The 144,179-nt window shown below is 33.0% G+C and overlaps 7 protein-coding genes and 1 long non-coding RNA gene across 14 annotated transcripts; 6 read left to right on the top strand and 2 right to left on the bottom strand.

The window, feature by feature from the left end:
• Positions 1 to 6,543: 6,543 nt before the first annotated feature.
• Positions 6,544 to 26,625, top strand: NT1 (Neurotrophin 1). 5 transcript variants are annotated; one of them, XM_088227298.1, is made up of 10 exons: positions 6,627 to 6,767; positions 6,881 to 6,961; positions 13,231 to 13,310; positions 15,649 to 16,508; positions 16,651 to 17,116; positions 19,804 to 19,966; positions 23,869 to 24,024; positions 24,879 to 25,040; positions 25,130 to 25,253; positions 25,415 to 26,625. In XM_088227298.1, exons 4-10 carry the CDS (start codon positions 15,861 to 15,863, stop codon positions 26,435 to 26,437), a joined length of 2,742 nt encoding a protein of 913 aa, XP_088083424.1. In that variant the 5' UTR covers positions 6,627 to 6,767; positions 6,881 to 6,961; positions 13,231 to 13,310; positions 15,649 to 15,860; the 3' UTR covers positions 26,438 to 26,625. The 5 variants fall into 5 exon arrangements, with proteins under 5 accessions (XP_088083423.1, XP_088083424.1, XP_088083425.1 ...); XM_088227299.1 differs by lacking the exon at positions 6,881 to 6,961; XM_088227300.1 differs by lacking the exon at positions 13,231 to 13,310.
• Positions 26,626 to 28,981: 2,356 nt separating this feature from the next.
• Positions 28,982 to 39,529, top strand: Vta1 (vesicle trafficking 1). Its single transcript, XM_088227302.1, has 4 exons — positions 28,982 to 29,291; positions 29,374 to 29,524; positions 33,550 to 33,707; positions 38,984 to 39,529. Exons 1-4 carry the CDS (start codon positions 29,111 to 29,113, stop codon positions 39,409 to 39,411), a joined length of 918 nt encoding a protein of 305 aa, XP_088083428.1. The 5' UTR covers positions 28,982 to 29,110; the 3' UTR covers positions 39,412 to 39,529.
• A 3,994-nt stretch (positions 39,530 to 43,523) lies between these two features.
• LOC148281098 (small glutamine-rich tetratricopeptide repeat-containing protein beta-like) lies at positions 43,524 to 44,666 on the bottom strand. The gene has a single exon (XM_088227303.1). The coding sequence runs from the start codon at positions 44,532 to 44,534 to the stop codon at positions 43,629 to 43,631; it is 906 nt and encodes a 301-aa protein (XP_088083429.1). The 5' UTR covers positions 44,535 to 44,666; the 3' UTR covers positions 43,524 to 43,628.
• A 2,801-nt stretch (positions 44,667 to 47,467) lies between these two features.
• On the top strand, positions 47,468 to 54,963 carry Rheb (Ras homolog enriched in brain). The gene is made up of 5 exons (XM_088227296.1): positions 47,468 to 47,664; positions 47,760 to 47,831; positions 49,751 to 49,958; positions 51,315 to 51,444; positions 53,641 to 54,963. Exons 1-5 carry the CDS (start codon positions 47,616 to 47,618, stop codon positions 53,728 to 53,730), a joined length of 549 nt encoding a protein of 182 aa, XP_088083422.1. The 5' UTR covers positions 47,468 to 47,615; the 3' UTR covers positions 53,731 to 54,963.
• Positions 54,964 to 64,012: 9,049 nt separating this feature from the next.
• On the bottom strand, positions 64,013 to 67,904 carry D1 (D1 chromosomal protein). Its single transcript, XM_088227294.1, has 5 exons — positions 67,889 to 67,904; positions 65,842 to 66,066; positions 65,632 to 65,728; positions 64,444 to 64,543; positions 64,013 to 64,363 (listed from the first exon to the last, which is right to left on the bottom strand). Exons 4-5 carry the CDS (start codon positions 64,519 to 64,521, stop codon positions 64,091 to 64,093), a joined length of 351 nt encoding a protein of 116 aa, XP_088083420.1. The 5' UTR covers positions 64,522 to 64,543; positions 65,632 to 65,728; positions 65,842 to 66,066; positions 67,889 to 67,904; the 3' UTR covers positions 64,013 to 64,090.
• LOC148281095 (putative acetylcholine receptor chaperone) lies at positions 67,219 to 70,613 on the top strand. The gene is made up of 4 exons (XM_088227295.1): positions 67,219 to 67,717; positions 68,388 to 68,526; positions 69,223 to 69,367; positions 70,385 to 70,613. The coding sequence occupies exons 1-4, from the start codon at positions 67,607 to 67,609 to the stop codon at positions 70,452 to 70,454; spliced, it is 465 nt and encodes a 154-aa protein (XP_088083421.1). The 5' UTR covers positions 67,219 to 67,606; the 3' UTR covers positions 70,455 to 70,613.
• Positions 70,614 to 73,841: 3,228 nt separating this feature from the next.
• Positions 73,842 to 134,133, top strand: cno (adherens junction formation factor afadin). 3 transcript variants are annotated; one of them, XM_088227293.1, is made up of 32 exons: positions 73,842 to 74,232; positions 81,272 to 81,415; positions 85,483 to 85,591; positions 87,242 to 87,429; positions 89,121 to 89,277; positions 89,569 to 89,694; positions 90,327 to 90,484; positions 92,707 to 92,788; positions 106,783 to 106,970; positions 108,486 to 108,650; positions 109,411 to 109,532; positions 110,050 to 110,580; positions 111,343 to 111,495; positions 111,975 to 112,083; positions 112,164 to 112,309; positions 113,171 to 113,378; positions 113,882 to 114,034; positions 115,610 to 115,804; positions 117,617 to 117,803; positions 118,903 to 119,012; positions 119,617 to 119,869; positions 123,372 to 123,498; positions 124,396 to 124,530; positions 125,751 to 125,871; positions 127,564 to 127,814; positions 129,136 to 129,232; positions 130,298 to 130,406; positions 130,772 to 130,890; positions 131,730 to 131,900; positions 132,000 to 132,770; positions 132,876 to 132,976; positions 133,141 to 134,133. In XM_088227293.1, the coding sequence occupies exons 2-32, from the start codon at positions 81,308 to 81,310 to the stop codon at positions 133,325 to 133,327; spliced, it is 5,637 nt and encodes a 1,878-aa protein (XP_088083419.1). In that variant the 5' UTR covers positions 73,842 to 74,232; positions 81,272 to 81,307; the 3' UTR covers positions 133,328 to 134,133. The 3 variants fall into 3 exon arrangements, with proteins under 3 accessions (XP_088083419.1, XP_088083418.1, XP_088083417.1); XM_088227292.1 differs by having other exon boundaries at positions 131,730 to 131,906; XM_088227291.1 differs by having other exon boundaries at positions 131,730 to 132,770.
• A 3,268-nt stretch (positions 134,134 to 137,401) lies between these two features.
• LOC148281093 (uncharacterized) lies at positions 137,402 to 141,032 on the top strand. The gene is made up of 5 exons (XR_015822440.1): positions 137,402 to 137,815; positions 137,892 to 137,963; positions 138,055 to 138,173; positions 138,826 to 139,419; positions 139,762 to 141,032. It is a non-coding gene; the product is annotated as an uncharacterized LOC148281093 (long non-coding RNA).
• Positions 141,033 to 144,179: the final 3,147 nt, after the last annotated feature.

The following is a 144,179-nucleotide window of genomic DNA, read 5'->3' as shown; positions in this document are numbered from 1 at the left end:
AGTATAAGTAATTTGATAAAACATTTTAATAAATAATATTTTGAAAATTGTGGCATCCAGATGCAATAACCGTAAAGGTCATTTTTTGTGTTATAAGGGTAGGTCTTGGCAAGAAAGAGAGGGTTCCTACCGAGCGGCCGCTAGAGAGAGACGTGCGCTACGAGAGGAGACTGCCCACTGGGACGCTGCAGAGTCACATACTGTTTTATTTTTTAACAATGTCCGTTATAATAAAATGTTTAAATGAAAGTTCGCCGGTTGTTTGATTGGAGGAGTGAAGGCGACCCCTCATTTGAATACTCTGTCTGTGCTGACAGCTTCTCGCGTACCACTGTTGGTTTGAGCAATAACAGATTGCATTGTAAAAGAAAAAGAGTCATGCATTGCAAAATATATATATTTAAATGAAATAACGATTCGATCTATCATCATTCTATTAAACATAATGCTCTATAAACACCTTTAATAAAACAAAGAATCTTCAAATACAATCGGTCAATATTTTGTGGCAAGAAAGGGGTGGTTGGAAAAATTCAAATAAGGTTTTGGAATCTACATCAAGTCTACATCAGATGACTATGAAGCTGCCAGAACTTAACTAGAAACAAATATAGATAAAATAGATGCACGCCAAACCAAGTTTTTAATGAGGACGACCCACACTGGGGTTAATACATTTAAAATATAGTATACTTATTTGTATGAAAAAATAAGCTGGAATAATTGACTAGTTTCTTGGCTTACCGCAGGAGCTGGGCGCGCTTTATTAAAATTTATATTTATATTAGGATAACAATACAAACGGTGGAAATGATTTAAAATAAATGGTAATTATTTATTGGTTTTTCCGTAAATAAAGTTACAATAAAACATTATTATGGTTAGTCAAATATAATGGTAAGCTGTGCATAATCGCTTCCATACACGGTTCGCACCGAAATGAAATAGCTTCAGTATGACGTCATAGTTGAAGATAAAAGTATCCAGACCGACTACTAAGATACACTACCGATCCCCCCACCATCAAATTTTGATGTAAGTACAACGGTTTATACCGACGGGTCAAGAATCTCTCGATATGCTTATCTACGCATTAAAAGTGACAAAAAATTTGAGCCACCGAGCGATTTTTCATTTAACACATTGTATCCCGGAGCCGTATAGTATCCGAGCGTTGGGTCCCGGTCCCGTGTTTTCACGTGGTGTATCAGCTATCCAAAAATGCGCATTTTATTCACATCTAGTGACTTTTATTAGTACTTTTTCGTAGTTTTATGAATAGTAAAAACTCAAACCATCCTAAAGCTGTCATCTGATTTGCAATATCGGTAAATGAAAGAATCTCTTTTATCGATTGAAATCACATGTTTTTTTCACGGCTTCTTGTGGCCGCCATTGACCATTACGATTTCGTCCAGTTTCGCTTGCAGTTGACGTTTAATTTTGAAAATTGTTTACTAGGGATATTTGAAACACCTGAAAGTGTGTTGGAATATAATAAGTGTATGAGCGGTGTGGACATCTCGGACCAGTTCTTGTCCTATTACAATATCCACAGGAAGACCAGTGGTCGAAAAAAGTATTTTTTCACCTTGTTATGTGTGCTCTATTTAATTCTTTTATATTATATAAGGAAAAATAATGTTAGTAATAAGAAAAATTTAAGAGTTTATTTGTTAGATTATGTAGGTTCTTTGGTTTTAAGTAATCATTTTTCGCCTTCTGGAGACCACATTTTGCAGTCACCGGATCCACTTCGAGTGCAAAACTTGCAGGATCCACTAAACAGGTTGTCAGGGAATATGTCCAAGCATGTTTTAATAGCTATACCTGCCACAGAAAAAAAAGACAAACCCTGTCGAACCTGCAAGGTTTGTGCAAAGCACAAATAAAGGAGTGAGACCCGGTATATGTGCAAACGTTGCAATGTGCCTCTCCATAAAGGCCAATGTTGGCAAAACTATCATATAAAAATGACTTATTAAATAATTTTAAATAAATATGAGAAGTTTCAATTGATTTAACCCAGTATTTTCATAAAAATGACACTTTTAAGAAACCCTTCACAAAAAATAAATTTTAACAAAAATGGGCCGGGCACGGAGTAAATTTTATGTGTATTTGACCGGTGCTCATAGTGTTAATTACGATTTACTTAAATTTTTAATCGTTTTTAAAAAATAATTAGTTTTTACATTTTTTTCGTCTGTTGTACTATCTACCGGAGTGCACGTATCGAGATGTTGAAGGAGCCGGCTTTGTAGTCGCTCGGTAGATAAATACAGACGATAGTTAAGCATATCGTCTTGGCAATGTCAAAAGTCTTTTAAAAATCATGTTCAAGCTAGCATTATTTGCTTGAATTGGGATTTATTGGAGTTTATAATCGCTTTAAAGTGGGCACTTTCCATCACAGAAGCCTATTGAAAATATAAATTAGAACTATTTTAAATGTTAACGAAGTAAGGAACGCGGACTAATTTTTGCGGTCGTCATATTATGATGTCGAGATGACAAGTAGGTAGAACATACCGAGGAAGTACAGATAGTATAGAAGTTAATTATACCGTCTGGATATGTACAGATGAAGATAGCGTTCATAATTGAGGCCCTGAGCCCCGATTACAATGGGAAGTTAACAGAGTTATCTTCGACAGTCTATAAAGAAAAACAGATTTTCGTGAACGAAAATGAGTGTATTTGCATAAAAAATTAAAGTATCTTCGTCGGTAACCTATAATTGAACATGTTTAGAAGAAAAAAATGTATGCATATCCTGTTTTTTATACAGAAAACTTAATTTTACTTTTTAGATAAAATTGAAGATAAATATTAACTTCCTAATGTAATCGGGGCCCAGGGCCGCGATTATGTACGGCTATCTTAATCGGTATATACTAAGACGCTATAAACTAATATCGATATTTAAGTACGAAAGTGTGTGTATTTGTATAAAAAATTAAAGTTTCTTCGTCGGAAATCGGTAATTGAACACGTTTAGAACGAAAAATTGTAAATATAGTCTATTTTTTATACAGAAAACTTAATTTTACTTTGAACATAAAATTGAGGATAAATGTTAACTTCCCATTATTAGAATACGTACCCTGTAAGTGGAAAGATCTGTGCTTTCCTGAATAAAGTAGTGCTTCAAATTAAATTCAAGTGGTCAAAAGCAAAGTATTAAATTTTATATATTTTTAATTTTAATTAATTTAATTTTAATTAAGGCTACTGGAAGAATACGATAGATATAAAATATTTTTAAAAGTGAAAATATTTTAAATGAGTTTGTTAATAAAAATAAAAAGATTATAATAAATTATTCATTAATATTAAAACGCTTTTTTCCAATTGATAAGTATTATTTCGAATCCTAATTTACAATTTCTATTTATTTATTATTATTATTATTTATTTTTCATTCCTTTATTTCGGTTGAGATATCGGTCTTTAGAAATATTGTGTTCCTGCTTAAAATAAATACAATTTCCAGAATTTATGGCAGGTGTAAACAAATTTCTAATACTACTTTTTGGCGATGATGCATCGATGGAAAGGTGCGAGGGCGCAACAATTTAAGATTAAAGGCTTTCTTATCCCCTTAAATCAAGATATATATGATCATTGGCGCAGCTTCATCATAAAATTAATATACCTAGGACGACAGGGGATACCAACCGACGATATTAAAAATATTTTATTCAGGCGGGGGTACCTCTCTAGTGATGATATCTTGTGTGGCTGCGGAGCAACCCAGGATGACCGCCACCTTCTGACATTCCTGCTCATGGGAGAAGGCTGCACTCCTGGGGACTCCTCATATTGGATTGGCAGGATATGATCCAGCAGGACACGTTAAGTAAGTTAGTATTTAGATTCATTAAAATTTCAACAGAAATCGAAAACCCCTGTACGAAGATAATGTGGAAGTCTTGGCAATAATAGTGCTTATGTCCTATCATAGACTCGTTTAAATGAAAAACAAATATATGATGTTATTATTAAAGGTCCCAATTAGCGCGTGCGCAAATTTGTGAATTCAGTACTAGGCAACCGCCTTAAAGGAACCAACAGACTTCTGCAGGTAATTTTCAAAAACAGTCAAGTCAAAAATGTTTTTTTTTTCAGGAATATTTTCATACGTCAATTTTTCAGCATCGCTTTTGCTTCAAATGTACATTAGTACATATTAATCACTTCTATTTGCACCTAGAATTAATGGTTTTAAACCGCAAAATTTTAAATTTGGTCAAGTTCTTCACTGTTCTGCTTTAATATAGAAACTTCAGAACCTAAAAGTCACATTTACTCAAATTTTAAAAAAAGTGGACATAACCCTTTTTAAAAACTACTTCCTGACATATGCAGTTCCATTTTTCAGTATTAGTTGGTATAATTACGTCCCTATAGATTTTATAGAAAAAAATTTACAAAAGTCTGAGAAATAAAATTTACTTGAAAATCCCAATTATTTTCAACTTATTGTTTTCGGATCAATACTTTTCAAGATACACATTTGAACATCAAACAGATTTTATCAAAATAGCAGAAAAGCGCCATTTGCACTAAATTTTTACTAATTATCCGATAGTTAACTAACCTAAGGTCATCATCATCTTCATCATTCTATGTCCGCTCCCTAGTTGGAGCATATGGTGTTCACAAAGATCCCCAAGGCATCTCTGTCAGCTGCCAGCTCCTGTGCATCCCCACAACTCAGGTTTGCATCTCGTAGTTCTGACATGAACTGCCAACTAAGTAAGTAGCGGATGTCCAGGACGTCGAGAACCTGATGCCTTGTAAAGCAGGCAAACCTGAAGTAGCATTATGTAAAATAAAAATATTTTTATATTATAATGTACACTGTTTGAAGTATTTGTAATACCTACTACCTGAATATTTGTAAATTTAAATACTTTTATCAGAACACGCGACTACGAGCAGAAAAACTATTTTTAAAACAACCGATGGAACTCTTTTTTAGATGCACTCAAAAGTATGAAAAAAGTCATTATGACATAGATCATAGATTAAACATTTAAGCTTGCTGTTCTCTATATTATACCCCATATCACTTTTATTGAATGAGGATGGCATGTGAAAGGAAACAAATCGACACTATTCAAGACTAAGCAATATAACCAATATCCATATGGACATGGTAATAAAGGTTACAAATAACATAACGACAATATATATTTCTTTGAAATCTAAACGGAAAAAAATACATGACCAAAACTGATTTCAAGCGCCATTTTTTAAGGATGGTGACGCAAGTGGCGATAGTTCAAGGGTACAAACTTACGATCTTACTTTTGGGTCTCACGATTACTTATCTTAAGCGTAATACTTTAGATCACATCTAGTTCCCGTAACAGACAATCGAGGTATGCTGCAGTTTATTTAATAATTTAGTCCCCCATGCGTCACCGGGTGTGGATAAGGCTTTGACCACGATGATGAAGGGCCACTAAGTCGACTAACTCTGCCAAACTTTAAAACCTCAACATATTCACACCAGTACAGCTTTTTTTATGTAATAGCTGTGTTTGTGGCCACCACAGCACCGCTTTTATAATATGGTAACTTTTTCTACGGAATCCATTGTATGACATGAAATATCATCAACGTTTTGAAATGTAATTGTAAAAAAGCTAATAACTTTTTAAAAATTAGTAAAAAACGAATAAAAAGTTTTTAGTTCGCAATTTATACAAATGGCGTCATCTTAATGCCAGTAAATAGTGTTTACATTTCAACTAACATCGTTTTCCGAATAAAGCTAAAACTGTGGGTCTAGGTTAGATAAACTAAGTAAAAATTATCCATGTTCCACGGTAAAATTACCGTCATTTATGGAAATTACGGCATTTTGGTAAAATTACGTAATTTTACATCTATACTCCCCAACCAAGGATTAGACTCCTACGGGAACTAACCTTGCCTTCTTAGACACACTCTCTACTAAATCTTGAGAAAATGCTTAAGGCTCTTACACCCAAACCAGCAAACCGACAGAAAACCCTGTAAGTGAATTGTGGATGTCATATTTTATATTTTTTCATTATTTATTTATTTCACATAAAACATTATATATTTTCTTTTTTATATAAACACCTCACTGGGTATAAACCGTGTCGAGGCATTCATTTACATTATTTTTATTTTATGTTCTAGTACATGACAAATATAATGTATGCTCAATTGGATTGGATTAATTCAGATTTCAAAATAAATTTACATTACTTTTATTAAAAGTTTAAGACCCCTGGTTTTGAACAACGGTAAAGAAATAAACCGGATCACTGACACACAAAACTCAGACATGAGACGCTAAAATAGCTGTTTAGTTCCAACTTTCGAGAAGAAAGACCTCAATCAAAATAAAGCGAGTACGTTTCCACGAGAATTAAAGAATAAACACTTTTACTCGTTCCTCTCTGCCATACTTCACCTAATGCCAATAAACTCTTCTCCCACCTGTAATAAAGTAACTTTAACTCACATGATAAAAGGTTCAAATCGTCAAGTGGCTGCAGTAATGTCAAGAGAAAATGTATAAGGTTTTTTTCTACGTGCATTAGTATTTGGTCCCTTTTGGTAATGGAGAAGATAATATTCTTGGCATTTGGTTTCTTCGTTTTGAAGTAGTGTGTCGTGTAATAACAAAAAGTACACATCTAAATAAAAAAATTGATATACTTTTATTCCGACCGGTGACAATATTTATATAAATAGTGTGAAGGGACATTTTTCACAATAAAGTAAGTAACTATCAAAAATTATATAAAACATCATTACTTAAATATTGTGATAGCAGAAATGTCACGTTTATTTATTTATTTGTTAATTGTGTGATTTTTAAACTGTATTTTAGGGTATTCTTATTAAGGCGGCCTCCGTGGTGTAGTGGTTAAGACGCTGAACTCACGCACGAAAGGTTCCGGGTTTGATTCCGGTGAGAAAAAAGTTAATGTGATATTTCTCAAGCCTGGGTGTTTTGTGCTGTGATTCAACATTGTTATAGGGCCTCCAGGCCTGTTGTAGTAAAAAATCAGAAATCTATTGCAACAGAGAGGGAAACCATTTTTGCGAAGTGCATATGAAAGTCTAGCTATTTTAAACATACTTTAGTAAAACAATATTAATTTTATTGAATCAACATATTTTGTAAGATTTTAAAGACACATTTTAAATTCATTTTGTCGGTTGATTGTCAGTTTAAAACCCAATTGTTAAGAAAGTTTTAGTAATAAAAATACGTTTATAGTTTTATTCAACGTTTATTTATATATTTTATTTTTTTATAAATTTTTTGCCAGTGACCGGGTTTCGTCGTGACCGAAATCGTCAGAGAGAAAATTATAAATAAAAGTGGAATAAAACTATAAACGTATTTTATTATTATAATTAAAATGCAATTCCATCAAGAAATGTCAGTAGAAAAACTCAATATATGTTAAGAAAGTGTTAAATATTAAAAAAAAAAAAAAAATACAAAAAAAAAAAAATCGTTAGTACACCACAAGAATTAATTCAGATCTGAATGGGTTAATATTCTCCCCTATTCTAATGGGGGGGAAATTACGGTGATTTAGTAATATTCATTAATTATTTATTAATAATAAACATAATTATTATTTAAATAACTTTTGTAAAGCAGTTTTCATCAAAAAATAGTCATCAAAATGAATGTAATTAAAATGGTAATCAATTCGTTTCATTGCCATTTTTTTTTCAAAATTCGATGACGAAAAATACAGTCAAATAATAATAAATATCGAAAATTCACATGTTGATTACTTGAGCCGATCTCGTCAGCAAATGTAGTTGTGATTTGTGTGCCAATGCAGTGTTTTGTGAACCGTTATTGCGAATAAGGAAAATAATTTATTTTGAGGTATAATTTTTTATTTATTTAAAATTATACTTAAAACATTTACGAACTTATTATTCGATTTGGGTTTTTTATAAAACACGATAAGGTTTAATTGATTTTGTTTTATCAAAACAGTTATGTGTTTATTTTTACATAATGCCTTACTTTTCTAGCTACTATGATAGTTTAGTAAAGCAACTTCCGATCTTCGACCGTTTTTTTTTATTTACCTTTATATATTGTTTTAAAATACAACTAAAATACAAGAATATTAATAAAATAATATCATTACGAAATAATAAGCGCCATATACATTAATAAGGTTATCGACATATTTAGTAAACTCTTATATCCCACACAAATATTAGATTATCTATATTTTAAATAAACATTTAAATTCTAATTCTTATTAAATCAATAATTCAATCGAGAACCGTTCGCGATCGAGGTCTAGGTCAAAAAAATCGAATTGGGTTATCTTCTAAGCGAAATTCTATATTGTTACAAACGATAGCATCACTGCAAAAAACAGGTTATATCAAAATTGAGGTTTAGAATATTATTTATACAATAACAATAATGTATTTGGGTACATACATACCAAAATATGTATGTTTTTTTTTCACAGATTAAGAATAACAATTGAAATAATTATTAAAATAATACTGAAATGAAACTCAAATTAGCGGGATTAATGAGTGCCAAACTTACTTTAACACGTCATTGGATGATTTAAGTGACCACTGCACACACTGTGTAACATTGACTATTCTGACTATGTTTGTATATTTTGCATATCGTCAACTCTTTCATCTGTCGAGATTAGTGTAGTAAAAGAGCTGAATCTGACTGAATTATTTTACCTTTTAGTAGCCAACGTCTGAAAATACATTTCAATTTTCATACTTCCACTTAAGTTGAAATTCATGTCCCATGTTGTTTATTAGAACACAAAAAAAATAGTGTATTACTTGTGTTATTCTTTAAAATTTGGAAAAAATAGACGAAGATTTTTTGAAAAAAAAAATGGAATTAACGGCTACACATGTGTACACGTTAACCCTTGCTCCCTCCTGACGGTAAAGATTTATCCAGCAGTGCTATTCTGAACCGCTCTCGCGGCCGTAGAAGACACTTTTATCTTGCGTATTTACAAAAAAAATACGCGAGATAAAAGTGTTTTCTACGGCCACGAGAGCGTTCGTAATATCACCCCAGGTGTAAAATATCTCAAATACCTATCTCTTATATGATAATGCATTTGACGTAACTAACCACTATCGGAACATATTGGGACATTTTTTCTAAAAAATAATTGCTAGGGATCAGTTTTGCATAGAGCTGTCTTCCATTTGGTTGTGTAAAATTACTACTCCTTTACGAACCTCAATATTATAAAATATTATCATAGCAAGTAACTTTTTATTTTTTTTAGTATTTAATTTATTTTTGTAAATATTTCGTATTGGAAAAATAACAACTTTTTATATTGCAATTCCCTCACGGCAGAAATTTGTAGGAACCATTTTTTTTCACATGAAGAGCTTTAAAAAAAAAACAAGAAAAATACTAACATAATTCAGGAAACAAAGAATTCTGTCCCGATTTTGCGGATGTTTGAACATCTCCATTTCTTTAATATGATGATTTCTTCGAAATAAATCAATTGAAAGGTTCAAAACACGGATATGGTCTAAATTCATTAGAGTTTTTTACCGGCTTGAAACTTCTTTTTATAAACATTTATTTTTTTATATTTATTTTAACATTAGCACGCTACGACTCGCATCGATTTATTTAAATAAATATTCCAACAATACATTAATTTCAATAATAAATTATTGAGCTGAATAATAAAATAAAAGTTTATAAGTATAATTCTAGCAAATACGTAACATTATCTTGATGGTTTAATAAAGGATAATTCCTAATTGAGAAAAATCATCAGATCTTTACATTTTTTTACAGTTGGTTGAAAAAAATATACCGCTATTTGTTGTCCATGCCCGTCCAACCAAATAATGTAGTGGTTTCTTGGTAATTGGTTCTTTTTCCAATTCACAGTAAATATCTTAATTTTGCCATGCACTAATTAAATACAATATTTGTAATATAATTATACATTTTTATGGTCACACGTTTTATGCTGATTTAAAAAATACTTTTACACCTGTCTTTTTTCTTAATTTTCCGCATGTTTTATGTCAATCTATGAATTGGTACACCAATCGCAGTGTATCTTGATCATTTTTGTTACATGAAGGTAGGATGATCAGTCTTACGCTTCAGGTGCCAGTCCAGGGACCATTAAATATTATAGTGTAAAAACACTATTTTAATTCAAAATTTCATGCCAACCACGTCGGGAATCGAACCCCAGACCTCTTACATGGCAAACAAACGCGCTGAAAATAGTAACCCAATAATACTAATTAAAATAGAATGCTGTTTTTACTCGGGTTCAAAAATGTTCCTTAAATTTACTTTAAATTTATACCGTGGTATAATAGTTTTTAGTTTATTGGGGAGATAATTATTATTTTTATGCCTTTGAAAACAAAACTATTTGGACCATGGCTAGTGTGGAATGTAGTAATTTTTATTTTTATTTTTGTTTTTATAAGTATTTTCAACTACTATTTCATACGATTTTGATTTTTTACCTACCTTTTAACCTTTCAACTTATGTCACTAGCTATTTTGTTTATTTTTTTATGTACTTTCAACTTCTATTTGGATTTTTACGTACTTACCTACATACCTTTAACTTATGAATACGCCTCTTTTGTTGTTTTTCCCAGTTTTTTTTTTTAATTAATAATTTTTTTCAATGTACTTTTTTGTATTTACAATACTTGGAATAGTTTTGCGACACTTATTTTTTTGATAATAATGTTACTGAAAAAATACTCAGAAACAAAGAAAAAAAAACTAAAACATTTGTATCACCAGCAACTGCAAAATACTGTAAAATAACGAATATACTATTTTTATGTAATATTTTATTAATAAAATGTATAAAATGGCAATATATATTTTTTTTTTCATATATTACAATAGAGATGGAGCTTATTTTTGAGAAGGTATGTGAAAGTTTAGTGTAATCATTTGCAGGTCTTATACTTATGAATGCCTGGTTTGAGTGATCACTTAACAAACGTTTGGACTTACCAAAAGTATTGTCCAACCAACTGATCTAAAAAGTATTAAAAAATGATATGATTTGCAGGCGTTATCTAGTATGTTAGATAATTCTGATAAATGTCATCCACATCAATAAAATTAATTTACTAAAATCAGCAGTAAAACTCCCTCTAAATTCCCGAAAATCCGTTCTTAAGACCGTGGTTTCGCTCATACAAAAAAGCAATGTTTTTGTCAATAAACGAGCGACTGTTATAAAATGTTCAATTTCGTGTATCGCGATTTAAATTTAATTAATCTCTACTACTTTCACTGCCCTTTTCACTGTAAGTTTGGCAAATTATGTGGAAGGCCTTTAAAGGATATTGTCATTCATCCTCATGACCACTGTTTTAATACCAAAATTTTATTACCTTGAATAAATGAATAATTTTATAAATGTAATAACGTCAGATTAGATTCTAATTAGCATTACTATTTTATTTTCTATCTGGCGCCGCCCTTCATTCAAAATATAAATCCAAAAAATAAATCCCATCATCATGAATATAGCGCCGCTTATTACAGTGAAAGAATAGTTACTACGTTAGTAGGTAGATTCTACATTTGACAATTTCAACATCAAAGGTTAGCAACAGTACTTCCCTTTGACGGGAAAGGACGGCGCATAATATTAGTTCAGTTCTTACCCAGAGACGTTGGGCTCCCTGGATAATATTATGTGTTTTTTTACTGAAGAATGGTTTTAATTTACTAACCATTCTGCGCATTTTCTCAAAGACGAGAATTTCTCAAGTATCGGTCACTATATTATGGGGTGGCCCTGAGAATCTCCCATTTCTTAACCGAAGTGCTAACAAATTCAGTAAATAATCTGAAATTCCTTCTATTTTAGTCAGAATTCCAGACTGGTCTGGTAACATCCTTCAGACCATCCAACATTACTTCCCTTTCCGCATTCAGAAAGGGACAATGCCATAACACACGTTCGGCCGTTTGATTTAACGCGCTGCATGCGCAACTTGGATCATTAATAGGAGCACAAGAATGAAGTCGACCCCTCAATTATCCGTGACCTGAAGTTATTTAAACAGCATTGTGATTTAGACACCAGTGCATGTTTGGAACTCTCGTCCTCGTGTCTGGGTAAAAGTAATGGTTCCATCTACCCTTTGGAGAGGAGTCCCAGCGTCTCTGCCATTCGTCCATAGCAAACTCCGTAATAACTTCAGTGATTTCAGGGGTTCGTTAATACGACTAACTATATGTATGTATAACTACAAAAACCAACAGATGGAAGATTTTAAGAAATATGGATACTTAATGTAGGGAGAATAGTGAATGTTACATGGTTAATAATATGGTCACTCAAACCAACTGATGACGAAAATGAAAGAACCCTTATTGATATGAGTGAAAATTATTCGAATTCGACAATGCTTAAAAATGCTTTTTAATTTTTAAATTGCTTCTTGGACCATTATCAATATTTTGCATATGTTGAAATCCTTTTTCTTGTTAAAAAATTAATTCCTCAGGGATTTTTTCCAGACTAAACAGAGAACTAGGATAATTTGAAACGAATTAATAGTAACAAAGCTTTGGGTGAATCATTTTATCATTTTAGGCAAAATTGACAACTTCTACAATAGTATTATTAAATCGATTGAGTTTTTGTACTGACATTTCTTGGTGGAATCGCATTAGAACATTTTATTGTGTGGTTTTTTTACTTTATAAAAATCATATAATATTTTACGAAAAAATAAGGTATAAATATAAGATTTTAAAAATATGATGGAAAAAAAAAGATATTATATTTTAACATTTATTGAGTGCATAGACTTAACTTGTAGTGACACAAACAGAAACGACCAATGCCTAAGAATTTGCCCCGACTCTCTAGAAAATCCGCCTTAAGTTGGGGCACTTGTAATGCATTCATAATCCTACACGCAGTAGAATACCGTTTAGCTGTCGTGAAACATTACGGCACTCTCACTATTCCTCTTCCCTTTGTTTTCGTATGAAGTTATAATGTTTGTTAAACAAAATAATTTTAAAAAATAAAAAATTGCTACCGGTACATTGAATTTTAAAAAATATTTTTGTTTATTTTATTTGTTTTCATTGCTTATTTTGATGTACTAAATGGACTTAATAATATTACATATTTTAATATGTCGATGTCTCTCTGTGTCCAGGCGGATGAAGAACACAATTCTGTGTGTGAAATAGAAACAGAACCCTGGACGAGTGTTTTCGACTCGATAGCTGTTCTCAGGTAAAAATCATCACTAAGAAAATCGAGTGGAGATAAGTCCGCCTCGTCGTGAAGTGGTTGGCGCATTTGTCTACCATTCTTGAAATTCTGGGTTCGATTCCTGGCAGGGTGAATATTGATAAAACTATAATATTTTATTGTTTCTGGACTGGCACCTGAGGCATAAAACGAATCACCTTACCTTCATGTAACGGATGATCGAAATACGCTGCATTTGTTTTACCAATGCAATGCCCTATGCACCACTGAGTGCTGAAAGAGAAATTATGATGATATGTCGATGTCACTAAATCTTAGTATAGGTAGCCTGTATTCTTCGAAGAGAGCTGTTGTTTTATGTAATTAATGTGTGAGCTCCGAATGCAGATTATTATCAAAAATTAAAAACGTTTTTTTAACCAGTGACTGGGATTTGACATCATCGGACTGGTCTATATTTTATCGTAACTTCTATATTTGTCTGTGGGTGTTATTTTCAGTGTAATAGTAAAGGTAGGTACTGACTGAGTATGCCACAAATCACAATACATATCAACTTCACAGCTACCTGGGCGTGTGAATGTTTGTTGTGATACGGGTCACACAAAATAACAGTTATTTAATTTCTCTTTGCAACATTATATCTGATAAGTCATTAATTCAATCAATGGGTGCCATTTTTCGCTAATAACTTAAAATTGCATACTTTTAAATACCGTAAACTCCGTGATAGACACGGTACATTACTATGTCAAAGCACTTACATTCTATTTAAAATTACTCAATATGTGTTATGTATTCATACTTTTTGTACATCTTAGCTGTTTTTCACGTGTGAACTGAATTTTTAGTTAAATAAAAAAAAATACCTGATGACTTCTTCAAGTGACATTTATTGTAAAGATTTTTGTTACGTTTTCGTTTATAATCAAATAATTTACAATTTTTTTTATTTATATCCCTACAGAGATGAGGTAGAATTTTTTCAAATTCAAGGTTCAGGATTATGGATATTCGAGCGTTTACAGGGCTTATGATCTGTCATTGGCTGAGTTAAGTGGCTAAACTTGAATTTGAAAAAAATCTACCTCATCTCTGTAGGGATATAAATAAAAATATATACCTACTCCCGTCTTGGGAGACAATCCAGATTTGTGTGCAGGTACACGAACCAAAAAATGTTAATATACAAATTAATTAAAATTTTAATTGCCAGATATATTTTGATTACTTTTTGCAATTTAAATGTGGGCAAGGTGGTAATAAGTCCGCCATTCAACTGTGTATACCTTTGTCATTATTTTTGTATGTATGACATTGTATTTTATGATTAATAAATATTTATTATTATTATTATACTAATACTTCGTCATGATTGGAGAACAAGGACACATGTGCATTTCTTTAACTTCACATGAGAGCGGTTTGAAATATTTTTTGACACTTTCTGCCACAACTCACAACTTGATAAGCACTTAAGTATATCATTTGATACTAGAACAGGGGAACATTTTTTTATGGTGTGCGTTTAAATGGACCAAGAAGCGACTAGATAGCGGGGGTGTAGAGGTCTGTGGAAGGGATGCTTGTCCGAGACAATACTATTTTGATTCAGGCAGAGGGAAACTTATCAAACTCCGGCGCTGCCCAAGCACGGAGATCGTGCTTTTGCCGTAGCCGGTCCCTCTGCCTGGAACCAATTCCCTTCGAACTTACGAATCATCGACAGTCCCAGGGTATTCAGATCCCAGCTAAAATCTCACTTCTTTAGTTTTTCATTTCCTCAATTTTAAATACGAAAATATAATCTGTCACTTTAGCTTACTTAGAATGTAAGTTTACGTATACAATTGCAAAGCGCCCATGAGGTGATTTTTCACAAAAATAGCGCTATAGAAATCAGCCAATTATTATTATTATTACTGGGATTTTTTTCTATAGTTCACCATGAGGAATGTTCCTCTTAAGTTTCGTGATCTGACCCCGAAACACCATGTATACAATGTTTTTTTCAAGCCTGGAATATCAAGCCAATAACCCTTTCGAAATCAAATATAAAATAAAGTCAATGTAGCATGTTTCAAACACTTTGTAGATAATACTCCTAGAATGCAACATCTCAATATACTAAATGTCTCAAATATTATTATTAAATATATATTAGATATCAATGTATTTACGTAATTATTTTAATCGAAAATTTACATGAAAAAGGTTCAGATATAACTTTCGTTTGCTTTCCCGTATGGGTATAGTATTGTCGAATTTACATATGTAATGAACCATATGTTTCAAATAATTGGCGCTTAGAGCGTACGAGTAGGTTTATGATTGATCTAGCAAACGTTATTCTTTCCAGATAATGGAATCTGTGACCTTGACCCAGTTGGTTCTGCCATAGCTCCACTACCGGAGTAGAGTACCACATTACCACAACATCGGATGCCGCTACTAATGAACGATCTTCGATAAACTGAAAACGTTTAACACAAGTCAACTTTTCCGTTGGTAACATCGCTTCAAAATTCAGTAACATTTTCAGATTTATGGAAAAAACAAATTCGTTTCATAATGCAGACTTCTGCGCAAAGTGCTCTTCTATACACTACATGCTTACTATTATGTTCACTACCGAACATATCCTCGGAAAGACGACAAAATAGCCAGCTAAAGATTATTGATACCGCTAGCATCAGGTCTAGAACTACCAAAGTTCCGGATCATACCGAGACATCAGAGGCACCTGACGAAATCCGAAATCATTCTCTTGAACAGGCGAACTTCCATAAATCTGGAATACCCACTAACTCGCATGGGCTACAATACTACCATACATCCGATCAGTCAAACAAAGAAATTAAAGTCAGTCCAAATTTGAACAGAAAAGCTGCCCATAAAATAAACGTCGACTATCAAAGCAACCTTAAACATCACAGAGCTCCACCAAAAACAGAACCTGTAAAAGAAAAATTTACAGAAAATATTAGTGTAAACGAAGATGAAGACGAATACAAACCATCTAAACATATGGAAAATAAGCAAAATCATATAAAGTCTGTACTTCTTAAGCTATTGAACAAAAGCGAAAATAATCAAAAGTTTGCCGAAATTCTTCCTATTCTTAAAGTGATGTCACCTCCACAAAGATTAGCCATGGCTTCTCTCGTAACCAAGCAGATATCTGCTGATGGAAAAAACCCTGGAATGAACCTGGCGCAGGTGCGTAAAACGGATCTTCAAATTTCATTACCTCTATATTTATCTGAAGCGTCGATCATCGAGTCGATCGTCCACCATTTTATCTCCACCGAGTCTTTATTTCTTATGTATTTTACATTCGACTGAGTATTTTCAATTTCAGGTTAAATCCATGTTCGGTAACAATTCGAATATCACGGCTGACCTGATGCTCCCGATAATGCTGGATATTGCGAACTTGTTTCGCGCGATCAAAGACTTTCAAAGGAAACAAGAGCGGGGCCCTGAAGCCCAATTCTTGCGATCATTTTCTGGTTCCGGAGGCGCGCAGACAGGCCGAGCAGGAATAACGGATATCATTTCTGATTCAATCATAAATCTTGCCCACCTAACACAAATGCGCAAGAAAAACACAACTATGGAATCACGCAAATTCGATAAAAGTGATACTTTGAATTTAACCAATTTAGCAAAGAACAGCACCAATAAAGATATGGAAGACAAAAAACTAAATATTTCAACGACGAAGAATGATAAAATTGAAGAACCATCGGGAAAAAATTCAACCATTGTGGCTTCAAATTCGACAGCCGAAGATTTACCCGTTGCCGAAAAGTTGCGAAGAAATGGTATCTACTTATTTTTTTCTTATTAACAAAATGTAATATCAATATAGTTTTTAATTCATGCTTCTACTACCACTTTCATTATATTTTCAATGACTTTTTACTTAAGTTTAAAATAATCTGGTATGAATATAGCAATTCAAGCAACATTGCATGATTTTCAAATACGTGAATATCAAATTTATTTACTTTCGTTTTCTCAGTGATTAATATCAATGATTTAAGTTTCAATTCCATTGAACGCTATCCAACTGTTATTGAACCAGCTAATTTCTCATTTGAAAAAGTTTTTTTTCTTAAGACATAAATCAGTATCATCGTATCTTTGTAGGTAGCTAGTAGCTCCCCATTATTAATCAAGAAAGGGGAAAAGCATTAGCAAGGATTTTTACAATACTGTTATGACTTTTGACCACCATTTAGATGGGCTTTGAGCCTCGGCCAAACTTTGTTTTTTCCAGAGATACAGAAAACTTACTTTGGAAAGTGGAAAAGATGCTTTGATAGATTCGCAATGAGGAAGTGTAAAAGTTTTTCTTTTTTTTTAAATTTATTAATAGACTATCAACTTAAGTAAAAAAAAAAAGAATATCAACGCAATGATTTTTAAAAGTTTTGTAATTTTGAAATTACTCTGCACGTGAAGTCACAAGTTCTCGTCAGAGTTCTGCTGATTGGTGAGTTGGCTTTCTAGAAACCCGAAATCCATCAAAACACTATATAATTGCCGTATCCGAGTTTACTTGTGGTGTACTTCAAAGTACATAATTTATTTTTTCGAGAAACTTCCCCCTACAATAAAATTTTCTAATTTTTACCGCGTGTAAGAAATCATTTTTTATAACTAACTTCCCGTAGCACTGAACTTCCTAATTTCAGTGCTGGAAAGGGGTTTTTTACAAAATGTAAAAACAAAGGAAGTTAGTAAATCATTTTTTTTAAAGGAATAACCCGCTAAGCCTCTATTTTGAGGCTTCTCAGCAGGTGGGATAAAGGAGATATGGAAAGAGGTAATGGAAAATACACCACAACGCCCAGACCAATAGAGGAAAAAATCTTTCTTGGATTTTTTTCTTGCAACTGGCGGGAATCGAATTTTCACAGATAACCAACTTCTAACCAACTGTGCCACGGCGCCTGTAGTAATTTATATTAAACCTTTAGTAATTTATTTGTTTTTTTTTTCAAATATTTCCCATATACATATTATGAAGCTCATGAAATTTACTAACTTATCATGTAAAAACTAACAAAAAAACATTTATATTATTTACATGAAATAGTTTTTTCTGGAGGCGCCCAGGGGGGAAACAAAATTTTTGAATTTTGATAAAAGAGGGAATTTGATACTTCAATAACAACTATTTCCTAAAATTTCAGCATGAAATTCATTTTTTTATTATTTAATTTAGTTACTTATAACTTAATTAAATAATAAAAAATATCCCAGAAATGGTAGAATTCAGATAAATCATAATAATTGAATTACTTTTTTGATGAAAAAACAAGGAAATGCCGGAAAACATTTCCATTTTTACGTTAATTTTTAAGAAAGAAATACATCTTTTATCATTTATCTACTACACCCGCTGCGTCTAGGCAGAATAAAGCCGTTTCCACGGCATAGAAAAAATCTACCCGGCCCGATAAAATAACATAGGGTGGATCGACTTTCATCGTATAATTATTTTGGTCGTTTTTTTTACTAACCGACTAATCTCAACTTGATTTCCTTTAGCAAAATGTTCGCCTGCGAGTAGAAACTAAAGAAATAAAACAATAAAAGTAAATAATAAAAAGATATCCACCCACCCTAATTTTACCGGGCCGGGAGGATTGGCCAAGATAAGTTACGCATAAATGTGTCAAGCCACAAAATCGAAGAAATAAAAAAATTGGTGAATGAATCATAATCCAAAAGTGATATTATTTCTAAAAATAGTTGTATGAATTTAAACTTACGAATTCTCTGTAATACCTCGATTTGTTAAGCAAAAACCATGCAACTGAATCTAGTTTTATCAAAAACAATGTAACACCGCTTTAAGATGCTTAACGTACTGTTGTGAACTAAGATCAATGTGTAGTTAACATGATCTAATTTTTTTTTCTTAAAATTTCCTGTCACGATAAAATATATTTTCTTGATAATTCTATATTTAAACAAATGGATAAAAATTATAGATTTACATCTTTTTTTCTTTTTTTTAGACGTAACATTGTTAAAAACATTTTTGCGTTTTTGTAATTACAACGGTAATAGTAATATATTTTTTTACTTAATAGTAATATTGTGTAAAAATGTGTTATCTCACCTTTTAGTTAAATTTTTCATGTTAAAAATTAATAAAAAATATTAAAATGTTATCACCTTTTTTGTTCTATTAAGTACTATTCATATATAAAGCTTAATAGTCAAGCTTAATTCTCAACCGTATTTTTTTTCAATGCACCTCATGTTAAACCTCATGTCAATTATCTCAGTTTGAGGTTGGCGTGGCTTTAACATATTTTTACATATCATCCACGTGCGAAATGGGCCTTAAGAAAAATGATTAGTTTGTGAAATAAAACCAGAATTCTAGACTAGTAATTGCGAGAAATGATAGAAGAGACAAGTAATGTTTTGATAATCTATAAATATCAGGAGATAAATCTACTTTTACAATACAATATTCTTTTTATTTCAGGTCCCCCGCCTTGGGCTCGCTACGGGCCAGCTTCGGCACAGCGCCGGCGCCCTATTGCGGGGGCCCACCGACGTCACGAGGAGCAGCCTCGACCAGCCCTGAACCCAGTCTCATGTAATTTCTTTACAGAGACGCTGTGTTTGGACACTTCTGACTACCCCATGTATGTATATTCATAATTTATTTTCAGGGAAAAGACAAAAAAAAAGGTTGGCCAAAAAGATTTACGATGCCTAAAATCAAATGCCTAATCCTTATTATTGTGTATGTAAATTAATTTTAGTATATTTTATTACATCTTATATGTTTTTATTTTCTTTTCTTAAAAAAAATAAAATAGTTTCGTATGTTTAACTCAATTTTATTTCTTTAACTCAATCTTCATTCTTATCTTTCACTAAACTTAATCTTTATTATTACTTAAATTGATTTTACACACTTATTTTATATAATTTATGAAAGATGGTGGAGTTATATAATTGAGAATATATATAAAGAACGTTAGTAATGCTTACTTTAAAAATGTATGTATTCTTGTTGAACTTCCAAATAAATAATAATAAAAATTTTAAAATGCGTATGTTGATGGATGCAGAAGTTGGAGAAGACCAAGAAAGACATTGCATGACCAAATCCAACAAATACTTGAAGATAAACATGTCAAAAGTCGGAATAATCGGTGCGCGTCCATTAGAAGACAGTAAAATAAATATATGTATGAATGTAGAGGAAGCTCATTACCTTTCAGGCTTTGTATACTGATAACAGAAGGATTGTTGTGGACTGTATAGAAATGTTTACTCACTTTTAAATTCTTCCTTCTATGTTTCTTTTATGAAGCACTTCACGATTCACAGTTGAACAGATGCCAGTATTGCGTAAATTTTGATGAGATATATGTTTTAGGCAATTTTTATAACACTAGTTTCACTTTGCCAGAAGTATGCAGATGCAGGTTTCTGATAAAGACTTTTCAGAGTAACACTTTACAAAATGTGACTTGTTTACGGGACGGTAGGACCACAAGAATTTGAATTAGGAACGACGTAGGTAGGATCGGAATATTTACAGACTTATATGAGTTGCAAGTAAAAAAAAAATTTATTACTTAACAGTATCCAAAGACAACGTAATATTTCTTATCCTTTCTGCCTAAAAACGGAGTGATGGATAGGTTGTTTTACTATTTTGTTTGCATTAAATATATTTTGGATACGTTTTTAAGTGCAATGACAAATTATCAAATCATATTTTTTGTATGTCAAAGGAACAAAAAAAACCCATAGGCATGGCCTGTGCGTGGGTACCTATATATACAGGTGTTCATTAAACCCTGTCACATCCGAACTTGCAGTTACCGTATTTTTGTAGTTATCTGTTATTGGTTTCATTTTATATTTTTTCGATTGTACTATGTATCGATTGTGCTTTATTACTGTTGATATCCCAAATAAACTAAATCAATTTCAAAATATAGCAAATTCCCTATCCGTATCCAATGGGGCGAAGGACACTGAATTTAGATACCAAAGGAGGCGTATCTCAGTCATTTGTCACTTGAAGGTACGGTAATCAGTCTTACGCTTCGGGTTACAGTCCAGAAACAATGAAAACTGTGGGCATTAAACGAAATAACTCTCAGCATTCCACGTCACATCTTACTTCGATTTTCACAAAAAAACTGATTAAAGATTTACCACCAAATGTAAAAATGCGCCGACGCTGCACGTTTTCTTTAAGAAAGCTATAAAATTTTGCTACTTTCCTCAGACCTTTAACCATTTTTAGTCATTCCTCCTTCAGACCGTTTACCCCTTAACTCTTTTTAATCGTTTATTAAACTTACTGCTCTCACTACAACCCCATCTTCATGCAATCGTTTTCCAAACTTCCACTCCTTATCATTATCATTCTAACTTACCTATCCGCACTAAGTGAGGCATAAGCCACTGCATTGGCAATCCAATTGCAGTGTATTTTGTTTTACTTCATGGAAGGTAGGTGATCAGTCTTGCGCTTAAGGTGTCACGCCAGGGACAATGTCCACCATTTACTAGCAGCTGTTTTAGAGTCCCGGGGTCTGCTGCGCATGGAGAAAAATAAACAGAATTATTTTTAAGGAATTCAAACTCTATGCAGATTTATCGGGAGTAAGGGGGATGTATGGACTGAAGTTAACTCGTCTTTTCAACCCTTCGGATACCTTCAGTGCATCTGTTCAGTAATAAAATACATACAAAATTTACATACAACTGATTAAATAAAACAAGTGTACACAAATAACCACTGATGAAATAATGAAAATGAAAAAGTGCAGTGTAGAATTACTCTTAATACTAATATTTCACATCCTCCTGCCAAGATTCGAAACCAGCACCGCAAACATGGTAGGCGACTGCACCAATATTTACACGAGAGTAGCTATCCATATGTAGGAATTAGGTTGTTGAGGGTTGGAGTTTCTACCCCAGTTAGAGATTGAAAGAGAAGACACGAGGTTGCTGTTTAATGCGTATTTATTACATGGCGAATAAGATACAGCTCTTGGTTGTGTAGCACGAGCGTAGCGGCGATAATAGGTTGAAGTAATTGCACTCGAACTACATGCTGTAATTGAGTGACTTCGTCGAGCTGGACTGAAGTGAACTGAACTTGCCGGGCTGACTGACTTTGATTGCGTTCTGTGGTATTTTTAAAGGTGACGATCCCTTGTAGTTCATTTCTTCATAGTAGGGACAATGTGAATGTACTGCAGAACGATGATCCCGATTTGATGTTCTATATATATTTTATATTTTTTTATATGGGAGTTGCTTTATTATTTATCTTGCTTATAATATACAAGGTTTATATATAAAAAGGTGGATTTTTCTGCAATTAAATTTCTTTAAATTTATCTAAACTGTTAGGATCAGGAGGGATATACTTATGTGAACCAATCGGGAACTTCTCAGCATTTGCTCATGTGGGGAGGAAACCACTTAAAACTCTTCAGGAGAAGCCGGCCTGTTGGCAGTAGTCAACAGGCATTCCGTTCCACTAGAGGAGTGTTCGGCATTTTCTTCCCTACTTTGGTTTATTTTACCGATTGCCTGCACTATATTGACCATGTATGATACTACCTCTCGTGTGAGTTCTTTATTACCTATCACAATGTGCTATATTGTTTGAGTTGCATTATAATGTTGTATTGGATTGCATAGAAAATTATGACATTGCTTTCTTCGGTCATCGCATTATTTCAGGTGAAACGTTTTAGCACGTGTGTGTCATCGATTATGGACTATAAACCCTACACATATAGTCAAAAACACTCATTCTTTATTGTGGTTCCATTTCACTTTCAGAACTGTATTCCTTATCTGCCCGAACACAGATACTGGTATTACATTGCAATATTTCAGTTTCTGAACTGGTACCTCGAGCGCCTCATTTTATCTTCATGTATCCGTTTATCGGATAAACTGCATTTGGCGTACCAATGCAGCGCCCTATGCACCATCAGGTGGGGAGGGGATATGGGATATGGGAATAACTATTATGATGGTAAAAAACTACACGTTCTTAGTTCCACATACTTTTTTTACCATATATTTGTTTTTTGTTCTAATATAAACAGTCAGATGTTCTATCACAGAACTAGGCTAGTGTTCTAGATCTTCTCGCGGGGTAAAGAAGAAAGAAATCAGGGAATTTTATTTTTTGCATGCGGCTACACTTTGCTTCATATAAGGCTACACTGATCATTAAACGTCAAATTAATGTCGAACCATGAAATGTCAATTGTAAAACTGTTTTAAAAACGGAAAAAAACGGGTGATGCTTAATGTCGCAATAATGTTCTAAAGGAAAGTCATCATATTTGGTTTTGCGTGTTCTGGTTGATTAGGTATTTAATCGTCAGTATGGCCACACATGATGCAAAGTGTAATCGCATGCAAGAAATACAAATTCCCTAATTTATTTCTTCTCTACCCCGCGAAAGCATCCAGAATGCTCCAACCATGAAATAAACGAACGTAATATCAGTATCGTGATAAATGACCTAACGTGTTATGTTTTCAGACACGCAATAATGACGAGTATTCGCAAAAACCCCAACGCCATGGGAGCCCTGCACTCTGACTTCCCGAGTATTTCGGCTGACAGCGCTATAGATGGAGTTTCAACCTTTCAAGAAAACAAATATACCCCTGAACATTATCTAAATAATATAAACAGGTAACATTATGATTTATTTAGACGCCTTCGGCCTTTGATAAAGTATAAAATAATATTTAAAAATAATTATAATAAAACAAAATACAAAACACCTGTACACAAGTGAAGAAAATATAGATAAATAAAATCAGCAGATAATAAAGAAATAACAAAGGAAAATTTAACAAGAAATTAATTAAAGAAAGCAAGTTAACAATAACTAAAGAGTTTAAATATAAAAATATATAAAGGTACCTACTTAACTGGCTGCAGAGGACGTTGATATTAATAAGTATTTCCAAACACATTGGGTATAATTTTTTGTTTTTTGTAAATTATTTGTAAATGGGAAAATTAGTTGTAGATTCTGAGTTCCTCTGTGAATTGGAGTGTATTGGATGCAAATTTTGATTTATATGTGGAGCTACCCACAAAGGCTATATAATTCATATAAGGCCGTAAAATAAGCTATCTTCCTCTTTCTTGCTTATGCTTTGCCTGCCTAGCTCCTGAAACAATAGTCGTGTTCATCGGTCCCCATTTTCGCGGGTCCCTGCAGTGCTAGAGCCCTCTTGATTTAAATTTTTAGCATCCGAAAATAAATCTCTACAGAGAAGCAACGTCTTTCACAGTCCACAGACAAAGTAATATGAATATAAACCTTTACAATTTGGCGGCCTCAGTAGTGTAGTGGTTAAGAGGCTTGACTGCACGCACGGAAGATTTCGGGTTCGATTCCCGATTAGAAAAAAAATGTGCTATAATTCACATAATTTGCCAACTCACCGTGAAAGGGGCAGTTAAAGTAGTGACAGCCCGCTCATTGCTCATTTTATTTACAACGTGTAGTTTTAAACACAGTTAGTGTATTTCAGGAGAGAGGACGGGCTCATAAGGCCAGCGGAGGCCTCGGGCTTCATGTGTCCCAGTCTAGTGAAATATGCGCGCCCACAGAAAGCGCGCGCCACATCTGGTCAGTGGAAATATATCGTCAACACGGAAGAACACACGCAGACTCTGCGATTAGAGAAGTGCTTGTAAGTTATGGCAATCATCTTAGAAGACTTCCCTAAAAATAACCTAAATAAATATTATATTGGTGGTAATCCTTTTTCTGTTATTACAGGAAATCAAAAGAAGCGTGTACCTACTTGACAGACAATTTTAGATCAAAATGTGTTCAAATTTATAACTATCATAGACTTTTGACTTGGGACAATCAAAATGGATTGCATATGGATATTTTTAAGGTAAGAAAATAATGAAAAAAATACGATACCCAAAAATTTAAAAAAATTACGTTTGACTTAGATTGATAAATAGTCTGTTAACAAATAAAAACTACTTAACTTCGTAATTCATCCAAGTAACTTTTTTTTATTTCGATTATGCATATTTTCTCCGTTTTTAGGTACCAACATGCTGCTCGTGTCATATAGACGGATACACAGTGGCTTTCCCTCCAAATGTAAACAAACCAGCTGAAATTACTTCCGAACGTTTTCCTGGAGAAGATCTTTCGGATTCCGATAGAAATCCATTCGAATCCATTCAACACGCTGTTCGTCGTCCCCCGAATAAAGATATCCTTTCAGCATTAAGAAATCAAGAGTACCAAAATCCTGAACAACCGTTGCTCCGGCAAACTAATGGCCAGAAGAACAAACAATTTATTCGTGATCCCCAATTCCCCATTAACAAGCATTTCCCAATAATTAATGATAATTTCAACCAGGACGTATTTCAACAAGAAGAAAGTAATAATATAAGAAATATCAAAAAACCTTTGAGGGAAACAAACGCTATCGTTTTACCTACTTTCTTAGAACCTCCAATTAAGACACTAAATAATGGAATTATTGTCAAATCTCCAGATATCAATACTAAATACAAGACTTTTGGCAACAGTCATAACAAACGAGGGACAGCCGGTACACAATCCAATATTTTAAAAAGACCGATTAGAAAACCGATACGTAAGAAAAACCCTGAGCTAGATGATCAACTCGTCGGTGCTTCAAATATTCAAGAACATCCAACTATAATCAACGCAGAAACGTTTGATGATATAAACGAAGCACTAAACGATTATGAATCATCTTCAGAAACTACCATTCCATCTAAACCTCGAACAACTCCGTCAACAACAACTTCTGCAAAACAAAATACTTCTAAGGCTCCTAATATCCCGGAACGGCCTATTTCAGCAAAACCTGAACGAGGAACCGCTATTCTTAAAGATATATCGTTGAATAGGCGAGTGAACTATAATTATCATCCAATTATAGATTTTTTTGAAGAAGGACAGAAAGAATCAAATCAAGCAGAAGATCGATCTGATTCAGAACCCTTCGGTTACGTGGATTCAGAAGAATCGGATTGGAAACCGATGGCAGGACCAATGGGTATTCCATTAAAGCCGAGGTTTAATTAAATAAATTTGCTAGTGTTTAGGACATTCAATTATGTACCTTATTAATTATTATTTATTGACACACATTATTTATTAAAACGTTTTTTACCATGAACTGTAATCCCTATTATTATTTTATAATATCTACCTAACAAAATTGATATAATATGTAATATGTATGGAAAAAATAAAAGTCTGATAGGCCAAGATATTAAGATAATTTTATTTTATTACGGTTTTTAGATTTTTAGAACCACAGTAAAACTCAAATTACCCGGATTAATGCGTGCCAGATTTTATTGCTTTTGAAATTAATAGTACAGCAAATTGTAATCACAGTATACATACTAAAACATGTCCAGCAAAATTAATTGCTCAATTAAAAACATCTAGGTGCTAAATATTTTATTTCCTGATAACGATTTGGATATTTGGAAATCCGGATGACTGGAGTTATGATGAACGAAGTTATACTGTACATTGATGACTAATAATTTCAAAATTTAAATTTCTTTGGAATTGGTAAGTCATGCATAATTAATTATTATCGATTGTAAAAATTGATGAAGGCTGTAAAAATAATTACTTTTGTTTTGAATCGGGCTGTGGTCCCGTGGCCATTGTTGCAAAGTCGCGAATTAGAGGTGCGAGGTTCAAACCCCACTCTACCCCAACTTATACCCATTTTCTAATAGTGAGTTATTTACAACTCGTTGAAAATCGCCTCAAAAATCGAAATATTTGGGCAAATAATGAGAACGCAAATATTGCTTTTTCATTGTTAAAGAAAAATAATAATGTTTTTAGGTTTTTTCATATTACCTTTGTTTTTAAACATTGGTTCTCTGTTACTGTAGAATACACTGAGTTTTATTTAACATTTTAGTAAATGTTACCTACATGAACAAGAAACTATTTACCGTCTTCATTTACTTACAAAGGATGAATAAATATTTTAAGATATCCCACTTTTTCTATGGTAGACACAATAATATTATAATATCTGTTATTATTACTATCATGGATTTAAAAAACATAAAAAATATTAAGTAAATTAAATTAAGTTGTTATTATGATCACCATAACAACAACAATTTTTTTTTTCTGAAATAGCTCGATAATTTTAATCTATGTAATTATTTTTCTTAATCGGAGGCCCATTTAATGTCGCTTTACACGTTTAATGCAAAAAGTCTTTTTTTTATATAATTTCTTCCAGTATCTCCCAGTATTAGCTTTCATCTTTTTATTCGGGGCATATTGCTATTCTTCATAATTTAATACCGTTATGCTAAGGTGGTGCATAATGCAAAACAAAGAGTAGAAAAGTTAGAAAGTCGGTACAAGTTTTCTTTTTACTAATTTGTCATTATGTACCAAGCGTTTGATGTCGAGCGAGTCTACACATAATCTGATATAGTAGGTTTTCAAAATCCTGCAAAAAGCACATTCTAATCTCACACGTAAAGGGATTACTTGAATATAGTGATATTCTAATGTACTTTGGTTTTTGTAAAATGAACATTCAAATAATAAATTAATATTGAACTCCCAACTATGTTATTATCTCTCTCAAGATATTATTTATTATTTTCTAACAAAATTTAATGACTCCGAGAATGTATTTACAAATTCCCGGAAATATAATTAATTTTTACATTGCGAAAATGTATCCTAAAAACACACAGCGCCATTTTCATTATATAGTATGACCCTTCAAGGGCGCGTTACAATTACATGAATATTGATTTTTATCTGCATTATAGATAACGTATATAGCGCATCTGAGATCCTAATTAACCAAGGTCCGAAGAGCCGATCAATGAGGAAGTTCGGTGGTTTTTTTATTATTTCTTTTTTTTTGTTAATAGATTTGTTCATAAAAAATATTTGTTAATAGTGAACGAAGCCAAAATGTTTTTTTTTTATGTATCGTATTGTCAGCGATATGATTCTTTGAAGTTTGTATTTTTTAAAATATTATTTGTATTTTTGAAATTATTCCGCGTGTGACGACCCAAGTTCTCTTTCGCTTCTTCTCAGTCAGTTCTGCCGATTGGTCCGTTGGCTTACCATAAACCAGAAATCTTTCACAACTCTTTTATCATTGGTCGATTCATAAGAAATAGTGACGTTGTACAAAGCAGTTTTTTTTATTTTATTATCATACCGAATTTCCTGTAGGGCTGAACTTCTTCATTCTGTCAAGAGTACAGATATGTATCAAGGCTAGTAGGGCCGATTAAATAAGGCCTGAAGGTCCTAACTTACTAGCATGTAACAGTCGTCAACAGCTGACTGTTAATATTTTAAATTACAGATTCTTCACTATTCAATCACTACCGAACTTAATGCGCAGATAGTAAATTTATCTGTAAATTATGTGTGGATTTAGTAGCATTTTGTGGTCCGTAGGGTCGAATTTTCTAGCATGTGACAGACTGTAGCCGACCGTTGCCTGCTAGTATTATGAAATACTTTATATCAACCAACCTGGCAGCATTCGCCCTCACGTTTACCATAAACAAAAAAAATGTACAATCTGAATCTGTGATTTCAGTTTTATGCTTAAACGTCAAATTGCACAAGTTGCGTCGAATTGCGTAAAACGTCAAAACGCGAAACAATAATTATCTTGAGGACATAACAATAATATCGACTTTCAACTTTTAATATATTCAAATAATACCTATAATGTCGGTCAACTTACCAGAGTGCCCAGCAAGTTTAAAACAAATACAACATTATTTGAAAACAGCTAGCGAACATGACAATAGAGACCCAGTTGTGGCGTATTGGAGTCGTTTACACGCCCTGCAAGTCGGATTAAAATTAACAACTAAGAAAACCCCAGAAGAAACAAAGCTTCTCGTGGGTATGTCCTTATTTATTTTTATTATAATTAGTAATAATGAAAATGCTCCGTCAATATTTTGATTGTAACGCTATTTTTTTAGCATTGATGGACTGGCTTGAAGAGCAAAAGAAAATTCTACAAAATAATGAAGCAATTTCTAATGAAGTGGCTGCCCAGGCTCACTTAGAAAATTACGCACTGAAACTATTTATGTATGCTGACAAGCAAGATCGTGAAGGGAACTTCGGAAAGTAAGTTTATGAGTAAAAGTATTATTCAACTATTGAAATATGAATACGTCTACGTTTTTTATTAGGTCATTTATAACCAACATCACCATCGACCTATAGAGTAAAATATTCAATAAAGTAGCGACACGAAAATGTACTCATTGTTACCGAATTTATTTATACCTGGGCTGCATTCGGGAGAATTCATTTAGTACAAAAACTGTAAAGATACCCATTTTCGGTAAATAAAAAAGTTTGTTTTTAAATGTTTTGATACAACATTTATTTTTTATACAGGTGTCCCAGAAGTCGACGTCAAGCCGGAAACGGATGATAAAGCAAGTCATGCTAGCTGTGAGAAAAATGTGAAAAAAAATCTAAGTCTTGTGTTTTTTTAATTATAGGCATTTGAAAAAAAATTCGAGAAAATCGACATCCTGTGATGGTCTTTTAACTCCCGTTACTACAAATCTTTATTTTATTTTTAAAAAAAAATTATTATGTAATTTTGAATAATGTTTCTTTAAATTGTGGTCCAAAGTTTAAAGCTAACTGCTCCAGCTTGGAAGAAAATGTTACTTTTTGCCCAACCAAGTATTCAAAATCAACACTACTTCCAATTTTAACTGACTGTACTGAAAAAAAAATGTACTACGCTAATTTGGCAAGTAACTTCGAAAGTTGGCGCATTTAATAAGGATTCCAAAATGGTAAAGCACTTGCTTGATTATTTCTTAAATTAGATGTGGACAATTTTTTTTACAATGAAACCCAGTTTTGAGCATTTGTTTCCGAGAGACCAAGAGTCATTTTACGAAGTGTGAGCGAGACAGATAGTGACGCCACTTTTACTAATGTGTCAGAAGGAGAGAGTCATTTTACGAAATGTGAGCAAGACAGATAGTGGAGCCACTTTTACTAATGTGTGAGACGGATAGATACACGATTCGGCACTAAAAATTCGTACTGCAATTAAAATTTACCACGCTAATTTGGCAAGTAACTTTAAAAGTTGGCGCATTTTTCTTAAAGTTTAGGGTTGGTTTTCTTTTTTAGAAAAGTTTTAAATTAATCATCAATTATTGGATTCTAAGATTAATTAGATTTACAATAAATGTTCAAACTGCCTTCTTTCAGCCGCGATACAAGCCCGACATCTTCTTAAAAAAGATCGGGTTATTAGACAGGTGAATCTTCTGGTAGTAACACACTCAGCTGCTTCCATTATTTTTTGCTGTAGTTCAGCTCAATTTTGCATTGGCCACAATGAAAGTATTTTTTTTTTCACTATCGGAATAAAGTCAAGTGAACGGGCTGGCTACGCGATTGTACCAGCCCACCCTATCCATCTGCCCGGGTGTTCTTTATCAAGAAGTTCTCTAACTAAATTCTAAATGACACGTCTTCCAATAAATTTGGTAAATTATTTTGTAAAAAATCCAAATAAACTTCGCCATTCAAGACCTTTGGCAGCTCAAAAGGTCCAACGATTCTCCCATTTAAATTCCGGTCCACATTTTTATTTTGAAACGATACTGTGATTGATCTAGTTTCATAAAATGTGGACTTTGTATCTGCCACTCGTGTAAATTGTGTAAATTGTGTAGATTCGTGTAACCATCTTTTTTAAATGTTGAGTCAATAAAATTTTCTCTAAGAAACGCGGGTCTTCCCGATTTCTTTGTACCATCGTTTCACAAAACGTAACTCTTAGAGGATAATCCCGGGGTTGTAGAGATTGTACTCACACAATTGTGTATCTATCCGTCTCACACATTAGTAAAAGTGACGTCACTATCTGTCTCGCTCACAATTCGCAAAATGACTCTTAGTCTCTCAAAAACAAATGCTCAAAACTGGGTTTTATTATAAAAAAATTGTCCACACCTAATTTAAGAAATAATCAAGCAAGTGTTGTACCATTTTGGAATTCTTATTAAATGCGCCAACTTTCAAAGTTACTTGCCAAATTAGCATAGTACATTTTTTTTTCAGTACAGTCAGTTAAAATTGGGAGTAGTGTTGATTTTGAATACTTGGTTGGGCAAAAAGTAACATTTTCTTCCAAGCTGGAGCAGTTAGCTTTAAATTTTGGACCACAGTTTAAAGAAGCATTATTCAGAATTACATAATAAAAAAAAAATTGAAATAAAATAAAGATTTGTAGTAACGGGAGTTAAAAGACTATCACAGGGTGTCGATTTTCTCGATTTTTTTTCAAATGCCTATAATCAAAAAAATACAAGACTTAGATTTTTTTTTTACATTTTTCTCACAACTAGCATGACTTGTTCTATCATCTGTTTCCGGCTTGACGTCGACTTCTGGGACACCCTGTATATCCCAATGAAAAGTTACACTATTTTTTTTGCAATAATTATCTAAACATTTTTGGACAACCCGAACCGGTTCGGACACAAGCGGGCATTTTGATTTTGAATTTAAACTTCAAGCTCATATCACATCCGGCCGGCGGTCTAAGAACTACTAAACACGCATTGAGAATCATTGAGCATTTGGGCATCAGTTAAGTGTCATCATTTTTGACGACTCAAGGTGCATCTATGTGTATTAATAAATCGATGATTATCACACATAAAAAAATTGACAGGGTATATAATATACTTTAAAATATTGTTTGTTTGGTTCGGTCAATTGAATTAGATCCCCGTGTCATCATTTCTACTTAAAAATCATAGCAATTATTGGTGACAGTTTAAATTTTCAACAAATAAAAGGAAAAAATTGCAACATCTTATCTTTAAATTGATCTTGTGAGGTATTTGATTTATTTGCACATAATACCAAAATACATAATTGTGGATTATATTTACTTATAATTTATATGTTAAACAAAACTATTTGAAAAATATTATCATGACTTTTGTTTGCCTTTTGGTTCTTCAGATAAATGTTTAAATCGTTATCTAACTCATATTTCTTATGGAATGGATTAGAATATACAGTCGAACTCGGTTATAACGATCACGGAAATTGCGAGATCTCGGATGTCATGAGGAAACATTAGTTGACATTTTAGTTCATGGTTTTCTCCATACAATTATTCACTGTTATAAGGAGGTACTTCTTGGACATACCGAACAAAAATATTGACAAAAATTACACGAAAAATCTTCAATTGTTAAAAACATCATTCTCGAAATAAAAACCTAAGTGATAAAATCCAAACGGTCGGCTTACGTAAAGAATAAATACCGCCGGGCGTTGGGATCGGATTATGTTTATGATAGCTATGTAAGTGTCTAAGTACCTAATTGGATTTTTCGCCGACAATATTGATAAATGAACACACATGGTTTTTAAAAAAATCCAAGCTTTGTGAACTTAGTATGTGCCGGTTCGGCACATTGCTACAATTTACAGCTGCTTTTGTAGTTTATGAATGACATGCTTGTTTTGGGGGTTTTTACGGGGTTTTTTAGATTTTTTAATTTTCTATGTTTATTTCAATACACAATAAACATTACAAGTGGGTGATGTCAAATAAGTTCTAGACCAGATCAGTTAAAACTTAACCCCTGAATTACAAACATGTCTACTAACAAGAGGAAGTGTCTCTCAATTCGTGAAAAAGTGATAATTATTCGTGAAATTGTACGTGGCGCGAAAAATGTGGAATTGTGTACAAAGTTTTCTCTATCTTCATCCACAGTGTCAACATTGTGGAAAAATAAGGATATTTATTTGTCTGCATTTGAAAAGAATATCACGGTCACAAAAAAATTTAGAAAGTGCGATCGTACTATGTCGATGACGCATTGCTCCAATGGTTTTCTACCCGAAGAAACGAAAGATTTTCCATCAATGTACCATATTTACTTGTTTACTTAGTGACAATGTGCAATAGCGATTGTATAAAAAAAACATTTCTCTGGTAAAACGAGTAACGTTTATAATGAGCAAATTCAATCGGTCCCATCTTCCTCGTAATAACCAAGTTTGACTGTTTATTTTTTTGTTTAAAATTGTTTATCATATTCAATAGGTACTGCAATATCATTTTGCTAATAGTATCATTATTTCAGGAATGTAGTGAAAGCTTTCTACACAAGTGGTATGATATATGATGTTATGGCTACATTTGGGGAACTCACAGAGGAAGTTATCCAGAATCGTAAATATGCCAAATGGAAAGCCGCCTATATCCATAACTGTCTCAAGAATGGAGAAACACCAGTATCAGGTACAACCACAATTTTCAATATTTATGTCCTGGTAAATTCTACTAGAAATAAAAGACAAACCACCATGCTATTTCCGGGATATAAAACAACACACCACTATGTCTTTATATACACGCCACACTTTCTCTACATTCATGCATCTCCTCATGCTTACACACAGAGGCGGTTCCTTAGTATGTGCATAAGTGCAGTGCACCGCCAAGTAAAAATATGTGGAAATAAATGAGTAATTTTATTGATAGTAAAAATATGTTATAGGTACAAAGAAACAGGGATTCGTTGCAATATTATATTCGTAAACATCATAATATTCAATACTAGCGCCAAAAGATCTAGCGAGATCGACTCTAGCGGACGATTTTCTCATCTTGTCTACGCATGCGCAATCCTCCCTGTGCATGTTCTGTTTTGCACAATTCTTTACCCTGAATTTGTATGAAATATGTAATTTCTCCTAAGATCGTCATTTGAGCGAGATAGACAACGCTTTATACCGGTGAATCGTGCGTTAGATTGAGAAGATAATATATATACTCCCGGCATTGCCAACGCATGCGCAGATTTAAGTTTGTTTGCAATGTCACTTTGAACATGCGTAATGACATGATATTATTACGAATTTAGTTGATTTAGTATCCTATAACGTGCGTATAATGTTAGGCGAATTTAACGTTCCTGGTTCCGATGCGCGGGCTGTCATCTGTCATACTATTGCCTGTTTATCACGTCACACCTGTCATATTGTTATAATATTATTGAACATAATATATAAGTTGACAAAATATAAAGAAATGCACTGCCCATGTTTTCGGTCAGGAGCCGCCAGTGCTTACACACCAATTATTTATTAAAATCTGTTAATTTTTAAAATAATGGTTGCTGAGCAATAAATATATTTATACAAAACTAGCGGACCCGACAGAAGTTGTTAACACATTGTAGTCGGGCGCTTCGAACAATAGACTCTAGCCTATAGCGGGTGTTTTTCGCGATTAGCGCAAAAATATATCGCTTTCTTAAAATTGACACAATTTCTAAACCAAATAATATTTTCGATCGAAATTTTCAAAGAAATCATATTTGACATTTGATCATCAAAAATAAATAAATTTAGGTAAAAAGTGGTCAATAATTGGTTTTACTTTGCATAATCGGTCGGAACTATCTATGATTTCTTCATTGTTAGAAAAATGCCACGCTTTCCATATCTGCCGAAACCGGTCTCTGGACATCGTTTTAGCAAAATAAGGAGTTTCGGTTGTTGGTTCAGTAGACCAGTACTCGTCCCTTATATCCTTTCGAACTTGTCCCATCAAAATAATCAGCCCCAAAAACTTTTTCATTTCTTTCAAAGTAATATTTTTCCACTTTCCCGATTTTTTATATAATTTGTAATTATGTGAGTTTTGGTGGTAATATCTATTAGATTCGTTTATAAAATATTCAAACAAATCATCACCGATAAATAACTCTATCGCATCACTTACAGTTTGAGGACAATGGACATTTGAATTCAAACCGCGGCGGCCTAAAAACGATTCCAGAACTGGAGGATTATCAAACGATGACCACTCGTCCACATCCTCATCTGAGCTCGTCTCCGAATCAGAATCACTTTCAATAGTGCGACGGTGAAACGTTCTAGGTCTTGGTATTTGTTCATCATCACTCGGTTCTTTGTCTGACAACTCTTCAATGTCATCATTCCATGAACAATTAGATAAATTGTCGGCATACACTTCATCGTCACTATCATTGGCTTGTAAAGACATTTTTGTAGGGGTAACGTCCTATACAATGCTAATATATTCAAATAAGAAAATACCAAACAGTAAACAAAACAGTGCGAGCGGTATGAAAAATAGTCCAATACGTGAAATGACTTAAACTAAACTGGAGTTTGAGATCGCATAAAACTCTAGATTTCTGGCGACGCCTTTACAAGTGGCACACTAGCCAATCCGGACAAGGCATCTCAAATAACGTCGACAGACTGTCGCCTAGCACCCCAGGTAGCAAATCACCCTTCAAGGCGTTTTATTTCACGCTGATAACAAACCCGTTTAATGCCGTTTCCCGCCAACAACCGACAGTCGACAAAAACGGCATTTGCCGTGTCCCGCGGTTGACCGACAGTCCGCGAAAAACGGCAAATGCCGTGTCCCGACGACAATGTGTTAATAATGAAGATGGTATCATTTTTTACGTTCACCGTTTATCTTTATTTACTCACGTCTTTCAGTGTTGTTTTATTTCCGAATACGGAATGGATTATGCTTATAAATGCTTGAGCAATCTAAATCGGAGAGTTCGTTCGACGATGACTTTTTTTATTTAATCGTCAAAAAAACCAAAACATTTTGAAAACGATTTGACAGTATTTTTCTACCAAACCTCGGCTGTTCAATTTCGTGGCAGTCAAATTTATTTTTCAACAATGTTTGAGTATGTCCAAATGCTTGTAGACTGGCTGTATTTCCTCCCTAGGGAGTTATTAATATTAAAATTTATTTCAACAGAGAGGGAAAACATTTTTGAGAACGAAATATGAAAGTCTAGGCATTTACAGGGCTTATGACCTGTCATCGGCTGGTATAAATACTTTTCCCTCTCTGTTGAAATAAATTAAAATTTGTTTTGTTTGTTTTAAATTTGTTTTCAAAGTTCATTAATTAAATAACTCTTATTAAATCACCCTTTACTTATCTACTCTGCTGTGACAATCAATGTTTCTGCGAGTACAATAAAATTATAGAGAAATTACAAATAGGTTTTTTTTATTTTTTATTATCTAACATCATAGAATTAAGAATATTCCAGAAACCGCATACGCACATCAAACAGAAGGCGACTCGACTACTCATAAATGAGTAGGTTTACGTTTTGACCCATTAGTTTCTTTGTAGACGTCGCTCAGTACGCAACTCCTGATTTGAATTCAACTATGCCGTGTTGTGTCCTTTTAAAGTGAAGAAATACTGCTAGGATCTTAAAGAAACAGGATGCAATCACATTTCATGTGTAATTAGCTAATGAATGTGTATATAACAAATGCATTACTTAAAAATAAAATTATTTTTCCATCTGTCAGATTGTCGAAAAAACAAAATGGAAATTTCGTTAGTGTTGCCAGAGTAGTAAATTTTTTTTTCAAGTATGCGCGCGGCGAAATTGTGTCTAAGTGGGGGAATTATTGGACACAGTCCGATGTATTCAAATATGATTCTATGCTCCTTCTGGACTATTCTTAATTCTATGTCTAACATTTACTAACACCTTCCTATTCCTATTCCTATATTGAAATAGAGCAATCTCTTAATCTGTCTTCATTAGAGAGACGTAGAATTGAGATGGACCTTATATGCATTTTCAAAATACTTAATGCTTTAAGTGATGTCCCATCTCTGTTGCAATCATTTTCTTTTCATGTTCCCAACCGTGTCACCAGAAGTCAAAATCTGCTATTTATAAAATCTTCTAAGAGCAACTTTGGGTTTTATGCCCCAATGTCCAGAATGTGTAGATTAGTCAATTCATCACACGACTTGGAATTTTTTGGGATAGATCTTCCGGCTTTTCGTAGATCTCTTTGCGACTAAACAGTGTGGGATAAGGTTGGATTGGCATGGTTTAGCTCAAAGTTTTAGGTCTTTCGTTTTTTTTAATATATTGTATACAATTATTGTTTTGCCCTTGTTTGTCTTTGCTAAATAGTTTTATGTTCTTTTTGTTCAGTTTCTTGCATTTATGTTTCTTCATGTAACTGTTGTAATTGGCTTAGGCCGTATATATATAATAAATAAATAAACACAAATGTTTTTTGATTATATTTTTCGCGATCTGACATTACGCGGCAACTTCGCGCATGCGTGCGGTGAAAGTGGGGCAAAGTAGGGGGTTTATTGGACACAGTCTGATGTATTCAAATATGATTATGCCTACATTATAATATTTCAGAAATTGTTAGATTACCGTATTTTTGTCGTCTTTTAATTTTTCTTATCATTTTTGTTTTCAAATAAGATATTCAAATATTTTTATTGTTTTTCGGTTTTTATTATATGAAATTGTCAAACTTTTAAATTATTATTTTAAAATTCTGTTGACCGATGTTATTATTTGATTGCATTTAAATATGCCATGTTGCCACGTGGTTTTATTTGTTCACCTTATTGTTTGCAAGGTCACATTCCACAGTGTAACAATGTGTAAAAAATAAATAAAACATAATATTCCATTTTTGAGATTTGGAATAAAAAAACAGTGGTTATATTTCATTCAAATAAAAACGCGGGTGAAACAACGCATTGATAGTAGAATGATAGTAAAACCAAATTCGTTAATAAATTAAACTATAGTAAAACTCAACTTGTTTTAGAAGTACTTGTTTATGGTTGAATTCCAGAACACAAAATAAATACTTTTTCAAATATGGCATTCTTTTTGCAAACATCAAACTCGGGTAGGAATACGATTTTTTTAAATCTATTGAATTTAATATTATTTTATTGTTACCAAAAATCCAATAAAAATAAATAAATGGGTAGAAGTTTTAATGAATTTAATGAAAGAATCTGATTGAGATCCACAAAAAACAAATGCTGTTTGTAAACATTCAAAAACAAACTTTTTTATACACAAAAAACAACATCATTCCATTTTTTTGTAAATGCATTCTCCTCGAATGCAACCCTGGTATATCGATCAATAAAACATTTATGCTCTTGACTTCTTTTTAACATATTGGATTGATGATTTTAATATCTACAAACACGCACAGCGTGAAGATCTATATTTCTCTGAAAACCGCACATAAATCGGTTAAGCCGTTTAGGAGGAGTTCAGTGACATCTCACTTACAGAGGAATCATATATATAAAGATGGGATATTTTTTATCCTTATTGAAATAACATATTGTTATAGCAAATGAACTCATTCCGCCAGCATGTTTTAAACATGGGTCTAGAAATTTAGAAATAATTTTATGTCTTTCAATTTATTTATTATTTTAATAACATTATACAGAACAATTTTTTACTAGTTCTTAATTCTTTGGATGAAAAATGATATTTTCCCATTTCATATTTTGTTTTATTTAATGATAAGAAGTATATTGTATTTCAAATGTGTTATTTTAACTAAAATATTTGATATGTAACTATTTATTGTGCGCAATAACCCGGATAGTTGGTATTATATGGAAGAGAACTAGAAATAAACTTGAATCTTTTGACTATTACTTGCTAATAACCTATTTTGAATTTAATATTGCAGGTCCTATGCCTTCTGATGACGAGGATAACCTTGAAAACCCAACAAATTATGAGTCTAGTGATATCACTCCTGCGCAACCTAGTAACAACACACCTAACGAACCTAGTCAACCAAATATTCCACCACAAAATATGGGTTTTAACCTTCCACCGCCCCAACCCACTTCTAATTTCTTACCATCCGTGCCACAGTCTCCTGAGACAAACCCAGGAGGTTTCCAACCATTTGTTCCTACTTCAATTCCTTCAGTAAACCCGGTGCCTATCTTTAGTTCTGCTGTACATTTGACTCCGGAGCAAATGACAAAAGCTCAAAAGTATTGCAAATGGGCTGGGAGTGCCTTAAACTATGACGATGTTAAAACAGCCATTTCTAATTTAACAAATGCCCTACAACTTTTACAAACTGGAAAAGATCCTGCACCTTAATATTAAAATGTGTACTGCTCTTTACAATTAGGTTTCAGTCTTTACTCAGTTTTCAGCTTATGTTAAAATAAACAAAATAAGCACTCGCATCGCTTGAAAAATTAATATTTATAATAAATAATATTTTTGGAATATATATTTAGGTTATAGTTTTCATGTTTATAATAAAGATGGAATTACATAATTCTTAACACAAAGAAATAAGTTTTTGAGATAGCTATGTAGAAGTCGAATTATGAATGTTATACACTGTATTAAGTGATCACTTATATCAGTCCATGATATATCATAAGTCCTGTAATATTTTCTTCTCAAAATCTTAATTATTTCTGTTGAGATGTAATTCTACTCTGACAAAAATACTTTAGTAGAAGGTATTTCTGTAAAAAATTGGACATCACAATTATTACGAGCCTTCTACAACGAACATATTTATGGTGCGGTGGACCTGGCTAGGTCTCGTGCTGTCGATGCTTCAGGAAAGCCTTAAAATCCAAGTTGCCTCTTCACACCTGCGGGCTCCCGCCGTCCTGAAAGGCTATACTTTGCGGGACTTACGGACGCGGGATTGATGTAAAAGGAGGCGAGAGTACTGGCCGGCAATAGGGACTCCTGGAGGCACCCGGTGATGTCCACATGCTCCACTTAGGAGCAGATGTAGAAAAAGAAGAAGAAAGAAAGAAATATTACATAGCTTCACAACTGTAAGCTTATAGAATGCACGACAAAGCCTATATTTTTCATATTTGTCCCGATAAGTTCTTTGAGAGACCAATATACAATATAGATTATATTATATAGAGTACATAATGGAAATTAATCGGGAAGAAGGTTATTTATATTTTAAATTTCTGAATAAAAAAAGTATTGCAATACAAAAGAAGCATATTATTTCTTTTACATTTGCAGTTTCCCAATGATTTTAGTAAAAGTGTAAGAAATAGTAGAATTGAGGGATTTAAAAACTCTGTATTTAAAAACAAAGTAGGTAATTTACGATAAGTTTAAAAAAACTTCATTGACACGGGAATAATTTGCAACATATTATGTTAAAATATTGTGTAATAGTATGTAAAAATTTATCCATACATTATTACAATGAATATATTACAAAAATAAATCATTTCTTTAATTAAGTAGGTTTTGCAACTCACCTGAATATTTATTCAAATATTTTAACTCGATGGTGACTCACAGTAGTCTTATTTTGTAGATTTTTGAAACATTAAAAATTATTTTTTTTCAATATTCATCTAGAGCGGCTATAACTTGTATCTTTATATTATCATTGGATCAAAAACTGTACAGTAAATTAATTGAAAAGCACGTACTGTTTTTAATAAAACACGATTTTATAACAATATTTTATTTATAAATTTTATTTTACTTATTCCAACACAGTTTCTATTTATATGTAATACCTCTATACATCCAATATATAATTGTTACATGCACAAATGGGTCTACAAGGTTTTATATATTTTAAATAATTTTATTTTGCACCTCTTGCATATTGCAAAACACCAATCGCAGCATATCAAGTATTATATGAAGATAAGACGATTGATCAGTCTTGGGCTTCAAGGCCTCGATCACAGAGACAATAAGGGCTTTATTGATATTTTATATTATCCACATAAATTTTCCACACTACTTCAGTTACATGCTTACTAACATGCAATAGATGTAACTTAAAATTTTATACCTACAAACAATGATATACTGATTAAATAGACACATTACTTCCGCGGAATAGATGGCATTTCAATTCAAGTCTACATTCTTTAGTGGACTTTTGTCATGATCAGACGTGACGCTACGAAGAAGAATGACACCACGTGTGATTGTAAAATGCTTTAATTAATCTATGACTGTAATAAAACAGTACAGATATATTGTTTAATTAATAAATGCAATCCAATTTATTGAATATTCAGATAATTAGTCATATTTTTTAAATACATTTTTCTCAATTTTAATTACATTAATAATACACTGACAGTTAGTGTTATTGCTATGATAACGAGTTATATAGAAATATAAACTGAGGAAATATCTATACTTTTCAAAATCACTCGCAAACGAGTGGAGGCATATATAAATAAATAATAATATCTATACTTTTCTCTCACATTAATGTTTTTGCCATCCCCTTTTTCAAATTGTTGAGGGCAACACAATATTTGTTATATTTATGATGTAGCTAATATAGGAATAACGTGTCTATTTACTACAATTTTTATATGAAAATTGAGTATTATTTTAATAAATCTCTTACCATCTCTTTGTTACATAATATTTAGGCTCAAATAATTTTCGCGAGTAAATATGTAAAATATAAAAAAAAACATAGTTTAAATATTTTATTTGGACACACTCAGGAATCGAAACCAAGTCCCAAAAACATGGCAGCTGAATATGCTTACTTTCTCACCAATAGATGAACAAATAATTTCAGTCATACATATAATAGATAGATAGAACACAAAAAACATTTGAATAATGATATGTTTAAAAAGCAGGTGTCACATGTCGAGTTACTATCAATATAAACAAAGAGAATTCAATTTCAACTAGCAAAATTGTTTTTTTTTTTTTAATGCTTTTAATTAAATGATTTTTAGGTTTAAGACATGAGGACATTTTTTTATCAATGTATAGATTAATTATATGCTAATCTTGTGTGGGTGAAGCCAAATACACACCAATAATAAACTGAACCCCTAAATTTAAATTAAGATATTCATTCATTTAAATGGTACATACATACACAGTTTGCGAAACATCCTGGCAAGTTAGTGTTGGAACCTTTTAATGCATTTTTATTTTTACAAAAACAAAACATTTTATATTATGAACACTGAATTATAATTAAATGGAAATGATGCTTCATAGAACAATATTTTGTAATTATGTTCCGAAAAATGAGCTTTGTGGTGTGAACATTCCCGTGCAAAACGCGGAGTAGAGTAAAAAAGGCTAAAACTGTCTATGCCAGTTTACTGTGAATTCAAAGCCGTATCTCCCGCCTTTTACGCTGCTTCATGTTTATTGACTACAAGTTAGGTTGGATGGAACACAAGACGGGTGCTCAGTGCTGCATCTAGTGTATACATATTATAGATCAATGATTATTAAATGTCTTATAGGTATATAATAATCAAAGCAGGATATTTATTGGTTTTTTATTCTTTCTTCAAATGTCTTCGAAATAATATTTACAAAGGTAATTTATCGGGTTTTTTATTGTTGAATACAGTATATTATAATTTCATGGTTGAATGTTTCCTTTCATTAAATAAATTTTGTTTTAACTAATTCTTAATACACTCATTTTTAAAAAAAGTGCAGAATGAGCACAAGTTTATAATGTTTCCCCTTTTCAATACGTTTTTTTTTATAAACTTCAGAAATTTCAGTATGCTATATGAAATTATAGAATTCAGTAGAAATTATTTTTTTTAAATTATTTAAAACCACAAAATTCTACCTATAGCTGTATGTATCTATCTATCCTCATTTAGTTCATAATTTATTTTATATAGATAAAAGATACACCATATCCAGAGAATAACCACTAAGAATAATTATATTTTTTACAAACACGACTGCACTGTACCATATGGTCATAAATACAACAAAATTGTGTTTGCAATTCTGTGTATTTATTTAGGTGAAGTTTACTATAAAAATAAATGTTTTAACAGCAAGAACACCTTTTTATTTATTTTTAGCAATTCAACAGAGCAAATTGCCATCGCAACATTCAGATTTATCAAATACACCATGTATGTTAAATTGGTTTTAGTATCATTAAAATACCTATTCATCAATTTAAATTTGTAATAGTGGTATTTATAATGCTAGCATTTTCCAGCACACGAAACAAATATAATCAAATTTACACCTTTTTAATACGCCTTCATTGATGAGTTGGCAGAAGGGACCATTAAAATTTCTTCATTAAAAACATTTGAGTTTACTTCTGGAAAATGTTCAACACAATATTTTTCCGTCCAAATATTTTGTTTGGTTTTCTAAGCTCATTTTCTGTTAATGACAGATGGTCCCTTCTCTGAACCCAGTGCCAAATTTACAAAGAAAAAAATGGATCAAGGAAAATAACATTTTATTTGAATTTATAACAAAAATGCAAACACTATGCAATAAATGTAACAGAAGGAAGTTTGTCTGGAATAAGATTGGAGACCTGACTATTAGTGTGGGGGCTGAGGAGGAGGAGGCTGGCCAGCACCACCCATCTGGCTACGGAGCTGCTCCACCAAGTCAGGATTGGCCTGCTGCATGTGCTGCGCCAGCTGCTGACCAGCCTGCAGTAGCGCACTCACCCCAGACGAGCTGTCCACCCCCGGACTGCCTCCCATGTTCCCTAGCAGACCTGACATTAAGTTTTGCATTTCTGGATCGGACAGCATACGTGTAGCTATGTTCATTAAAGATGGATTTTGAAGAAGACCTTCCACATTCACGCCATCCCCGATATCGCCGATTCGCGACGCTTGAGAAGCCATGGATGCCAATGTTTCCTTGGATAGGGCCAGATTATTCTTGTAACCTTCGTTCTCTGGTTCCAGTTCTACAGCTTTCTCGTAAGCTTTCATCGCCTCCTTGTGCCTATTTAGATTGGTGAGAGACAAACCAAGCCGCCCATACGCTCTCGCGTACTTTGGATTTAACGAGATAGCTTTATTGCAGTCATCGATAGCTAATTCGTCACTATCTAAATAGAAATGAGCGGCCGCTCTATTGCAGTAAAAAACTGAATTTTTGCTATTCAAAGCGATTGCTTGCGTATATTTCTGAAGAGCTTCGGAGTACTTTTCGGCTTTCATCAAGGTATTTCCTTCATTCTTCAGTGCTTCGGCTTCCGCTTTGACCTCATCTGTGACGTCTTCAGAGGCGGAAAGTGGATCGTTTTTCCTAAACAAATCTAGAATATCAACGGTACCCTGGGTGTCTTCTGGTTTAAGTTCAAATGCACATTGTAGACATTGAATTCCTACCTCGAGACTTTCGTATGAATCTGTATTGGACAATCCAGCCTCCAGTTGAGTTTTTAAAAATGAAACAATACTTGCGACGAGGCGTTTGATGTCAGACATTTTCAATTTAGGAGTTTAGAAAATGAACGGTTAACGTCGAAATCAGATTTATATATCAAATATTGACAGCCACACTCGTCGCCGCGTATGATAGGATCTGTGAGTGACAGAGTTGCCAACCTCCATCATGCGAAAATCGGTAGATACTGGATACAGAAAATAATTCGGTAGATTCATTGTCTAAGTCCTAAGGGCGGTGGTGTGGGGCAAAGGTGGGATTCATTAAAATTTTCTTTTCATTCTTCATTACAAAATTTCGCTAAAAATGAAAGCTATTTTTTAAAAAAATAAACCAAATAGCGCCCCTTTGGAATAATAGCTAACGATTGCCTAGAGAGTTCCGGATTCGATTTCCAGTGAGATCACAATAATTTACGTAAAGTTTTACATTTATCGTAATTTTAAGCTTAATAATAAAATAACAACTACTTATCGCTGAAAAGGGTAACTAAGTTTGAGCAGAAAATAGTTAGAGGTGACAAAAACGTTTCATGATTATTAAGTAATCCCCTGACATTTCATTTAATGAAATATAAACTATTAAAACCATTAAGGTAAATGACAATTTTAATTCATCAACTTTGAAAATAAATGGTAATCACTAATTACCAATACTAACCTATCAACGTATGTATTATGTACGACCGAAGGATAAGTAGTATTCGTAATAATAAAGAGATGGCTGAAAAAAAAGATTTCTAAACAAACAGAAAAAAGTGAGTATTTTGTTTATTAATTTATAAGTGAATTTCCTAAATTGGGGACAAATAAATAGTTCAAAAAAATGTAAATGTTTAAAGATCGGTAGACTTTAGATCGAATTTGGTAGATTTCACTTATAATCGGTAGGGTTGGCAACGCTGGTGGGTGAGTGCCTACTTTTAAGTAGTAAGTATACGTATAAATTATAATATACTAATACTATTTTACAAAACATTGGTACAAGTTTAGAGTATATACATATATATACTCTAAGGGTATAAGTGACAAGTGACCACTTTTATACTGCCGGTGTCCAGAATTACGGATCATCTATAGTAAACGTCAGGTGACACTTCGAACGAGATTTTCACATCTACTCGAATATTCTCTGCTATTGCTCCTGTTTTGTCAATTCAATAACTGTAACAATGATTATAAGTTAAATCAAACGAATAATTATGTAAGGAAATAAGCTTTTGAGGATAAGAAAACAAATGAAAAATCAGTGGAAGTCACTCTCCAAGCACAAGAGTTAGTTTCTTTATTTGGAGAGTTACAGTGATAACGTTTACTAGATGTATAAAGTAGATCTGTAATTTAAAAAAAACATTTACCTTTTATGAAATGTATTAATAAAAAAATTAAAAAAAATATTTCAATCCAAAACAGATCGAATCTGCAACAGCAAAAAAGTTGCCAGCTGTATAAAATTGAAAATTCCAACTTTAGTGTCTATTATTGTTTCGAAACCCTTTTGATCATAATAATTTGATAAAGTTATAATAAATAGTTAATAATTCGCTTCATACTGAGCGTAAAGTAAATCAGCTTCTACAACCACAAAGAAAATAGCTAACGTTTTGATACATCTTCTTCCTGAATTTTCATTATCTAATTTTGGATGTCTGTCATTATTACTAATTTCCTATATATATTTATCCCCTCTTATTCTTTTTCGGGGTCTTGCTTTTAGTGTGGATTTAATATCATAGGAAGAAAATTATTCTTTTCCTTTACTTGGCTTGCTCTGAATATTTTTTAACTCAATAGGTAAGATGTTGAACTTTGTGAAGTAATTGAAGAAGTAGACTTTATGGTGAAATAGATGGCACATATGAGTTACGAACTGTTTTCGGTGGATAAGCAACATCCGTACATGATGTAATTGGCATTATTAGAACAGACAATTCAGCAGTAGAGTTTGATGGAAATGTAAGGGTATTAACAACTGTAAGAGTAGGGCAATTTCAGAAGCAAAAGCATCTCGGGCGCTATAGGCCCCTATCTGTTTTTTTTGTATGTTAAGTATTATTTTCAGGTTCAGTGCCAAAATACGGCATTTATTAGCAAAAATAAAAGTAAATACATGCAATACAAAATAAGTATTTGACAATGAATTGAATTGAAATAATATAATCCCAACAGTTTCGCTAGATATAAAAATACCTGTTCTAAAAGTACATTTATAACATATATACTATATACATACACTATAATAATATATTGTAATAGCAAAAATAGTACTACATCGTAATAAAAATAAAGAAAAAGCAAAAATAAAATACCAAAAACATTTTTCAACAAGTTAAAAAATTTAAAACAAAGATCAGAAAAAAAATTAATTGATATGGCGTTCTATTTTCTCTACTTACACTTAACAATTGTGGTTTAAATAAAAAAAGAGCAACTTAAACCTGATACTAGCGGTTAATAGCATAATCGTGATTAAAGTAACAACTTGTTACTTTCATTCTTCTTTCTTGATTTCCCAAAATCAAACAATCAAAGCACTGTAATGAGAAACATGATTTTAATGTAGATTATTTGTGATATAAAACGTGAAGACAGATCTTCATACTTGAGCATTAAAGACAAATATTAAAAATGACTTCTGTATCTAAAGAAAAATAAAGCATTGAAAAAATATCGAAAATTTATTTTCGTTTTATTTTACTGATAATTATATGATTTACGGAGCACAGAGCCGCGGGCATTACATATCACAGAGGTTAGAGGGGAGTAGAATAGACGCATACTAGTAGCAAAAATGTTACAAGAGAAGTAATTATTTTTAAAACTCATTTGAAACTTTCATCCCTGGTTTCCCCTACTCCCTTATCCGCAAATCCTAGATTTGGGCATAGATTGATTCGGGGGAATCTACCTATACTGAAATTGTTCTATGGTTATGTATTATGCCTTATTATTTACCTATTTGGTGTGTTCTTTAATATCTACGATATCTGTAGTCTGTGATATCTACATTATTGTCTATGGTCAATATGGACTGCAAAAAAAAAACTTTTTACATAAATTAATACCTTCACATTTCATAATATTTGTATCGAATATTTTACAGTTTTGATATTCACATTGAAAATGCCTTCGAAACAGCGAAAAATTGCGATGATGGGTTACAGATCTGTAGGTCGGTCTTAGAAAATAACCATACATTGTTTGTTACATTTTATAATATGACTTGTTGAAATAATCTGTTAACCGATGGCATTTCTTATTATCTAGGAAAATCATCTTTAATTATTCAATTTGTCGAAGGACAATTTGTAGACTCGTATGATCCTACAATAGAAAATAGTAAGTATTTTTATTAAATTTCTTTTTTGATTTTTTAGTTTCATGACCTTTGTTTACTAACTTAAACAGATGTGTAGTCTTATAGGAATCTATTATTAATTTTACAAAGAGGTTTGGTAAATCCTTTATCAAAATAAATATTCAGTATTAAAAACATTCATAAATTACAAATAGTATCTGTGTTTGGAAAAGTAAAATAAGATATTCAATTCTTGAATGGATATCTGGTTGTAAATAAAGATTTTTTTAAATCACTATGTTTTAACAACCACCAGGAAACTTGTTTTATTTTAACAACTGCCTCTCGGTATTTATTTCATTCTTAAGTGGAACTACTTAAAAATTGCTCTCTTATGATTTATTTTAATATCACACCTTCAATTTCCACCAAATTCATAAATCTGGAAATACTTATAATCCATAATTTTAAGAAATGAAAAAAATGTTCTTGCAAACAACTCGGGAAATAGTTCAGTGAATACTACAGTGGGAAAAGTGATCGCTTAAACCAGCCAGTCAAGGCAGCAGGTCATAAGCACTGTAAATGACTAGACTTCCGTATTTTTTTGAAAAAAATAAGAATTATAGAAACGCTTTGATCAGGAAGATGATACATTATTTTATTTATTCATATAAAGATATATATTACAGTATAAAAAACGTAAGCCTAACTCTACGAGGCCAAAAGCCCCGTATCGAGTGATCTAACTCAATGAAAAACAAGAAACATACGAACAGCAAGTAATATTTGTAAATCTTTTTGATGTAAAAACTTTTAAGTAATATATTTAAATAAGTAATATCTAGCAATCAGAGAGTAGTGCTGGTCATTATGATCTTTCCTAAAAATATATTTCTAATAATTTAATGTTCAAAATCATCGTCATAGTGAGGAACTTCAGCCCTACGGGAAATTGAATACAATAAATGTTTTCTTGCGCGTGGTAAAAATTGGAGCATTAAATTGTACAGAAAAGTTTCCTGAAAATGTACGAAAAAAATTATAAATAAACATTTTAATAAAAACGGACTACTTCGAATGACGTCACTGGTTCATATGAATCAACCAAATATGAGAGCTATGGAAGATTTCCGGTTTGCTTGCCATGGATGGACCAATTGGATGAATTTTATGAGAATAAGCGGAAACGAACCTCTGACGTCACACACGGAGTTATTTCAGAAATGCAAAACTTTTAAAGCGCTGATAATACGATACATAAAATTTTTAAAAAAAATTATTAGAAAAATTATCAAAAATTGTAAGAAGGATTGTGTAACTTTTCATTGGTAAATATTTGTTCACGAGTGATTAAGAAAGCTTAAAACAATTAATATTCAAATATATATTTATTTTTTGTAAACGTCGTGGGGCGATCGTGAAGCTCTTAGTTACAGTGATGCACTGAGAGAAATACGGTTTTAAAATATAATAAACTCGGTTAATATTATCTTTTCGTTCCTAAAAACCCTATGAAATGAAATAAATACGTCGAAATTATAAGAAATTTAAGGAAAGAACCCGATTGGGATCCACCAAAAACTAATGTTGATTGTTGACGTTAAAATACAAACTTCTTTATGTAACAAAAATGAGTATCCTTCAAGGTTTGGTAGCATTTGCCTGCTCGTTGAATGCAGCCCTGGTATAATAAATAGTACTTAGTACCTATAGGTACGTTTTCATGTCACTACTTTTTTGAATATTTTACTCTATAGGACATGTCTATGTATTGAATGTCAATGTTCAAAATATATTTCTAAAATTTAGTGTGAAGGGTTTGTTTTTGTTGTGTTTTTTGTTTATTTTGATTTTGTTTATTCGATTTTGTTAACTCAAAATTTACCTAGTTCTAATAGTTGCCCCACAATATAGATTTAAAAATATTATGCATGAATTGGATATTAAAAATTTCCAGCATTCACTAAGTCGATTCGCCTCCATTCAACCGATTATGAAGTCAAACTGGTAGACACAGCGGGTCAGGATGAATACAGCATATTTCCCGCACAGTATAGTATGGACTTTCATGGATATGTTCTGGTATATTCCATAACTTCAAGTAAAAGCTTCCAAATCGTTCAAGTCATATATGACAAAATGCTTGATATTGTGGGTAAAGTACAGTAAGTAAAAATGAGTTGTTATTATATTTTATAAAGTTGTACCAATTATACCCAATATGTATAGTCTATTTTTTTAAGTGGTAATTTTTTGTGCCAACTCTTTTACCACAATCTTATCACAATATATTTTTTTTATCATTTTCTGCTTTTCGGGTTACCCCTGCTTGTGTCTAGATATTTAATATAATGTGGATTTAATTTATTCAAGTCAAGTTGTCCTATGGCAATGTCTCGGATTCCGGATCATAGGTCCGAGGTTTGCTCCATCACTACTTAATTCCAATTTTCTCTCTTCTGTTTTCAATAATATTTAATATGATCTTTACTTCTGACACTCTCAGGCTCATTAGATGCCCTTTCGACCCAGCTTATCTTTTTTACTTCCCTCAATCGTTTTTTTTTTTCATTACATAATACATATAAATAATGTCACATGTCTAAAACTCCATGTTTAATCTTTAAGAAAAATTATAACTGAATTATTTTGTTATTTATAATAACTTTTTTTTTGGTATATGAAAAATAAATAGAGTATGACGGGCTGTGCTCCTGCGGTAACGTTGTGAACTCACAGGTCATCCGAGGCTCGAACCCCGCTCTACCACAATTTGATTTCCATTTTTATAGCATGAGTTATTTATGACCTTTAGAAAATCGATCAAAATTAAAATATTTTTGCAAGTAATACAAATTCATGTTTCTTTGAAAAAGAAATTGCCCTGTAATTCAATGATTTAAACAAAGTTATTTACAATTTGTCATATTATAATATACATCACAGCTCGTCAACCCTGGGTGGGTCTCAGTTGCATCCAGGAGTCTCCTCATTTTCCCGGCACTCCTTGGATTTATCGTAACTGTCGGTTTTTCTAGGGTGAGATTATTTACCTCATACCAAACCCCCTATCAGGAGGACCAGGGTTTTTCTGTCGGGGTTTTCCGTCCCTTAGCCGGTTGGTTCAGGTTATGTGGCGCCAGAGATTCATCATCACCCTATCTGCTATGACATGTACAGAGAGTCAGACTTAATGGAAGTGTTGCCGGTATTATATAACATCATGTTTCTTGGCATTTACTCTCTCATGTCCTCCAGCAGGACAGGTGCCACCAGGACCTTACCAACCTTTCGGAAACCTTTGATAATATGCAGACTTTGTTTTTTTTTCCTCTTCATTTCTATAGTAGACTAAATCGAACCGAAAAATAAATGCATTCAGTTTTATAAAAGTAATCTCATACTCAATATTTTATGAAACTCTGACCTTGTGGCAGAGCACTATTATGTTTAATTGCACTGGGTTGTGCAGAAATGTACATTAAGTGTCAAGTTCATATACAAAATGTTTTGATTTTCAGCGTACCAATTGTATTAGTAGGTAACAAAACAGATTTACACATGGAACGAAAAATAAGCACTGATGAGGGGAAACGGCTAGCGGAAAAATGGAAAGCTGCCTTTGTAGAAACCAGTGCGAAGAAAAATGAAGTAAGTTTATAGAACTATCTTGATGCACCATATTAGTATACACCGTATTAATTCATTTCGACAATTATGGTCACAAACATCTGAAACAGATGAAAATTATGGCCAGTGCAAAATCTAAAAATTATTGTTTTTAAACCATAAATATAATATGTAATCCCGAGTTTTGTAGTTTAACCAGCTTCCCAGTTTGACAACTTCATTCATAAAATATTTTACTATTTCTACTCATCTTACATTAATTTTAAGGTGACATCTATGTTTTTAAAAATGAAGGTAATATTTTTTTTAAATTTGAGTAAATAGCTGCTGATTGAACAGTTGTACATCATTTAACTGTTAAAATAAATAAAATAATTTGGATGACCCACAGTTAAACGGTTGTATACCTATAATGTTACACTTTTGTCATTTTATGTATTTTAGAGTTCATTAAAGTTGAATTAAAAGAAATATAAATTATGTAGTTGAATTTGTAAGAATATGTTTGGAATCTAAACTTTAGGCGAGACGAAAATAAACAGATAGTGATGAATATGAAGTCTAAAATCGCTTCCTTTGTAATTCCTTTGTATGCCTCATTAATTCTGTGCCTCCTGTGATAAGAACAAAAACAAGATTTAAAAAATTCTAGTTCTTGAACTAAGTGGGCTAGGCCATAAGTACCTTCCTTTGTAGATAAAAACATTCACTTTCACTGTGCATTTTAATTTTTATGGTAAATATTATAGTTTTCAAGTAATTCATGAAAAACCTGTAAGTTGTACCTTTTTTATTTCCAATATGTGTTAAAATTACTTGATAAATTATTCAAGTACAGTTAAATTCTGTTGCACCTATAAGTTGTCTTTATGTAAACTGATATACAAAAAGTAATAAATCTAATACCTCATTAGAATATATTCCTAACACAATGTTGCTCAAACAAATGAAATAAATACTACCCCAAAGATTATATTGTTTTACTTATAATAGGGGTATTTTCATAATTTACCTGAATTGTATCAGTTTGCTACAATTCTAGTCTATTTAAATATGTGTTAAATGATACAAGTCAAGTTATATCCATCATTAAAGTACATATTTATTGTGTAAATAAATACAAGTTTCAGAAAAATAATTAACATTTATTAAACTTCTTCAAAATCATTAATTCACATAAAAATAAGGCACAGTTTTATCAAAATTCTTCTTCTTCTCTGGTCTCAATCCTGGGATTGGCTGGCAGCAATTACTTTCATCCTTCTCCTCCATTCCTCTCTGTCTTGTGCGGCTCTTTTAAAGTCAACATATGATGAGCAGCGCACGTCCTCTAATAGGTCCTCCAGGTACTCTCGGCGTGGGCGTCCCCTAGAATTTGTCCTGATACTGATCCTTAAGATAAAAATAACTTTATTTATTTACTTTCATACAACTTTGAATTATCTATCCTTATGTCTGTTTCGTATAAATACATTGAACTCCTTAATAAAGATAACAGTCTCGAAGATGTCGCGAAAACGATGAAACCGGTCACTGGATATTCCAAATTTTGTGGATTAAAGTATCACTCGTCTTTTATTTATATAATAAATTAAATATACTAAAAAATAAAATGTGAAAATGAATATAACCGCTCTTTATACCACGAAGCACAAAAAACAATGTGTGGAGCAATTACTTAAAGGGGTTACAACTTGATATATATCTAAATTTACAATTTTTTGCCAAAATCCTGGCAAAAAAAAAAGTTATATCACTTTGCACCAAACTATTGCTGAAACTATAGCAGATAGAAAAACGTAAGTTAGACCAAAAAATCGCAAATTATTTTCTGATAATTTCTATGTAAAAATCACAAAAAGGGAACAACTCGACTTAAATCACTTTTCACAGGAGGCACAGAATTCATCAATGATTAACACAATAAAAATATTGTACATCTTTAATTTTAAACTACATATCGTCGTGATCGTAGAACTAATGATGTGCAAGAAATGGGACATTGTCTTTTTTTAAATATTTGATCTTGGAAAGTTTTTATAAAGGCTGTATATTCGGGATTTGAAAAAATATATATATATATACCTATATTTATATGACTAACCCAAGTATCAAAAGGTAAAGTTTTGTACTTATCGAGTTATGACAGCCCAGCATTATTTATTTTTATTTTTTTTACTTAAACATTTATTATTTAATTAAATATGTTTGTTTCAGTCTGTTTCAGATATATTCCACGCAATGCTAGTTGAAATTGAGAGAGCAGATGGAAATATACAAGAGAAAAATGGCTGTGTAGTCTGCTGAATTGAAAATCTGTTACCAAAAGTTACCGTAATTTAATTTAACATTAAAAATCAGAGGTGGACAATTGTCGAAGACATTTGGGCAGTAGATTGCTTGGTGGAAAACATCAATTACATTTAGACCTTGACTTATAAATATATATGCATACGTACATGTAGTTTGAATTCATTTACAAAATGCGTATGTAAAATGTATGTATGTATGTTTACAAAATGTTCCATAGAATTACAAGATATAGTGATAGACAGCAAATCGGGTTGTGGTCCGGTGGCTAGTGTTGCAGACTCATGGTTCAGAGGTCCGAGGTTCAAACCCCACTCTACCCCAATTTGATTTCCATTATCTAATAATGAGTTATTTACAACTCGTTGAAAATGGCCACCAAATTTAAAATATGTGAGTATATATATATATTATGGACATTTAGCAAATATTTTTTATTCAACATTTTTTATTGATCTCCTTCCACTAGACAAGATTCAAAAGAGACAAATTAATTTTGTACATACAGCTTTTTTGTCAACGATACCTAATTTGATAGTTTGGCATAAAACTAGTGATGTTTCATTTATAAAGGATACGCCAGTTTCATTCATAGCATTGAATATAAAATGACAATTTTATACAATTTTTGTCTGAGACGTTTAAATTTCGTATTTTTGATCAATCATATTTTAAAACCATTTTGGAAAACATATCACTTAGAAAAATATTTTTTAAATTGATGGCAATCATAAAATGGTTATACTTCAATCTATTATTATTATTGTTCTGAATCAAACAGCGCACAATTTAATGTTTTGACCCCCGGAATATAAAGGAATCAGGTAATTTAATATCATCATCATTCCTTCATCTGCACCTGGTGTAGAACTTTGCATTGGTACATTCATTATGGTGAATTTCATCATTTGTTTTACGAAGATAAGATGATCAGTCTTAAGTTCGGGTGCCAGCTCAGGAACTATGAATAATTGCGGTGTGAAAGCAGTACATATTTGTCATGTTATTTTGTATAAAAACAGTTTATTTAGTCATAGTTTACGATGTGGTGAAGTTGTTGATAGATTTGTTGTTCCGATATTTGTCCACCTCTGTATAATATCACTAGACAAAGCAATACCTTTCTTATCATAAACCGCTTTAACTGAATTTAAAATTAATATCATTTTAAATTCCTTTATAAGAATAAACTGACTGAATAAGAACTAATGGAAAAAAATCATCTCCAAATGCTTAGTTTGTTACTTATGCCAGACCTCAGAGTTTTTGTAGCCAATTTTATACGTAGATTCTTCATCGAACAATTATTTAAACAAAAATTAAAGATGTTATCATTTTCACGGTTATAATTTTGGTACTCTACTATTTTTATGCAATAAGATTATCGTACTTTAATGAACTCTATATTAAAACAATATTTTTTATATTTTGATATTTATTCTACAGCTTTGTTTGAATATTTATTTATACCATAGAATTTTACTTACTGTACTAATCTACTTAGTGGGCTTTTAGCAATTTGCAAAGAAATTCACATAACTGATTTAACTAGCAATGTATGCAGTATATTGCAGCCTTGGCTAGTTTATTTTTGTGGATATTTAGATTATTCTAATGACTGCATTGTAAATTGCAATACGGCGGGGATGTTTCTTGATCAGCTATATCCAGAGAACTTCTTACTATGAAATTTAATTTATTAATTTAACACATTATCACCAACTCGCTTAACCCCTTTCACCGGGGGCCGTGTTTTTTTTAAAACAGAAATTCAATGTGGTTCGGTGATATTTTGTAAATTTTCTAATATAACTCAATTCACTTAAACTCAAAAGGTTCATTATTCATTAACTGAGATAAAAAAATTGTGTAAGCTGCTAGGGATTAATATGATGATATAATATATATATATTGTTAGTAGATGTGACTTTTTTATTTGGATTTTTATAAAATTTTAAAAATTGAAGATATTTGAAAGTGCCAGTCACCAGTATACCTCATGATCTCGCCAACTCTACAGAATATACCCAAGTTGGGTCCTCCGCTCTCCGTGATACCCCATTATTTTGCTAATATAATTATAAATTAAGTTGATACACACTGAATCTTCCATCAAACATCAACACTCATCGGTACTCTCACTGAAGCGTTCATTTGTAATATACATTGAGGTTGAATTATCAATTTTATGTTGACGCAAGTCCAGGGACTATGAAATATTGCAGGGAAAACAGACACGTATTTTACACTTTTACTTATTTATTTCAAATAACAAACAAAAAATAAATATATGCAAAGTTACAAAATTCACTTAAAAAAATAAATTATTAATTAGTTTTAATTTATTAAATTTTTATTTTACGGCGATTCTGCCAGTAATCAAATGCGAGGCCTCAGGTACATTAGGAAAATGCACCAACTACGAGACCACGAGGTTGGCTAATCTCCACTTGATTTCTTTTTTCAAGGTTTCCCAACCTAATTTCCACCTTTATTTTTGAGTCAAAAATACTCATCTAGGGTTTTGGTTCTATTTCCTGACAAAACTGTATTTCTTCCCACACGCACTCAGTAAAAGCTGATCAGAAACATGATATGACTACTGGTACACATTACGAACTATGCAAGAAAACATTGTGTGTATTGCATCTCTTCTTATGGTTTATCGCTTTGATATTAGAATTAGCACATTAGCGCTATCGGTCGGTTTACCAGACTACTCTGTCAACTTTATTGACTATGTATAAACTGAAACAAATTTGTGTAGACTTTTGACCCGAGTGTGTTGATTTGACTAATCTTTTCTTCTAGGGACCCAATAAAAAAAACAATTTTTAAAACTTTAAGAATGATAATTTTTTGGCACTCTGTAAAATTAACTCGGATCAGTTAATTTACTTTTGCGCTAATTCTTGATTATAAAGATTGATTCAAAAAGTTCACATGCTTAGCTTTATTAGATAAAAAAAATGTTTCCATCTACACCAATCTGTTTAACAATATTATTTTGTTAAATACAAAGCATATGCTCTGAATTAAAAGTAATTAAAAAAAAAAAAACCTGCTGTTAATTGTCTTTTTGATTAGAATATTATGTCAATTGAATTTTACAAATATTTTTGCTGGTTTCATAAGTAAGATATGAATTATTGTGATTTTTCTGTCTACCACAATATATATGGTCAAAAACATTATGGATATTCATTGCTAGCATTTCTAAGAGGCGATTTATTGCAAGATAATGTGTTGCCAATAAAATTTATTTTCTTTTCTTGTACAAAATTTATTGTTTTGTAAACATTTTTTAAAAGATGCTAGCTCGATTCTTCAACAAAATAATGAATGTGCGTTTTTTTATTTATTTATGTTTGTTGCTTTAGCTTTAATCCATAGTTTTATACAGGTAGGTACTGTGTAGTCAGTCTGGTTTTCTAAGAAAATAAAATAATCTAGTCTTATAAACTGTTTTTACTACTATACTTTAAATTAATTTTGCAAATATAAATCATGCCATTTATTATAATTTATAAAAGCAAGACTGTGTATTGTTAACAGTTGATTATATTCCAAATGACCAAATCAACCTGGAGTTTCCAAAAGAATTATAGCACATTTTATATAATTACATCAATATTTCATTTGAATTTAATCCAGAAATATTTTTATCTCTTGCTATATCAGAGAAGTAATGTTTTACATATTACACAAAGTCACAAATCTTTTGCTAGAATATCAAATATATTAGTCTGAGAATAAATCAACTGTTTTCACAAATTTCTGGTTTCTTACTTTTAGTAGTAGTTTTATATTTCTATGCTTAAAAAATATATATGGCACCATTTTTTATTTTCTCTTATTTCAAAAATTGGTTACTTGAAATTAATGTCAACTCATAAAAACTCTTTGTTATGTTTGTATAATATCAGCTTCTAAATTATATGTATACAAATAAAGGCATATGGAAAAATCTTTTGACAACAAACATGCATTTTGATTAGGTTTTAAGATGCTTTATGAATAGCACCATCTCATCACTTGTCAATTTGATCACCAGTTGGTTAAAACATAAACATTATTATTTGTTTTATGTTAAAGAACATTCGAGCGTGTTCATTATTTAAGAAGCATTAAGAATAATTTATTGTGTATAATTTGTATCCTCTCAACGATGACGACGACTAATAAAGTGTGCAATGTTTTATAGCTATAATTGTGCAAATAATGTGAGCTCTAAGTAATCGCCATTGAGAAAGTTCAGTGCTACAGGAAATTGGATACAAAAAATGTTTTCTTACGCGCGGTAATAATTAGAGCATTAAATTGTATGGCGAAGTTTCTTGAAAATTGATGAGAAAAATAATAATGATTTTAATAAAAACAAACTATTTTGAACAACATCACTAGTGTTTCTGAATCGACCAGTAAAAGAATGTTACTGATGAAAAATGTACCTCATATATACTTACCATAAAAAAGCAAAATAGTAAATTTTACCACTTTAATCACATCCAATGTAAATTTTTTTAAAATTGGCATTGCTGTATGGACCAGAAAATACTAATAACTCTCCAGTAATTCAGCACAATTTAAATGAACAAAAATATTTACCATTGTTGTGTTATGAACATGATTTGTATATACTGTATATAAGTTGTATGCAATGTGCAACAAACCATGTCTCTTAAATTTAAATAATTTTCAAAACCTAAAACTGGTATTTGACTCTACTTTTTCCTAATTGCGCTGCCCTAGGTCTACTCCACGTTGATAATTGTATTGACAAAATCAATTGTATTATTTTATATCGATTTACGAGGGTAAAATAAGTTATTCCAAATCTTATACATATTTATTATAATGTTTTGGAGGAGATTTTTGTTTATATTTTTTTAATATTCCAAAATAGAGATTAATAAATATTAGCAGTCAACATTTTATTTACATGTTTTTTATCATTAATTTAAATCATTCCTATGCATGAAATATAGTGCCTAATATTTAAATCTGAATAGCATTTAAATTTTACAAAATTATTATGTTTCTGCTATGGTCATATTTATATAAGAATAAAATAAAGGAAACTTTTTATGAAACTAATTTTATTTTCTTCCCACTTCCAAGACCACCCAAATGTAAATAATGTTCGTACATTCTTCATACAAACGTATTCCTGTATTTTCTCCCTGGGTTATGGTACTAGAGCAATAATGTGTTTACACTAGATATTTACCATTGGTGTGTCCCTATTTTTTTAGTTTTTTTTTTTTATAAATTGTTAATAATGGGAACTAGAACTATCCAAAAACCCTTAAAGTGCCCGGTTTTATCTGTTGTCTTCGGACGTACGGTATACAAATATAACTATTTTTGAAAAAAAATGCAAAAGGCACCAGGACAGAAAATTTCATTCTGATCACTCTTTCTGAAAATAAAACCAACAAAATTGGTACAGTTTTGAGGTGCGGCAAAGAGCACAATGAAACATCGATTCTAGTTAGGTACAATCAGTCCAAATGCAGTTGTCTTTTTCGCACAATATCGGGAAGGCATTTGCGAGAGCGACAGAAAAACAATGTTCAAATGCAGGTATACAAAAGAAACCATCACGCCGTTAGAATGCCATATCACTCTATCTTTGCATACAGATCTCGCTTCCTCTACATTCATACATCTTCTCATGCACGTCCGCTGATTATTCCGACTTTTAACATGTTATAAAGACAATCTTTCATGCACTATCATTCTGGGCGACAGAAACTCGACAACACCCTGACAGGCTCTGTCTGTATCTGGGATGGGGGACCAGAGAACCAGGGCGTCACCGTGTTTCATCAAACCGCTTCCCCTTTTCCAACTTTTAGTTATATAATATATCTTAACATTGAGTGTGAATGAGTTTGCGTGTGCGTGTATATGTGTGGATATTTATATATATATATATATATGTATATTATTATACATGTAGGCACATTTTCATGCATATGTGTATGCACTTATTTATAAAAAAATGTTTTATATACCTTCATTTATTTTTTGAAATATATGTGTATTTTGTACTTAAATTATTAATATTGTAATCCCACACCAAGCACAAGAGGTTGCTTCTTTTTTGGTGTGGTATTTCGTTTCGTTTTTTGTTTCTGTACTTTTGCTTTATTATGTTTTTTTTTTTTGATAACATGTAACTTTTTTATTATATTAAATAAATAAAAAAAATATTCTTCATCACATCAAACAATTCATTAATTTTTTCACCAATCCACCATCCCCCCGTTCTACCTGCCTACTTCATATTAATTTTGCTACCCCTCATACAGTGGCGGCGTAGCGTGGGTTGGCACCCGGGGCGGGTTCCGAATGAGCACCCCTTAAAATATAACAAATACTTACTAAACGTGCTTACGTGACTTTATTTTACTCAAATATTCAATAACATGGTCAAAGTTTACTTTTCTTTCCCTTTCAATTGAAAAAATAGAGAGATTTGATAGTCGCATTTGGCTCATAGTTGATCTTAAATAGGATTTAATTAACTTTAATTTTGAAAAGCTTCCTTCACACAAAGCCACCGAAACGCAAATAGTTAGGAAGAATCTGAGACACAGCGCTAGATTCGGAACGGACTCAGAATAGTTCCATTCTACAATAAATCTCAGAACCTGCAGGGTAGTCCTCTGGACTGCCACTTGGCAAGAAATGCTGGCGGCTTCCAAGTGGCGCCGCAGTCGGACAATCTCCAAAATAACGTCTTCATCAGAAAATTCACCATAGATTTTTGACAAATTTGGAACTATACCACGAAGTTCTTCTTCTGTCGACATAAGCAAAGTTTTAGGATGCACAACACAAAATATTATTAGGATGTCATTCATTGCTTTGTATTGATGGTTTAGTTCCTCATAAAATCTATCGACACATTCTAATATTGCTCTCCGCAGCTCTTATGGCAATGTAAGTCCAGAGTCTCTGGCTTCTTCTCCTGGTATACGTTTTCGGAATCTCCTTCTTCCTCGTCTTTTAATTGAAATATCTAAGTCCTCACATTTTTTAGTTGCATAGGAAATAGCTCTTTCCACTATTTGGACCTGCATCCCGTCAAAAGAATGTGATGAATTCACAGTAAACTGGCAAACAGTTTTTTTTTAACTCTGCGTTTTGCATGGCAATGTTGATGCGACAACACTCATTTTTAAAACATAATTCGAACCTATCATTATATGAAGCATAATTTAATTATACCTCAGTTCTCTGAACAAGTTTTATTTGATATGAAGAAGCAAAACATTATGTGCCAATCGGAAAATAATCAACTTTTCCTTTTTCCAGTTTTTTATTACCTTTTTGCTAATCTTTAATGGTACAGTAGCTATGCATCTTTGCCCACTGGAGCCTATATTTCTTCATTTTTAATGTAAATTTGGGTTTTTCAGCCGACCGTCTGCACTTCATAAAAACATCTTTTGTGGTCATTTGTAGATTTATATTTTCTTTGAAAATTAAAAAAAAAAATTTTAAACAATGAAGATAAAACGTTAATTGCAATTCCTACTTCGTAAGAATTTACTTATTAGACACTAACATCTGACAGTATAAATTTAGGACCAGGATGCCCCATCCTACAAAAACAGAATTGGGGCAGGTTGAGGAGATATCGTCTCCCAAGCCTCAGTCGAGTGAAGATTTGGTATCTGAAGCACATTTTGTGAAAACATACAAGCAAGACCAGTATGGTCGCTCTAAAGTGAGCTTACCTTTTTGCTCAATGGTTTCATAAACAGGGCTGGTATTCCAAACGAAATTATAGCGCGGTATAGCGCGTTTTTACGTACTAAATACGCATTATAGCGCGCTGTAAACGCGTTCGGAATACCAGCCCAGGTGATCCTTACAGCCAAGGCAATCCAAAACCAGAATGCTGTCAATGTACCTAAAATTCGACAAAAATCCTAATTTGTAATTATGAATATCCAGACCTTATAGTAGAATATGAGTGTCTCAAACACATGATAGAGTGTGATCCTCCGAAGGAGGCCAGCCGTATCATTACTTGCCTCATCATGCTGTCTTCAATAAATCGAGATCAACTACAAAAAATTGGGTGGTATTCGACGGATCAATGAAACCCTCAAATGCCTGCTCGTCACTAAATCAAACGCTGACGATCGGAACACCCATACAAAAGGATTTATTCTCCTGTCTTGCTATGTTTTAGAAGGCATCAGTTTACTCTGACAGCTGACATAGCCAAGACGTATCGTTGAGAAAGATAGAGATTATCAGCGGATCCTTTGGAAAAAACAAGATGTCTTCCTCCATTACCACCACAATGCAGTGACATATGGTTTGGCATCATCCTTATTTTTAGCAACTACATAGATGTCTAAAGGCATGAGAAACCTCACTTTCGTTCATTTGTGAGCAGAGTTAAAAGTTTTTCATTTAACACAGCGATTTTGACTTTGGTTGATTGTTGGAAAAATTTTCTTCTTCCAAACTTTGCCTAATTTTCCATCAGTTTTAGCTTTTCCTTTCAAACATTTTCATTTTGGAGGTTAAGTGTCTAGTCTTCAAAAGACTTAAACTTGCATTATGTTTTTATTCGTAATATCTTTACACCGAATGATGATACAATAAATGTTTTCTTGTGCGGGGTAAAAATTGGAGCATTAAATCGTATGGCAGTTTTCTAAATAAGTACGAAAAAAAGTTTTTATTAAAGCTGACTACTTTAAACGACGTCACTGGTTCATATGAATCAACCAATGATAAGAGAGTTTTGGAAGATTTCCGGTTTGCTCACCGCGAATGAACTAATGGGCAGAACTTAGCGGAAGAGAACCTGACGTCACACGCGGAGTATTTCAGAAATACGATATTTAAAAAAATCTTAGCGCCGACAATACAATATAAATTTGAATTTTTTTTAAAGCTTAGTTTAATAGTCAATTAACAAATAAATACTGAACTTCCTAATTCCGAAAAACATTTTCAAAAATATTTTGATAAATAAGAATTCTTTTCAGGTTTTGGTCATAATTAATATGAAATAAATGGAAACTGATAAATTTGGTAGTCAGGCAGCAGAAGGGAGCATCTGCGATTGGTTATTATTTTTTAATTTTCAAGTTTTAATAAGTATACACGTAGAAAAAAAAAATTACAACATTTAAGAAGATTGTTAATTGTTGAAAACTGGACAAAACAATAAAATATTTTAGCTTGATTCAAGGTCTTATATCAGATCTCCTTAGCATTTTTGAAAATACAGTTAGTCTCATCGGACCACCGAATTGAATCACAAAACTGCACACAGCATGAGAAATACTAAAAATTCTTACATTTACGCAGAATATCCACAGGGCAATGAATATGACCTTTTTGAAGAAAGCATAAAAAGGAGCAATTACAATATTTACATTATAACATGTAACCAGATACCAAAAAAACTGTATTGTAGACATAAGATTCACAACTAATAGTTAAAGATTTCTAAAAATTACACTATTAGTATTTGTATAAGAATTATGTAATTAATTTGTCATTTTTCTAATAATTCGTCGAGTAGATTCGGTAATAATAAAAATCAATGTTGACAATTTTTTAGCATTATCCGTCAGATTTTAACATTCATATATTTTTTCTGCACCGACTGCATTTCGGGTCTTAATTTCAAAAATTTAATAGGCGGCCCCCATGGATAGAGGCTAAGACGCCTGTCACTTTCCGGGTTCAATTCCTAGTGAGACCACACAAATTAATGTGATTTTTTCTTATGTCAGGGTGTTCCGCCTCTCAGTTTATTGTGGTTTGAAAAACATAATTAAAATGGAAGGTGTTAAGTATTTAAAATAAACATTGCGTAATTTTGATATTTTTTTTATTATTTATTTAATACTAATAAACATTACAATCACTCACATACACACATGAAAGGATTAAATTTAAAATAAAAGCAAAATTTCATGACATTGAACTAAACACTATTATCAGGAAAATGAACAGATTGTAAGAAAATAAAACGATGTTTTGTAATGGCACTCATCACCTTTCCCCAAAAAAACAGATAAAAAAAAATGTATCGCCTATATAATAATAATAATAATACACAATGCATACAAAAAATAGATAAAATGAGTTCGATACGTAAATACCGTAAGTCTCTTACAATAGAAAAATAAATGTATAATTTTCAGAAAATACAATCGCTAACGATATTGTAGACTACATCCATACCGAAGAATATCGGGGAAACGTGATAATGTTTCAAGATTAAATCAAATTTGGGATAATACAAAATGAGAGTTCCAATGAATCGAACATTGAGCTAAAGTTAGGCGAGGAGAGGAGAGGGGCGCGTCTACTGGTCTGAGGCGTCGTCGTCGTCGTCCTCCGCTTCCTCCTCCGTGGAGGCGGGCTGCTGCTTGGGCGCCGGGGCGTCCTTCCGGGGCCGGCCGCGTCCGCGTCCCTCAACACTGGGCTTCTTCGCCTTGCTGGCCTTCTTCTTGGAGCCCTTGGGGCGGCCTCGCCCCCGCTTGGCTCCCGACGGCTCGTCATCAGAGGACTTTGCCGACTCCTTCTTGGGGGTGGCGGACGGCTGCCGGCCCCTCTTCTTGGCCTCCCCCTTCACCTCCTGCAACAAAACGGCGGTGAGACACAGCCGCTGACCACACGCCGCATGCGGCCACCACCATCGTGAGACCGGTAACCTACCTTGGCAACTTGTGTTCCGTTTGGCTTGGGACGTCCTCGCCCCTTCTTCTCCACTACCGCTCCGCCATCATCAGACATTTTATGGCTGCTAATTTAGGTGCTGTAAAATAAAAAATAAAAAATTATTCCCAATAGAAAATAAATGCACATTTTTGTTCGAGGTAAACGACCTAACACAGAAACGGTGTGCAAAGTGGTCACTCAAATCAGATAATGACAGGTCATAAGCCTTGTAAATGCTGAGACTTCTATATTGCCTTCTCAAAAAAGAATCCCTATATGTTATATGTGGCTTGAATAAATAAATTTCAAACTTGATAACTCCTAAAACCTTTAGACATACTCAAAATATATCAAATAAACGACCGTGTTTTAAAATGCCTAAAATATAAATATATTACGCAGCGTTTAATACATTTGTATGAAAATCATCGTGGAAGCTAAGTGTAAACAATTCGAGACCAAACAATAAACCGCCATAACACTTATCTTCACTTCGACCGCTTGCGGCTTTTTTTCGCGACAATTCGGAATAAAATTATAGAATTTAAAAACCAATCCGTTTAAAAATTAAACGTGTACAATTAAAATACACCAAATAATATTTTATTTTTTAAAACATTAATCTCGCACGGACATTTTTAACGATGTATCAAACACGGCGACTAAACTGGCAAGCGCGTAAATGCCAAACATTATAATAGTAAGGAGTTCTAAAATCGAGTATTTTTGCATTTGTTTATATTTTTTGCAATATCCAAAATTGAACTCAACATTGTTATAGAATAACGAAAAATTGTTAAAATAGTTTCGCAATCTGAAAAGCAATTACGATAAAAATGCAAAAAGTTTACATTTCAGGCGGGCCCTTGAATAGCGTCATGTTTACCAATTTACGAGGGAAGCGCATGAATAATAATAGCGACTCGAAAATCGAAGGACGTAATTATATTAGCAAACATAAAACGTTAAGACAGCACCAAATTAAATATAAAAGGAGATTAAATGATTATTTACGCGTTTATAATCAGGTAAAATTACAATACGAAGTTTAAGTCATGTAGACAGCCCATATCGTGGACAACACGGGTGAGACCTACACTTGCAAAAAATATAAAGCAAACAACACAGTTTAAAATTGAATTAAAAAAATAGAAAAATATATTATTTGTTTATCAATTTACTCACCCAAACCCTCGGAAAGAAAACCTAGCGTGGCTTCGCCGGCAGTACAATGGCGAAACGAGGTGTAGTTCGCTAGCGTCCCGGCAGAGCGCGGCAAGCGCTACAATAAAAAAAGAATATAAATTAATAAAAATATTGGATAAAGTTAGAAACAATGTTACAAAATTAAATAGCACAAAATAAGCTATAAGAAAACAATATTTGTTAACTTACGGAATAAATGAAGGCACAAAACGGCGTTTTAAAATGCCTAACATACACACACAGCACCCTTGTGTCAAAGTCAAAAACACAATGTTTGGCGGAGCGTCACTCGGCGAATGCGTTTCGTACCGATTTCAACCGAAAGCTGCAGTTTGAAATTTACAAGATTTTCATTGGTTAAAAGAAACTTCCTGTGGGTATGTAAACCACCACTTCTCTTTCCGGTGGTAAAAGCTTAAATTTTGCAAAGCAGAATGAGAAATTTCATTTGAAAATCATAAATACAATTTTTTTTCCAACAGTTCCACATAATATATTATAATTTATGTATTGAGATTTTTTTATTTATATTATTAGTACATTATATAAACCAATTTAAAAACGCACTAAAAATGTACTAATGTTTTATTAATTTTTATGTATGTAAAAGCCCTGTGAGCGTGAAAAAATAAAAGTAAAAAAAAAATCAAAACGAACAGTTATTACACTACTTATTTATATTTCTATATTTCCGAGGTACCTTTTGCCACGTTATAAAAGAATTCACCCGGTAAAAAATAAATTGTTTTTATTTGAAAAACATATGTAGTTTTTAAAATTCACAATTCATTAAAGTGCTTTTTTTATCATTTATATATTTCAAATGTGGATTCAATATTGATAATTAAAAACATAAATCTATATCTAAAGCAAAAAGTTTATATAAAATAAAAAGCCATAATGTACACATCAAAATATATTTTTTTAAATATAACTGCACTTTCTATTTTTAAAATGTAAATATTCAAATACATGCAATCAGTTTTATGTGTGAAAGGTACACAGCAAAAACGGGCTCATTTACGATTTTTTTTTCAGGAGAGCAAAATTAATAATTTAAACTTTATTTGCGCAACACTCGATTGATATTCAATACAACTTGATTTTTAATTGGCGTAAAATTTATTTTTACTTACAATCACAGTAAAAACTAACAAAACAGTCTATTTAAAAATAAATTTTAAAACTTCTTCCCCGAACGTACAAAAACTAGTTTATTTAAGTAATTAATTTCTACTTTCTTTCTACTGTTATTTTGAAGGCAATGATTCCATATTTTTGCCCACAGTAAATTAATCAGATAAGGAACCACATTTTGTTTGTTTCGAATGTTTCATTATATTGAACCCATTCTGAAGAAAAACAAGGCATAAATATTTCGAAAATCGAAAAAAATGCAATGAGTCCGTTTTTGTTCTGTACTCTTTGTGCACTAACACTATCACATATTATTTATGATTCAAAATAAATATTATGCAGAAAAAATCAAACAATCCATTTATTATTTCCTTTCTAATTTTCAAACGACAATATTTCTCGATAGGAGTGCTCATAAAATATTTTTTTATCGCAGAGTAGAGACAGACATAAAAAAAGAAAAGTTTTTCCTTCTGGTAAGGTGGATTCCTGTTTTATAACGATTAATGTTTTGCGTCGGCGCGAAAAAGCGCTCCCGGTTACCTATTGGAACTGCCGTCAGAATTCAGTACGTCGATCGTCGATGATAATTTTTCGGCGGAAACTCGATACACGACTACTCGTTACATGGGTGATTTTTTTATAAATGTTTAATATGTACAAGTTAAAAAGACAATCAACTAAGTCAAATCAAGATTGGGACTTCACTACGATTCTAGCATCAATTTAAAAAATATATTTGTACATACATAATAAATAAATCACGTGCACTTTTGTATTTTATTGTTATGTGTGCGGCATAAATAAATAAATAAAAATGGGATCTATTGTACTGAAAAGTTTGTCCATATTATTGGGTATATTTTTCATTTTTGTCGGAACAATCAAAATATCGCCACAGATTTCAAAGGAATTACACAAAGATTTGGTAAGTTTTATCGATTGACCGCCCAAAATGCATATTGCTATGCAGTGCGATCTTTTTTTAAATGTCAAACTATAAATATATATAAACAAACACTTCATAAATTCATTTGTTTTGCCCGATGTTATATGCATTGATATTAAAATTAATCGTGTTATCGATATTTGTAGTTACATTACACAATTTAGACATCACAAGAAAAAGCTATTTTGGTTGCTGGCAGATTTTCTGCTGGCGGGCGTCACGTCTGTACCATTATTATTTCCAGGCTGACCCACGAGCCATATTATTTACAACAATAGATTGATATTGATTTTTTACTAACCCATAGAGATTTTTTTTATTCAAGCTTAGTGCGGCATTTATTTTTTGCCTATTATTTGCCGAAGGAGGAAAGAAAACATTTATTAAATAAATGATAAAACGAAACAAATATTTGTTTTTAATTTTATTTTTACAAATGAATAAAGTTGCTACGAGCGTGACAGTGTTTATACATTGGTTACACACTTCGAGTCACACTCATTATTCTGTCGCAATGGGTTAAAGTAAAATTTCCAAATCGTAAAAAATGCCAATTTAAATCATTATTCTCAACCTGACATTTAAAAAGGTACTTAATTATTTACTTGAGACAAAAATGCAATGAAAATATTATTTGATTTATTTACAGAGAAAGGAATATGTTAAATATGCCAAAGTTTTCCCTCTCACCGAATCCTTGGACTTCAGAGTGCCATCCAAATGGTACCGACGAATTATCGGATCAATGGAAATCATATTTGGACTGGCCATGGCAGTTATACCAAACGGTAATTATTATATTAATTTCATAAATAATCATCGTCATCCATTTATAAACACGTTTGCATGGAGCTAGCTTCATTTCAAAGTAATTAGTTATTATTTTGTTCGGTACCCAAGTACAGCTTATCTCGAGCATTTGTTGCACGAAGGTAAGATGATCGGCGATCGCTCCTACGCTGCAGTTACCAGTCCGGACAATGGTTACTAAACCGCATACAAACGTATCGGTAAATGGTTTTTACTTTTTACCATTTAAAGTAAAAGTATTAAACTATTATTATAAAACCAATATTTGAATTAAAATAAAAGTAACCAATTCAAATTGAAGTGTACAACTAATTTGATTGACTAGATAAATTATATTATGTTTTTTATAATATTATTTAATGTGGTTGAGTCGGTGAAAAATATTTTTTAAACATATCATATTATCACCATTAAGTTTATCAAAGTTTAGTTTTGTGCCTATCCTTAAATTTGTTATTTTTGGGCCAAGAATAAAACATGGTAAATGACCATGTATTATTATGCAACAAGATCAATTTCGTTGGTTGGGCTTATTATGGCGAGAACTGCTCATTTTTCACATATTTTCTGTTTGTGTTGACTGCACAATAAAACTGTAAATCACGGTAAATTTCTAAGGGAACAATAAATTTTTAACAAATATAAGAAGTTTAAATTGGTTTTTGATATTTCAGATAAAGTGAAAAATTCTGCCAATATTGGGTTATTGCTGATGACGATGTTAGCTGCGTATTCGCACTATATGGTTGGCGACCCCTTTGATAGAGCAGCCCCAACGCTAGTCTTCTTCTTTATGCTATGTGGGAGAATTATAATATGGTAAGAAAAATATTTTTGGTAGATTTACTATATATTTTAATACATTTTATATTTCAAATAGTTAAAATCATCTCAAAAAGGCCTTTTTGTACTAAATTTGTTTGTATTTATTAGTTTGATGTTAATTATTGAATTTTGTGAATCTTTGATTGGTATATATTAGACGCAGTCGCTAAAATAACACGTGTACGTAGTTTTGGAATTGGTTCTGCAGTTTTAATTTACAAATCGATATTATAATTATGTCAAAGAATTAAAATCGTATTTTTTTAATTGTAAAAGTATACTTTAATATATTGTACGGAACATTGCCATGAACTACAAAGGTTAATTCGTATATTGATAATTAAATTGAGGAAAAAATGCGGTTATCATTTTAGATTTAATAAAATGCATATAAACATGAATTTAAATTAATGTTTTGAATTAGAACTAAACATAGCTCATGTTATCTGGTCTCCATATTATGATGTTCACATAAAAAATATTGAATCAGTTCAATATCGATTTTTAAGAAAGATAGGCTGGAGGTTGGGCTTATCCAGAGTCCAACATACGTATAAATGAGTTAGAAACTAGCTTAAACATCTTATCTTCAAGAGTTAGTCCTGTTTAAATGTCTCAACTCACTTTTTGATGCGCCTGAACTACTGAGCCCAATAAAATTAAATATCCTAACTAGAAACTTCAGACAAAACTTACCTTTTCATACCGATAGCCATAAAACGAATTATGGTTTTCATTCCCCTATGATCAGAATTCTTAGGTCTGCCAACGAACATACCAGTCTTAATTTCTTTGATAACAAGTAGTCTTCTTTCATAAAATCACTGAATTAAATTAAATTATAAACACCTCTCCCCAGCTTCCACTCCCACCAAGTCTACTATGTACCATTGTGTCTTTCTATTTTTTTTTCATAATAATTTTATATGTATACATGTGTCCTTAAAAATGCCCGTTGGGCGTATGTATAAAAAAAACAATTCAAAAAATATATATGTTTATATATTCCAGGTATCAGATCAACAGACGAGACGCCACCACTGCCCCAACAGCTAACGGCAATGGGATAAAGCAAGACTAGTTCTCAGAAAGGAACATTATCAATTATTATTATAACATTTTGATTACTTAGGTATATTGTTTACATCGTAATTTTACAAAAAAGCTCAATTTAAATTAATTACGTGTATCTATCTTGTACAAAAATGTTTTGGTAAAATAAAACGGCAATGCTATACCATTATCCGCATTTTTATTGATATTTAAAGAAAAAATGGCCTGAGCCCAATGTTGTAATTTCACAAATATTGATTTTTTAAATGCACGAAAAAGAAACCAGTATAATTTATTTATTTAATATAGATAGTTTTGAGCTGACAGAGAGAAATTGTGGAAGGTTTTATCGGAGTATGGAGTAAATGGTAACCTGACAAGGGCTATTGCGTCACTGTATAAGGACAGCACAGTATGTGTGAAGGTGAATGGGTCATTCACATCGTGGTTTAATATTCCGAAAGGAGTCAAACAGGGATGTGTAATGTCACCATGGTTGTTCAACATATACATCGATAACTGTATGAAAGAACTGAAAGATTTAAGAATGGGAGCAAAAATGAATGGTATAACTGTTAACTGTCTTCTGTATGCGGATGATGCCGTGCTTCTTGCTAGCAGCAAAGAAGACCTTCAATTCTTAGTAACAAAAATCTACGAGGTATGCAAGAAAAGCGATTTGCTTATGAATGTTGATAAATCGAAAGTGATGGTTTTTGAAAGGGATGAAAATATAACTAAATGTGAGATCAGCGTGAACGGAGATATTCTGAATCAGGTAGAAGAATTTGTGTACCTAGGAAGTATGTTTACTAGGGACGGAAAGGCCGATAAAGATATTGAAAGGAGGGTGAGTGCCGGGAACAGAGTGAACGGTGCACTAAAATCTACTTTGGCAAACAAATGTTTATCGCAGGAGGCTTAACTAGCAGTTCACAACGGAGTTCTAGTTCCTACTCTAATGTATGGGAGCGAAGTATGGAATTGGAAAAATAATGATGAAAGTAGGTTGAATGCTGTCGAAATGCGATCCCTTAGGCGAATGTGTGGTAAAACGATGTATGATAGGTGCACAAATGTCGAGATCCGTGAAGTGTGTAAGGCTGAAACATGCATTATTGACAGAATTAAGAAAGGGGTGCTGCGTTGGTTTGGACATGTAGAGCGAATGGACAGCGAAAGAACGGCTAAAAGGATCTACGATGCAAATGTTGATGGATGCAGAAAACGAGGAAGACCGAGAAAGACATGGCACGATCAAGTCCATCAAATACTTGAAGATGGACATGTCAAAAGTAGGAATAATCGGCGTGCGTGCATAAGAAGATGTATGAATGTAGAGGAAGCGAGGTCTGTATGCCAAGATAGAGTGTTATGGCGTTCTATCCTCTCTGCCTACCCCTACGGGGAAACGGCGTGATGGTTTGTTGTTGTTGTTGTTGTTGTTGATAGTTTTCCCGACTAAACACATAAAACAATCAATTACTATGTTACATCATTGACTTTATTTCAAAGTTTGAATAAAGTATTGAGTTTATGTAGGTAGCGTGTTGCTTTTTAGATATTTGTGAAAATAGAGTCTCGAAAATACAACAATTTGTTCGAAATAAATAACGTTCTTTAAAATTTTTAAGCAAATAAAGTAACTGAATATAGGTGACACTTTTAAGTATTATTAATATTTAAAATGTTGACTTTGTGGTCAATATTTTAAATAAATATGAGTAAAAAACTGTATATAACCACTAACTGACTTTTCTATGTCTATATTGCACGTTGGTGTTGGCTACTAACGTCATGTTTTCTGTCATTACATTGGTTTCATATTTTTGTGAAACTACTACTACGGTGAAGGTGTATAGTGTGTATTGCATGTTGGTGTAATTAGTGTCCTGGCGGAGAGATGGGTACGTCTCGAAACTGGTAGACATAGAAAATTCGGTAAATGGTTATATACAATTATTTAATAACATTTAAAATGATATTTTTAAGTCGTGTAATATTTTTAAAATAAACAAATACTTTACACATCTTTATGTAGATTTAATATGATATTACCTACACGCCGAGAACAAAGGTGTATTGTAAAATACAAATAAAAAATGGCAAAAAGGAGCTTTTTAAATACAACTAAATTAATTTCACATAATACGCATAAAAAAAGAGCTGACCGCTAATAGAAACGCTGCCATTCGCATACATTAGGTAGGTTATGTCTCTCTCTAATTTGTGTCCAAGGATAACAAACATGTTCCTCTTTATTAATCTCATCAGTTCAAATTAATGGATCAATATAGTAAAGTCTTCCTTGATTGCCGTATGGAAAGTTATGCTGATCAAATTATCTTGAGAGTATATTGAATACTTTTGCTAACATTCAAAGCGATTATGCTGTTTTATAGAAATCGGTAAAAACGTTTTTATAAATAACAATGGTCACATAAAGCAAAACTCATAAAATATTTTTCCCCATTAAAATATATCGTCAAAAGTTAAAACAATCCTTGCTTTTATAAATAAAGAAAACGGTTATCCGTTTGAAATATTGCGCCATTTACAAATATATTTTTTTACGAATTACCAAGAATTATTAAAACCTTTTATTTGATTTTTTTGTCACATGTTGGTTGACAGTAAATATACATACCATAAATAAATAGGATACAAGAAAAATATCCAACATGAGCATATTTTGTGTGAGGTTTGCTTTCTACCTAATTAAGCTCAGCCGAAATCAAGTGGGGGTTATCACTAGAGCCCTTACAGGGCACTGGAGATTGAACAAGCATCTTGCTAGAATGAACCTTTCTGAAACTCCTAGGTACTATAGTGCAGGTGAGGAAACATCCATTTTACATTTATTACACATTATATGCGAATGTGATGCTTTACACCATAAAAGAAACCGCATCTTTAGGGGCCCACTGCACTCCCAGGTCTAATAGCCCGATAATTTACAGATCTAGGCTTGGAGGGGGAAATTTAGCAAAACGGGAACTCTCGCTTTCGACTTAATATCCAGGCTCTTAAAATACCTGAGTTTGGAGAGCGAGAACTATTCACGGGGACCCTTCATAATAGATCTTCACAGGTCGCACTGATAGCACTGACGCATAGCACTGACCCCCCACCTCAAAGTATAAGAATAAGAATATCATAAAATAAATATAGGTGCGTTTTTACTAATAACTAGAAGACCATTGGTTAAATAGACATGTTTCGACCTCTTTATAATAAAGACATCATTTTAAATTCAAAACAATAATCTGCAGGGTATTCTAATAATAAATTTGTGAATTAAATATCATTTAGTACGTCGTTCAATAGTCCGTACGTGTGTGGCCACCTATGTCTGATCCTTTAGTCGAAGTTATTTAACACGCCACACAGTTTGATCTCCACTAACTAAACATGCGCAGTGAAAAGTTTTTTTTACAGAATCTAAACTGTAGCTGCGCAGAAGAGCGTTACTTCGTTCGCGGTGACTAGTCGTTAGGTTTCACATCTACATGTCAATGTTCTGTCAGAACAGGTATTCAACATCCGTTTTTTTTTAGTCGTTTGAAGTTTCAAGTGCATTCCATTATAAGTGTTAGTAGTATTTGAAAGTAAATATATCTAATCCGGCGAAATATTTGTTCTTCGGCCTATTTCGTATTTTCTCGTTTCCATGCGCGCTGAAACAAGCGCAAAAACAAGCCAACGTATTGTGTTAAAAGTTTTAAAGTTTGTGACAAGGATGAGGTGATATGTTTACCTGTTAGTTGAACAGGGATAACATCAATCGGAATACTTCTGCTTTTAAGGTATCAACTTTTGCGATAAGTAATGAAATATTTACCTAAATGTTTTAACTTTTGAAGTTTGAAAGTTGTATGTGTGACAAATATAACATTTTACGGTTGTTTAGTGGAAATAATACTTTTTTCGATAATTTATTTGCGGATATGTTTAAGTAAGTCGTTTGTATATCCAGGGCGTAGTAGGACATTAAATACCAATTGAAGTAGTATTATTGTGATTGTGTTAGAACCGGAATTGCTCGAAGTAAAATTTTTGTTCTGTTGATTATGTATATGCATTCCAAAATATTTATTGAGGCGTGCTGGAATTTGTCAACTGAAAAGAACAGCACGGATAGATCGTAACTTTTGATTGCGCGTACATGTCACAATTCGAAGTTAGAACAAAAAGAATTCTCGAACGTTTTGAATGATGATGCGTGATACGTGTGTATTTTTCAACAGCTTTAGTAATTTACTATTCTGTAAAGCGGTTTCCCATATGCTCCGCAATTGACTTAGTACGCAATGCCCCGAATTCCATATTTTTACGCTTGTACTCAGTTCATTTCAAAGTTGTTCATAGAAATAACTTTTGATATAGTACTTTCTATTTTTCTTCTTTTTTAAATGATAACATACTTGCGATAAATTGAACCACTTGTTACTTTCGTTATCTGGTGGCTGCTAATTTGATACCTACTCCACCTATGAGTAAGATTGCCCTTTCCAGGCCTAAGTATGACGTTCCTTAGTTATGTGTCATGCCTGTTGGTTGTAGAATGAATGAACTGAATGAATGTCACGAAACCTAAAGAGCTAGGTTGCTTATTGTGTGACACCTATACTTTGCCCACTTAGCAATGGTGTCACACTTTAATCCTATTTGATTAGCAAACAAATGTTTATTTGGAAGAAGTTACTTTTTATTTCTACTCCACTTGATAAGAATTGTGTTCACCTGTTATCTGAAGTTTTTTCAAGGAAAATAAATAACCGATTAGGAATAATTAAGTTAATTTGTTCAGTTATTATCTTATTATCTCTCCAGTGGCTAGTAAACTTTTATTGAAGATATTATTAAGAGTTGTCCTTATTGTTTTGAAAATACCGACAAGTGAAATAATATAAAATTTTTAAGAAATTTGTGTAGGAAATATCCGGTTTCATTAGTTTAAGTAAATAGTTTTTTAATGAATTTATTTTGCATTTTCCCCTTCGGTGTTCTGTTATGCTTCAAAATGTGTGTTTGTTTTGGTTATAAATACATCTGGTTGAAGTCTGTTAATAGTTTATTTTGAATAACACAAATTGTTATTACTGAATCTGTTTCTCTAAATTGTTTATTTACATTTAAAGTAAATATAAAACCCCTTTCATTTGATTAATTAAAGAACAAAAATACAGGGTGTTCTTTAAACCCTGTCACATCCGAAACCACGATGATCAGTATGGGCAAGAAGACATATTGGCATATTAAAAAAAATATTTAGAACGAAGAAAATTTGTAAAAATAAAATATTAATAAGAACAAATGGTTGCTTACTTCTGTAGGGGAGAAGCGAGGGGGGCGCGGCCGCGTGGTTAACCATGTGTCAGACTCCCCCCTCCCCCCACCTCGTTTCTCTCCTGCAGAAGTTTGCAACCTTTGTTTTTTAAAATATTTTATTTGTTTTAAATTTTATTTGCTCTAAAAATTTATTTTAATGTGCCAATATGTCTTCTTGCTCATACTGATCATCGTGGTTTCGGATGTGACAGGGTTTAAAGAACACCTGTATATGCTAAGCAGGAGAATGTGCCATTGATAGTTTATCCACAATCTTTATTTTATATAATTTGAAATTGAGATGTTTTTCCAAGTGAAAATCGTAATTAATATAGATAATACTTATATGAATATAATTTTTGAGGCAAAATAAATAATTAAGAGACATTGAAATTATTTTAATATTGGATAGTACTAATTGACCTCTCAGTGAAGTGTAGAGTTTACTGGTAAAACTGTCTTAAAATGCTTAGATAAATTATGGTATGTTATTTGTGATACTTTTATTTGAATCACTTTACAAATCTTAATTTTTAAGGTTATAATTTTTATTTATTATATTTGTTTATTTACCTTTTATCAATGTACATGAATAAGTAAGTATAAGATACTGCAAAACAAAGGAATGCTGTGCAAAACCATTGTACCAAAGGGAAAAAATCCTACAAGCATAAATATTTATGGTACTTGAGAATAATTAAAGTAAAACTTACTTACGTAAATTGAAATGAATGAAAATTCAATGTACTTATTATACTTCTTATTTAAAGATGTCAAAAAATTATATATAATAATAAGTGATGAAACAGATTGCGGTTTGGCCGGCTACCGGATATTTGGCAAGCCCCTAAGCCGGATAGCCGGACATCCTTTGATGATTAACAGTTTTTCAAGATTGTCTATCTAGTTTTTATTTGTATCTTCTTTATATATCGACCATGTTCAGATAAAAGGCGGTTACTCACAGGAGTAAAATTTTACAAGATGACTAAAGAACAGTATAACACCCCAGTACTAGATTTCTCTCATAGTTAAAAATAAAACTTTTAATGGGCATAAAATGGGGTTTAGATTTTTTAATGATATTTTTAGTAATCACTCGAACAATAAATTGCATATGAATACAGTTTATAAGTTTATTAATTCAATAATTATAATGGTTTTAGCTAGTTTTACCTCTTGCGCTTTATTTTTTTCACACAGATATATTTTAGATGAACATTTTTTAATTGCAGGTTAAATTTTAAAAAGTCGATTTTTACAATAATAAAGGTTACTTCTTTTTCTTCAAACACAGTCGTTATCAATAAATCAATTTAGTGGCGTTGATTTCACGAAGTTTTTGCAGTTTATATCAGCATGATGTTAAGCTACTATCCGGTATGCGTTTCATCTCTAATAATAATGTTTTTCTTAAGCTACCTTACCAAGATTAACTAAACTATATATATTTTACAATTAAATTCCTATTTAATTCACTAATAATTTACTATTCAGTTAATGATTATACTCATATTGATATCATCGGCGATACTGCAATACCGCATATTTTTTTTACAAAATTTTTTTACTGCTGTAAATTTGTTATAGGGAGAGCGGTTAGTTTAAATTATTGCTGTTTTTACTCTAAATTATGATAGTTTTTCTGATACTCCAGCGGTATTTTTGGTTGATTAAAATCGTAATTAATATATTAACATTATGCTTTTTAGGTTCCTCTGCCAAAAAATTCAATGAGGAAGTTCAGTGGTTTTTATTTATTTTTTTATTTGTTAATTTTACTAACCCGAAAAATATATTTTTAAAATTTTATGTATTGTTTTATCAGCGCTATGATTTTTTAAAGTTTTGTATTTTTGAAATTACTCCGCGTATGATTTCTCAACTTCCCTTCCGCTTCTTCTCGGTTAGTTCTGCCGATTGGTCCATTGGTGATAAGTAAACCGGAAATCTTCTACAACTCTTATCATTGATTGATTCATATGAGCTAGTGACATTGTTAAAAGTAGTTAGTTTTGATTAAAATTACATTTTCAAGAAACTTTGCCATATAATTTAATGCTCTAATTTTTACTGTGCGTAAGAAAACATTTTTTGTTTTCAATTTCCCGTAGGGCTGAAGTTCCTCATTGGTAGTTACGCGGTATTGCAGTATCACCGACGATGTGTTATATTGTATACCGTTTTTCACAGCTTTAGCAATGAACAGCAAGTTTAAATCGTGATTTCGTCGTAAATAATTTTCTAGAACATGTATTAATATTAATAAAAAAGTATCAGCACTCAGATAGTATTAGTTACATAGATTTCATGTAACATTCTAATTGAACTTGTTGATAACATTTCTAAATGTAACAGGACTAATATTATCAATTGAATCGGCATTCACTTGGTAACACTTCATCATAAATTATTATGAAAATAAAACTTTGTTATTAGTAATACTACCACAGTTTCGGGAGAGCACACAGAGAGGATATATATAGAGTATTGTGCAAATTAATGGAATACAATTCCTTGTAATCATAAAAGACGTTTTTTATTAATATTTTAAGTTACATGTGACATACAATCATGGAATATTTTTGATTAAATAGGATGTATGTCCTCCTTTTGCTTTTATAACGGCCTGAACACGTTTTGGCATGGAATCAATTAAACTTCGGAAATTTTATTTTATTGTGTCATCTCGAAACCACATCTGAATAACAGCTTCTATCATCTTTATCTTGGTGGTGCAGTCCAATTTTGTATCCTAGATTTACAAATCGCCCAAAAATTTTCTATAGGGTTAAGGTCAGGTGAATTTCCAGGCCAGTCTAAATGAGTTATCTTTTTATCATTGAAATACTTAAGCATAAACTTCGATACTTGACAAGGAGCTGAGTCCTGTTAAAATACTGCTCCACCATTAAGACAATATTTACTCAGTTCTGTACTCAAATGCTGCTCCAATAGAGCTTTGTACTTTAGGCTATTCATCATTCCTTCTATTGGTATCAAAGATCCGGTCCTCATATACGAAAAGCAGCCCCAAAACATCTTCTTCACAGGTATTTCACAGTTTGGTCAATATGAGCCACAGTAAGTTTTTCATCCCCACTTTTTCTAACCAATTTTGTGCGATATCCCTGCACGAGAAAGTGGGTTTCATCTGAAAACAGCACCTTCCTCCAGTCTTCTACAGTCCATTTGGTATATTTTCTAGCCTATATGAGCCTTTGCTTCATCATACGTGCCGCAAGGAGCTGTTTCTTCTGTGGTCGAATTGCCTTTCTTCCAGATTCAATGAGTTTTCTTCGTACTGTTGAGTCATGTATCATCACCCCAGTGGCTGCCAAATCTCGTTGAAGTTCGTAACTTGTTTTTCTGGGGTTTAACTTACTATTTCTGATTAAAGATATTTCATCTCGGACACTAGTTTTCCGGTTCCCTCCACATTTCCCAATTCTCTTTGCTTCAACTGACCCTGTTTCTCTTTTCTGCTCAATAATCTTGCTGACTGCTCTCTGACTCACAAAACATTAATTTGCAATCTTCTTCCGAGTCATTGATGTATGTTCACATAAGGTTATAATCTTTCCCTTTTCCTCGGCGTGATATCCATGATTTAAACCAACTCAAAAACACTTTTTTATGCAAGCAATTTATAAAATTAATCCTTTATTAAGAAAATTTAAAAAAAACAACAGATAGTACACCAACACACACTAATATGAGCTGCCAAAGGATTAATGAACTGTAAGTCATAATTTTTGGCGCTAAAGTACTGTCAAATTGACATATGAGTGTTGCGACCAATTCATAATGGATAGTGTAAAACTTTAATAAACATTTCTAGTGCTTTATTTGAGTCACAAGTACTCAATAATCCTGTCCAAGATTCTTGACTTACTTTTTCACAAAGTATAATAGATTATTTTATTTTGCGCATATAAAACTTTGGGTCCTTTATATAATTTTTTTATGCCTAGGGAAATAGTCTACTAATTTTAAAAATAGGCAATAATAATTTAATGTAAAAAAAAATTATATTGCTACAGTAAAGGTTTAGGCCCGAGGGAGGATATTTAGCAATATGAGAACATTCGCCCTCCGCTCAGCAGCCAGGCTCTTTAAAGATCTCGGCTTGGAGAGCAAGAACTAATTCACATACATCCGTCACAATAAATCTAGTCACGTCGCAGTGACGTCAGGAGCTTAGCTTTTTTTTCTGTGTGTATTTACTGATATATTAATTAAAACTTTTGAAAACTAAAAAACAGAAAAAATACAGATGGTCCCTTCTGCTATCTGACTGTCGATGTATTCAGGCAATAATTAATTTTTTAATTTAAATATTGACACTTAAGTATTTAAAATTACTCTTTGCTTCACCGAAAGCACGTTCAGTACCGTCGACATATGTTGAATTTTTGTATATCTTCCACATCTCAGTATTGTCCTCATTCCCCCATTCTGAGCTTTCTGCATGACATATTGATTTTCAGTGCTCAGAAAAAGAACACTAGAACAATAATTGAAATGCGGCAAAACAATTGCTTTAAAAATTAGATAACCTGTATTTAAACGAAGATTTTTTCTTATTCTATTTAAAAATCCTACCTTTTTAGAAATTTTGTTGTTGATATACTCAAAATGTGATGCAAATTTTTGCTCATCTATTATTACATCTATATTTTCCCCGTGAATGTTAAGTTTATTGCATTCTTTAATTTTTTTATTGCTTACTCTCATGATTTTACTTCGTTTAATTTATTTATATCCAATAAAATATTTGATTTAAATCTATTTGCATCTCATTGCAAGCATCATCAACATTGTTTTCGGCCACATAGAGCAGAATGTCATTGACAAAAAGTTTAACAGAATAATATTTTAAGCATTTATCAAAATCATTTATATAAATAATAAAAAGTGTTGGCCCCAAAACTGATCCCTGTGGAACTCCTAGATTAGTAGTTTTTTCGAAAGATAGTGCATTCCCAAATTTTGTTTTTTGTGTTCTATCATTTAAATAATCACTTACCATTTTAGCTCATTATTGTCAATTAATTCCTATACTTTTTAATTTACACAGTAGTCTACTTCTTTTGATTGTCTCAAATGCTCTTTTAAAATCTAAGAAAACGGCTACTATACACTCTTATCAGTGCAATGTTTACATTGATTTACAATATAGTTTACTGCAGTTTCAGTTACTAAATCCAGATTGTTAACTCACTAATATTTCTTTTTTTATGGTATTCAATGAGCTGTTCTTTTACTATCTATATCCAAGGATTTGTTCATATTTAGGCAACCCGTTTACAGGTCTATCTTCAACTTGCTTTGCATTGTCGACTTTCAGTATCAGTGTTATTACAGAGCTTTTCCATTTTATCTTACTGTTTTCTATACTGTATTTATTACATTTAAACATCCTTCGTTATATATTATTATGGATCTGTTACTATTTTTACTGTTTGGCTTTTAAACCTGAAGGTCGATATTGAATTATGTTTTTTTTTCTAGATAGTTTAATGGTGTGAAGAACTACTAGCCGCCACCATGAATGGCCCTGACAAGAGGATGCTGGAGAGAGAGGCTCTTCGGAACATGATCCAACAATGGAACGTCAACAGACTCGACCTGTTTGAGCTGAGTGAACCCAACGAGGTACGCCAATGAATCTATCATTGTAGATTTTTTTTATTATACATAGTGTTTTTCAGGGCCACGCTGCGAAACTTCAGAGGAAGATTTATTATGATGTACTTTGAAAAACATTCTAATGTTTTTTTTTTAAAATTGCATTTTTTAATATAAATATATATTTTTTTATTTATGTCTAAAAAATAACTTTGTGGTCAAACATTTTAACCAATGTTAGTAAATATTAGTATACAACCACTTACCGATTTTTTATATCTACCGGTTTCGAGACGTACCTGTTTCTTCGTCGGGACACTCACTAAACCATTATGCAATTTCTAAAATACACTTTTGCCTTTACCATAACTGTAGTATACACAGCATTTACAAAAAATGCATTAATTACATGCAGAGGTAAAGGGGATGCAAACACCACCGTGTCCGAACATGCATAGAAATGTTTGGATGCGGTGGTGTTGGTGTAGTGAGTGTCCTGGCGAAGAGACGGGTATGTCTCAAAACCGAGATACATAAAAAGGTTGGAAAGTGGTTATATACTAACATTAGTTTTAAAAAGTTGAGTTTACCTTGAAGAATGTTCCTCTGAAGTTTTGCGGTATGGCCCTGAAACATGGTGTATATATTCTCTGTTTTTTTTTATTCAAATTGCACCTCACAAGAGGCCCATTTCTTATTTTTTTGCCGTTCCTACCGGAGTTTGGCGACCAACATCTCAAACTCTCACGATCGTGGGTCAGTCTGCGCTGCTGCATCCGGCACACTGAACCACTGTCTAAGATTTCTAAGCCATGATGCTCTTTTCTATTCCATACCCCGCCTGCCCTCGTATTTTTCCCTCCATAATAAGTTGGAAAAGGGCATACTTCTCACTGCGGAAAATGTGTCCAAAGTATGAGGCTTTTCTTCTTTTGACGGTGGTCAGTAACTCCCTCTCTTTGTTCATGATGCTTAAAACTGTTTCACTGTAGACACGATCGGTCCATGAGATTCGAAGCATTCTTCTGCGCAACCAAAGTTTAAAGGCCGCAATTTTGTTCATCGTTGAGACTTTGAGAGTCCAACTCTCCACTCCATACAGAACACTGCCAATACATAAGTTTTTTTTGCTTTCCATTTTGTGCTTAGTCTCAGATCTCGGTTCCACAAGAGTTTCTGAATTTTATAGAAGGTTGATCTCGCAATCTCAATTTTGATCTTAATATCTGAATCCGGATTTCACTCGCTATTTAGCCAGCATCCTGAATATTAAAAATGGGTAACCTGTTCTATCCCAGTACCGTCTATAGTGTGATGGATGTTAATGCCTCTCTGTTTGCTGGTCACCACAACTTTGGTTTTTAGTGTTCATTTTGAGTCCGAATTCCTTACCTGCATTATTTACTGACTCGACAACTACTAGGTAAAAATCCTATAAAAGGAAATCAAACAGAGATAGGTCTGCCTCGTAGTCTAATAGTTGGCGCTTTCGCCTACCATACTCGAGGTCCCGGGTTCGATTCCTGGGGAGGAAATATTGATTTGAAAGGTGGTTTTACTCCAATACTTTTTGTTTCTGGACTGGCACTTGAAGAGTGAGACTGATCACCTTACCTTCATGAAACAGATGTATATACCCTGCATTTGGTGTAACAGTGCAGTGCCCTATGCACCACAGTCTGTGGATAGGGACATGATGATCGTGATGTCCTTCACTAGGGCCCAAAAAACTCTATTTTTTCACTGTAAAATGAATGACCAGAATCTGATACGAACATCAAATGTTCAGGATCTGGGCGTTAGATTTGTGAGCACCCTGACATTTTATGAACACATAGAGACAATCAGTGGTAATGCATTGAAGATGTTAGGATTTGTTCTGCGTACTGCCAGGGTTTTCGAAAATACCCGCGTACTGAGAACCCTTTACAACTCCTCGGTGCGAAGTAGACCCGAGAGTGGCTCGATGATTTGGGGGCCACATGAACTGAAGTACTCTCTTATGATAGAGAAAATCCAAAAGAAGTTTCTGAGATATCTCTACATGAGAGAGTGCGGGTATTATCCTTGGCTCTACCCGACCGAGTTTCTCCAGGGTATGCTTGGCTACAACAGTTTAGAGACTAAAAGGAATGTGTATTTGACTACACATTTTTATCGGTTGTTGCGCGGTGTGATCGATAATTCTGAGATTACGATGAGCATTGGTTTGTATGTTCCTGATAATTACCTAAGACAGCGTCAGCATAGATTGTTTCATATTCCGATATGCAGGACCAACCTGCCTATGGTTATGCCTGTTGGAAGGGCTACCGCTATGCTGAACAACATCGCTTTGGATAATGATCTGTTTCATGTATCCGAAGGGGTTTTCCGGATCAGGATTCTCCTACAACTTTGACATGAATCTCTTTTATGTATTTTTTCCTTTTTATAATATGTATGTATTGAATATATGTTTGTAATGTATATGTTATATTAAATAAATGAATTGAGTTGATGTATCTTAAGTTAAGATTTTGATCTGAATCACACGACGCGCACAAATAGTTTCAACAGAAATAATGTTATAGTCTGTTATAAATAAGATACACGTACCGTGATCATTATTACTTATCAGAATAATATTCCACAACTGGGAATTGTAAACACCACTATTCCATAGCCACATATTTGTCTGAAATCTTACAAGTGTAACCTAACCTGCTTATAATGCTACTTTCCTTAATCCTTCTCCCGTGAAGGGTATATTTTTAATTGATCTACTTTACATGTTTTAGCAAAAAAGGCACGCAGAGCTAGGTGTCAATTTTTACTTAACAATTAGAATTTTTTTTTTTTTTTTTCAAAATCATATTTGTAATTGATCCAGCTGAAAATAACAATCATGTCATATGCAAACCTACATTAAAATCCTGCTTTACTAAGGAAGCTTTAATAAGGAAAAATAAAATAAACACGAAACTTCATTTTATTCAATATTTATATTCTTTAGTTGAAAGTGATAAAAATTTGGTCAGGTAATTGTTTTCATGTTTATTCTTTGTGTCAGCAAAAGAATGGCTAAAAATATTTACAGTGAGAATGTTGATGCATGCGGAAAGCGGATGAGACCGAGAAAGACATGGCATGCCTGATCCAATAAATACTAGAAGATGGACATGTCAAAAGTATTATAATCAGTGTGGGTGCATGAGAAGATGTATGAATGTAGAGGAAGCGAGGCCTATATTCAGACAGTTCAAAATGGCATTCTATCCTCTGACTACCCCTGTGGAGAAACGGCGTAACGGTTTGTTTGTTTGTGTATATGGGTTTGGAAAGAAACTCAAAATCTTCAATACTGCATCTTCTTCTTGCGGTGCCTTGTCGGGTCCCTCCAACGTTGGCGATCACTATAGCGAAAGCATCTCGGTCCTGCGCTTCTCTTATATTCCGCAGCCAGGTCTACTGTTTGTTGGATGTACTCTACATAGGGATTCCTGGGAAAAGATGATCAGAGTGGTTTCCCGTTGCCTCCTGGTGCATTTTTCTGTAGGGGTCGCCTTACCTTAGCTGGTTGGTTTTGGTTTTGCGGCGCTAGAAACTCGCCTTTCATCCTCTCGTAATCTGCTGTGAACACACCTTTATGAGGTTTGTTTATCCCACTGCCCAGGGTTTCCGATGTGAATGCTAACTAGTTGGACTAGTCAGTAGTGCTGTCGGTGTTATGGGACTGGGCATTTACAGCATTTTATAGAATCACACCCTCCAGCAAGATGTGACTCACTGTGACCCTACTGACAGTTCGAATCCCTGGATAATTTTATCATATGTAACTAACCCATTTTTTTTCGACATTTTATATTCTATGCAGGTCATATCGGTTTCTTAATTATTATCATTTCTCTTGTGTAGTACTTAAGTTTATTTTATGAATTGTTCGCAACATTAATTACCAAAAAGTATTTATATTATTTTTAAAACAACTTCAGCAATGATTTTTTTATTTCCTCGTAATTAATTTATCATGCAGTTTTGGAAATAATTGCTAGATCCATTTGCGGAACATCATTTATACAATGAATAACCCACTTATTATTTCTTTATTACAGGATCTCAGCTTTCACGGTGTTATGAGATTTTATTTCCAAGACTCTGGCCAGAAAGTTGCTACTAAATGTATAAGAGTCGCTTCTGATGCCACGGCCAATGATGTTATAGGTAAATCTGTTTTCATTATACATTATTTAAAAGTTGATAAAATACAAAGGAATGTAATTTAATATACCTTCCCTTATAAGACGTGCATGTTCCCCTCAAGAAGTAGGTTTTATAGATCAAACTGTGTCTATGGAAACATTGATTGTTATCTGTAAATAATGTGTTTCCATAATATAAGATGCAACCCTTACTAATAAATGTACCTTGACCTATATTCTCATGACATAATAGTATTACAATATTTTGATTGTATCATAAAACATATTGGAACAATTTTAACAGGAATACAGTATGCATCCTTTTGATGGTTAGAGAGATGATTTTAAACACACAAAAAATGCATTTTTAACTTTATATCTAAGAAGGCCATTATTTTCTTTCTTGCAAATGGGGGTCAGTACCAAATACGCTCCTGGTGTCACTCCGACCTGTGTAGATCCATTGTGGCGGGTCCCTGTAAATAAATTCTTGCGATGTGCCTTTTTTGTGATACAAAGCTTCATTCAAGATCCAAGAGCAAGATTCATTCTAGCATGGTTATTGATGACTCAGGCCATTGATCTTCACAATTAATTTAAATAATAACAGTTTTTAAAAACAGATGAAAAAAAAAGGTATTTCATAATTATTATGTCGTCGAATTTCTCGGTATTTAAAAGGCAGCTGGTATGCAGTTGTGAGCATTATTTCTAATAAAAATGCAGTTTTTGTTGAGTGCAATTCTATAATAACAAAGAAAATAATACATGTGAATGGTATTTTCTTTCAGTGCTTTAAAACTAGTTAATGTTTTAATGTTAAATATGTAGCTAATTTTTAGAATGCGCTATTTGCACATTGTTTCTGTTATTCACTAACACCATGAAAACCAATTCAGTAAGCAGAAATAAATAACCATGTGAATTCATAAATGAATTTTGAACTTGTCTTCCCGTCCGTTTAAATGCAATGTATTTGAAGTTAAAATGGAGTTATTTCATCCCAAAAACATGTTCTATTTCATGCTAATAAACAGTTATGTCCCTTGAAAAACAATAAATCAAGGTTTCACCTTGTTTACTTATTTCCTAATGAAAAAAAAATTAGTGTTACATTTTTTGTTCCATTTTTAACCTCAGTAGATAGAGTTGTTTCTAAAATCAATCAATGGTGTAGATGATCAGTGTTTTTCAACCTGTGGGTTGCAAAGCCTTTTAAGGGGTCAAAGCAAAAGTAAAAACTGGGGTTTTAGGTTCTGCGTTACAATAAAATACAATAATTTCAGCGAGAAAGCTGCGTCTGTTTATTTTTTTAACATTTTCTGATTGGAGACTATTTCTCTTTTGAGTTTTCATGTCCACCATTGCGTTGAAGATAACGTCAGTTAACATAGATAGGATGTGGCGAATGGTATTAATCATTTCAAAGCTTCCCTTGCCAGCTCTGGATATTCTTCTTTTTCCTTCACACGGAAAACGTCAATCTTATGCGAATTAAATTCCCATATCTTATAGATTGTTCCGCTGCTCCTACCTTACTCTTGATTTCTCGAATATGGTCTCTATAGAAAGAAAATAAAATATGCCGCCGTTGAAATTGCTGTTTTACTCGTAAACAAACTATTTATTAAATGTATTTTGAGTTAATTAAATGTTTTATTTTATTTTCTAGAAACATTAATAGAAAAATTCCGTCCAGATATGAGAATGCTCTCGGTAGCTTCTTATGCCTTATATGAATTACATTCCCACGAAGAGAGGAAATTGGCAGGCGATGAAAAACCCCTTTTAGTACAGTTAAACTGGCACATTGATGATAGAGAAGGAAGATTTTTGTTGAAAAATGTCGACCATAAAACGGTATGTATCACCCAGAATCTTTAAATCGACAACGTATGTTGTAATTAAGCCGATGTACTAGAATTTCAACCCCCCATGTGCTCTGTAGCTGTAAGACTTGTTGGGATATTTGTTGTGTAGTGCCCCTGAGATGATTTTCACACAAATGGCACTATATAAATTATCCAAAAGAATACAATGAAAGCATCCACCCCTTTCCCGAAACTGTTCATAAAGACTTGAGTCTTTCTTCAGTTTCGCATATCAATATCAATTTTTTTAAAACTAATTAAGCGAAAATTTAATATTTCTTTACAATCAAACTGCGAAAATAACAAAACAAATAAACTTTAAAAACTTTCATTGTACCCCTCACTGCAGTATTTGTCAGTTTGTGATCAATCAAATACACATGGTCAGCACAATCACCTTTTTCTAATTTCCCAGTATGACAGTGGAGGAATACAGTGTTAGTTCTAAATTGAGACCGCGGCCGCACGCTCCAGATCCAAAAGAATGATAATCCATACTAATGTTAATAAATATGACTATACAACCACTTCCCACTCATCAGCGGCGCTACAGCCCGTCGTGGGCCCTGGCCTCATCCAGAATCTGTAACCATTCCTCCCTGCACCTCTTCACCAGTTCAGTCAGCCCGATTGCTCTAATGTCTCTGTCCACATTATCTAGCCATCTTCATTTTGGTATGCCTTCTGGAGTGGTATAAAGAATTTTCACCACTTCCTACTGGTCATATACTAATATTTACTAACATTAGTTAAAATGTTTGACCACAAAGTTAATGTTTTAAACATAAATAATATATTAACTCGTAACTAGTACCCAGTATCCCCAATTTGTAGTTCGTCAAAAAATTTCGAATGTGGTGTGATTAAATGGTCAAATATAGTTTTTAAATTTGCAAATCTATATTATAATTATCATAATCAATTGAGGCCCTTGTTGTCCACAATAAATGTTAACACATATTCAAAAGGTCCATTTTTTGTATGGTTTCTTCCAGTTTTAGCTTTCATTAGCTTATAACTGCTCCGGGGTTTGACGCCGGTAAGATTAGGGATATAAAACTATAAAATTCAAAAGTTGTTAAGGTCTTCTATCAAGATGGGTTGACCTTTTTTTTTTACTGAGTTGTCATTTATTTTATTTACATTTTATAATTTACAATTTATAATTAGACAAATTACCTGTTGCTACATTGCTATGCTGACCGAAATAATCATGTTTTTCTTGCTTCTAGTTGGTATTAGATTGGTATAGGGTTGTAATGTACATGTAGATATACTTATATCATAAAACTTACATTTTTAATGGCAGATTCTTTACTGTTACATTTTTATCGTTTACTAACCTAACATTTTGTGTGAATAAGTAATTGACATATCTGAATATTCGCTATCACTCTGAACAACTAATTAACTAAGGTCTGAGAAGCCAAATTTTCTAGCATTTGAAGCAAAATTCATTAGATGATTCGTGCAACAAGTATTATACGAAATATGAGATGGTATGATTTGATTGGTTAAGGCCTATATTATACACACCATATTTTTTTATTATTCTGGCTTCAATATCGTATCTTCAAACATTCTTGTATAACAATTAGTTACATTTTACTCTTACTTTTTCATTACTCTTAAATAGTTCATATAAAAAATGTTGTTTAAACCATTATTTTTATTTTTCAGTCTTCTGTAGTTAGTAATGTGGATGCCAACTCTAATTTTAAGAGAAAATTATCAAAAAGAGAGAAAAAAGAACTGAAGAAAAAAGAAAAATTGTCTCGAATGAAATCAGATGTGACAAAAGATGAAAATTATCCCGTAGCAGAAAAACTTTATACTGGTAAACATTTAAATGATATAATTTATATATAAAGAAATATATATCAGTGTTGCGTTTTGTTAATATAAAAAGAAAAGAAGGAAATTTCCAGGGTTCAGAATATATGCAGTATTATTATGTAGATTATATATTCTGATGCCAGTTGAACATAAATGAGATATGCTTAGTAAGTTTGCGGTTTAAAACAAAAATGTTTAATTTTAATTCACTCTCAAAATATAGTTTCATAATATTTGTTTTACTCTTAATACCTTATTACAGCAACTTGTAAACATAATGTTTTCATTGCAGAGTTACCTGAAACATCTTTTACCCGATCAATATCTAATCCTGAAGCAGTAATGAGAAGAAGACGCCAACAGAAACTAGAAAGAAAGCTTCAGCAGTTTAGATCTAAAGACGGGGGTCCCGACACCGGTACATTCTTTTCACAATTTCTCAACTCAAAGTAACAAATCTAAACTCCAATTTTTTACCTCAAGATTAGAAAATTTACATCAAATAATCGGTTTCTTTTGATGATTACATAGTACCATTTAGTTTTCATCAAAATTTCAGACAATTATTCTAATTTTCTATGAAAAATCTGAGTTTAATGTATCAAAAAATATTGATAACTTTCTCACATTCTCGTGACAAGAGTCCAGGTTATTTATTAATATAATCCAGGCATAACTAATTAATTAATGAATGTAAAATTTATATTTGAAGCACTAACTTTGTAATTAATCATTATGATAAAAAAATGTATAAAATAGCTTTGTTTTTAACCACATAGCTAGATCATATCCAACTCACTTCACACTTCCTATCTTTACAAGAACAACATGACAAAAAGACTTGACTTATTAGCTCCATATGTTTCGATGTAATAATTAGTTATTACTGCTAAAAAGCTTGTGTAGCTTTTGAAACTGGTCGGTAGTTAAAATAAAAAAATAAATGGTTAAAAACAAAGTTTATTTTTTATTTATTCTATTAATAAATGGTTCATTAAATCTGATTAAATGAATGTATAATATTTTACATTGTGTGATTTTTTGTTGCAGGAGGAACCTTAAAAATATACGGAGAATCGTTGTGTTGTGATGTGCCTTACAAAACTCTATTACTATCAATAAATGACTGTGCAGCTAGTGTTGTTAAGGAAATGATGGATAAATACGGACTAGGAAAAGTAGACCCTCAAACATTTTGCTTGGTTCAGGTAATTCTATCATTCAGATTTAGTAAATATAGCATAGTGTTCATTTCATATCAGAAATACTTTTGACATTTTTTGCAATGGTTCTCCGTCTCGGTTGTATACATTATGAGTAGGTACTAGGGCTGTATGATAAGTACCTACTTATGTAGGGAACGAAACGCATATTTTTTTTTGTTGATATATTTAATTATCAAAATAACCTTCTTTTATCTCGATACATATAGTCCTGAGATATTACAACTTTTTAAAATCATCCGAGAAAATACGATTTGTCAAATTTTGCAAAATTGGCCTCTGTTTCGGCGATGGCCTTCTCGTTTGTCATGAACCGCTTTCCGCCAAGCTATTTTTTCATATTTGGAAACAAAAAGAAATCACAGAGCACCAAATCTGAAGAATAATGGACGAGTCAGCAATTGGTAGCATAATTTAACTAGCTTCACTATGGCGATTGCAGACAGGTAAGCTGCTGCGTTGTCAGGAGTAGTTTGTTTTTAACAATTAAATCCGTTTTCTCATAATTCAGCATTGAATCGGCCTAATAAATCAGCATAGTACTGCCCAAATCGTTGGTGAAGATGATGCTATGACCTCTCCAGCCGATGCAACCATCTCATCTTCTTTGAAGTAGATTTGCCAAGTGAAGTTCACCGTTTTGACTGTTATTTAATTTCTGGCGCGTATTGATGGATCCATGTTTCATCAACAGTCACGAAAGGCTGCAGACAGTTTTTCGGATTGCGCTTAAATATGTCCAAACAGTGCTCTGAACTTACCGTGCGATTCCGTTTTTATACCGAGGTGGGCAAACATGGCACACGTTTCGCCAACAGCTTTGTCATGCCTATTTGGTTTATTATAGATATTTTATATGCTTTCAATCGAGATATTACAATGTCAGCAATCTCTAATCTTCATCCAGTGGTCTGCTAACACGATATCGTGGATTAAGTGGACCATATCTTCTGTAGTCACTTCATTTGGACAGCTTGCGCGCTCTTCGTCAAAAATAGAAGTTCGGCCGAGCATGAATTCATTGAACCGATATCTGATGATAGTCATCGAAGGGTTCATGGTCTTAATAAATGTCATGTCACTTTGCTTTGATTTCCGCAATAAAAAAAATGAGAATTGTATCACTGACTGATATTGCTCGTTGCCCATGGTTGCAACTAAATATAAATTTGTCCACCTTCAACAGCTACCAAAACAAATTTACTCGATAAACCTGTCAGAAATTTTGATAGGTGGCATTTCAAAGGTGACTTTAAATGTTGGTATACAGATTTTGAGTCAGTGGCGTCATCAATCATTTAACACGGAAGTTTATCATACAGCCCTCATAATTAATTATCGAGTGTCCTTGTCTGAGCGATAAAAAATACAGTTTTGTGTGCGGTCCGGGTTCGACTCACGGGTAAAAAGGTCTGGCACTTGAAGCGTAAGGGTTATCACCATACCTTCATGTAACAGATGATCAATATACGATGCATTTAGTGTACCAATGCAGTGCCCTATGCACCAACAGGTGTGGACAAGTGGTATGATGATGATGTGTGTGAAAATGAACCTGAATCCTGGACGATTGTTTTTTACTCGGTGGCTACTCTCAGGTAAAAATCCTGAACAAGGAAATCAAGTGGAGATGAGTCCGCATCGCAGTGTAGTGGTGGATCATTCGCCTACCATACCATGCTTTAGCTCCCAATTTCGATTTCTGACAGGTTCAAAGTAGATAGATGGGCAGGCTATCTCCGTGGAACAATGATTACCCCCAGCACCGTGTTTGGCCACCAGCGGGTGCATTGTCTTCGTGTGAACACGCACGGATAGGACCTTGAAGGTGTCGCTTCTGCACATTTTTTCTGCTGAAAATGGAGACAGAAAATATAATTTTTATTATTTAGTTCATTCTTTAACAATTCCAATACATCTTGGTATAAAATAAATTATATTTTTCGCAAACTCGCTGGTAACAAACGTCAGGTATTAATTTTTCCAGCTTTCACCGAGAACAACAGCCAAATTTTTTTACTGTCCCAGTGTCCTGTCCTGCGCATTTGAGGCTGTTCACGGAGCTGTGTCAAGGCAATATTGTTCTCGTGTGAACATAGCCATTTCATCAAAAACATTAATCCAAAATTCTAGTTTTCACATACAGAACTGTATTCTTTATCAGGTGTATGGATGTCATTAACTAACATTACATATATTATACCTAGGTTGACGCTCAAGACAAATCGGAATACATTCTCGATGATGACGAATGCCCTTTAGCCATCGTCATGACGCAGCCACATAGGGGTAAGTGAAATACACTGTTATTTTGTACTTCTTGCTAGAAATATATTTTTATTGTTATATGTTATTCTAATACATAGTTTTTTCACAAAATTCAAATAAGTTTCCATCAGCATTATTAGACACATTGAATTTCGCGGGGCACCTCGGTCGGCTTCATTTACTTTTCTAGTTTTGTGATTCTTTCGTCTCAAGGAAAATTTATGCCTCGTTTCTATGTGCTGTTCGGCCAAATCTGATTTGCAAATATCTCGACAATAAATACGTAGATGATTAAGTAATAAATAAATTACATCAAATTGTGGACTGTGAAACGACACAGAGAGAAACGAGTGCGATACAGTACAAACCGATTTGTGGTCCTGTGGCTAGTGTTTTGGATCAGAGGTCCGTGGTTCGAACCCAACTCTACCACAAATTAATTCTCATTTTCTAATAGCAAGTTATTTACAACTCGTATTTGGGTAAATTATAAGAATGTTACACAATACCCACACATATTAAATAAACCCCGATGAAGCACGCTGTAATGCTATACGAAATGTCGGAAAAACTTCACAACACAATAGCTCAGAAAACCTCATTGGGCAGAAAATTTACTGTTTTGACATTCCTAGTATTATAAGCTTTTTATTCTTACTTCACAAACGTTAAAAAAAATATTATCAGTCTACAAGTGTATACCTACATTTTCTTCCTTTAGTGTTGTAGAACAGCATTTGTTAAATATATTTGAAGTGAAATGTTATTGGGTTGGCAAGAAAGTAATTTTGGTTTTCACACACAGACGGCGTTGTAATTTATTTAAATAACTTCTGTCAGTGTTTTGATTTTTTCCTTTTGATGTTTGATATTAATCATATTAAGGTTACTTTAAATTGTAATTATTTTTTTTCAATTTGTGTGTATTTTTTTTTTTCAATTTCAACATGAAGTGCAAAAACAAGCATTTTCTACGTATTTTTTTTATTTCCGTAAAGGAAATGAAGCCGCTGAGGTTCACAAAGAGATATGTTAAGTTTATGGTATTGATTGCGCAACAGAGCGCGCGTGTCTGAGTTGGTTCAAAAAAATCCATTCTGGAGATTTCTCACTAAAAGATGATCAACGTTCTGGTTGACCTACTGAAGTTGATGATGACCAAATCAAAGCCATAATTGAAAAGGATTGTCTTATAACTGTTTGAGAGATTGCAGACGGGTTAAATGTATCGCATACAATAATTAAAAATCACTTAAAATGACTCCAAGAAGCTCGAATGGGTTCCGCATGAATTGAAAAACATTCATGTAACACAACAAATCAATATTTGCAATATGCATCTCAAGCGCAATGACCGCGAATCTTTTTTGAAACTTATCATCGTTGTTGATGAAAAATGGGTCATCTATCCTATCATAATTCGAAAATGATCATAGTCCAAGCACGATGAACCAGCACAAACCACATTGAAAACCGAATTGCATAAAAAATTCTGTCTGTTTGGTGGAACTACAAAGTTGTTGTGTATTTTGAGCTCCTTCCCAAGAACCATACGATCAATTCAGATATTTACTGTCAATAACTAATAAAACTGGTTGAAGCGATGAAAGAAAAACAGCCAGAATTGGCAAATCTCTCAAAGATGGATTAATAAATATTATTATTTATTTATTTGTTCTTTTGCAATTTATGTATTATATTTTTTACATTACATATAATGTTCTTGGTTGTCCCATGCCGGGGAGTCATTTTATATAATTATGAAACATCATAATCTCAAATACAAACACATAAAACTATTTTTTTTATTTATTTTTTCTTTTTCTTTGCATTTTACAATACGTATACATAAGTTAAGAATAAAAAATACACTATTACATAACACAAAAAAAATCCCTGTAATTTGAATCAACTGTACTTTTTATGCTACCTTCATGATTTTTTTTATGATTAAGGTACAGTAAACCCACCTTTTAGTACTGTGAATAATTTGTAATGCAGTTAGGTATGAGATTAAATTCTCTTTTGTTTAGTATTAGACCTTTAGTTCAAGGCCTAACTTGGCATGTATCGAGTCCTTCATATCTGAGTGCACATGCACTGAACCAAAACTCATAATAGGAACTCCGTTATTCATTATTTCCTTTACTTGTTTGTGATATATGTGCTATTGAAAAATGTTTACCGCATTTTGTCTTTGTAAAGATTTAATGTATTCGTCTAGATATTATTATTACGGATAACTTATATAACACCATTTTTATAAAATAATAACTCAAAGGGCCCTTTAGAAAGTTATTCTATGTCACATAAGTCTATATCGAATACAAAACTTTATATTATTGTATCTCTCTTATTTTTTAACTTATGAAGTTGTATTTGGCTATAACAGGCATAAATTATTAAAAATATTTTATAAAACAGTATAGGTATGAGTATGTTATTTAAAAAAAAAAAATACATGTATTTCAAAATAACTCATATTTTCCTTTAACATTACAGCACTGTTAGCAAATGGATATTTTAGTACAGTCTTTTTAGAGTTCATTTGACTTAAAATTTATAATTTATGTAAAACAATTCATTTTATCACCACGTGCTACGGATTTATTAAAATAATTTAAAGAATATGTGGGTTTTAAGTTTTTTCCTAAACCTCACTTCACTCTCACATCTTTGCACTTCTGGTGGGTGAGGATTCTGTGCTACTTGACCTGCAACCGCAATTACTCGTTCAGCAAATTTAGTGTGTTGGTTGCGTACACGTATAATGACTTTTCCCACTGCTGTAAATGTAGCTGAGATTAGCTTAGATAAGCGTTAGACGTCTGTCAACTAGTTCATCTGGAATGCATAGTTCTTTTAGATATTTCGGAGCAGAGTTGTGCAGTGACTTCTACATAAGCCAACAGAGTTTGTATTCCCCATCTGTGGAAAACGTAGCCAGTGTTATTCTCGAAGTAGTGGAGTGATATTGAACTTAGAGATTCCAAAAACAAGTCTCGCTGCGTCGTTTAATACGGACTGAAGGCGAATCATTTTATTCGTTGATAGATCAGATAGATTTAGTTGTTAGTATGTTTGCCTACCATGCAAGAGGTTTGGCTTTGATTCTCGGTAAAATTAAATTAAATGTTTATTAAAAATTGTGTTTTTACACTTCAATATTTTATAGCCACATGGGTGGGCACCAATCCTGTGTTTCTATTGGTTCTTTTATTTTTTGCACTGATTCTTTCATGAAACAAATAATCGAGATATGCTGCGATTTGTAGAGTACCCTATGCACCAATAGGTGCAGAAAAAGGAGTTATGATGATGAATTATCGAAAAAAATAGAAATAATCTTTAAATAAGATTGTCGCAATCAAGCCTTTTTAAGGCAATTTATTTGAAAGTCATGCAAATTTAAAAAAAATTAATACCCCTTATTTAAATTAAATAAATTCTTTAAATTATAAATAAAAATATTAAAATATTAAGTACGTATTTATTTTTAAAAATTTAAACTTGTTTTACAATTGAAGTAACGATTTTTGTTTAAACGACTTTTTCATTATTATTACTTGTGACGTCATTCAATGTTTTTTTTATTGCGATCTTTTATTTTGCGATTTTATATAATATCTCAATTTTAGGCTTTGACCTTTGTTTATTTTAAATATTTAAAACCACGTAAAAATGTGATAATTATGTATTATTCATACAGTATAATCATTAAAAAAAAACAGTTGTACAAGTGTGCACCCTCCCACCCCGACTTGCTAGAAAAACTATGTTAAAAAAGGGGAGCTCAATTATATACAGTTAAGTTTTGTGTTGGCGATTAACATGAATTATTTATGTTCATGTAAACTCCGCCGAAATCTTCTACATTATTGAGTATTGGATTTTTACCGAACTTTATATAATTAAATTGAATCATACCCAATAAATATGATAATACTCGTAGTTGCGTAGGCGCGCTCAGACCTTTCATTACAAAGGGATGGTAGGAGATTTACCGACATTAGCCGATATAATTTAAGTTGAAATTTGCATTGCAAATAGATTTTTTGCAAAATAAATCCATTGCTTTTGTTGTTTACATCGTACCAATCAAGTTATCATAAAAAATTCGTACAATTATTCAAATTTTCAATTAAACCATTCTATATTATTTATGTTTAAAGCATTAACTTTGTGATCAGACATTTTAACCAATGTTAGTAAATATTAGTACTCACTGACCTTTTCGTGTCTACCGGTTTCTAATACTAAAATACACTTTCGCCTTCACCACCACCGTAGTATACATAGTATTTACGAAAAAATACATCAATTACATGCAGAGTTATAGGGGGGATGCAAACACCACCCCGTTTGAACATGCACTAAAAATTAGGTTGGTTATATACTAATGTTTTCCAACATTAGTTACAGCATTTAAGTCTGCCATGTCAAGTAATGTAATTAGTTAAGTTAACGCGAATTTTCCACGCAAAAATCGTCTCTCGATCGTTAGTAACAAACGAGGCCCGTCATGTTATAGTACTAACGGAAATCTCCATTTCTGTCGCAATAAAAATAATATGCAACTGTGTTGTACAGTATAGGTAGAATACCGGAAATGTTAAAGAAATCTTCTATTATTGTGCCTACTTAATATTATATAATAACGCGGCAATCAGATTTAAATTTTAGGTAATTTAATAAACCTTTTTCATTTATCCACATTTTGTAGTTTGTCACGGGAGGCTCCTCATCCATTTTATATCGACTCAGTTCAGAATCGCAGCCCAGAGTGCGCGCAAACTGTCGATCACAATAGGTCAGCAGTCAACACGCGATAGCTAAAAATGCAAACACGCGATATCTCTTTCGAGTTTCGACATTTCGTTATTTCGTCCATTCGACCTGTTGGGAGCCCTAAAATAGTAGACACGAGGCATTTGCATGACACGCAACTGTCGCAAATTAAAAAAATATTCCGCCGGGCCGAATAGAGATAGATCGATAGTAAATTAATCGATTTTCATACCGGCAAAATTTTTACGGCGGTTTTTTTGACAATCGTAATTTTGTTTGTTTTTGTTAATCTTAAATTCGGGAGACAGAGATTTTTATTTTGTATTTTATACACTGGTAACGGTTAAATTCGGAAGATAGAGATTTTTATTTTGTATTTTATACACTGGTAACGGTTAAATTCGGGAGATAGAGATTTTTATTTTGTATTTTATACACTGGTAACAGTTTGAGCTTTAAAGAACGACAAAATGTCGTTTGTCGATTGGCAACTTGAGAAATTCGGTAATACATTGGAGACAGATTCTGATGTGTCAAAAACAACGCTGACAGACGAATGTTACTAAAAAAATTATCATATGTTAACACATCACTTTATGTTTCATTTCTCAAGTTCTACTATGATTTGTAATTATAATAATCACTTCAAATTAACGAGTAAATATAAGCTCAGTGATTAATCAAAACATATTTCATTTTTAGAAATATGTTTTACAATAAACCATAGAATACCTTGGTTGTAAATATTGCTTTTTGTTGTTTACGTAAATAATTGTATATCCCGTAGTCTCCCAATTTTTATTTAATTATTTTCCTAATTCAATATTTTTTTATCATTCAGTTCTATTTTTTTGTATGCCTTCATTTCTTTAAAAAAAAAACAAATTACATAATATTTATTTACGTAACATATACTTTTATGTTAAAAGTTTTTAATTTACTGTCTATTTTTCTTAATTAAATCGTAATTTTTTTAAATACGAATTTATTTGTAATGTAATTTTTTATTGATAAAATTATAAGCGCTAACACATACTTTTATTAAAAGCATTTTATTGTAATACTTGTATGTAATTAATAATTTTATATTTATTGCAAATTGTTGATTTTTGGAAAATGATTAACATCACTGATAACTTTGACTTGAAATTTTGACATTTTTATTGTATTGACACAACACTTTGCACCAAATACAATACCTTTGTCCCATAACTAATTGTAAATGAATTTATGTCAGTGTTTTTACCCAGTTGTGAAAAATATTTATAGAATTAATTAGCTTTGGGGGTTTTCATACTTGTGTTTTAATTCAATTAAGTCAATTTATGAGGGCTAGATTGTAACCGCCCGTGCGCTCTGTCGATGCAAGATGTTTTTATCTAGCTCTTATGTATTAAAAAAAATAAATCTATTGGAATAGGGGAACTAAGATCCCAACCGCCTATGCGTTCTGTAGCTGCAGGACGTGTTGGGATGTTTATTGTACAGCGCCCTTTAGGCGATTTTCCACAAAAATGGCGCTTTAAAAATTATCCGGAATAAAAATACATTAATCATATTGAAACTATAATATTATTGATGTTAAAAACACACCGCGTGGCAATCGGTAATATGTAAGTTTACATTGTTAACATGTAATAATCATGTCTCGTCTAAAAGTATATTTTAGATCAAGTTTTTCGATAGTTTTTTTTCTGTTTTAGTTTCAGGTAATTTTTTTAAATAGGTCTATTATAGCGAGACAAATCGGCCTAAAGTACTTCGCGGCTTCCTTGTCTTATCGAAGTAGGTATGCACGCGACCGCCAATCTATAACAATCGAATTTTCGTTTCCGGAGTTTCCGACACTCCCACTTCTAGTCGTTTGCAATTCTTTTGTCATAATATTTTGATTAAGTTACAATATAAACATGATTCTTTGAAATCTAGCTATTCCCACAGACCAATTCCGAATTTACCTGCCTTACCTATTATTTTGTCCTGTCCCGCATTCGAATTAGACAAACAATTAAAGGTAAAAACTATTTACACGCATAGCGAATTGAGAGTAATTTTAATTTAATGTTTCGGCTGTTAAGTGAATTAAAATAAGTACTTTTTGTAATCATAATGTTTTGTATTATTTTCAGTAGACCCATAAACTATTTTTCCTTCAATTCATTATTTCATGCTTACGTTTTCGCTGTCACTGCGCGTGTTTTAGCTTTTAGATCGCACTCTAATTAATTATGACAAGTGTAAAATTCAAAAACTCCGTCGTTTATTATTTTATTTGAAAACAATTTTATAAACCCTTACGTATTATAACATTAATTAAACAAAATATTTGTTCTTTTTGAATTCATACTCTATTGTTAATGATAATATTTTAAACACCCTTTTTTAATGTTGTCTTGTCTTTGCGTTGGTCTGGTAGTTTATTGTATAATTTCAGTCCTCAGTTTATTAGCCCTCGTCTCATTTTAGAATGTTCAGAAAATTATTAAACTCATTTTCTAATAATAAAACAATTGTGATGAGTGTGCCGTTTTTTTTCAGCACATTATTATTATTATTATTATTTATTATTATTTATTTTATTATTATTTATTTATTTGACGGACTTATGCAGTCCATTCTGACAATGGTAAATACAATTTCTTAAAATAAATACAGGCACTAATAAAATAAAATTAAAGCTAGGACAAAAACATAAAAATTACTACCTCAAGACAAGATCCGGTCTATCCTAGTGAATTTTTAAATCTATAAAGACTTACACCAAAAAAGTCCAAATCTTGTCTCGAGTTTACATTACGACACAATCGGGACATTGGTGCATGCAAGCCATAGTTTGTGCTGTGTTGATCGAGAATTAATGAACACATGAATTCTGCTGTAGTTTATAAATAATGTTTTAAGGCTTTTAATAATGAAGAAGTTCAGCCCTACGGGGAATTTGATACAAAAAATATATTCTTACGCGCGGTAAAAATTAGAGCATTCAATTGTAAATGAAAAAATAAAAAATACATTTTAATAAAAACGAGCTACTTTATTATTTTTGGTATGTGTATATATATTTACATATTTATACACACACAATTCTGGGTTTTATCCCAAGGGGGAGTAGGTATAAAAAAAAATGTCACCGATATGGATATTCGCTAATAAGCGGAATGGGGAATGTTGTAGAATTCTACATAAAAGTGGCCACTTGAACCCAACCTATGACAGGTCATAAGCCCTGTAAACGCTCGAATATCCATAATCTTGAAACAAAAATTCTACCCATCTCTGTAGTGATATAAATAATAATACGAGCTACTTTGTTTACGGTAGGTCAACTGACCAATCAGCAGAACTCATCGAGAAGAAGGGAAAGAGAACTTGAGACGTACTTGCGTTGATAATACGGTACATATTTTTTTTTTAAATGCCTAGTTTAATAGTCTATTAACATATAAAAACATATTCATTACCTAACATGTGTTTTCATTATTATTCGTAATGCGATAATCGATCTCGCATTATATTGTATTTTGAACGATAAAAACGTTTGAAATCGCGACGCTTTGATACCGCTGTTATTTAAAAATAGTTTTGGAAATAAGTTAGTTAGTTAATTTTTTGTTGCTTACGCACAATGTTACTAAAGACTATGAATGTTGACTTTTTTATTAACGCTCGGAATTCGCTGCATCGATCGATATTGATTTTTTGCATTATCAGTTAGCGGAGATTATGTCTTACAAATCAAATAATATATTGCTTAGCATCATTTAGTAATTGGTTAGATTGATTTATCTCTCGTTTTTTTAACATTTGACATAAGTCAATTTTGATTATTTTTCAGGAGAGCAAATTCAATAGACTATTTTCTCAATCGAGAATTTATTAAATGAATTAAGATAAATTTTTATCTTAATAAAATTGAACGAATGTTATTTAAACGCGTACAATGTTTTATTTATTTTTTAAATGCTCTGCGAAATTGCAAAAACGGACTTACTGCCTCCTTTCTTGTAGCAGTCGAAGTGTTCGTCACAATTTTCTTTAGGATAAATTAAAAATGACAGTAAAAAATCGATCGCTTCATCCCTACTTGCTGCCTCGTTACTCGTTAGGCCCATTTCACACGTATCGTTCAAATCCACACGGCACGGTAAAACTAGGATGGGTGGATACTTATTATTTTCTTTTTTTATTTTATTTATTTAGTTTCTACTTTTAACTCTAAGGTTTAAATTTCTGTTTAATAAAATTTTACACCAAGGCTGCACTTTCCAAGATACCTGAACAAGAAACAAATGCATACAGGGGATAAAGGGTGGATGTCAGTTAAATACTGGAAATAAATCAATTTAATACTAATGAAAACCGTTTTCGATGATTTAAAACAGTACATGCTATTTACATTAAGCAGGTTCTTTTATTTTTTTATTCATTTAAGTTTATTAGAGTCCAGGAGGTTTAAAAACTCATAAGCGTTCTATCTCAAAACTTTCTTTTTTGACATTCATCCTTTATATCATGTACTCTTCAAATATGATAACAAAAAACGTGCCGACTAAGAAAATTTCTTTCTGGTACTCTGAAATAAAAACATATATATATATAATTTTGGGGTGCGTATAACGGTAATACGAGACCTCGATTTTGTTGATTTTAGTTAGGCATAATCAGTCCGACGTGCGGTCTTTTTCGCACAGTTTTTGGGGAGGTATTTGCGGTGACGGAAAAATTATATTCAAATACCTATTTATCAAACCACCCTCGCCGTATATCTCTCAAGTATCAATCCATCCTAATTTATCGTGTCGCGTCGATTTGGACGGTACGTACGTAATGGGCCCGAGCCAAACGGATCGGTACTTGCTACTTACCATCAGCCATACACGGCAGCTCGCCGCCCGCCTGCCCGCCCGCCCGCCCACGGTCCCACAACTGCGCGGTCGGCGCGATGTTTACATACTTCCACCCAAATAATTTCAACCACCCAAAACAATTAACAATCGGGAATATTTTTTATATCGTTTTAACGCGATAAAATTCGGTTAAAATCCCGAAACATCGACTGCGTGTGTTGTATATATTTAGGTTATTTTTCGATAAATTTCTTAATTGTCGGGAGAAAAATAAAAAGTTAAATTTACAAAAATATTTGGTGCCGAAAAACGTACGCGAAAATAGTGAAAATAGTTTTATAGTCAAAGTTTTCCAAAAGTATCGACTTTTCCGGCGCTATTTCCGGTTTTCTGGTGTTTTTTTCATATCGCTCTAATTATGCGCCGAACTTTCGTAATATTATTATAAATTATACCAGCTCATTTTACAGTGAATAAAAATAATCGTCCTTAATTTTTAAAGTAAAAAAAATATTTTGATAAATTTACTGTGGTTTTGATCCGTTTTTCTGAAAATCCTAATTATTTTTTTATGGGACCCCTGCACCAGTTTTACCTATGATGAACGCAATAATTTATCTTTAAATAACTAAATCGAATAAAGTGCCTTTAGTTGACCAATTAATTATTTTGGACCATGATGGATTGGGGAATACGAAGTGAGTGATTTTTCAAATAATTTTATTTTAACACTTATTTTTTTGAAACTTTATTAAAAGTAACTTACAACTTTTACTTTAACGTTTCATTATTTACTCTGTGATTAATTTTTATGCATTAAAAAACTTTTAAAAAGATGTCACATTAGGTAAAAAAATTAACTTTGAGATTATTAAAAAATGTTTTATTCTTGACAAAAGAATAACAGTCATAACAATACAACATTCTCATTGGATGTTATTGTTCTATTTCTACGCAGTGCGTGTTTTCCACAAATTGCTTGAATTATATTGAAATTAGGTTATCTAAGATCTCAATAAACGGTAATTGACAAAATTCCTTTATTTAATATTTACATAATTTATTTTTTATCCGTTAATTCCAAGAATAATATATTTTTTTGGAATTGCCAAATAATCTTAATATATTGTCAATTTTAATTTATCGATATACTTAATAAATTCATCTATATAAAATGGGGGGGTAATTACTACAAATCATCATCATTCCATGTCCTCTCCCTAGTTGGAGAATACGGTGTCCACATAGATCCTCCGGGTATCTCTGTCAGCTGCCTGCTCTTGTGCGTCCTCCCAAGTCAGGTTCGCATCCCGTAGCTCTGACATAGACTGCCGACGAGCAGTCCGCAGCAGAGATCCAGGCCGTCGATGCCTTGTAAAGTAGGCAAGCGTGGTTAAGGCACTCGAGAGGCATCCGTAGTATATGGCCCAGCCAACTGTATCGCCTCCGCTTGATGACAGTTGCCACCGGAGTTTGCTGTGTCCGTTCTCTTATTACTTCATTACTTACAAAGTCAAACCACCGCACGCCCAAGATTCTTCTGAGACATCTATTCACAAGTATTTTGCTGTTTTATGCCCTAGTGAGGTGTCTCACATATGTAGAGGAAAATAGGTGTTATATAGGCGGCATTTGGTTTTCACTGAGTAAATATCCGAACTCCAGACAGCCTTCATGCTGTTGAATATGGCGCCTGCTATTCCTAGCTGTACTCCCAGTTCTTTTTGGAACCTTCCATTTTTCGTAACATATACTCCAGAGTATTTGAAACTCTCCACCTTTTCGATGACTCAGTTTGACAGAGCCAAGGGATTTCGGACATCAAGGCACGAAGTGTTACACAGTACACAGTTTATGCAATATTTAGCAAATTACCGCAACTATGTCTTCTTCCAAGTCGGTCCCTCAATGCTGAGGATCGTGATTACCATGAAAATAGCGACAATCATAATCATAATACTAAAAATAAAGACAAATTGGTAATCCCGAAATTGAAGTTAAGTAAGATAAGAACATCGTTCGTGGGGCACTGCGCACTGCGTACGCTTCTACCATAGAACACCTGACAATGTCCTAGTTATGACAGACAATAAATTCAAAATTTTCATAAAAAGCGTACTTCAAAAGAATAAATATGTTTGGACCGTTTATGAGCAGATTTCTGAAGATATTTTATTTTTCTATTTGTCCTACTACAGTATTCTGATTATGTCTTATCGCGTAAGCGCATGGATATTTTTTTGTATGACGTAATTAATACTAACATTTTCTTGTACTTGTATTTAAGTTTTAAAGCTTCAAAGATGTACTTTTGCCTTATCATTATTTTTAGACTATTGTATCATGAATAAGAAACAATGTGTATTGTGTTTGTAACATTATAAGAGTAGGTAAAAACAGGGCGCTTTTAGAAAAATATATTTGGGTATGACTTTATTTCTTTGAACAATACAATTCATATGTAAGGTTCTTAAATTTTTAGATTTGCTGCGTAATATTTCTTATAAAGGAAATGTCTTGACGCTGGCCATTTGTTTATAATAAAAACTAATGTTTCTCCTTTATAAGAGGGGAACACGGCAGATTGAGGCAGACTGTAGTCAGAATTAAGAGACAGGGAAACATTTTAGTTTGATCAGTGGAGTGTGTACTAACGCCGTTTCCCCGCGGGGGTAGGTGGAGAGGATAGAACGCCGTATTACTTTGTCTTGTATACGGACCTCGTTTCTTCAAGTTGACATCTACGCCCTGTTTTGTTTATGTTATACTTCTAAATAAGTGGAAAATAAAGGAAATTCAAATCAAAAGTGTTTTTCTACTCTTTGATTTACGAGATTGTCATGTTCCAGTACCATTGAGATGATACAGCCTATTATGGACTTAATGAGTACATGGTAGATGGCAGTATATGGAACTAATAGTATTATTTTATTTGTGTTAGTTTATTTGATTATTTTTGGAATGTGTAGCTATTTATTGAAACCTAAAAAACTTCTAGTTAGTCTGTTCCACTCTAGTCTGTCCTCAGCCCGACGAACTGACTCATCCCTTTATTTGGTCAGTCCATCTATATGGGATTCTACCCCGGCTGCTCCTACCTTCAACTCGGCCAGACATTATTGTCTTTTCTAGATTGTCTGGCTCACGTCTAGCAATATGTCCAAAGAAACCCACTAAAAAACATTTTTTTACCTTTCTCCATGAATGCCACAAATAGACAATTCATGCATTCAAATCACCATAATATGATTATAATGAATCACGACTTTTCTATTTGTACCATTCGTAGAGGAAGATACAAATATGTGTTTTTAGTAGGTATCTCGAAAATGCTGATTTTGAAGTTATGTAGTTGTAGTAATTACACCACAATATGTTATATTATTGTTTAAATCAAACCCCGAGAGCTCAGCTGCATCTGGTTAAGTTGATTTTGTCCCTGTTGTTTTGTTTTTTTTATTGGAAAGCCACCAGACAATTACTATCAAATCATAAGATACATATTAGAAAAAGTCCAATTACAGGTTTCCTCGTAATTAGTTACATAAATTGTCACAAGAATACATTATATAATGTAAAATTAGTAATGGCACATAACTTATATTTATATATATAATTCTTCTGTCCGTGTAATATCACTGAACTCTTCCTAAATGGCGTAACCGATTTACGTGCTATTTTCGGCAAAATGTAGATCTTTGTGCTGCGCATGTTCGTAGATATTAAAATTTTCAATCGAATAAGTTGAAAAATAGTTAGAAGCATAAATAGTTTTTTCATTGACCTACCAGGGTTGCATTTGACAAAAATGCATGCACAAAAAAAATGGAAGGATGTTGTTTTTTTGTGCTTGAAAAAAGTTTTTGAATGTTTACAAACAACATTCGCTTTTTATAGATCCCAATCAGATTCTTCCCATTTATTTATTTTTACCGGATTTATGGTAATACTAAAATAATATTAACTGACATTGAATACATTTTTGAAAATCGTATTCATGAATAAAGTGCACCTACGTTGGTGAGAAGAGCCGAGTTTGACATTTGCAAAAAGAATTCCATATTTGAAAATGAATTATTTTATGTTTTGGAAATCAACCATAACCAAGTACCTAGGCAGGCACCTACTTAAATTCAATATTTGAGTATGAATAATTTGTAGTTTTGGAATTCAATCATAAAGAAATAACAAAAAGTAGATTTCGTAAGAACAACTTAAGAAGGAATCAACACAAAAATCTTTTTAAAAAAATATTTGAATAAAACAAATTGAACGGGAAAAATGTACATAAGTTATGACTGTTGATGTGTCTAATATAATATACGATGCTCGTTGTATTATATTAGACACATCGATAGAACATCGCTATTTAAATTTTAGGATCGATAATGTTCCACGTCCGGCGGAGGCCTGCGGACTGCCATCCGAGGAGGCGCAAGAAGAAGTCCGGATCACTCCGAGCTACAGGAGCTGGAGGTCCGTGTGCCGGACTCCTGCTGGAGACGCAGCCTGATGGATCCGCTTTGGATAATGGCCGCAGTGTGCGGCTGGCCACAGATGTCGTGGAGGTAGACCTAATATATTCATTTATCATCAATTATTAAAATGTACAAAGAATGCATAAAGAAGTTGGTTTTGTAAAGCAACAATTAAAATATAATGTTGCAATTCTCATTCAATTACGGCGTCAACCCAAAGGAAAAATATAATAAAATTTAACCGACAATGCCATACATATAAAACTAGAGATAAAAGAGGTATATGATTACCAATGAGGAGAAAACATGGTTTTAAAACTCGTTTTATAAGGATTTAAGACTGTACAATGAGTAACCTAAACAAATAAGAAACAGAAGGCATTGAAATATTTAAAATCAATTTGAAAAGAATTGTGCCATTAAGGTAAATAGTTCCATCATCATCATCATTCCATGTCCGCTCCTTAGTTGGAGCATATGGTATCCACAAAGAGCCTCCATGCATCTCTGTCGGCTGCCAACTTCTTTGCGTCCTTTCAAGTCAGGTTCTCGTCCCGAAGTTCTCACATAAACTGCCGGCGAACTGTCAGCAGTGGACGTCCTGGACGTCGAGAACCTGATGTCTTGTAATAGGTACATGTCACTAAAATTGAAAAAAATTGGTTAAGTATGCAGTTCCACTCTAAAAAGACTACAGAAGGTTGGGTGAAGAGATAAAAATTAGGAAAAATTTATTTATTTCAATATTTTAATAATATAATTGATTAATATCGTATATTATATAATTCTGATCTGTCTTTTCTTTTCAAAATTTTGAACAATTTTATCGATCGTCTTTATCTTTTAGAGCGTATTTCAATCAATTGTCCCATTAAATCAACAAGGTAAATTTTTTTATTATCCTTGGTCCAAAAAAAATATTTTCTAAACTCATTTATCTATCATAGCTGCTCCAAAGTTAACTTCTCTCTCTCTGTCATTTAGATATTTTAAATACTAAATTTTCCAACTTCAAAAAAAACTTTTTAAAACACTAAAATGAAACATTTATCAGTGTGTAATTAATTTAAGTACCTTTTAACATCTAAATTTGTCACAACAGAGAAGAAAAACATTTTCGAGAAGGGAATATGGAAGTCTAGGCATGTACAGGGCGTATGACCTGTCATTGGTTATTTTAAGTGGCCAAAAGTGTGTAAAGACACAGTGTGTAACATTAACCATTCAGGTACCGTTACCTCTACCGTCATTAGGCCTCTTGGTCTATTATGGTACAAAAAAAATACACATAAATTTCACCTACACCGTAGATCAAAAATTGAAGAAATGAGATGTTCAAACCGTGTGTATAATGATCATTTTAATTATTTAATGACGGTTCATAACTATAAATGGCAAAACTTCCATATTGCTCTTTCAAAAATGTTTTCCATTTTTGTTGAAATATCTTGTCAGTTTCAATAATCAGTTTTCATCTTGTTGATTTTTTTTCGAATTTTGTCACTGTCAGACTCTATCTGACTCTGTCAGACGATATCTCTATATCTGTCTAAACTCATACTGTATTTCCTTACAGGTGCGATGAGCTTGTATCTTGTGTTTCAGGTTGGTTCTGCCAATGGTGTAGCTCTTCAGGTATACGGGCCATCCATACAACCTCGTCATTGCGTGGTGGCAGCCATAGACAGTGTAGTCACCATCACGCCTCTCCACGCTGATGCGCACACCTTCATAAATGGACAGCAAATCTTTCACACAACTATATTACAGGTACTGTAAATATAATTAAATGAAAACTTTTCCTGAATAAGGGCTTATAAAAAAATATTGCAACCAAAAGTTATTTTATAATTCAAAACATTCAATAGCACTGTACTAATTTCTGTGACATTTCTCTTATGGCAGAAATCTGACTACAATTTTTTCAAAACTCTAGATTAGAGTAGATCGTATCTTTGTATCCTATCGAAATATTTCACTCTGATTCTATCAAAATTGTATTCACGCTTGTTTCGACTACAGACACACAAAAACTCTATTGACTCTTGTGCTAAGCACTCAGGATAATAGGAGTCCATATATTCACATTCTATATATTGTTTTTTCAATATGGTGGAAGATGCATGCGTCACGATGCCAAAATCAGCTATTAAAACAGTAAATAAGTGGAGAAATCATAAAATAAATGTTATAAATTGACGAGTTGGTATGAAAAATGTAAAAGGAATAATGGAAAGGCATACATTACTAAAAATTCTTCACCTAAAATATTACTACAAAAGAGGTTAGTATGACGGGGATCTATTTGTCCAGATTTCGATTGTATATCAAGATTTTAAGGTCAATTAAAAAAAATGTTAACCATCATTGAAATGCACACAGCACCTTTTTGCTGCTTTTTGATCCTGTTTCATGTTGTTAAATAATTATTATAAGCACTTCCCTCGCTTTATTTTTCATTCTGCAGTTTATTAGAAGCACCTTGATTGTTTCACCTTGGTTGATCATGATCATCCTTTTTTATTTCCAGCATGGCTGTCTTGTTAGGTTTGGACGTACCTCCACATTCCGTTTTGTGGATCCCATGCAAGACAGTTCTCTTAACAGGAATCTCTCGCAGTCTAATTTTGGTTCCGGATCTGTTTACGAAAGGTTTGTTTAAAATCATACCACTTTCTTGTAGATGAAATATTGTTCCTAGACACATAATTATATTATAGTCAATTAGATTTTTAAAAACATTCACTTCCCTAGAGATTTTTTGTGTTTTTCACAGCTGTAAATACCCAATCAATTATTAGTTTACATAATCAAAATGGTCAGTGATGATTTGCAATATTTTAAAAAGTAAAGTTTATTTTATTGTTATAAAAAGATATTGATAATTGTAAATTAATAGGTTTCATTTAATCGAATTTTGTGAATTGTTTTATGTTGCAATCATAAATGACCATAAATATATCCCCCCACAAAATAATATACTAGCCTTTTACACAACATGTGCTTATGCTTGTGTTTATTTGATTGCATGTTTGTACCACATCATCTTCCCTGCTGCACATTAAATCATTTATTAATGGCATCTCCCTCAACACTCGAATCACTGACAATATCCGCCTCATTACAACTACAATATTCACGTACACCTTTAAATCTACGATGAGGACAGATCGCCGACATCTCCCGTTCCCGACAGTGTGAGCGGAATGATGTCGCCATCCATGCATAGCCAACTAGATGGTCTACAGAGCTCGGTAGAGATGAGCGGAATTAACAGTACGGGAGCTAGCGAACTCCAGAGGGCCATGAGCCCTATCTCCGCCTCCAATAACATGATTGCCGGATCCCAGGAAAACTTCCCCCTCTCCATTTACAACGGGAAGAACTTAAGACATTCCACGGATTCCATGTCTGGATTCAATAACAACAACAATAACAACATGAAAGTAGACAGCGAGTCCATTTTATCAAACGCCAATTCTAAGGGTGAATTTATGCCGGATAATTATTTCCCGTCTAACTATAATGACACAATGGGCAATCAGACCGGCAGGAATAATAAAGAAGATTCTAACTTGGGTGGTAAAAGTTACAGTGCCGAATATAAGGATAATTATGAAACAACCTTTGACTTGGAAGGAAACGTGGAAACCAAAAGTGTCTGCAGTATCAAGAGTGGGGGGTCAGGCAACGAAAATAGGTGAGTGAAACATGTATGCTTTTTTTCACTCTGTGAATATTTGAATCACAGAATTTTCATCAAATCGAAGTCGAAGTCTTAAAATATTTTATAAATCAATGTACTTCTTCAGCATTATGTGGCAATTGAAGTGTACCTCATAGAATGAATAAAAAACGAAACCCTATATGAATAATTTAACTTTAAACCATAGAAGTAAAGTATCTTCATAATAGTTATTACTTTATCTTTCTTACTCCCTTCAACAATAAAACTAAACACTGTTACTCGTCAATACTATGACTAGTAAGAAGTTTTTGGTATACTGTATCAACTAAATTAATTTAATAGGTGTAAAATAAACTTATATTATCATATACATAAATATGCATACTAAGAAAAGCTATTTCATTTAATAAACTAAATCAATGGTGTGACGAAAAAAATATTTTGATAAATACTATTGCATTGAACAGTAATTTTGAATATCTGTTAAATAGTTGTTTACTAACTTTTTATGGTGGCATGCATTGTCATCGTATTAAGCACAACTACAGACCAAGATGCCCAAGCAGTACATAAGTAGAAAATTAAGAAAAAGAACATCAAATAATAAAAAAACCCATTTGATTATTGTGATCTCCCCGAGAATTAAACTCGGAATCCATGTGCGGCAAGCATGTATGTGTCTTAGCCGTTACCAATGCTTTAGGTTCAATAGCTTTTCCAGAATCGATACAACATGGAACTTTATAGTTTATTTTGTTATGATATATCTTTCAGAATGTCTCGTGGTCAGGAAGCCATCCTTCCAGCTGTGTTGGAGTTCCCAGAACACACCCAGCAGCTTTTCCTGCACAATGTCATCACAGATCTTGATGTGGAAGTTCCAGCCTTCAAGCTCGCTCCTGTCTATACACTTTACCTCTGCGCAAGGTATTAATATTTAATTAATAACATCAGAACTATTATCTACAAAATCACGGAATCGGCAAGTTGTCCAGTCAATTTTCCAATAATTTATATTAAGCTGACGCAATAACAAACTGTTTATAGTTTTATATAAATCAAAGGATAATGAAAAATTGTTGACGATTGGGTGATCTGATAATATCGCACATGCTAAAAGTTTTGTTGAATTTTAATGTGTAATCATAATCTTGAATTCTTAGTTTCAATAATTTGATACACCAATTTGAAGTTTTACTTTTTATTTATTGACCATCAAGCGCTTTTGCCTAAGCAGGTGTATTAAAAATAACTTGGTAAGGTAAAAGCACTCAATTTCATTAAAGAAAACTTCACTTAACCTGAACTAAGGAGTTTGAATGAAGCTTCGTAACAAAATTATCAAAATATGATTATTATCAAGAAATGAAAAATGAAAACATCAGAATAAGTATTGTTTTGTCTAGGTATCGAGCATCTACACATTACAGACCAGAATTAACTCCAAATGAGCGAGCGTACAAGTTGACTGCTTTACTTCAACACGTCGCTTCAGTTATACAAAGCACTGTTCAGGTATATATTAATCAATTCTTTAAATCAATAAATGTGTTATTTTTTATGTATCTTACCAAGTTGTTTTCCTTTGAAACTAGGAGCGGCAAAGTGATGCCAGCGCAGAAGCCTTTTGGATGGCCAACAGTTCTGAATTTTTGCATTTCCTCAAAAGTGATCGCCATATCTCCGCCTTTTCTCCCCAGGCACAAAATATCTTGGCACATACAGTACAAACAGCTTTCAGGTATTTATATATAATATATACATATTAATATTGAAAATGACAATGTTCAACTACGTTACATGCAGTTCTACTTAATGCAAGTCAATAGAAAAACTCAATCTATTAGTCGAGTTATGCCACGAATTACTGCCTCATTCACCTTATTCTTCTCGTTTCACTCCTTGCTCTGTGACATTCCGATTCCTATTCCCATTTTCTAACACAACAACATGGTCATCAAATGGAAATATTTGTTTTAGAATGCATTATTTTGAACTCTATTATGTAAAAATAAATTTTTTTAAAAAACAATATGTACAGGGATAAAGTTTTTACGCCAGGATAGATATAATTTTCTGGAAGTATTAGCATTATGTAACACATTCGCAGACATTTTTTTCTCATATTCATTCATTCATGAATGGATAGTAAAAAAAAAATCCTTTTTGATTGGACCGTAATTGATGGTTTGAAGTAACTCTTATTTGACTAACATACTGGAACACTTTTGTTGCTGACTGTTTTTTTTATAGGGACTCAATATCTCCTTCTACCATATAATTACTTCAGTGGCCTTATACCGTAACTAATTCGTCTTGTAAATTCATTTGTATCGTATGAGAGGGAATGAGAGCGAAGTATGGTTTTGATTGCGTTAGAATGAGATGGATATATGACGAACGAAAGAACTTACGAAACGAAATTGTGCCAGAATGAGCCTGCAGTTTCATGTAGGCTATAGCCATTTTTTCACTACTACTATCTTTTAGACTGACAGCTATAGCCGTCATTTCCTGAACAAGAGACACGATTTTGACAGCTATAGCCGGCATAACCCCGAATGTGTTAAAGGTTGCCTTACCTTATATTTGTATTTTATAGCAACTTGGTGCGATGTTTTCACGTGGAGCTGAGTAGTGTACTGGCGCAGTGGCTAGAGGAGCCAACGAGTGAGGCTGCAGGAGCCCTACTTCTGGGGGCCCTAGGGGCCGCTATGGCCCTCCTGAGGCGCTGCAGAGTCAATGCCGCCCTCACCATACAACTCTTCTCACAGCTCTTCCATTTCATCAACGTCTGGTGCTTTAATAAGGTTTGTCATCTGACATTACTGATAGAAATTGTTGCTATTTGTTAATATTTAATTACAAACATCCCATCACTGCCTCACATTATCATCGCATATTGAAAATATGTACTGTTGTGTAAAATTTTTGATTTGTAAATTAACTACTGTTAGTTTTGATTGTTTTTTGAATACTTATAAAATTTCACTTAACTCAATTAGTATTATTAATATTTAAAGCATTTACTTTGTGGTCAAACATTTAATAACTCAATTAGACTTATTGTAGTCGAATTCAAGAGTTTTTCACAGCACAACAGTCCAATAAGCCCTATTATGGTGAATTGCAGCGTAGAAGACTTAGTCTTGAAAAAATTCTCATTAATATTTTTTTTATGATTCATGGCAGCATAAATTTGGCTTTTACTGTGTAAAATGCCACAGAGTAAGATTATAAAGACAACATAATTGTAGTTTTGACGGTTAGCAAAAATCTTTCATTGCTAATGATGACTAAATAAATTATGCAGGTGGTCCGCAGCCCCGAGATGTGGGTGTCAGGTTGGGGAAGTTTATTGAAGGAACGCCTGGCCCCGCTTACTTTATGGGCTGAGCGCCAAGGACTGGAGTTGGCTGCAGATTTCCATCTCGCCACCATTCACCAGTGTGCTCATCTTTTACAGGTAAAATTAATGCAGAATTCTCGATTAAAAACGAAACTGGTCAATGGGATTTTTTTTTGTTGATTTGTATTAAGGTCTAAGCTGAACTTTATCAGGGTCTATTTTTGTATGCGCTGTTTTGAAATGGGATTATTTGTGAATTCAATAAAACAAATTAATTTGTAAATAAATAAATAAAAAGTGAGAGTGACATTTTGGAAAAAAATTAAACCAGCTTATTGGATATATTCTTAGATTTACAAAGTAGTTTTACTATAGTTTAAATTGAGTATTCCATAAAATCATTAAAGAATGCGCTACATAAATTATCCATAAATAACCACAATATAATATCTCACACTAACTTTCACAAGTAATTTCTAAAACATATTTTACACATGCAAAGAAACCGGTTTATGTATATTTCATGTATTTCTGTAGATATCTGTCATTGTTTTTGTTCTCTGTATATTTTATTTGTTATATTTTTCCACATGAGTTACTGTTGATATCCCCAATAAATAAAATAAAAAAACCCAATTTCTTAACACTCGCATACTCATCCTCACTTACACATACGCAGTTATATTAATATGTAAGAAAAGTCATATAAATGGAGTTAAGTGTTAAAAAAAAATCTGAAACAAGCAAAATGGAAATTTTGTTTGCGTTTCCCAAATGATATCGCTTCTTTTAAGTTTCATAACCTAGATTTACTTCCACACAGATGAGATATCTAAAACCAGAGCCTGTTATATAAAATTAATTGTTAACTTGCTTACTGCCCCCCCCCCCCCCTTCCCCCTGACCAACTAGACTGTCCAATCTTTTCTATATTCCAAACTTTAAAACTAATCACTGGAAACATTATACCATCCCTCGTAGTTGCGAAACATTCAACAATGATTTCAATACTCTAGATTTATTTAACACTCTGAATAGTAGGCACAGAAAAGATCTAACAAACTTGATTGAGAATAACAGAATATACGTTTTGTTTTCCATAATTGTTTTCAGTTTTTCATTAGTAAAACGCAAGTGGTCTTTTAATTTTTTTATGTTTGTTGATATATATATATTTTTTAAAAATTTTCATGTATTTTATTATCAGCGCTACGATTTTTTAAAGTTTTGTATTTCTGAAACAACTCCGCGCGTGACGCCAGAGGTTCATTTCCGCTTATTCTCATTCAGTTCTTACCATTGGTCTAGAAATGGCAAGCAGGCCGGAAATCTTCCATAGCTCTCATATCATAGGTTGATTCATATGAACCAGTGACATCATGCAAAGTAGTGCGTTTTTATTTTTTAAATTATTTTCATACATTTTCAAATTGGTTAAATTTAAGTGAACATGGCAGACCTTATTATGTATTAAAATTTTTCCCCCGCTGTATTATGTATATCTGTTTGTTTTCCCAAAAAAAAAAGAAGATCAGAAAATAAGAGACATATTTGTTATTTCTCATAATACGAAAATGTGAACAATGAACGTAGATTTCTTTATCGAAGTAAATAAAAATAATTATAACATAAATCCTATTATTTATTTTTTAATTCATCAGTTAACATTACCAATGATTTAATTTTACGCAGGCGCCCAAGAACAATGTGAAGGACATCTTGAATCTCTGTTCGGTTTGTTTCAAACTGAACTCGGTGCAGCTGTCGTGTCTCTTGGGAGGATTCATCGATGACCGGGGAGCGCGACTCCAACCAGAGCTGGTGGATGCCGCGGTACAAAATGCCCAGCGACTAGCCGACGAATTACACCGTGCGGACGGCCGAGAGGTAACTTCATCATATTTTTATAGATAGACGGGTAGGCTGTCTCTGCAGTATAATGGACAGGACAGTAGGACAATAGCCACTTACTCGGTATCTGCGTGTTGCTCCTGCGCATTTTTTATGACAATTATATGGCAGAAAAAATGCCACACTTAAGATGCCTTTTAAGGAATTAACTAACTTTGTGGATTTCTTGGGAGTTTGCTTTCTAAAAACGACAAGTTGTTTTTAAGGATTTAACATATTCACTGCCAGCCTAAAATATTGAAATTTAGAAATTCTCGGTTATCAGATTCTCATTTAGATGCAATACAACGCAGCCACAAAAATATCAATAACTATAATCAGTCTTAAAAATATATAATTAGCGCCATATTATTAGAACTAAAATATTTGTACACAAATATTGAAGATATACTATAATGAGATATTGCCGAAGTGCGGCCCGCACTTATACGAAAAATACTTGGTGCTCTGACATTTGTATGCCCAAATGTTTCAAGGCAAGTGGTAGATTTTACCCCTAGAGAGTTTATCAACAACTTGTCCGCAAGATTGATAGATACATATTATATCACAACAGAGATGGAGAACATTTATGAGGACGGAAGAAGTTTCAGCTCTTTAACATAAAAAAATAAACGGATGGAAGAACTGAATAAACAACGATGTTCCAACATATAGCCCAGTCAAATTAGCCTAAAAAAGGGCAATCGGTCAATCAAAAAAAAACCTAGAGTTTTGGAAATGGTCTTGAATGGTTCCTCATGACTTGGGTTGATGTGTGTCAAAAGTCCGCAAGGGGGGACTTTTGACTAAAATAGGGGGTGAGCTCGAAGAGGGGGGGAGGGTTTAACGGCACCATTTTTCAGTTTTTACATAAATCTCGGCAACTATCAGTCCTATCGAAACATGTTTCAAATAGAAAATTAAAGGTGATAAAATTTGCTACAAAAATAACTCTATGCATTTTTGTAGTCAAAATGCTGACTGGCCATGCCTTCAGCAGAGCAGTACGAGGACACCTACTTGTACAGTGTGTTTTAGCTGAAATGATTCTGAATAGTCTGGAGATTTGATGAATAGAAGGCTGAACTTAGAGAATGGTGGACGAAGTTAAAGAATGGCACACGAAAACTGAATAATGAAACCCAAATGGGTAACAGTGTGACTTAGGTAGTACGGGAGGGGATGAGCGGGAAGGGTCAGGTCATCAGCCTTGAATGACAAAAGAAACCCCCCCCATCCCAACATCGCACCATTCATCTCCTTCTCTGTAAAACTTCAAATTGCATTTCTACACACATTATTTCCATATAAATGCTTATCGTATGCAAATAAAATAAGTTTGGAAGGATTTTCAATGCTGGAATATGCAATTTGCCTTAGCATCCAACTTTAGAAGCTCATAGGTCGGCAACCAAACGTCCTAGGACCAAAATTCATAAGATCATTTTTGTAGGAAATTTTATCACCTTCAATTCAATTTTTAAACGTCTTAACAAAACAGCTCAATTTGTGAAACGGTAACTGTTATTGCCATTTTTATAAAAAAAACTGAAACGCCCATCTCTAATATTATTGTTGTAATATAACATTTTTAAATATAATATTAAACAGAAAATAAATAAAAAATTGTTGAAATACATATTTTTAGGGTTTTTGGTCTAATTTCCAATTTTCCTTGAAAACGTTTCCACTAACAAAAAAAATTTTTTTCTTTCATATATTATATTAAAATAAAATACATTTTTAAATTGTCTTTTGATTTTCGATCGCTCGGTATTACTATTGGACCGATTTTTTGATTTCCAGATAACCTTGGAAGACAGCAGCACTCTGCCCTTGTCTCTGCTGATTCCCGAGGATGGGTTCAGCGCGGAGGTGGTGAGAGGGCTCCCAGTAGGATTGGCCGACTTTTTGGCTCCACTCCAGAGGAACGGCTTGTGTCGGCTCGCCCCCCAACCGCATTCCCAGGGTCATTGGACAGTCTACATGAATGGTGAGATGTTTGGGAATCAATATATAGGTATCGTCATCATAATACTCTTATCCACACCTGATGGTGCATAGGACACTGCGTTGCTTAAGAGGGTGCAGCCTGTCTCGATCATCTGTTACAGGAAGGTAAAAAAAAATAAGTAAAATAAAAAAAATAATGTACGGACATCGAATGCTCTACGCGAATGAGAAAATTCAGTGCTATGAGAAATTGGATATAAAAAATGTTTTTTAGATGGTAAAAATTACAGTATTTAATTGTACGGCGAAGTCTCGCAAAAATTTATGAAAAAATGAATAAAAATGAACTACTTTAAACTATGTTACAGGTTCTTGAAAATCAACCAATCAGTTATAGCGTTGTTATGTGTTGTGATGATTTCCGGTTACCGAGTAACCATTAAAAAAAAAACGTTTAGTGTATTTTGACAACTACGGGGTTCTACTTTTAACTGACAGCACAACTCACCGATGACAACTCTTGACGTCACGGGCGGAGTATTTTCAAAATTACAAAACTTAAAAAAATCATAGCAATTATAGTACGATACATCCATTTTAATTTATTTTTTTGGCTTAGTTTGATAGTCAATTAACAAATTCATTTGTTAAAAAAAAAACACTGAACTTTCTCATTGAAGCCTTCCTATTGGGTCTAAGGATATCTATAAAATATTAAAGTTTAAAAAAACATTGATATTTTATGTTAACCCTTAATCCAGGTATCTCATCACAGTAGCCAAACATGCTAACTGTGAGAAAAATATAAATCATGGTGTTTTGTATAAAATACTACTACCACTACCATCACCCCATTTCCCCTTAGGGGTAGGCTGAGAGAATGTACTGCCACACACATCTATTCTGGCATACATTTCTAGCTTCTTCCACATTCATACATCTTTTCGTACATGCCCTTTGGTTCGGCCTGCTTTTGAGATGACCAGACTTAAGATTTTGGTTTCTCTGATCATGCCACGTCTTCAACAGAAACAGAACACTAATGCATGTTTCTATGATTTCATCATTTGTTTGACTTCTGATTATCTGTTTTTTCTGTATTTAGTTTGTCATCTATAATATTACATTTTTGATTGTAGGATACCAAGGAGGAGGTATGGTCAGCAGTCCTCCACAGCAACCCCTGGTACAAGTAATAAAGTTGCACAAGAACTCCAATGGAATGGGGTTAAGCATTGTAGCAGCCAAGGTAACAAATTGTGATATATACTCTGCCATCATACGACGAAAGTCCGTAACCACATCGAAGCACATTTTGAGGAAATTAGAATTTTGTCGAAGGTGAAGATTTAAGCTTGTCGTAGTGTTATAGACAAAGATACTTATTTTGTAACACTTAAAAAAATGTGTTTTTAAAAAAGTAATAATATTATTAAGGAATACTCTTTTTATATTTACTTTTTTATTGTAGGTTTTCCCTTTCATTTTTTAAAAAAATATGGAATTTGTCAAATTGAGGAATACATTAATTAAAATTGCGCCCTTTTATCTAAAGGTATTTTTTTTATTGAAAATAACAATTTGGACTTTGTCCGACCGATTCCAGATCTACATTTAACTTATTTTTGGACCAGAGTGGTAGTTACGGCCTTTCTCCGTATGGCGGCGGTACTAACATCGTGTTCACGAAAGACTCATTAATTAAAAAAGTGATAAATAATAATAAAGATAAACATGACACTGCACCATTTTCCTAAAAAACAAAATACCCTTTCCCAAAAATGTGTTATTTTTATTTTAAAAATCCGTAATCTATTCCTTATTCAAATATTGAATGAAATATTTTTTTGCAGGGCGCCGGTCAGAGCAAATTGGGTATCTACATAAAGTCAGTTGTGCCGGGAGGAGCAGCAGCTGCGGACCAGCGGCTGCAAGCCGGAGACCAGCTACTGTCTGTGGACGGGCACTCTCTGGTAGGCATCAGCCAGGAGAGGGCCGCCGAGTTCCTAGTGCGGACGGGGCCCACCGTGACCCTGGAGGTTGCCAAACAAGGGGCTGTATTGCACGGCCTCGCCACACTGCTCCGCCAGCCGAGTCCCAACAGAGGTATATACATCTATTACAGAGAATATTATTAATATTGTATAACGGTTTTTTCTATTTCCAACCAATAAGTTGGAAGTAATGACCACGTGTAAATGATCGATCACAAATTTTCTACACTACAGTGGAGGAGGCAATTAAAATTTTTTAAGTTTTATTATTTTACGCAGTTTGATTTAGCATATAAAAATATCATAGCGAATGTGTCCACCTCGTGGTGTAATGGTCAGCATATTTGGCTACGGTCTCGAGTTCGATTCTCGACATGGTTGACAATTTAAATATTTGTTCAAAAGGGGTTTTTCCACTAGAATATTTCATAGTCCCCGGACTGGCACCTAAAGTGTAAGACTGGTCATCCTTGCCTTTATGTAACAAGATACACTGTTGTGGGTTACCAATGCAGTGCCCCATGTATGATTAGGTGCAGAAAGGGAATGAATCCATGTATAAATAAATGTGTGAAACTAAAGAAATATACTCTTTTATTGTAATATTTTTCTACTTTTAAATTAAATACCAAATATAAACTTATTAATATTATTAATATTCAAATGTAAACTTTATAAATACCTTCAATTCATTTTGGCCTCTTAGAATGCCTTAACTTCTCCTTTGTCAGTATGTTCTGATATCCTAACCATTTCTTGATAACAAGTGTGTATACTTTTAACAGGTTATTTATCGAGAGATCGGATAAATGATAAGAATCTGTATTCGTCAAATTCTGATAACAGTTTAAACGATGTCTGTTATAATGCTCCATTGAGGCATTCCGTGGACTCGGATGATAGCGTAGTGAGTGTCCACAGTTTGGTAGATGAGTCTGTAAGCGTAATGGTCCCACCGGATTTAAGATTCCCGAATATCGCCAAGTTGTACGCTTCAGGAATGAGATCAAAGTCTGTGGATGGACACCTGAGACAGACTGATGGATCGACAGATAATATTTACCATAAGGAAGAATGTGTGGATTGCATCAACCACTCCTACAGTTCAGATTGCGCGGAATGCGCTGATTATCATTCCCAAGCCCGAGATCTGGAATGCCACCATGTGGGTACCCAGGTGGGAATTCCCGATAGAAAAATGTGCATCGATGACTCCGATGAAATTCCTTACATCGATGAAACTGATTCAGAACCATTAATTTTTGAACACAAAACTTGCATGCAGGACAAAGCTTCTCAAAACGATTGTGTCGCAACTGTTAGATTATTATTTTCCGACTCCGTGACTTCGACTCGCGGATCCTTAGGAAGAAGGAGCCATTGCGATGTTAAAAGTGTGGTGAAAAACTCCACACTACCATCACCAGAAAAAGGGAGGACCAATTTTGGGTACAAATTTAAAAATTCTCAAAGTATTAATGTAGATATACAATCTGAAAATGCGGGTATTGATGTCGGGACTAAGTATAAATTTAATTCTAACCATAATAAAAAGCAGAATATTGAGGATAAAAGGGTTTCCCGAGAAAGGAAAAATGTTGACAAGGCTAAGGCAGAATTAAACAGCATGAGCACCAAACTAGCAGATGTTTCGTGTAGTAATCGTAAACATTCAAATGATAGTTTAGTAAGTTTAGGTAAGAAATCAATGTTGTCTGCGGTTCAGATAGCGACCTCTCACACAGCAGGTGAAGAACTGTTTGTCTATGAACCGAATTCATTAAAAGGAGAAATGCCAAAAAAAGAAGACTGGCGGCATACTGATGATTTAAAGCTCGGGTGCGGAAAAGTGAGAGCCCTCGTCGGGCACTTTGACAAAATTTGTCTTACCTATAAAACTAGTTTAAAGAGAAAATCTCAATCTAGTCCCAATATTTTTCGAGAAACTTCCCCCTTGAAATGTGATAGCCGGAATACCGGACCTTTGAGCCAGAGCTTAACTAACGTTCCTGATGGGAGCAACGAAAATTACTTTAATCTAGATTCTAAGAACTCATTATCCCCCGATGAGCATAAACGTCTACTGAAGCAATTACAAGTTTGGTCCAAGTACGGCACTAAGAACATCGATATTGATGATTCTCATGATGCGGAACTCCCCGAGGACCAGAATAATTTAACTACATTATGTAAAAATAATATTAAAAAAGAACACCAATTAGATAATAAGAATTTATTAAAACCATGTTTACGAATGAACCAAATGCACGAGGATAAAAGATTTCCGCTAAATAAAAAATTTTCTAGTTTGGATAAGCTAATTAATGTATCCACAGAGTCCAAAATTTTAAGAAACAATTATGTCAAATCCACTCCAAACATAAAGACAACTCAGCATCTCGAACAAAGTGGAAAAAAATTTCCAGATTCATACATAATCAAGAAAAAGTCCAATACCAAGAAAAATTGGCCTGACAGGTACGGAGGAAAAAGTGTCAATTTAAAAAGGGACTCAAATATTTATTATATTGACAAAAAACACCTTTCGGATACTCACAGGAGTTGTCCTAATTTAATAAAAAACGAACCCCACATCATGATAAGCATGCGCAGCGAAAGGAAGAATGTACGGGACCGTCCGCCCACACCTACACGCACACACTCGCAGGCTGTGTACGGTCACTACAGGACAGATAAGAGGCACGGTCTACACAGCAGTAAGCCATCTCTCTTGGACGCTTACATGTTAATAGATATTTTTATGATTTACGGAATGCCATTTCTTTTGGTGCACTATTTATTTTTATTTCAGCAATTATAAATGTTGTTTTATTATTTTTATTTATGCACAATTTATTAGGATATTTAAGTGCTTATGTTATCATGTAGTATTAAGTGTGTAGGTTAGTCTTATAGGGAAAGGAACTAGTCCAAAGAAATTTAAATATGTAGTATCTTTTATACTCAAAATCATAATACAAGTATGTTAGTCTGTTTTTTATTTATTTGTATTATTCGTTTTTCTGCATATAGCACATACAAAATGTCACACGGGATAAGCTCATTACGTTGTGGGCATGTAGAGATGTATTTGTCAAAATAATTGTCACTTATTTCTGCATCTGTCTACTCTGGCTTTCAGTGTGAAAGCCGGGTAAAACTTTTTATTGGTTCTTTTATATATAATAGCCAGTGTTGCCAACCCTGCCAATTGTTCATAAGATCTACCAATTTTTATGAGAATCTACTGAATTTGAGCCGAATTCTACTGGTTTTTCATAGATACATTTGAGATGTTTTTAGAGGGTAAACAAAAAAATACCATCAAGTTTTTAGTAGCAAAACTTACCTAATATTTTAAACCGACCCGTCAGTCAGTGATCTATAAATTTTTCCACAGATCAACTAAATGTTTTGTGTTTTGCTACCAAATTTCACTCAGTGAAAGTTGGTAACGGTGATAACAGCAACCGATAAACAAATTTATGTATTTTTTCTAACTAGAAATTGATGTCAATATTTTTCAGTTAAATTATTTGATTTTTAAATAATAACTGCATGTTTTAGAAGATGAAGTTTTTAAAACCAGTGTCTCATACACTATGATTGCGTAGGTCCTAGGCGCATGTCAGAAAGGGATCTTCCAGCGACTGTAGAGGCAGAAGGACCGCCACATGCAACTGTGAAGTCATCTAAGAGTGTTCCAGCATTACACGAAGTCTTCAATCCCGGATACTCCAGGTATTTATTTATCACAAATGTAACAACTTTTCGAAATATACTGCATTTGATTTATCAATATTCAGTGCCCCATGAAACATTGGCACAGATAGCAGTAAGAAGAACAAATTAATTTGCGTTTGCTTTTAGTGCATAAAAATATTGTGCATGCATATATTTTTTTTATTTCGCTTAAGTTTTGTTTTAAGAAAACTGCATCTATTAGTTATCAATAATAATCATGACCTATTGTTATTATCTATTTTTGAACTAATAGTATATGTATTTATTTATGCTTTATTAAGTTAGTTCATAAATATCTTAAGAATGAATATAAACATTCAATTTACATCACATCTAATTTTAAAATTGATTACAATATTTTTAGCTATTTCTTTTATTTCCTCAGATATCTGTTATGCAATTTTAAACTCTCGTATGATGAGTTTTTTTCCCTCATTTGTAGTCTTATCTTTTATTCTCCGGGATGAATTAAAGTTATATATTATTTATTTTTATTTGTGAATCGTAAATAATTGTGAGTGCCCTACTCACCACAGCACAAGGGTCCCATGTAGTAACATTATATAAGAGAATAAATAAATAAGGACTAAATTTTGTTGATAGAGATGTAAAACCTAGTGAAAATGTTAAACCTACCTGAAAACCTGAAATATAGGCATTTACAGGGCTTTTGACTGGTTGAATTAAGTTGTCATACACAATGTGTAACATTCACTATTTTGCCCCTGTAAGACACGTCATAAGTCCTGTAAATTATCTAGCCTCATATTTCCTTTTTAAAACCTTCCTCTATCTCTAGTTAAACTTAATTACTATAGATTATTGTGCCTTCGTATAAATTATTAGGTTGTAGCAATCCCTTCTGTTTGTTATGTATGTTTCTCATGTTTTCAGGACATCATCCAGCAATAGTATACCAGCCATGGCTGGATTGAGGGGAAGAATCAATCAACCATCACATCAACACACGGATCCCAATAACTTCTACCAGAATCTCAGCACATACAAGAACTCCGCTCCTCAAGACAGGTCATTATTACTATTCATTATTTCTTACACAACCATTTTATGTTTTTTTAAATCTTTGACTCGTACAAAAATTGACACTTTCAATACTGATTGAATGATGTAAACGCTAAATGCCAACAGAAAAGATATTTATTAAATAATTGTGTCGATTCAGATAGATTGTCTAAATTCAAATCTAATACTTCTCTTAGCCACCCTTGACATAAAATATTATTGTCATTTTTAAACAATGAGATTTTTTGTATTTATTTTATCGGATGTGAGAATTCTACATGAGGAAATAATCACTTAGTATTTTGGTTAAATAATAAAATATATTTATCCATAGATATTTAAAATATTGCTCGCAAGTTGCATCATGTTTAGACGTTACACGTCATGCCCCGCTTTTAACAAACATCGCATACAAGTATGGCGCAGTAACACAATATGTGCCATTTGTCCCATAGGGTGTGAAATGTCTCGTTTTTAGGTAATTAATGTTATTTTAGACCTTTATAGAAAATGTATCCAAGGTCGTACGGAAAAAAATAATAGTACTGTTACCATTGTAATTTTTTTGCTTATTTAAAAAAAAAAACCGTTAAAAAAAATTAAAAAAGACCCTATTAAAACTTATCCATCTCAGTAGTTTAATATGGTACTTACAGTATGCTTTTTTTTTAAATTTCGCTTGACTAGTGCGTAACCATGAAGTATATTATTTATTGAATTCCAATTCAAAACAAATTTAATATTAAAAAAAATATATAATTTTTTCAGTCAATCAAATTGATTTAACACAATTATCCTGTTTTATTTTGTTCTGAAATAAATATGTTAATAATTTGACCTGAAGATTTTTACTTTTGAATTGATGATATATTCAAATACAGCAGTGCGCATAGCATAATTAATAATTATATATAATTATTCTATAAATGATTGAATGTGTCTGTCATGTACGGGCCTGTTTCACATGTATCGCGCCAATCCACCTATTTATTATTTTCTTTTTTGGTTTTATTTATTTATTTTCTACTCGCGTGTGAAAACTTTGTTAAAAGATATTAGTCGGCCTCATGGTGTAATGTTTCGTGTGTTTACCTGCCTATTGATGGATGAAATAATTAAAAAATGAATTATTAATCAGTCCACCCTACTGTTCTTTTATCTCGCCCGGTAATTTTCGCTGTGGGATGGTGACCGGCTAAAGTCGTAATGAATAATTTATTTTATAGAGCCCTTACCTTGGTGAAGGGGACTAGTGCTGGAGACTACCAAGGCCCACCACAGATGAAAGGAACTCCCCGACCCCAGTCAGCTTACCTGACTTCACCTGGACCACAAAACACAACACAGGTACGTCCTAAATAATTTCACAATTTCTCTTTCTTCTCACACACTGGGTTCTAGGTTCAATTTTCCGTGGTATCAAATATATAATCCGTATAGAAGAAACCAGACTGTTTATGACTCGATGGCTACTCAGGAAATCAAGTGGATTCTATCAAATGAGTAGAAATATAACTGTCGCATTATGTACTGGTTAGTTTTGCTAACCATGTCTGTGGTCTCGATTCCCGACAAGATCAATGAGGAATATCTTTTTAAGGTGGGTTTTATAGTCCTTGGATTGCCTGAAGCATAAGACTGATAATATTGCCTTCAGAAATGATCGCTGATGAATTTAAAGCAGTGCCCTATAAACTGTTGGGTGTAGACGAGGGAATGATTATACCTTGTTTGCATAATCCTTTACATTACATTACATTTTATTTTTTTTGCACCACAACAGGCCAGGAGGCCTAATTACAGTGGTGAATTACATCACAGAGCACCCAGGCTTGAGAAAAATCACATTTCAATTTTTGTGTTCTCACCGGGAATCGAACCCGGAACCTTCCGTGCGTGAGTCAAGCGTCTTAACCACTACACCACAGAGGCTGCCTTTAGTGTGATATCACTCTGTACAAATTATTATGTGAATCATAATGTAACTTCCACACTTTTTTGTTTTCCTCAGTTTTACACTTTTTTTCTTGCTTGGGTTTTACTGTATTTTAGAGCCCAAATGAGCCTTTGCTTCATCATGCGTGCCGTCAGGAGTTGTTTCTTCTGAAGTCGAATTGCTTTTCTTCCAGATTCAATGAGTCTTCTTTGTACTTTTGACTCATGTATCATCACCCCAGTGACTGCCAAATCTTGTTGAAGTTTGTAACTTGTTTTTCTGGGGTTTAAATTACTATTTCCGGTTAAAGGTATTTCATCTCAGACACTAGTTTTCCGGTTTCTTCCACATTTCCCAATACTCTTTGTTTCAACTGACCCTGTTTCTCTTTTCTAATAATCTTGCTAACTGCTCCCTGACTCACAAAACATTCATTTGCAATCTTCTTCTAAGTCATTGATGTATGTTCACTTAAGGTTATAATCTTTTCTCTGTTCCTCGGCGTGATATCCATGATTAAAACCAACTCAAAAACACTGTCTAATATGCAAGCAATTTATAAAGTTAGTCCTTTATTGAGAGAATGTAAAAAAAAAACAACAGATAGTTCACCAACAAACACCAATATGAGCTCCCAAAGGATTGATGAACTGTAAGTCATAATATTTGGCGCTAAACGACTGTTAAATTGACATATGAGTGTTGCTATATTTAAAAAATTACAAAAATTACTTGTTCCATTGATTCGCACAATACTATAACTGTGTTATGGTAAACAAATTGTAGTAGAGTGGGGATTGAACCTCGGACCTCTTGATCCAGAGCCCGCGACAATTAAAACAACATCTGCTCAAACAACGCTCGGGAGGAAAGCTCCCAATAAGTAGAAACAGGATTTGCCCAAACGAGTCTCGTGCTCGTCAGTATAGAAAAAACTTTGCATCTCAGACACTCTTGGTCAAATCTGTCAAGTGTTCAAAAATGTTTCGCTGAAAAGTTTATTTAAAAAATAGAAAAAAACCGAACTATTTGATGTAATTTATTATTACATTATTTATTTATTATAAATTATATTGCAATGTGTTGTGAAACTTTGTTTGCAGTTGCATGGAGGATATCCTAGTATGCCGAATGTGAACGACAGCTACAACCCCAATCTGAGTTCCATGAGTGTGGATAAGTCGTGGAAGGGTGGGCCTCCCGCGAGTCCGCGCACACCGCACACACCGCACACAGCACATGGCCACCACCCACCACACGGACCACATACACCACATACACCACATGGAACACACACCCAACACATACCCCAAACACCACATCAGCTCGTCAACTCCAATCCTCAAATTAACAGGTTAGTATTATTACAAATTATCACTTTTACCTCAGTAAGAAATCTTCCATTGCTGGAAAAGGCTTCAATTTTGTGAGAGGGGAAAGAAGTAAAGACAACAATATTATATAGTGTACGCGTCCTTTTATTTATGCCGGCATTACCGACTTTAAAATAAATGTGTCACTCGCGGATTCGCGGTTTACAGCAAAACCATGGGCCGCAGGTACTCAGGTCGAGAATCGCAAGCGCAGCCACGAAACAGTCGTCACACGTCTGTTGTTAAACCAAACCAAAAATTTGCAATGTTTTTGTCCTGGGCAATGGAGTGGAATGCCGTCCCCTGCAGCTGTGGTGCGTTACTACTCTGAGGTTAAATTGAATATCCCCCCCGAGTGAAAATACCATATTATAAGTGCAATCTCTTAAAAAATGAAAATAAATAATTGAGGGCGCTGCTGTTCCTCTTATGAACCAATCACCATAACAAGCCACTTATAATTAGTTTTTGCCAGAGTTAAATCAGAAGTAGTTTTGATTTTTACCAATTCCTACTTTTTTATATTATGTTTAATAAGGCTAATGAGGAGGTTTATGGTCGGTGGTTTTTTAAAAATATTTTATTATTTGTTAATAGAATACTAAACTAAGCTTAAAAAAAATGTAAAAATTTTATGTATCGTATCGTATTATCAGCGCTATGATTTTTTAATGTTTTGTATTTCTGAAATCGCGTGTGACGTCTCAAGTTCTCTTCCGCTCCTTCTCGGTCAGTTCTGCCTATTGGTCTGTTCTCTTATTGTAAACTGGAAATCTTTCACGACTCTCTTATTGTTGGTTGATTCTAAGTGAATTAGTGACATCGTTCGAAGTAGTTGGTGTTTATTATATATATATTTAAAAAAATTGTACATTTTTAAGAAACTTTGTAGTACAATTGAATGCTCTAATTTTTACCGCACATAAGAAAACATTTTTTGTATCTAATATCTAGTTTTAGTTTTATTTATAATTATAGTTATTGTAGTTTTAGTCAAATCCAGACAATGTACCCATATATTTTTTTAAAAAGTACATATATATAAGCTAAAGGTCAAACCGTACTAGAGCGGCACTGTGCGGCATGTCACTGCAATAAGAAATATTATTTTCACTGTTCTGGATGAAACAAACAGTACTACAGCTGCGCTACACTGCACGGCACTCTACAAAATTTTGAAGTGAAAATGCTGAAGTGCAGCGACACCGTAGTGCTGTTTGAACTTAAAAGTTTTGATAAAAAATAAAATCAATGTTTTAGACACCTAACAAAAAAATAGTGAAAAATTTTGTTTACTTTCAGATCCCAATATGGCACTGAAGATCCTAATATGCAAATGCAACAAAATCATCCCATGTCACCAGTGAAACAACAGCCCCCTGTTGCTCCTAAACCTCAGGTAAAAATGTTCTTGATAATTCAAAATATTATATGCACGAATGTGGAAGAAGCTAGGAATGCAAAACAGGATAGACGCGTGTGGAGTTCCGTTCTCTACCTACCGCTACGGGGAAATGGCACAATGGTAGTACGTAGTAGTGATTTCATTTTAAAATTGGTCTTTAATATTACAGTGGTGCCTCACACAACGAACTTAATTCGTTCCAGGAGCAAGTTCGTTATGCGAAAAGTTCGTTATGTGAAACGCGTTTTCCCATAACAATACATGTTAAAAAAAATAATTCGTTCTGTAGCATAAAATATGGTAAGATGACATAAAAAAAAGATAAATTTTTTGTTAATATTTTTATTTAGATACATCTAAAAACATAATGAAAAAAACACACATTTTTTAATTTTAAGAAATAATCGAATCTTGCACATCTTCATCCATTTTCCGCTTTTTGGCCGATGGTGCAGTGAAAAACCTGTCCAAAGTCGTTTGTTTCTCTCATTTCTTCAACATCTGCCGGAAATAACGAACAAGAGTATCGGAGTACAGGTCGTTGATCCTGTTTGCTTCAGCGGAATCCGGATAGTGGGCATTGGTAAACTCCTGAACTGCTTTCCATTTGACCAGGATGTTCTTGATGTCAGCAGTTGGAATTGGTTGATTGTTTGATTGTTGCTCCTCGTTATCAGATGACGCTTCCCTTTGAGCATTGTCCTGTTGTTGGGCCAGAAGTGTTTGGAGCTCTTCAGTTGTCAGCTCTTCTTTGTGTTCCTCAATAAGCTCCTCTACATCCTCTTCAACGATTGCTGCGACACGTGCGTAAGTTAAGCGTACTGCTCAGTGACTAACGACTGCCTGCGCGGAAGGAATAAATCGGCAGTGATCGTGTGAAGTGGGCGACTTCGTTGTGTGAAGCGAAGTTCGTTGTATGAATCGTGAAATGAACGAAAAGGAAGTTCGTTGTGTGCAGCGTTCGCTGTGCGAGACGTTCGTTATGCGAGGCACCACTGTATTTATATTCTTTTAATAGTTTTTATTTTGGGTCTAAGGATTTTTTTACATTTTTCACAGGGAATGAAAAGAGGTGTTTCCGGTGAAATATCACAGGATATGCCGGAAGGTCCCCCACTTCCCCCCACTGACACCCACCCTCTCTACCCTCACTATCAAGGGGATGAAGGTAAATTGTTGATCCAATAATAAATTATGTATAAATATGTCTCTGTTGCATCTTTTTTGAAGTCATGTTAAGTCAACTTTTCAAGAAAGTTTTTTTCTCACTATACCTACCTAATTTTGGCAAAAGCTGGTCATGGGTAGTACATGTACAATAATGTGACTATCTACGTTATATTTATGATTATCTGTTCTGAAATGATAAGGTCATGACGTTCTATTTCGGTAATGCTGTTTTTAAAGTGTTACCAAAAGAGAAAAGCCATAAGAACACCGGTGGTCTCTTTTCGACAGACTATATTTCTCAATAGTGTTCCGTCATTTATGTAGTTTTTGTCTGTAATTAATTTTTCTTCTACAATATTTTAGTTGGTAGTTACCATGCCAGTTCATCAGAGCCCCCCGCTGTAGGGCTCTACCCTCACCCTGCTGCAGCTGCCCCTCCCTCCGCACTCTCCAACCCCTGGCATCGAGAAGAAAGGGAGAAGGTAAAATAATCATTGATAATCAACAGAGAGCAATGAGAAAGTCTATTTTTACTCTGGTATTAGTGTATCACTTAACTGTTTTTTTTTCAATCGTTTGCGAGTGATTTTGGCTCTTGCAAACAAAAATCAGAAGTGTTTAAAAATGTGTGTGAAGGAAACCACAAAACTTACTCCAGAAAAAAATATGCTGTGAGATGTGTAAAATCAGTATTGAAGAATTATTATAGCATTTATGCTTTATATTTTTTGGTCAGGCCAGTTCTGGGCATGAAAAACTTGAGACACTGTGCAAACCGTTTCAAATGACACATTTTAGCTTTTCCGTTTAACATATGAAAATGGTCCAGGGGCATTATTCGAATAGGTAAATAATGGAGAGGAAAAATCGGGAGCAGGGAAGAGGGGAAGTTTGCATGATTGCATGTCAGGGGAACTAGGTGCTATAGGTTTTTTCCTAGGCTCGAGATCAGAAGGATCCCCAGGACCCACCATGCTGACAGCTAAGATGAAGTAAAAACAACAACAAAAAAAGTGAAAAATAAAACAGTAACAAAAATTCAATAAAAATAAATCATTAAAAAAAAAACGTTCCTCCCTCTTTGTCTAGTAATAAATAATCCACTACAAAAAACTGAAATAATATTATTGACATAAAAATTGTATCCCCTTTAACTAAAGACACACCGTCACTATCGATGCTACGATACAACTCCACTTATCTGTTTAATATTATCAAAAAATTGACCGATTTAACTTACATATTTATAAAATAATATTTAACTATGTTTAATATAGGAATCGGAAAGCAGTTATTTTATTACTGTGTTTGTTTGTTTTAGGAGTTAGAGGCACGCAGACTTGCGGCACGGGTATGGAGAGATAAGCAGATCGGAGCTTTACAAGCGCTAGAGCAACGCAGTCCTCAGCAGGAGCAACAGCTGCGCGCTCTCACTCTGGAGCGAGACTTCCAGCGCCGGGCTCAGGAGGCACAGACTGAAGAAGATGACAAGGTCAGGGTTAGTTTCTACACTTCCTACACTTCCATTTTGTACTTACGGATATATATATATATATTTATTTTTATAACTACAATATTTTTCACTTTACAGATGCAGGAGCAATCCCAAGAGATGTCCGATGAATCGCAGGATAATGCATCTCATCAAAAGCGAGAGAATATCACTGCGCCTCAAGAAAACAAGTTCATTCCTCACACTCCCTTATCACCCCCTGTCCAACCCAAATCCATTCTGAAATCCAACTTGAGACTTGACAATCTTAACTCTAACTCTCCGCAGTCGCCAAACAAAACCCAAAAGAACACGAGCTTCGCAACAAAACCCGCCCCTCAAAGCTTAAAATTTGACAACGCCAAATATGATCACAATGTCAATAGTAAATATGATGCCAAATTATCAAAGTACGATTCAAATAACCTTAAATACCCAGAACAAGCCCACAAGGTGCCAGCAAAATATGAACAGGACTATGCGCATAACAATTTGAACTTAAACTTACCCAAGTTTGAAGCCAATGCTTCTAACAACAACACCACATCCGTGAATCATTTATCACAGAACATATCATCTTTGTCTATGAGTGTGGACAGTTATGAGAGAACAGAGAGTGATGTGCAGGCAGTTCAGAGATACGATATCCGGTCTCACGAAGAGGAGTTTAGTGCCCCTCCTCCCCCGGAAAGAGGCTCTTCCTTCGCTGTAATGTCGCACCAGCAAGCCCTGCGCTCTAGCATCACTTCCGCTCCGGAACCCGGGAGGGACAAGAGAGTGAGCTTCCACCGCACGGCTCCGCCTGACACTGACTCTGCCCCCAATGTTGTTTTCTCTCCAGGCGATGCACATGGAAGAGAAGATCCTGATGTAAGTTTGAAATTCATATTCACGCAATTTAATATTTTCCTATATTACACACGCATATTTTATCAAAGTAATTACTCATAATGTTAATAATTTGGTTTGTTTCAGAAATTTATATCTGAAGCTGAAAGTATGCTTCAGAGCCCCACCACTCCAACTGGAACTGTTAACCATACCCCGGGTGTTATTGGAGCTCAAGAAGTTTATCGGTAAATAACATTTGAAGTACTTACACATTTGTCATGCACAAAGTTAAAGCAAAAACCCAAGACTATCGTAGTTTAACTAATTAAGTATGTTTTTTTTTGCATCCTATATGTCAATTTAACTGTGAATACTGTTAAGTTTAACAACTGTTTTTTGGTACAAACAGAGATCCTCGTACAAGACGTCTGGCTGAGCAGCAGAAAGCGCAACAAGCTGGCAGCAGCCCCATTCCTGAGAAGTTGTCATTCAAAGAGAAGATGAAGATGTTCGCCCTGGAGTCTGGTGAGAGTAACACCCCTAAAGACAAAGTAAAGATATCTCGTGCCCAACGAGACATTGATGCGGTACATTGATCGTAACAAAACACCAAATTAAACATTCCTATTAATCGAGCGGTAAACATTTGTCACTCGAGGCGCTTAGTATTGCCGTTAGTATAAGTGATAGGATTAGCAGCAAGCTGATCCTGGTAGTCTTTTATCCTTGGAATAAGTCGTCCATATTTAATTTGTTATTTTCCAAAGTGTCTTAAATCCAAAATAAGAAAATTTGCGTTATATTTGTCTGTTTAAGGACATGTTGTGTAACAAATTTATTGTTGAATAGAACAAATTTTAAACATATCACTGGGTGATAGACGATGCGAGATTGTTAATGATAGATTACGCCTCACTACTGAGGCCCCCTGACCAGTTACTGGCAATACTTGTTGTGAATGTGTGAGGTAAGTTCGTGGTTAACATTTGCTTTACATTAGAACTTTATTACCCTTAAATTATTTTTAAATTTATATCTACCGACTTCAACACCATCCCGAAGATTGTGTTCCCTTTGTATTAATTATTAATTTATGGAATAGGACAGTATCGGTAATTTGTAAGTTATTATATAACTTAAATCCATATTTATATATTCTTTATGTTTTATTGTATTTATACGTAATAATTTTATTTGTTAATCTGCCATAAGTTGAAAGGCCAAGTAGGGTGATTGATTATAGAACATGTATTCTAGTAAAAGTATCGTTTAATTCTTATTAAGGTATTTTGAAGTAGTGTAAAAACACCAGATTAAAGTATTGAATTATATCAACATTATATTTTTTAAATCTTCATTATATTATGCACTATTAATAATTAAATAAAACAAATAAAAAAACCCTAATGTGTTTTGTTTTACTCTGTTTAAAAGTCATTAACATTTCCTTATCAGTCTTATGCTTCAGATGCCAGTCAAAAGACAGTGAAATATTGCAGTGTAAAGCCATCTTTTGAACGAGTATTTAATGTCGACCCTGCCAGGAATCGAACTCTTGATCTCAAACATGACATGCGAATGTGTCAACCAGTACATTACGAGGCGGACTTATGTCCATTTGACTTTCTTTTTCAGGATTTTTACCTTTCCTTCTTGAATGACTATGCAACCTCAAGTTTATACATTATTGTAGAATTTTTCTATCCCTAACTATTTATAATAATTCATTAAATTTTTGAAAATCTATTAACGGACAGAGCTAATGTAAAAAGAAACAAAAATACAACCGAGGGCAGCCTCCATATATCATAATGGAAGAGGAAGGCTTCTTATCATACTAATAAGATTTTTACCCCTCTACACCACAGTTGTTTTAACCCTCCGTCGGGCGCACCTCTGAGCCACCCGAGTTCGGGCGCAATGTGCCTGGCAGGCACTGTTTTGAAAATAGCCGTTGTTAACTATGCATATTAATTTTATCCCCAAAAGTAATCACTGACCTTTAAAGGAATGTATATATGACAATAAATTTAATTTGATGAAAAAAAAGTTTAATCACTAAATAATAAGTAATATTGTAATAAAACAAAACTAATCAAATGTTGAAACGAGCATAAACATAAACATTTCCAAGCATTAAAATGAGGTAAATAGAGATATAATATGTTATATTATGTGGCACATGAATGTTAATAAAACCATATTCAGTCAGAATTAATGTATTGGTACAAAGAAAAGCAAGGCTGGCAGACCAACATTAATTTGATGGCTCATGCATATAGCTTTACGACAATTTTGACATTCATATTGAGACAGTCATCTCACACCCGTCTCCGAAGTACATGTAACATATCTACACTCTTTGAACCGTAAGGGGATGGTGATTTTTCTCGATTAACCCTAGAGAGGAATATTTCAATCCGAACTTGTGTAGGGCATGGGGTATATTCTTTCTATTCTGCGTAGGAGTTCAATCAAATCTGTGAAAGAGTTAAATCTCCAGTTAATGTGATATCTTGCATATATTGTATTGCCCTTGTTTGTCAGAGTTTTATGTTCTTTTTGTTCAGTTTCTTTAATTGGCTTAGGCCGTATATATAATAAATAAATCAATATTTGTTTCAGAAATACTCTTTATGTTTTGTTTCAAGTTTATTCCCAAAGAAAAATCACTTGTTAATTGATCCCACCAACATTCAACATTGCAAAGAATATCACCATTGGCCACTGCTTGGTGTTTCGGCCGGCTCACACTGTAAGTAGGGCACATTTGATCTGCTATATCAACACCACTCTTGGTCAAATTGTAAAAAGGGATAATCTCTGGTTTCATTTGCTCTTAAGATTGAGGATCAATTGCATTGTCATCATACGGAATTGGTACAAGGATAACTTTATTTTTTTCCCTCAGGATGTAGGAAACCAAACCTTTATCGTCACTGAAACACAAACTAGGTGGTGTTTGCTTTTCTCCCTTTGACGTATGTATTGCTGAAACCCACATCTGCCTTGAATTCTTGGAAGCATTTCATCAATAGTGAGATTCTCCCCAGGAGTGTAGCTCTTCTAGCAATTTTACACAAATTGGTCAAAAACTTCTAGAACTAAGACTAGGCGGTCATCTTCTTTTCTTTGGGTTCGGGTTGTTCAGTCGTCAAAATGAAGGCAACAAAAAAGTGTCTCAAACCGTTTGAGATTCATCGCGAGGCTGAATTTTTCGATGTCATCATCTTCTCTCCAGTTCTGCTAGATACAAGTCGACGAAAATCTTTATTTTGATTACATCAGTGGGTTTGATGTCTTTCTCTTTCGCAAATCGGTCATTGTTGGAGTCAATGTACAGGTTTGTGTATTTGACAATCAACTCTCAAGAATATTGACAATGACCAACATTCAAATGCAGTTTTACCATTCCTTGCATTTCCTTCGACTCCAGAAAGGTGAGTGCGAATGTTGTGTTAGACCCCTGATGTCGACTTTTCCCAACGATCACTTTGATCTGGTGCTGTTCGCTGTTTTGTCAGGGAGGGGGTAATAAAAAATTCCAACCTGTGCCTGTCAGACTGGTGCGCTCGACAGAGGATTAAAACAACGCTAGATAATTAAAAAAATATTTGTAAAAAAAAAAGTTTTAAAGGTTAATTATTTTTTTAAATCTGAAAAAAAAATCAGATGTGAATGGTTAAAGACCTTTTGTTTGAATAATTCTTGCCTAGCAAAGAAAAACATGAAATTTTGTGCAATGGAGTATTTCAAATTATTAATATTCCGCATGAGTATTTGACAAAATAGTAAGATTAATATTCGAAATAAAATCAAAATACACCTATTCGTATTTCTAGTAAATGCCTTGTTTCACCAAAAACATAATCTGTATCTATTTGCAAAAAAGGTAAATATAAAACAAGAATAAATAGTAAAATTTTCTTCGAATTTCAAATTATTTCCTTTCCACCGAACGTCCTAACCCTTTGATCCCTGTTTATTTATTTTCTCATGGTCAACATTGAGGGACTCCGAAATCATGTAGGTGCATTCATGGTAAAATCGACAATCGGACAATAATGTCAAGATTGTCAAATTTTCTTTGATAAAAAAATGTTTCTTTAAAATCTTGCCGAATTAATGTTTATTGGATTGGTTATAATTCAAAGACAATTTAATATATTTTACTTTTTACAACTACAATTTACTATAAAGATAAAATTCACCTGTTCAGAATCCATGTCCGGGACTCTGCCATTTGCGAATGTCATCTAGATGAGGAAGATTTAAACCATATTTTTTTTGGATGCCCCATAAATGATTGTTATCCTGACTTCCTATCCGACCTCTCTGATATTAATATCCCATTCCCTATTCATATTCTAACTCTCCTGTCCCCACCCAATAAACGTGTATTTAAAATCCTATGTAAATATCTAATTGTAAATGGTGTAAAGCTGTAAATATGTTTTATTATTATATGTATCTATTATATTAAATACTAAAATACTAACTTGTACACTATTACTAACACATGTGTATATATGTAAAAAAAAAAAAAAAATACTCGACACTGGCCAGAACACCCGAGTAGAGATGTGAAAAGGCCATGAAAAAACGAAGAAGAAGAAGTACTATAAAGACAAAGGTTTAGGTTATAATTCAAAGACAATTTTAGAAAGTGCATAATAGGTGTGCATAGAAAAAAAAATGAACTTAGTCTATGTTGTTTTTGTCATGGCTTCGCTTGTGTATAATCTGAAATCTCTGTCTTCGGTGTTGTCAATGTCAGCTTATTCGCGGTATTAATTTCATAACGTAATTAAAGCAAACTTAGCATTACAACTACTCAGAATAGTAATTATAAACAGATGCACAATACCATGAAATAATTTTGTATGTTCGTAATTTGTGAAATGAGTTTCGTTAACTAATTATATTTTATATCTTACGGCGCTGGTTACATAGCTAATGTTTACGCTTGTTTAAGTACAATTGATTATATATTTTAGTCTTATATAATATACGCTAAAGCAAGAATAATGGATGATATTTACGGAGATTTAGAGCACTTTGACCTCGGCGAGGAAGTCGAGAAAGTAAGTTGTTTTGTGTTAGGGATCGAAAATTGAGGTTATGCGTAATGCTATAAATATAACTTATGCCATTTTTTAGGTACGACTAGAGAACTCAAAGTTACTGGAAAAAATATCAGCCCTAGAAAATGAAAAAATATCTTTTTCAACCGTGAGTCCACTTTAATGTTTAATATATTTCACGAATTGGTATTTTAAAAAACTGGGAATGGTTATTAGTTTGACATAAATATTTTTTTTAGAAATATAATGCACTGGAGAAAGAAACCAAAGAGTTACGGAAAAATATATCATCTTTACATAAAACGTCTTGCTCAGAAGTTCAAAGAAAGGACAAGATAATAGCAGATTTGCGAGAGCAGTAAGCATGTTTATTGTTATTATGTAAACATAAGTACGTTACTATTGTCTAGTTATTGTATCTTGGACATTTGCTCTTTAAACATTATTATATCTATCTTTTATTCAGATCTAATTATGTAAATGGAATTGCATTAGTACAGATCATTTGTCCCACAGTGACAACATCCATTTTATAAGTGTTTCTTAAATAATATTACGTTAACTTCAGGTATTTCGAAATGTAATCATGTAATCTTGTCGACTGGTATAACTCTACTTATGTTTTTATGTATTCTTCCCCCCCCTTCTGTATATAGTTTCCCGGATTATTGTCTAAATAGTAAAATAATGGTTTATATTAAAATCTTATATTCCTATGTTTATTTTATTATAATATAATATTTATAGACTGTTTGATTTTTAAAACATATGTCATTTTATCTCCTCGGTCACAGACATCAATGGTTTACAATGTTACTTGATCATGGTATTTACAATCCTAATTATATTAACAATTAAGTTATAAATTACACATATTTACTGTCTATGTTTGAAATCTGAGTTTTTTAGAATGAATATTCAAAGTATTCGGTTCAACACGTAAGTGCACCAAATATCTCACCAAAAAACAATAGAAGAAATTCACCGAGTTCTGTTTTTTTTAATTTCAGAATGGATAAATTAATCCTTAGAAAAAACAATCGCGGCAGTGATATAAATTTAGCACCCTGTAATACAGATAATGGTGGTAATTTACAGAAGGAAGATACAAACACAAATGTTCCAGGAAATATGGATACTGCCAATCCACCTTACTACAGACGCCAAAATCTTGACAAATCAAAAATATACCAAAGTCGAAGAATGGATAGCACTCCAAATGTACGGAATAAAATGAACAAATTTGATGATAATACTAATGCCAGCTGCGAACCGACTTTCATTCAGAAACCAGGAAGGTTGCCAATCACCTCAAACGCCAATAAACCCTATGATGGAGATAGAAGCCTTCCAGAAAATCAAAACTTGCACCCCAATATTAGAGAAATCGCTTCGCCATCAATAATGAGAAATGAAAACATAAAGATGAATTCTAATGACCAGAGTCAAAGATCAAAAGAAATGATAAGGAAATCATTTAGAGATATTGAAGAACGACGAATAAGGCAAACACAAATGGAATTTGAAAAGGATTATTCTGAAGCAGAAAAACAATCAACCGCTAAATCTTTTGAAAGGAGAGCTTTCCCCTCATCACCATCTAGGTTTGTTAATATTAAAATCTTGTTGTTTTTAGATTGTTAAAATCTAATAATAAAGATATAGGTTTTATTTTGATTATGAAACTTGACATTGGACCATAAATAAGCAATAAAAATTAAACATTTAATTATCTTAAAATTTATTTTATTGTATTATTTTAATTTAATTCATAGATGATAAAGTTGAAAGAAATTTTGCTCTGAAACTATTAGATAACCTGAAACTTTTTATGCAATAGTACTTCATAATATAATTTCTTTCAATTATATTTAGTGTTACTGATTAATATTGTATTTTGTATGGATTAATTCAAATGATAAATTACTTGAAATTTACATTTTTAGATTTTCTCAAAGGAATAGTGAATCGAGCCGTGAAAGAGAAACTGATATGAAACGAGATAAAAACTCATATTCTAAACCTGGAAGTACAGAGAGATTTTCGAGGAGGGGGGCAAAGCGATCTCATAGCCCATATAGAAGTAAAGATCGTAGAAGTTATCGAGTCAGATCCAGGTCTAGATCCAGAAACAGGAAGAAAATGCGCCACGATAACTCGCATCGGTCTGATGAATATTATAGGTCTAAACATAGAGGTGATGAAAATAGACACTTTTCCGTTAAAGATAGTTGGGATTCTGATGAAATTGACAACTGCAGTAAGAAATATAATAGATTTGATGATCACCAAGGAGAGAGTAAATCTAACAGAGCTTCACTTAATAGCACTAACTGTATGATAAAGGCTGATAACCAAAGTGCACCTAAATTAAGTTCCAATTCTACTTGTAAACAAAATGTTTCTAATACTGTCACAGAACAAATAGAAATGGAAAATATTTTAAACATAGAAAGTTCAGATGGTGAAAACAAAATAATTGAAGAAAATATAAAATGTGTCCCGCAAACTGATATAGATTCCAATAACCGGAAAACGAAATATCTGCCTTACGATTTTTCGGAAAAAGAGGATGGCGAGATTTTAGATATGGACACCGGTGATAAAACTGCAGCCAACCCAGAAAGCAAAATTGATATTTCCACTCAGAATGTTTGCGATATTCCTCATGATTCGATATCATTGGAAAGAGAAAATTGTAATACTTCGATAGCTGTTGATTCTCAAACACCAACTGGAAGCATCCTTCAAAGTAACCAAAAAGAAAAATGCCACAAATCTGACAAGAAATTCTTGACTAAACGACCCAGGATAGTTAAATTTTATACTTCTGAAATTCCCAAAACTCCAACTGACACAAGTAAAAAGTCTGTAGATATTTTGGATCCTAAAAATATAACAGAAAAAATCGATAGTAAAAAGAAGCGATCTGACAATGAAACTGCTTTAATTGACACAGAGAAGAAATCTAAAGCTGATAAGGACACTTCAAAAGAATCTGAATTAGACACTAAAAGAAAGTCTGGTTCTACAACTGAAGATCTTTTCGGTAATGTAACTAATACTAATTCTGCCACTAATAAGCCTATTTTAGATTTCATGAATGCTATTGATGATAGAAGTAAGTCTTGTAATAGTTCTGTAGCTGAGGCTGCTACAGAAATACCACATAAAATAAGCGAAAATCAAAAGAAATTGCATTCAAAACATAACAAAATTGAAACGAAAAAGAATCATAGTGATACAACTAAGGTTGGAGATGTAATAGATAATAAAAATATTGACAGTTATGAAAAATCGCATTCAGATAAAAGTGGGCCAACCCACTCCACTAAGAAATCCAGTGATATTTCAGCAAATGAAATCACTACAGATAAACCACTTATCAAAATTAGTGATAGTCATAAAAAATCACATTCTACTTTTAAAAATATTATAGATGAGGAAAAAAACAAAACAGACGATGTTAATATGACCAAGGAGATTTTACCCACTAAAACTAGTAGTACTCATAAAAAGACACATTCGTCTTCTAAAACCCTTACACTTGACACCAAAAGTAATGTAACTGTATCTAAGGAGATTTTAGATGACAAAAAAAATGGCAGTCATAATCTGTCACATTCTGCTTCTAGAAATGTCATAGTTGAGACTATAAATCTAACTGATGATAATATTTCCGTGACTAATGAACTTTCAAATACTAAAAAAAGTGACAGTCACAAAAAAACACATTCAGCTTCTAAAAGTGTCACGCAAGACACAAAAAATAAATCTGATAATGTTTCAGTATCTAAGGAGCTATCAGATAGTAAAACTAACGAAGGTCACCAAAAATCACAGTCTGCAAAAAAAAGTGAAACATTTGATACAAAAAATAAAATTGACAATATCTCAGTGATTACAGAAGTTTTAGAAAAAAAAACAAGTGACGGTAACAAAAAGTTACACTCAACATCTAAAAGTGTCAGGCAAGATACAATAAATAAATCTGATGATGATTCAGTATCTAAGGAGCCATCAGATAGTAAAACTAACGATGGTCACAAAAAGTCACATTCTGAAAAAAAAATTGAAATATTTGATACAAAAAATAAAATTGACAATACATTAGTGATTACAGAAATTGTAGAAAATAAAACAAGTGACAGTAACAAAAAGTTACACACATCATCTAAAAGTGTCAGGCAAGATACGATAAATAAATCTGATGATTTTTCAGTATCTAAGGAGCTATCAGATAGTAAAACTAATGATGGTCATAAGAAGTCTCATTCTGCAAAAAAAAGTGAAACATTTGATACAAAAAATAAAATTGACAATATCTTAGTGACTACAGAAGTTTTAGAAAATACCACAAGTGACAGTAACAAAAAGAAACATTCAACTTTTAAAGGTGTCAGGCAAGATACAATAAATAAATCTGATAATGTTTCAGTATCTAAGGAGCTATCAGATAGTAAAACTAATGATGATCATAAAAAGTCTCATTCTGCAAAAAAAAGTGAAATTCTCGATACAAAAAATAAAATTGACCGTATCTTAGTGACTGCGGAAGTATTAGAAAGTAAAACGAGTGACAGTCGTAAAAAGACACACTCGACTTCTAAAAATACAATAGATAAAAATATAAAAACATCTGGCGATGTTTCTATGACGGAGAAGGTGTCCAATAGTAAAATTAACGACAGTAAAAAAAAATCTCACTCTGCAACAAAAAGTGACAGTAAAAATAAATCCAATGTTTCTGTAACCAAGGAGCTGACAGATACTAAAAGTAACGATACCCATAAAAAATCCCATTCGTCTACCATTGCATCTAAAAGAAAATCTAGTGATTCTGCTCATTCCAAGGGTTTACCTGCTATCCTAGAAAATAATGTTTCTGATAATTCTCTGGCCTCAGATTCTACTCCAAATAAATCTATCGATGTTGATAAGGAGCCGCACACTCCTGATGATAGTAAAATAAGCAAGTCATCTAAAGCAAGTGAAATAGTTAACACCAAATCAAACACTGACACTAATACTATACACATCAAAATTATTAGACGAAAAACAGTTATAAAAAAGTCATAATGTTTTTTGTTAATTTTCAAATTTTTATCGCTTTAATAATATGCAAAATATGTATATAAATTATTTTGTTAATGTTGTAGAATATTAATCAATACTTACTGTCTTTTTGTTCTGTTAATTTAATTTTACAATAATTCAAGAATGTCTAGAAGATTTCTGCTTTTTTGTCCATTAAATTATGTTTTCATATTAGATTTTTTGATTTTTACTTTATTAATTAATTTAAATTAGATTACTATTGCTCATCTTTTGTTATTAAGGGAATGTGCAGTTGGACTTTTCTTCATACAAGTGTATACTCATATTTTCTCTTTGAATTATTGCACTAGAGCAGTGTTTCCCAGCCTTCTTTATGCCATGCTCCACTGTAGTCTTTTCAAAAGTCAAATGCCCTACCGGCATCTTTTTTATTTAAACAGTAGGTAAATTTTCAAATCATCTCGTTATATGTTTGTAAACATATGAACCCCTAATGAAATTAAATAAAACCTATTCTAATAATATATATTATAACTGAAATTATAACAAAACACACATTGAAAATGTAATTAAGTCAAATTAAATAAATACATGTATGGTACCCTTTATTGACACGTCTTCCGCGCATTGACATACCTATAACAATGTACTATCAAAATACCACAATACAATTATACACCTTGGGTCCGGTACCAATATAACATCTACAGCTACATCCTGCACAGTTGCTATGTTTTAAGATAATTATTGAAATTCTAACGGGTTTCATTCTATTTTAAGTACAATTCGGCGTATATTACAATTTTGTACACCTCAAGTATTTTTTTGTATGACCAATGAGTATTCCCCTTTATATGTGGAATGCCGACGTGTCTCATCTCTGAAGCGTGGTGCTCCACCTCTGAGGGGTTATGTCCCACCGGTGGGGCGTACGCCCCACCGTGGGAAACACTGCACTAGAGTGATGATTTTTTTACACACTATTGATATCCATCTTTGTCGTGTCCCTATTGTTTTTTTCGGAGCTAGGACCATCCAAAGCGCCTAGCTTTATCTGCCATCTTCTTAGACATATGGTGTATACAAATATGGTAAGTAACTATTTTTGAAAAAAGCAAAACGTGCTAACACAGAATATTTCTTTTTGATACCTACTCTTTCTTAAAAAATGTGACATAAATAAACTAAATATATTTTCTGAATTTCGCAACTAATAAAACAGTATTATAATGTAGATTACTGTGACCTCTGGTGACTGCATAACAGATCATATTCAATAATTTTATTTTTACTTCATAAAATGATT

Source organism: Micrasema longulum, unplaced genomic scaffold (genome assembly GCF_059751315.1).
Source record: "Micrasema longulum isolate JH-2025_06_02 unplaced genomic scaffold, ASM5975131v1 h1tg000498l, whole genome shotgun sequence".
NCBI classification, from domain to species: Eukaryota; Metazoa; Arthropoda; class Insecta; order Trichoptera; family Brachycentridae; genus Micrasema; species Micrasema longulum.
Note: the sequence above shows the minus strand (reverse complement) of the source record. Positions and strands in the feature narration are given on the sequence as shown.

Excerpts from the sequence above, each read along its gene's own strand:
- cno (XM_088227291.1), top strand. The coding sequence starts at position 81,308 with ATGAATGGCCCTGACAAGAGGATGCTGGAGAGAGAGGCTCTTCGGAAC. Across the intron at positions 90,485-92,706 it reads AAACATTTTGCTTGGTTCAG|GTTGACGCTCAAGACAAATC; the intron begins GTAATTCTATCA and ends TATTATACCTAG. Across the intron at positions 129,233-130,297 it reads CTGTTGCTCCTAAACCTCAG|GGAATGAAAAGAGGTGTTTC; the intron begins GTAAAAATGTTC and ends CATTTTTCACAG.
- LOC148281095 (XM_088227295.1), top strand. The coding sequence starts at position 67,607 with ATGGGATCTATTGTACTGAAAAGTTTGTCCATATTATTGGGTATATTT. Across the intron at positions 68,527-69,222 it reads CATGGCAGTTATACCAAACG|ATAAAGTGAAAAATTCTGCC; the intron begins GTAATTATTATA and ends TTGATATTTCAG. Across the intron at positions 69,368-70,384 it reads TGTGGGAGAATTATAATATG|GTATCAGATCAACAGACGAG; the intron begins GTAAGAAAAATA and ends TATATATTCCAG.
- NT1 (XM_088227297.1), top strand. The coding sequence starts at position 15,861 with ATGCAGACTTCTGCGCAAAGTGCTCTTCTATACACTACATGCTTACTA. Across the intron at positions 25,041-25,129 it reads CTGCGATTAGAGAAGTGCTT|GAAATCAAAAGAAGCGTGTA; the intron begins GTAAGTTATGGC and ends CTGTTATTACAG. Across the intron at positions 25,254-25,414 it reads TGCATATGGATATTTTTAAG|GTACCAACATGCTGCTCGTG; the intron begins GTAAGAAAATAA and ends CTCCGTTTTTAG.
- Vta1 (XM_088227302.1), top strand. The coding sequence starts at position 29,111 with ATGTCGGTCAACTTACCAGAGTGCCCAGCAAGTTTAAAACAAATACAA. Across the intron at positions 29,292-29,373 it reads AGAAACAAAGCTTCTCGTGG|CATTGATGGACTGGCTTGAA; the intron begins GTATGTCCTTAT and ends CTATTTTTTTAG. Across the intron at positions 29,525-33,549 it reads CGTGAAGGGAACTTCGGAAA|GAATGTAGTGAAAGCTTTCT; the intron begins GTAAGTTTATGA and ends TCATTATTTCAG.
- LOC148281098 (XM_088227303.1), bottom strand. The coding sequence starts at position 44,534 with ATGTCTGACATCAAACGCCTCGTCGCAAGTATTGTTTCATTTTTAAAA.
- Rheb (XM_088227296.1), top strand. The coding sequence starts at position 47,616 with ATGCCTTCGAAACAGCGAAAAATTGCGATGATGGGTTACAGATCTGTA. Across the intron at positions 47,665-47,759 it reads GATGGGTTACAGATCTGTAG|GAAAATCATCTTTAATTATT; the intron begins GTCGGTCTTAGA and ends CTTATTATCTAG. Across the intron at positions 47,832-49,750 it reads TGATCCTACAATAGAAAATA|CATTCACTAAGTCGATTCGC; the intron begins GTAAGTATTTTT and ends AAAAATTTCCAG.
- D1 (XM_088227294.1), bottom strand. The coding sequence starts at position 64,521 with ATGTCTGATGATGGCGGAGCGGTAGTGGAGAAGAAGGGGCGAGGACGT. Across the intron at positions 64,364-64,443 it reads ACGGAACACAAGTTGCCAAG|GAGGTGAAGGGGGAGGCCAA; the intron begins GTAGGTTACCGG and ends GTTTTGTTGCAG.